The sequence below is a fragment of the Budorcas taxicolor genome, chromosome 25 (genome assembly GCF_023091745.1).
Source record: "Budorcas taxicolor isolate Tak-1 chromosome 25, Takin1.1, whole genome shotgun sequence".
Taxonomy (NCBI): Eukaryota; Metazoa; Chordata; class Mammalia; order Artiodactyla; family Bovidae; genus Budorcas; species Budorcas taxicolor.
The window spans coordinates 39,840,313-39,984,491 of NC_068934.1; the positions used below are offsets into that span (position 1 = coordinate 39,840,313).

Sequence of the window (144,179 nt, forward strand, 5' to 3'; positions counted from 1 at the left end):
GAATATAAGCATTATTGATGTAGTAAGCATTTTAATGTCCTTCCCTGCTAATGACATAATGTATATTTTAACTGTGTTTTTACTAATTGATTTTTCCCTCATTATGGATATTTTCTTGCTTCTTTATACATCTGGAATGTTTTTCTTTTTAAATTTATGTATGTGTCTTAATTAGAGGATAATTTCTTTACAATATTATGATTGACCTAGGACAAATATTTTCACAATTCATATGGAAATTTTAAATTGGATATTGGATATGGTAAATTTTACCCTTTGGATGCTGGATATTTTTTAATTTTTATAAATTATTCCTGGTACTGTTTGAAAACACTGTTAATATCTCGGAAACAGTTGTATTTTTTGAAGGCTTGCTGTTCAGTTTTTTGTTTGTTTTTGTTTTGTTTTTGTTTTTATTTTTAGCTGATATGAGACCAGCAATTAGACCAGGTTTACTATCCCCCACTAGTAAGGCAATATTGTCTTCAGGACCATACTGATGTCATAGGAATTATGAGTAATTTCCATGCTGGTGGGTGGGGATACCATTAGACTTGGCTCAATTTGAGACTCAAGGATTGTTCTCTATAATACTGACCAGTACTATCAACATTCTGCTGAAAACTGAAGGGGTATCACCTGCACACTCCCAGAGTTCTCTGTGTGTAGCCCTCTCCTGTGAACCCTAACTCTCTCTCTCTTGTCTCTGCCTAGATACCCCTTCCATGTATGTATTGGAAATTGTTTCTAGAGTTGGAGCAATTGTAGAACTCACCTTGCTTGTTCCCTGCCTCAGGAATCCATACTCTACTGCCTGACTTTTGATTTTAAAAACTTCTCTTTCTTTTATCTCTTCTACTTTCAAGTTGTTTGGGACAGGAGGATAAATGTGTCCTTTGCTTCTTTATGTTTATCAAAATGGAGGTCCCCCTGCAATCAGAACTCACTGAATGTCTTGTGGATTCTAGGCACTGTGCATGGGTGCAAACTTGACCAGGGATATGTGTTGGGGCCTTGGGGAGCCCTGGTTTGTGGGAGAAACATGAAAATTATAACTAGCATTTGCTATGGAGTATGTTCAGTTCAGTTCAGTTGCTCAGTCATGTCCTACTCTTTGCAACCCCATGGACTGCAGCACGCCAGGCTTCCCTGTCCTTCACCAACTCCTGGAGCTTGCTCAAACTCCTGTTCATCAAGTCGGTGATGCCATCCAGCCTTCTCATCCTCTGTCATCCTCTTCTCCTCCTGCCTTCAATCTTTCCCAGTAATAGGGCCTTTTCTAATGAGTAAGTTCTTAACATCAGTTGGCCAAAGTATTGGAGCTTCAGCTTCAGCATCGGTCTGTCCAATGAATAGTCAAGGTTGATTTCCTTTAGCATTGATTTGTTGGACCTCCTTGTAGTCCAAGGGACTCTCAAGAGTCTTGTCCAATATGACAGTTCAAAACCATCAGTTCTTCATCGCTCACAATTCTTTATGGTCCAACTCTCACATTCATACATGACAATTGGAAACATCATAGCTTTAATTATATTGAACTTTTTCAGCAAAGTAATATCTCTACTTTTAAAAATGCTGCTAGGTTTGTCATAGCTTTTCTTCAAACAAGCAATCAAGTTTTAATTTCATGGCTGCAGTTATCGTCTGCTGTGATTTTGGAGCACCCCAAAGTAAAGTCTCTCACTGTTTCCATTGTTCCTCCATCTATTTGCTGTAAAGTGGTGGGACGAAATGCCGTGATCTTCATTTTCTGAATGTGGAGTTTAAGCCAAATATTTCACTCTCCTCTTTCACGTTCATCAAGAGGCTCTTTAGTTTCTCTTCACGTTCTGCCATGTGTCTTCTGCATATCTGTGATTATTGATATTTCTCGCAGCAACTGTGATTCCAACTTGTGCTTCAGCCAGTTGGGCATTTTGCATGACTTACTCAGCATATAATTTAAATAAGCAGGGTGACAATACACAACGTTTATGTACTCCTTTCTCGATTTAGAACCAGTCTGCTGTTCCAAGTTCAGTTCTAACTGTTGCTTCTTGACCTGCATACAGATTTCTCAGGAGGCATGTAAGATGGTATTCCAATCTCTATAAGTTTTCCACAATTTGTTGTGATCCACACAGCCAAATGCTTTTGCATGGTCAATAAAGCAGAAGTAGATATATTTCTGGATTTCTCTTGCTTTTTCGAAGATCCAACAGATGATGGCAATTTGATCTGTGGTTCTTCTGCCTTTTCTAAATCCAGCTTGAACATATGGAATTTCACAGTTCATGTACTGTTGAAGACTTGCTTGGAGAAATTACTTTGGTAGCATGTGAGATAAGTGCAACTGTGTGGTAGCTGAACATTCTTTGAAATTACCTGTCTTTGGAATTACAATGAAAATGACCTTTCCAGTCCTATGGCCACTGCTGAGTTTTCCAAATTTGCTAGCATATTGAATGCAGCACTTTAACAGCTTCATCTTTTAGGATTTGAAATAGCTCAATGGCAATTCCATCACCCCCACTAGTTTTGCACATAGTTATGCTTCTTAAGGCCCTCTGGACTTCACATTCAGGATGTCTAGCTCTAAGTGCAGAGAAGCCAATGGCACCCCACTCCAGTACTCTTGCCTAGAAAATTCCATTGATGGAGGAGCCTGGAAGGTGTAGTCCATGGGATCGCTGAGGGTTGGACACGACTGAGCAACTTCACTTTCACTTTTCACTTTCATGTATTGGAGAAGGAAATGGCAACCCACTCCAGTGTTCTTGCCTGGAGAATCCCAGGGACAGGGGAGCCTGCTGGGCTGCCGTCTATGGGGTCACACAGAGTCGGACATGACTGAAGTGACTTAGCACCAGTAGCAGCTTTAAGTGAGACACCATCATGGTTATCTGGGTCATTAATATCTTTTTTGTATAGTTCTTCTATATATCCTTTCAACCTCTTCTTAATATATTCTGCTTTTTTAGGTCCACGCTACTTCTGTCTTTTATTTGGCCCATCTTTGCATGAAATGATCCTTCCCTACCTCTAATTTTCTTGAGTACATCTCTGGTCTTTCCCATTCTATTGTTTTCCTCTGTTTCTTTGCACTGATCACGTAGGAAGGCTTTTTTTAAATCTCTTCTTGCTATTCTTTGGAACTCTGCATTCAGATGGATAGGTCTTTCTTTTCTCATTTGTCTTTATTTCTCTTCTTTTCTAAGTTAGTTCTAAGGCATCCTCAGACAACCATTTTGCATTTTTGCATTTCCTTTTCTTGGAGATGGTCTTGATGAGGTATGTACAGATCAAAAAAACGAAGGTCACTGCATGCAGTCCCATTACTCCATGGCAAATACATGGAGAAACAAAGAAAACAGTGACAGGCTTTATTTTCCTGGGCTCCAAAGTCACTTCAGATAGTGACGGCAACTGTGAAAAAAGAGACGCTTGCTCCTTGGAAGAAAAGCTATGAAAAATCTTGACAGCATACTAAAGAGCAGAGACACTACTTTACCAGCAAAAGTCTGTACACTGAAAGCCATGGTTTTTCCAGAAGTAGTGAGAAGATGTGAGAGTTGGACCATAAAGAAAGCTGAGCACCAAAGAACTGATGCTTTTGTACTGCGGTGTTGGACGAGATTCTTGAGAGTCCCTTGGACTGCAATGGAGATCCAACCAGACCATCCTAAAGGAAATCAGTCCTGAATATTCATTGGAAGGACCAACGCTGAGGCTTAACCTCCATTACTTTGGTCAGTTGATAGGTTGAACTGATTCATTATAAAAGGCCCCGATGCTGGGTAAGATTAAAGGCAGGAGGCAAAGGGGAAGACAGAAGACAAAATTGTTTGATGGCATCACCAACTTGATAAACATGAGTTTGAGCAAGCTCTGGGAGTTAGTGATAGACAGGGAAGCCTGGTGTGCTGCACGCTATGATATAGCAAAGAGATGGACATGACTGAGAGACTGAACTGAAATGATGTACAGAGGACAATCAGGGAGCAGGCAGAAGTCTTAAAGGAAGGAGGAAGGAACTATTCCTGGATAGCTGACAATGATGGTTCTGCAAGTGGTTTCAAGCTGGAGAAACTGTAGGGAATCAATTCTATGCCAGATGGAGAGAATGGTAAGAGAAAGGCAGGGTGGCAATGCTGGAACTTCCCAGAGAACTAGATCCCTGTTCTACTAAACTTTATCAATGTTCAAAATTGTTAGGTGTTTGGAAACATGAGTTTTGTTTTGGAAGTGGTAGAGTAATATTCAATGGAAGAACTGATGCTGAAGATGGAGCTCCAACACTTAGGCCAATGATGTGAAGACCCAGCTCATTGGAAGAGACCCTGATGCTGGGAAAGATTGTGGGCAGAAGGAGAGGGAATAAAAGGATGAGATTGTGAGATGGCATCACTGACTCAAAGACATGAGTTTGAGGAAACTCTGCAAAATAGTGAAAGACAAGGAAGCCTATTTTGTTGCCGAACATGTAATCACAAAGAGTCAGACATGACTTAGCAACTGAACAATACCAGTGAGGACACAGAGTCCACTGAAGGCTCTGGTCCTGGCTGGAGTGGAGAAAGACTTGAGCGGAAGGGGAGGCTTCCCATTCTCTGGTGCAGGTCCTTGAATCCAAGACAAGGAGCACAAGATTATGAATGTTTTACTAAATATTGTTTTCCAAAAGCACAAAAAGTGTTTTCTGCAGGAGAGAGAGCTTTGACTGAGTTTGTACTCTAGATTTTACTGAGGGATTTGAAAGGGATTGGGAGCGGGCTGAGTCTGCAAAAACCAGGTGACCAGCTGTTGGAGGGCAAGGCTTGTGGTAGACATTCTGCACTAGGTGGAAAACGAATCCAGAAAAAGTGTCCCTTCTGGCGTGTACATGCCAATGTATCACATTATTTCAGCAGATCACTTCAATGTTGTTTTGGGGCAAGCTAGAAATGGACGATGCATGGTGTGCTTTTGTCAATTCCTGTGGGTAGTCAGATGACTAAATGTCTGGTTACTTCATTGCATGGTTGAAATCATGCTTGAGAAAGAAAACTAGATCAAGTCCACACATATTTGGTAGTTAAACAGCAAGCATAGGAAGGTTTCTAAGGCAACTGTAGGTAATTTAAACATGAGGGGCCAAATGGGGACAGTTTCGTTTAACAGGCTGAGATTGGACTGTACAGGTTGCCATAGTTGTTGCTATGACAAGAAGCCATCACAGCTAGTTGTTGCCATGCTGGAGATGTGCGAAATGGAAAAGAAACCAAAAACCTTACAACTCTCCTTGCAGTGTGATTTCAGGCTAGAAGTAGTTGGCAAGGAAAGGCTGACTAGTAAGGCTGAGGAAGGGAGTAATCTGAGCCAGTAATCATTAACTCTTGTGGGAGCCCAGAAAACAGAAGCATCGGCTCAGTCAGAGTTCTGTGTCATGATTCAGAGATAGATGTCATTTGGCTTGAATCAATATTTAGCCTTGGGAATGGCAGCCATAACCTCTAAACAGAAGATTTCCTTCTCCCCAGGTGGCAGAATAATTCATATTTGTTCCAGACTCAGGAACCCAGAAAGCCCTCTCAGGGCTACTTGTTCTCAGCAGGTACACATGTAATCTAGAAGGTGGAACTATCATCATGGTGCCCATTTTCTAGATGAGAAAACTGAGGTTAAGCAACTTGATCAAGGTCACACTGCTAAGCACATGAAAAGCCAAGCATAAACCCAGGGTAACAGTGCTCAAATTGTGTGTTTTTGCTCCACACACACTGGGAGTGGTGGGTGGTGATCTGGCACCAAACTTAGGCAGAAGCAAGCAGTATTCATGCTTAAATTGAAGTAGTGAGGAAAACCACTAGACCATTAAGCTATGACCTAAATCAAATCCTTTATGAATTTATAGTGGAGATGAAAAATAGATTCAAGGGATTAGGTCTGGTAGCCTGAAGAACTATGGTTGGAGGTTTGTAACACTGTATGGGAGGTGGTCACCAAAACCATTCCCAAGAAAAACAAATGTGAGAGAAAAAAAAGGGGGGGGGGGGATTGCCTGAGGAGGCCTTAAAACAGCTGAGAAAATAATAGAAGTGAAAGGCAAAGAGAAAAAGGAAAGATATACCCAATGGAATGCAGAGTTCTGGAGAATAGCAAGTAAAGATAAGAAAGTCTTCATAAGTGAACACTGCAAGAATTAGAGAAAAATAATAGAATTGTAAAGAGTATAGATCGCTTCAGGAAAATTAGAGCTACCAGAGGAACACCTCATAAAAGGATGGGCACAATAAAGGTCAGAAAAGTCAAAGACCTAACAGAAGCAGACGAGGTTAAGAAGAGGTGGAAAGAATGCACAGAACTGTACGAAAACCATCATAATGATTGGCATAGTGATGATGCTTGGGTAAAGCCCTCATCATTCATGTAAAGCCAGATACAATGGAGTGTGAAGTCAAGTGGCCATAGGAAGCATCACTGCAAACAATGTTAGGAGAGGTGATGGAATTCCAGCTGAGCTGTTTAAAACAACCTAAAGAATGAGACTCTAAAAGTGCTGTATTCAGTATGTCAGCAAATTTGGAATACTCAGCAGTGACCACAGTGCTGGAAAAGTTCAGTTTTCATTCCAATCCAAAAGAAAGGCAATTCCAAAGAATGTTTAAACTATCATGCAATTGCTCTCATCTCACTTACTAGCAAGGTAATGTTCAAAATCCTTCAAGCTAAGCTTCAACAATACATGAACTGAAAACTTCCAGATGTACATACTGGTTTGAGGAACAAGAGATCAAATTGCCAACATCCATTGGATCTTAGAGAAAGGGAATCCCAGAAAATATTTCTGTATGCTTTGCTGACTATGCTAAAGCCTTTCACTGTGTAGACCACAACAAACTGTGGAAAATTCTTAAGGAAATGGGAGTACCAGATCACCTTTCCTGTCTCCTTAAAAGCCTGTATATAGCTCAAAAGGCGGCAGTTAGAATAAGACACAGAACAACTGAAAGATTTAAAAGTGGGAAAGCAGCGTGACAACGTGTACATTCTCACTCTGGTTATTTAACTTCTATATAGGATACATCATTCAATATGCTGGACTGCATAATTCACAAGATGGAATAAAGATTGTTGGGAGGAATATCAACATCCACAGATATGAAGATGACACTGCCCCAACAGCAGAAGGCAAAGAAGAACTAAAAAGCCTCTTCATTAGGAGAGGAGATGCAAAAACTGGCTTAAACTCAACATTCAAAAAACTATTCACAAAAAGACACTCAACATTCGTGGCATGCTATCACAGCACTTCATGGCTTATCGATGAGGGAAAAGTGGAAACAGTGGCAGATTTTATTTTCTTGGGCCCCAAAACCACTATGGACCTTGACTGCAGCCACAAAATGAAAAGACACTTGCTCCTTGGAAGGAAGAAAGGCTATGAAAAACCTGCACAGTGTACTAAAAAGCAGAGACTCACTTTGCTACAGAGGTCTGTATTATCAAAACTATGGTTTTTCCAGTAACCAGGTACAGATGTGCAATCTGGACCATAAGAAAGGAGGAATGGCTAAAAATTGAGCTTTTGAACTGTGGTGCTTGAGAAGATTCTTGAGAGTCCCTTATACAACAAGGAGATCAAAGCAGTCAATCTGAAAGGCAGTCAACCTCTAACCCCTGCTGTCTTAGCTGAGGCATCTACTGAGGGCTTCAAGGTGGAAAGAATGGATACTTCCACTGCAAAACTGCCTAACCATGGCAGCTCCAAGCAAATATTTTGTAGCTCCACATCTGGAGGAAGCTCAGAAAGGCTGAAGTCAATATGTACCCTAGGTACCCGATACATGCATTGCATTCTCCCCAGCAGCACTTGAGGTCAAGGAAGGGGCATTCTGGGCCCTGGAGGAGGGGAATGGCTCAGGGATCCACTGGGGCCACCACTTACCAAGTAGGACTGGAAGGGACAGAGCAGGCATATGTGGTAGAGAGCTGGTGACAGGAGTGTGGGAACAAGAAGGAACCAGCTCTGCATGAAGTACCTCACCCAAAATCCCCTGGAGGAGAAGCCCAGTGATAAGATCATCTGAGATGGGACAAAGAGAGTCTATTTCATTACCCCTTATAATTCCTCTGAATGAGGATGTGGTGGCGTAGGTGGGTCATCACAAACTCTTCCCTGGCCTAGACCATCTGCCAGTTGCTGTCCTTGGGGCTGCCTCTTCCCAGCTTCAGGCATGTAATTCCACAGGAAATTGACAATCATGCATGCTGCTGGGTCAGGGCCAAAAAGCCTATCATAAGCAAAGCCTATCATAAGCCTATCATGTAAAGCCTATTATAAGTCCCCATGTCCCTGCCAGGATGGCAGATCTGGGGCTGTACATGTGATCTGAGGTGGGTCATTCAGAGAACACCTTTAACTCTGATGTCTGCAATCTTCTTTCCTTACTAGGTGATGCCTTCAGGATTTTAAACCCTAGGGCAGGTAGCTTGGACTCCCTCACTAGGTGTAGAAGCCTTAAGGAAGAAAGCTGCCAGGCTAAGACCATCAAAGAAGTGTGAAGGGAAAGAGCGAGAGTGAGAGAGAACTGATGACTTCTGATTTCTAGGGTCCAGTCACTGAGATCTTTGCATTTGCTGTGATTCTTGTGTCCTGGATTCCCAGAATCATTTCAATGAGTTTTCCTTTTCTGGAAGCCAGCTGGAGTAGGGCTACTCTCAATTTTGATTCAGACTTGGTTTTAAAACCTCCCAGATCATTGTATACCTCCCAGACACAAACTGATGCACCCATTTGTTTCAGCACCATTACGAGTGAAATCCTTTATTCTTTACTGAGAATAGGGTGTGCAGACCACCAAATACAGTTCACCAGCATCCTGGGAAGGAGTGCTCAAAGGATGAGTGAGTGTATGTTAGGAGAGGCCTTTCTGATTCCTGAACCATTCTAAGCATTTACACTGCCCGTGCCAGGCCAATCCTGTCATTTCCTCGATCAAAGACTGAGAAATACCGTCTCAGGAAGACGTCACCCAGGATCCAGGTCTCTTTAGATGTTCTCACTGTGTTCTCTTTAAAAGTTGTATAGCAGTTGCCTCTAGAATCCTGGGGGAGTCAGAGACATATACCAGTCAGCATGAGCCCTTACCGGTAACTCCCCCCAATACCCAGAACCAGCACAGTTTGTTTTATTTCCCTCTTTTGGTAAGTATCAAGGGGTTTTCTCAGCAGCAGGGGATATGAGAGTTCAACCAAAACCAAACAGGGGCAAAACATGAGGTTGCCATGAGGAAGGGTGTGGTGAGTGGAGGACTGAGAGTTGGGGAAACAGGAATGAAAAACAACAATGTCCTACTGTAGAGCGTAAGGAACTATATTCAATATTCAGTGATAAATCACATGAAAAAGGATAAGAAAAAGTATTTTTATGTGTATAACACACTTTTTATGTGTATCACATTGCAATGCAGCAGAACTTAACACAACACTGAAGATTAGCCACACGTCAATATAATTTTTTAGAAAAGAACAAGTGTGTCCATAGTTCTCCTCACTTCCTGTTTCCTTCCTTCTGAGTTCTGCTCCTTGTTTTCTCTGCAGAGAACGCTGGTTCTCCTCCTGCGTCCCCACAATCCATACTTCATTTTAAAATTTTATTTTGTATTGAATATAGCTGATTAACAATATTCTGAGTTTCAGGTGGACAGTAAAGGGACTCAGCCATATGTATCTGGGTACCCTGGTCCCAAAGATATCCCTCCCAACCAGGTTGTCATATAACTGGGCGGAGTTCCCTGTGCTACACAGCAATTCGTTGTTGGTTATCCATCTTAAATAGAGCAGTGCGAACAACACGTTAACTCAGGAACTCTGTGAAGCCTCCTTTAGCCCACACTCACCCTCCTTGGCCACTCCAGGCTTGGTTGGGTAACATACCTTGGTTCCCCATCCCCACTGGTCAGTCCCTAGCCCTCATCACCCCTAGTTAGTCCTCAGTTAGACCACCGTGAGATGCCATTTGCATGGAATCCAGTGCAGTTCTGCCTAGGACCAAGCAACCCCCCATATGGCTCAATGAGTTTGTGGTTTTAGAATCCCTGAAATTCCCTCTCTTCCTCAAAGCCTTCTTAGAGCCCATCAGCCTGCTTTGAACTCCCACAGGGAGCTGACATGAAGCCTCTACCCTGTACCGGGGCTGAGCAGTCACTGTGCACCCTTTTTCACCTTAGTATCCAACCTCCCCACAAAGGGGTCTGGTATCCCAACTCACAGAGAGGCAACTGGCCAGAGCAAGGGGAAGATGCAGCCGAGTACTACGCTGACCATGTAATTTATCATCCAAACCAGAAAAAAAAACTTGAGAAGGGAAGGCAGATTGTTAACTTATGCTGGGACATCACACTGGGACTGTCCCCAGCCATTCTCCTTGTAACATGGCCTATTTCAGGGACTGCTAGAGCTGACTTCCATGTTCATACAGCTAAGGGTTCAGATTGAATTGAAGCTCTTTGAGGACTGAGGACCTTAGTGTTCCCCTCTCCTTGTGACTCCCACCATGCCAGCATTGTGTGGCATCTCCATATTTATTTCAGGAAGATCAGTATCCCAGACGGCCCTTTAATCTCAAATGGTTGGTTTTCTGGCAGTCACTGACCGAGCCACAGGGCTCATCAGCATCTGCAATGATGTGAGATGGCCTGTAGAGGGCGTCTCCTCCCAGCAGCACCGTGTCGGTTGCTGCAAGCCCCAGTTTGAGAATCACCCCTCAGTATTGTCCCCTCACCTTGAGGATGTAGGCTCGTGCTGGCACCGGGTAGTTGATGCCGTTGATGGTGAAGATAATTGCGGGCAGGGTATTGACCACAGAACATGAAACGTAGTGCTGTTAGAGAGAGAGGGAGAGAGGTTGGCCTTGGAGATCCATGTTTTGTGTGGAGACTGGGAGTGACCCTGGGGCACGACCCTTCACCTTGGAATCCCGTGTCGTGGCACCGATGAGCTTCTGTATGTTACTGACCAGTCTTCTTGGGCCTTTGATCAGTGCTGTTCCAGTGTCCACAAGGGCCTCGCAGCCTCCAGAACAAGCAATAATCTTTCTTTTCATGGAGATGCTGAGAGATAGTGGAAGAAAGTGGGCATCAAGGTCACTCTGAGTCCCACCAGAGCTGCCCCCTTCCTCACTGTCTCCTAAACAGCCCTTTGTCTCTTGCCTTCTTTTCCTTTACTCTCGATACAGCACCTTTCTTGACATCCTTGAATGCAGTACTTGAACACACCAGGATCTTTTGCACCTTGACCCAGGCTGGTCTTCCATTCCTAGAAGATTCCACCCCACTTTGACTAGCAAATTTTTCTCATCTTCCAGATTCCACCTTAACTGTACTGTTTTCGGGAAGTCTTTCCCCCCGTGTTTATCAGTCTCCTGTCTTGGTCACTGTCTGTAGACCCTTCCTCATGTCTGCTGCTGCTGCTGCTGCTGCTGCTGCTAACTCACTTCAGTTGTGTCTGACTCTGTGCAACCCCATAGACAGCAGCCCACCAGGCTCCGCCGACCCTGGGATTTTCCAGGCAAGAGTACTGAAGTGGGTTGCCATTGCCTTCCCCTCCTCATGTCTAGCATGTACCAAAGTCACAATTCACTATGTGGGCGAGTCACTTCATGTACATCTGCCATCTTAGATGTGAGGGCAAGTTTTATTCTCATTGTCTCCCTGGCACAAGTGCCTGGCACATGGTGGATGCCCAATGCTTGTCTGTTCAATGACTGAATGAAGACTGAGAAAACAATAAGAAACATCCAGAGAGCTGCATCTGGTGGGGAACAAATAACGGGTAGCACACAGAGTGAAGAAGGAGATTCACCAGGGCAGAAGATTCTCACAGTAGGGGGAGAAAGGGGCTTCTCTGGGAGATGGTGTCTCCCAGCTCTGCTCCTACAACCAGATCAGACCCTGAGACCCTGACCAGGAAATACATGACTAGCCCACAGAAACTCTAAAGGACAGGTCAGCTTTTGTCTGAGGGTCTCACACAGAAACCTATTAATTATGCCTCTTGTCCTCAGGTCACTCCTAGATCCCACCTTCCTGATTCTCTCTTATAACCCCCCCACTGTGTGCCAAGGTACGTGGGGTGTCTTTTTTATTAGTTGCTTTCACGTCTGAAGACTGCAGCCAACCTATCTCCATTGCTGGGTAGCTGCTCCCTAAGGAGACCAGTTTTCCCCATTTGCTTAGAACTTTCCCTGTTCTTAAACAGACATTTATCTGTACTGAGAACTTCCTATATCCTTGATAGCCCTGGACTGTTGGTCATCTTATCATAACTCTGTTCAGGCTGCTGAAATTCTCCCTGATCCTCTGTTCACCACAATGTAGAGTCCTCTAAACATGCTCCCCACCTCAAATGGCAGTGGATGCAGCTCTCTCCCAGCTGCACAGAACTCTCTGGACCCTTTTAGGACCCGGGTCAGAGCCATGCTCAGAAGGCCTGGGGATTATGAACCCATGGGTTGTTTGTGTATCTGTGTGCTTGTGTGTTTGTTTGTATGTGTGTTTGTATGTATTTCTGTGTGTGCTTGTGTTTCTAACTAGCTATAAATGTTTATATATGTCTCTGTATGTTTGTGTGTCAGCTTGTGTGTTTCCATGTGTCTGTGTGTCTGTCTGTGTCATTGTGGGTGGTGTATATGTCTGTGGGACTGTGAGTCTGAGAATGTATTTGTGTGTGTCTGCCTGTGTCCATGTACAGAATTGGGAGCATCACTTGGGCTGAACCTCAGAGGGAGAGGCTTACCGGTCCATGTTTACAATCCAGTTGCCCGCTTGGATCAATGGTATCCAGTTGAGCTCTCCCTTGTAGTAGCGGTGGTCCACCCCACCAAACATCACCACACTGCCCTCCCGCTTGTTTCTGTAGAGAGAAGTGAGGGGGTGATCCTTGGAGGACAGTAACAACAGCACTGTCTGAGAGCTGTGCTTGTCTACCAATCAAAGCCCTAATAAGGTCCCCACATACAGATGCAGAAATAACATCGGGGGGCGATTGAGATCCAGACTGAGGTCTGTAACTGGCTAGTGAGTGGCACAGAGGAGGTCAGAAGCTGAATCACTTGGTGGGCTCCACTCACTATGTCTTCTGAAGACGCCCTGGGCCTCCAGGGACCTGAGTGCTCAGACACACTCAGAGGGCAGGGTGCTGAAGTGTTTGGCTTTCCCCTTATCCACCTTGTCATTTTTCAGGAAAATCAAGGCCTGGGAGTTCTAAGGGTGTGGGTTCAGGTCACCAAGCGTTGGCTCCACTGGCCTGTGACCTCTACTGTCCAAAGGGCCCCACACTCAGAAGTGACCCCACCTCTGCTCTCCCTGTCTTGAAATGCCTCATATTTCTTGAACAAGAGTTCCAGAGTTTTGTGTCCCACCCTTTCGTATTTCACTGGCTCCACAAGGAAATGCTAATGAGGAAGGAAAGATATCCACCATCCTTCTCCTTATTTCCTTATCAAATACATAAGCAAATCCTAATGCCTTTTATTCAACGTGCTTCCTGTTGCTTTCCATTAGTCTTCCTCCTCACTCACCTGCGGAGAGCAATTACTGATCAGGAACAGGGTGTGTTCCAATAAAACGTATTTATAAAAGCCGCTGGTGAAGCCAGATAGGGCCCTGGGGCCATAGGTATCCTGGGTTAGATTATCTCTCAGGGTACTTCTTTATCAAGTGTTCTATAATTTTCGTGCATCTGAAAGCATTGAAAGCATCTTACAGCTAATTTGGAGAAAGGGATCGTCCATCTCAGACTTACTTGCTCAAGTAGAAGGCAAAAACAGGCTCAGAAATGGCACCTTCATTCTTCAGGTTGTCAAAGATGGGGATGGCTCCAGAGACGGATATGTTTGGGTAGTTCAAGCCCAAGATGCCATCAAAAGGTACACTCTCAAATCCGGTTTCCAACAGGCTTATACAGAAAGGCTGGTCAGTACTTACAAGGTCCCCAATCTGTGGGAAAGAAGAGTGTTCCCACTTACAGATACGTGAAGCGGGGCTAGGACAGGGCTGGAGTGCATTGCCATTAGATCCTCAGAGACGAACTGAGGCTGGGCTCTGTCTTTGGTGGCCCACAGATGGTTAGACCAAGCTGGGAGGGGAATTTGGGTTCCACTTGAGAGAGGCTATAAATTTAAAACATCTGCCCCTCTGAAAAACACCACCTGAGTGAGTCAAGTTGGCCTCGTGGCTTCTGTACAGGTGTGGCAATCAAGTCAGGCCAGGACCCATTGGCGCCACCTTATGGACAAACTGAGTGGAGAGCAAGATAGCCTCCTCTTCGGCATCACTGACCTACTGACAGGAATGGACAGCATTCTCTGTAATGTACTGTGGATTCTGCATCTGTCCAGGAAGACATAAGCTGAAAACACAATCTTGCTTTCAGGGTTCTATGAAATTACTGCCTGACGAATTCATCTTTGGGGATATGTGTGTATTTGTGTGAGTGTGTATGAGAGAGAAAGTGAGAGAGCAGAACTACTCAAATAATTTGGAGGAGGCAGGCCATAGGTTAATTAGACTCTCAAAGGTCTTCTAGAGTGAGAACTCATTTATAGGCCCCTAGACTTCTCAGGCGTCCAGTTTCCCACTATGGATACCTGAAGCCCTTGACTGCCCCCAGGGTCCCCAGATCAGTTTTATCCTGTCCCCAAATACCCCACAGCAACTTCAGTCCCGAAAAGCCAGCCTAACTCCACCTTTTACCACACGTGTGCCCTCAGCAAGGCCCTTGCTGTCTGCACCTCAGTTTCCTCTTATGTCTCATGAGCTAATCAGAGTAACTGCTGTGTGGGGTTGTTGCAAGACTAAACCTGAAAGCGCCTGGAACAGTCTGTGAATATATAAGTAGGTGCTTTTTTCCCCTCTTCTCACTCCCAGCAAAATGAACCTTGAAGTGCTCATGGGCAGAGGAGCTGCAAGTCCACACCTCAACCCACTCTCTGGGTTAGCTAATCTGTTTGCTCATGTGTCACCACATGCACTGTCTCCCCAGATGCAGAATCCTGTGGGTAAGACGGCCAATTCTATGGGAGTTAGGCTAAGAAGGGTCCTGCATCTGTTTTGCAATCCGGGCTCACTCCATAGCCAGTCCTGACTCAGCATTTGTTACCCGAACTGTGTCATAAACAAGAAGTCCTTTCATCCTTCCAGGATTGTACTTGATGTTGAAGACCTTTTGTGTAGGCCGGAAGGTGGAAGACCGAAGATGTATGAACATAACCTTTGTAGCTGCAGACACAAGAGATGAGTGTCATCAGGTGCCAAGGGTAGAAACAGGGCAACAGGGCAAGTGAAGGATGGTCTGGGTAGGGGGTGTCTGTACTCACCACAGGCTAGACTTTGGCAAAAGACAGAGGGTACCCACAAGTCAGATGAGCCCGTGTCAAAGATAACTTGGAATTCCTGAGGGGGTGTCCCAATGGTGATGTTACCCACGTAGAGCATCTACAGTGCAAAGGAGGGAGTAGGTTAGTGCAGAACTGGCTACCCTCTATTCCCACACTAATGCCTCCCTCTGGGTGTCACATATCTCTTGAGATCACTTTCTAACCACCAGGCAGCTCACAGACTTTGGTCACAGAGGTGTCTGCCATTTGATATATTTTTCCTGTTCTACGTTGTATGCAGTATATTGATTCTATGACCAGGCATTGAAGTGGTACCTCCTGCATTGAAAGCATAGAGGCATAATCACTGGGCCTCCAGGACCACTGGACACCCAAGGAAGTCCTGGTACCTTCATTGGAGAAGGTCTGTAGTCTCTTCAATCCCAGCCTCAGCGCCCCCTTCTCCAGGAGGTCCTTCTGGATCAACTCCAGCCACTTCTTCTATCAGACCACATCCAATCAACTGTACACAGGTGACCCTTTCACTCGACATGTATATACCCTTTGCCTATCTCTCAGGCTGGCATGGGCATTCTTGAAGACAAAATAAACCCTTTGTCAGATCTAAAAACAGTAACCACAGTGTTAGATTCTTATGGCCTTACATGGAATATGGGTTCAGTAACTTTTTACTGCTGTGGTTCTTGCATCTGTGGAAACTGAGTTCCTCTGCCAGGGGAGTCACAGTTGCTTTGCAGTTGGTTCTACCTTTTGATCAGTGATGGCTCACTCTTCATCTGTAACTGAGTGGCTCACCTAGTTCCTAAGGAACAATTGCCCTCAAACTAATGACACAACTTTGACACAGAAATGGATGTTTATCTACCACCTGGTAATTGCCGGGCCCAGTCACCAAGACCAACAGTTGAGGACGAGAGTGCCTTCTCCTCTGGCTGGGGTCCCTGTTTTCCAGTGTCTCTGCCTCCTGCAGGAACCCCAGTCCCAACATGCCACCAGGCACCTCCAGATGAGCCTCAGTACTAAACTAGAGCACCAGGGGGCGATGTGGAGCACCATCCTCCCAAAATACTCACATCCATGATGTTTCTCAGTGGGTGAATAGTTAGATTTGAGACGCGAGAAGAAATCTGGGACAGACTATAAGTATGTTCTTTCAGGAAACTGTTCAGCATGTTTTTTCCACTGACGGTGTTTCTCATGGTCTTCATTCTCCTTAGAGGTATTCTTTAACCAAGCATTTGACAAAGAAAACAAAGAAGATGCTAAAACAAACTGTCAGTGTTAAGGTATAACTGTCACTGCAATGGCCCTGTATATTTTCTAATCATCTTTATGAGGCATATTATTATCAGAATTTTATGCATATACGATGACAAAGACATCACTTTGAATACAGGTTCTTTTCTGCAATCTTGGGTAAGCCATATGACCATGTGGTGTCTCAGTCTTCCCTTCAGTAAAATGGTGGAATGTAACAATACAAACCCTCCAAATAGAATATCTTGGGGATAAGTGAAGTGATGGATATAAGGTACCTGATAAATAGGAAGTCTCAACATGACAGCCATTAGCATTGCTGTTGCCATCCCACACTATCCTTCTCATAGAACCTCAAGGAAGGAGGTAGAAGGGGGACTCTTATCCTCTTATACAAGGGAGCAATTTGAAATGCAAGAGGTTTCTGAGTTGGCTGTGGTCACACTGCTCGTCAGATATAAAACAGTGTATATAAAAGAGTGCATCTTTCTCCACTTTGAAAGAGAAGTGAGAGTTGAAAAAATAATCCAAGATATAGGGAACAAGTAAGGAAACTCAGAGGCTTGAGAAGGAAGGATGTATCAAATGAAAAATTAAAAGAAAACAACACAGAGAGAAATACACTCCCAGTGACTTCCAAAGAGATGGAGAGATAAATGACAGTGATACAGAGATGCAGACATGGGCATATACACACTGAAGTAGACAGGGAAAAAAGAGGACATGTTAAATAAAATGTAGAAAGTGCTATTCCACAGGACCACATTGACATCTGCATAGACTGCGCCCTGAACAGTTGCAAGGAGTTGCATTTTCAATAGGTCATGACATGACTGGACGCCAATAATTGTGCAACCATGCAAATCTACATAAGACCTTGGGATCTACAGTTCCTAGAGCAAGTTACTAATCAACAATAAAGATTTGAACTTTAAGACTCTTAGGGAAAGATTCCATTCCCTTCTAAACCTGATGGGTGGAATAATCAGATGAAAAGAAAAATCTGAGAAAGGAACATGATGAGGCTTACAGTCCCCATACTTACTTGACTATGCACTCTGAGAAGGCCACCAGCCCAAGGAGCACAATCCATTTCATGCTTCTTTCCTGGCTCCAGGTACTCAGGGAAGTTTGGGTTCTTATATGTAGTGGTGACTAGCAGCCCCTAGTTATATATGCTCTGACCTACCCTAGTTTTCCCCTTTAGGCCACTGAAAGATCTGAAAAAATAACACAAAGGTCTTGATAAAATCTTTACCTTCATCAGTGTCCTTCACGAGTGGCCTTTGAAGCTTCTCAGAATACAGAGAATTGAATTGTAATCTCTTCCTTGTAGCCTGGCTGGAAAATCAGACTGATCTGCATGGACATTTAAGAAGATGGAGAACCTTGCCTACATGGAGAAAGAAATGGCTAAGAACATTATGAAAATGGATACTAGGGGCCATGCTCAACATTCGTGGTTTCAGGTCATCTTCCTAGCCACTTCATGAGATATGCATTGCTGTCTTCATTGGAAAGGAGATTGCTAGGAAGATAAGTTGTCAAATGGCAAAGTGAAGACTTCAGGGACAGCCCTGGGACATACAACTGGCTTTAGGTAGTGAGTCTATTGGCAGACATCAGGGTCATCTATGATGCCAGTCTGTATCAAAGAATTAGGACAGAACAGTACTTCAGCGGCATGGCTTCAGTATTGGAAGAAATGTCATATACATCCACAAGACGTTTTACATCATCCAGCAAACATACAAGTAAGAACTGTGTGCTAGGTTCTGGGTTAAAGGCTTCGAAGTCAAAGTTGATCAAGACAAAAGTAGTGTTTATCTTAAGAGAGCTAGCAGTCTAGTTCTCACAAAGTCATGGCCCCAGGAGGCAGGAGATATGATACTAGGACTAGTTGGCCATGTTGGACCCTCGGCAGCACAGGCCTTACCACTGGGAGCAGACTTTCCTCCACTTCAGGCATGCTGGAAAGCATGCCAGTTGCCTATGTTTTCAGGAGAATCAGAAGTTTGGATATGTATGTACAATCTACTGATTTTAATGTTAGCAACTAATTTTTTTCCCTGAAAAAACAGTGCAAACGAAATCTCCACAGTGATGTGCTGGAATCAGCCTTCAGTCTCTGTAGGTTTTTGTTTCCAGCCTAGAGTTGGGAGTGCAGTAGGGACAGAGAGGAATTTAACTCATGTTGGTTGATTTAAAAAGAGACTGAATGCATACTAAACATGCTGACTCATTGGAAAAAAACCCTGATATTAAGAAAGATTGAAGGGAGGAGGAGAAGCGGAAGACAGAGGATGAAATGGTTGGATGGCATCACCAAGTTGATGAACATGAGCTTCAGCAAGCTACAGGAGTTGGTGATGGATAGAGAAGCCTAAAAGGGAAAGGGAAGTCGCTCAGTCATGTCCAACTCTTCGCTACCCCACGGACACCAGGCTCCTCCGTCCATGCGATTTTCTGGGCAAGAGTACTGGAGTGCGTTGCGGTTTCCTTCTCCAGAGAACTTCCCGACCTAAGGATTGAACTCAGGTCTCCCACATTGTAGACAGACGCTTTCCGTCTGAGCCACCACTTGATCTTAGCCAAAAGGCCAAGAATCTGGCATGCTGCAATCTATGGTATTGCAAAGAGATGGACACAATGGAAGGACTGAACTGAACTGAACAAATTGAGAACAAAAACTAATAAATCTAATTGCATCAAGTTGTTGACTAGCTACCTATAACAACACATTACTTAAGTGGCTTTAAAATTCAGACTTATGACTCTACATTCAGAGTATAATATCTTCTCAGTAAAAACAAAAAATACTGCCCATCAAAAACAAAGCCAAAGAAAACCAAAAGGGAAAAAGGAAAGAAATCTGAAACTATATTCAACAACTTCAGTTCAGTTCAGTTGCTCAGTCGTGTCCAATTCTTTATGAGCCCATGAACGGCAGCACACAAGGCCTCCCTGTCTGCCACCAGCTACCGGAGTCCACACATACTCATGTCCATTGAGTTGGTGATGCCATCCAACCATCTCATCCTCTGTCATCCCCTCCTCCTCCTGCCCTGCATCTTTCCCAACATCAGGGTCTTTTCAAATGAGTCAGCTGTTCACATCAGGTGACCAAAGTATTGGGGTTACAGCTTCAGCATCAGTCCTTCCAGTGAACATTCAGGACTGATTTCCTTTAGGATGGATTGGTTGCATCTCCTTGCAGTCCAAGGGATGCTCAAGAGTCTTCTCCAACACCACAGTTCAAAAGCATCAATTCTTCAGGGCTCAGCTTTCTTTATATCCTAACTCTCACAACCATACATGACCACTGGAAAAACCATAGCCTTGACTACATGGATGTTTGTTGACATAGTAATGTCTCTGCTTTTCAATATGCTTTCTAGGTTGGTCACATCTTGCCTTCCAAGGTGTAAGTGCGCTTTAATTTCATGGCTGCAATCAACATCTGCAGTGATTTTTGAGCCCAGAAAAATGAAGTCAACCACTGTCTCCACTGTTTTCCCATCTATTGGCCATAAAGTGATGGGATTGGATGCCATGATCTTAGTTTTAGAAATGCTGAGCTTTAAGCCAACTTTTTCACTCTCCTCTTTCACCTTTATCAAGAGGTTCTTTAGTTCTTCTTCACTTTCTGCCATAAGGGTGGTGTCATCTGCATATCTGAGGTTATTGAAATTTCTCCTGGCAATCTTGATTCCAGCCTGTGCTTCCTCCAGCACAGTGTTTTCATGATGTATGAGGCATATAAGTTAAATAAGCAGGGTGAAAATATACATCCATGACGTACTCTTTCCTATTTGGAACCAGTCTGTTGTTCCATGTCCAGTTCTAACTGTTGATTCCTGATATGCATACAGGTTTCTCAAGAGGGAGGTCCGTTGGTCTGGTATTCCCATCTCTTTCAGAATTTTCCACATTTTATTGTGATCCACACAGACAAAGGCTTTGGCATAGTCACTAAAGCAGAAGAAGGTGATTTTCTGGAATTCTCTTGCTGTTTTGATAATCCATCAGATGTTGCCAATATGATCTCTGGTTCCTCTGACTTTTCTAAAACCAGCTTGAGCATCTGGAAGTTCACGGTTCATGTACTGCTGAAGCCTGGCTTGAAGAATTTTAAGCATTACTTTACTAGCGTGTGAGATGAGTGCAGTTGTGCAGTAGTTTGAGCATTCTTTGGCACTGCCTTTCTTTGGGATTGGAATGAAAACTGACCTTTTCCAGTCCTGTGGCCATTGCTGGGTTTTCCAAATTTTCTGGCATATTGAGTACAGCACCTTCACAGCATCATCTTTCAGGATTTGAAATAGCTCAACTGGAATTCCATCACCTCCACTAGCTTTGTTCGTAGTGATGCTTCCTATGGCCCATTTGACTTCATATTCCAGGATGTCTGGCTCTAGGTGAGTGATCACACCATCATGATTATCTGGGTCATGAAGATCTTTTTTGTACAGTTCTTCTGTGTATGCTTGCCACTTCTTCTTAATATCTTCTGCTTCTATTAGGTCCATACCATTTCTGTCCTTTATTGAGCTCATCTTTGCATGGAATATTCCCTTGGTATCTCTAATTTTCCTGAAGAGATCTCTAGTCTTTCCCAATCTGTTGTTTTCCTCCATTTCTTTGCATTGATCACTGAGAAAGGCTTTCTTATCTCCCCTTGCTATTCGTTGGAACTCTGCATTAAAATCGGTATATCTTTGCTTTTCTGCTTTGCTTTTTTCTTCCCTTCTTTTCCCAGCTATCTGTAAGGCCTCCTCAGACAGCCATTTTGCTCTTTTGCCTTTCTTTTTCTGAGGATGGTCTTGATTCCTGTCTCCTGTACAATGTCATGAACCTCTGTCCATAGTTCATCAGACACTCTGTCTATTAGATCTAGTCCCTTAAATCTATTTCTCACTTCCTCTGTATAGTCCTAAGGGATTTGATATAGGTCATACCTGAATGGTCTAGTGTTTTCCACTTTCTTCAATTTCAGTCTGAATTTGCCAATAATGTGTTCATGTTCTGAGCCACCCTCAGCTCCCAGTCTTGTTTTTGCTGACTGTATAGAGCTTCTCCATCTTTGGCAACAAATATAATCAACCTGATTTTCGTGTCGACCATCTGGTGATGTCCATGTGTAGAGTCTTCTCTTGTGTTGTTGGAAGACGGTGTTTGCTATGACCAGTGTGTTCTCTTGGCAGAACTCTATTAGCCTTTGTCCTGCTTCATTCTGTACTCCAAGGCCAAATTTGCATGTTATTCCTGGTGTTTCTTGACTCCTACTTTTGCATTCCAGTCCCCTATTTAAAAAATGACATCATTTTCACGTGTTAGTTCTAGAAGGTCTTTAAGGTCTTCATAGAACTGTTCAACTTCAGCTTCTTCAGCATTACTGATCAGGGCATAGACTTGGATTACCATGATAATGAATGGTTTGCCTTGGAAACGAACAGAGATCATACTGTCATTTTTGAGACTGCATCCAAGTACTGCATTTCAGACTCTTTTGTTGACTATGATGTCTACTCCATTTCTTCTAAGGGATTCCTGCCCACAGTAGTAGATATAATGGTCATCTGAGTTAAATTCACTGATTCCAGTCCATTTTAGTTCTTAGATTCCTTTAATGTCTATGTTCATTCTTGTCATCTCCTGTTTGACCACTTCCAATTTGCCTTGATTTATGGACCTAACAATCCAGGTTCCTATGAAATATTGCTCTCTTATCTTGCTTCAATCACCAGTCCCACCCTCAACTGGGTGTTGTCTTTGCTTTGGCTCCATCCCTTCATTCTTTCTGGAGTTATTTCTCCACCAGTCTCCAGTAGCATATTGGGCACCTACCGACCTGGGGAGTTCATCTTTCAGTGTTCTATCTTTTTGCCTTATCAAACTGTTCATTGGGTTCTCAAGGCAAGAATATTGAAGTGATTTGCCATTCCCTTCTCCAGTGGACCACATTCACTCCACCATGACCCGTCCATCTTGGGTGGCCTCCACAGGGCATGGCTTAGTTTCATTGAGTTAGACAAGGCTATGATCCGTGTGACAGATTGGATTGTTGTCTGTGATTGTGGTTTCAGTCTGTCTGCCCTCTGATGCCCTCTCTCAGTGCCTACCCTCTTACTTGGGTTTCTCTTACCTTGGACATGGGGTATGTCTTCACAGCTGTTCCTACAAAGTGTAGCCACTGCTCCATACCTTGGAAGTAGGGTAGCTCCTCTCGGCTGCTGCCCCTGATTTGGACATGGGGTAGTTCCTCTTCACCGGGCTTCTGCACTGCCATTGCAGCTGCCATGCATTTGCACCGCCATCGTAGCTGAGGAGAGCAATATTTCAACAACTTATTGTTCCTCATATTGTTTCTGTTATTGTGACTTAGTCATTTGTATGTTAACAAGTAAAAGCTAGACAATAATAAAAACTAATGTTCTGAAGTAAGACTTTTTCAGTGGCTAGAAAAAGAGGTTCACTCATAACATAAAGAAGTTTAATTCAAACCATGCTGTCTTAAATCTTGAACTGAAAGCATAAGTTTGTACCAACTAATTATATTCCTTTTTAATTTTTAAGGAAAATGTGTACTTGCTACACTGACCACTGTAAAGCCTAGAAGCAATGACAACTTGATAACAGTGACTATTCTGAGGTCTAACATCTAGCTTCTAAATACATTTCCCATCAGACAATGCATGGTTTCTTAAAGAGATGGCTGATTTCAGGACTGGGTAAAGAAATGCACAGAATAATCTTGGGAATCTTGAAGGACGAGAAAGCTGAGGGACATCAAAGACCAAGGAGGCCTGGACAGAAAGTTTAGGTCTCCAAATGAAAAGGCCAAACATCTACCAGTTTGTTGGGCAGAATGATGTTTCTGCTTCTCAACACACTGTTTATGTTTTCATAGCTTTCCTGCCAAGAAGCAATCACCTTCTGATTTCATGGATGCAGACACCCTCCATAGTGGTTTTAGAGACTAAGATGAAGAAATCTGACACTGCTTCCACCTTTTCTCCTTCTATTTGCCATGAAGGATGGGGCTGGATCCCATGATCTTAGTTTTTTAATATTAAATTTTAAGCTGTCCAAATGTGTTTAAATGTTAGTAAGCAATTTAATTTGTCAGTGTGATAGATTGCCAGGACACCAACTCACCATTCTGAGCACTGAGAAAGGAAAATAATCACCAATATTTATGCTATTTTTGTTTCTGTTAAGCATAGGTATGTAACTACAATCCGTTCCAGGAAAACAAGCTAGACTGTCCCTTCTGGGGGTGGTGAGAGAGTGATGGAGAGCAGCAATAATACAGATGGAGCCTCACTCACTGGCCTGCAGCTCACCTACTGCTGTGGAGGTCTTGTTCCTAACAGACTAAGGACTGGTACCCGACCTGACCCATTGTGCTGGTATTGTGGACTCCTGATCTAAACCCAATAGTGGGACACTCTGTAAGACAAACCACCCTGCTTCTGCCCAGTTTCTGAACAAACAAATGGCATTAAAATTGGGAGAGGAACAGTTATTTTGTCTTAAAAGAGAAAAACCAAGTGCATCATATGAGTACATTCTTTCAATAAATTGTAAAAAGACATCTGCTTTTTTAGAATCAGGGAAATTTGCACATGGACTGGATATAAAATATTCACTTTATTGGGAAAAAAGAGCATTTTTTCATATCCTATCATTCTATGAAAAATACTCATTATATACATTTTGTGGAATGTTTTATTTTCCCAAAATACATCAGGAAAAATGAATAAGGGGTAAAAGAGAGTATGAAATGATGGTCTGTCTTGAATTAAAAAGAGATACCTGCTACATGATGCATAGCTGCTATGGATGAATTGTGTCCATCCTTGACTCCCAATGTGATGGTATTAGGAAGTAGGGCCTTTGGGAGGTACCTAGGTTGACATGGGGTTTTGATGGTGGTCCCTCATGATGGGAATAGCCTCTCCCTCTTTTTCTCTCTTATTCTCCCTCTTCTTCCTTCCCTTCAGCCACCACATGTGAGAACATAGCAAGAAGAGAAAGACTGATGCAAGTTAAGAATGTCTTCACCGGGAACTCAATTGGCCACCACCTGGATGTTGCATAGTCTCCAGTCTATGACAACCTGTGGGACTAAGAGGTTAGTTTTGTAGTTACTGATGCTGAATGATGAAATGTAGGGTTCATGACACTCTTCTTTCTTATATTTGTTATGTTTGAAATTGTTTTGCAGTAAGAAGTTTATAAAGAGTCTCTGTCTTAGTGATACACTTAGGAGCCCAAGATAGCAGATTCAGGCAGGTTCCCAATGAATGCGTGGTTGGAGGACCACATGCTCCTTACTCCAACTCATCTCTTATCATCTGAAAACTGTCCCCCACACCTGACACCCTTAACGTCCCCCGCTCCACCATCTGCCTCTCCTCCATTCCTCTGCTAAGCTGTCATCTAGCAGGAAATGTTGATGATTAAGGACAGGGTCTGTAAATAGAAGGAATGCAGATATTTTTAGAAAGAATGAACTGGGCAGACCCATCTTGGTTTTCCCTTCTTTAGTGCCATCTGCAGGTGAGGGATTGGGCCTGGGTAGGGGGGGAGCCACAGGTGGGACTGCATAGATATCTACAAGCGAAGGGAGTAGGAATGAAGAACCCAGTAACCAGGAGGTGGGCAGCTTGCACAGGACCCAGGAGGGAAAGAAGAAGCACTGGGGAAAGAATAGTGCCTACTTGAGGGCCAGACCTTCTTGAGTAGTTCGGTTAAACTTGGAGGTCACATCCTTCCTGCTGGAATTCCTGCTCCAGAGGTGGAGGGGAGAGAGCTGTACTCACTCCTAATGACTCACAGGGAGAACGCCTCCCCCAGAGGCCCTTTGATTCAATTCTAACTGTGGGTATCATCCCAAGCCACAGAGAAAATGGCAGATCATCCAAAAATGACCTAGTTTAAATAGTATTTAAAATATTACAAAATTTATCTAAGAGTCCTGGCATATCTAGTTCCCAGAGTTTTTTAGGACAGATGAGTCGTTAGTCTATTTTGGGTTTCTGCTGAGGAATCTACAAGCTTCCCCACTGGTAATTTCTGACTTATAAATACCTGATCTCATGCCATGGAACCCAAATGATGGTAAGTCCCAGTGGGCAAGGCCTCTAAGGTCCTCAGTGTCACAGCAGCTGTGTGCCAAGTGATCTGCCATTCCTGGTCCTGAGTCCAGAACACATGAACATCAACAGATAAGTTAAAGCCCCCTGCCCACCAGAGGCAGCCTCAGCATACTCAGAAACTTGCACCTCTGATCCACTTGTCCACTGATTGGCATTGAGCCTCAGTCTGGATCAAGTGTTCTGGAGCAAGTCCAGTCTCCCTCATCCAAGAGATGGGAAACTGAACCCTGGGGTGTATGACTCACCTTAAGGCTGCAAGTAAGTTAGAGAAGACTTGGGATCCAGGAACTCTGGTTCCCAGGCTAGGAGACTTCCAAGAAGGGAAAGATGAGAGAAAGTTCAATTGCATCCGCTGCTGGGTAGCTCTAAGATGTCTGCAAGCACCAGAGTGGAAGTTTCTTTCTCGTTGCCCCTCAAGTCTGGTTCTGATTTTATTAGCAGACCTGCCTCCATGTACCAGCAGGAAAGCAATATTCAGGGCTGTTTCTTCTTGGTTCCAGGAACAGTGGGAGAGCACCAGCTGTAGTGACTGTAGGAGGTAGTCGTGAAGGTGGTGACTGACTCACTATCAATTCAGATCCCCAGAGCTGCCACTCCTCCTTCACAAGACAGACCCTTGACTGACTGGGTAACATGAACCTGCATTCAGAGCAAGAAACATTCTATTCTTAGCCTTCTGGAAAGGATAAGTGCTTTATGTTTCCTCAGGGAGCCCCTGCCTGAGCGAGGTTGGGGACTGAGACTAGCCTTAATGCAGCAGATGCGTTCCCTCCTGATGCTCCAAATAGACCTTGGAGATTCAATGGCCTTGAGAGAATGACAATCACCCTTATATTTTATAGGGGCTTTGCTTTATGAATCTGGTTGGAGAAAAAGGACAGAAAGTCCGGACAAGGCTGGACATCTCTGGGTCCCAGCGGACTGTGAGTTGAGTTTTAGCCACCTGGCTTCACAGTCAGGTGCTGATGTAATTCACAAGCCACCTTTGAAGATGCAATAGAGGAAAGAGTTTTTCGGCAGAGAGCAGTGTGGTCAAAGAGCCATGGGAATTACATGGGGGCAAGATGAAACAAGAGTGCTTACTTATTTCTTCACGCTATCTGTTCTTTGGTGTTTCTACTCATGAGAACAAGTATACAGAGATAGTCAGAGGCATTGGTGCTGCCCCTGGCACCTGATGCTCCTGGTGATAACACGTTTGTGTAAATGTCCCTGAACCAGAGCATACTCAGCCTCGTGATAGCCCCAGGTTCTCCCTTCTTGGGAAGGCTGACATGCCTCATTGCTTCTAACTCACAACTGAAGCGTGGGATGAGGTATGGTGGTTATCCTGTAGCCAAGTTCCAAACATGGAAGGAAGGTTGGCAGTGGAAGGGTAGCCATTTATTAAGCTTGGTCACCCTGGTCCTTAGCAGTGGTAATTCCCACATCTAGAATGTTTTTCTCCCAGCTTTCTGCATGGCCGTGTCCCTCTCAACATTTACCATCATCTCAAATGAGTCTCTCTCAGGCTTGTTTTTCCTGGCTACTGCACACTCACGGGCACAAACCCTGATCCAAAAAAGTGCCTAGACACATCCCTCCATCAAAACAATAATTATAGTTACCAAAGTGGAAAGGTGGCAGAGGGATAAATTGAGAGTTTGAGATTAATATATGTGTACTACTTTATTGAATAGATAACCAACAAAGACCTACTGTACAGCACAGGAATTCTGATCAGTAGTCTATAATATCCTGTATGGAAAAAGAATCTAAGAAACAATGGGTACATGTGTATGTATATGGAAATTAATTTCCCATACAACTAATATTAATACAATGCTGTAAATTAACTATACTCCTATACAAATTAAAACCTGAATTTTTTTTAAATGCTTACATGTAGAGAACCACGGAGGTTTTTAGACTCTCAGGATTTCAGATATGATGCTGGAGATGGCAGACTGGGTGCAAAAATCTAGACATTATCTAAGGTTGCATTTTCCTGAGCTTTGGTGTCTTTTGCTTCTAGTGTCACATTTGATTTGTCTTTGGAGGATCTAATACAAGGGCTTGGAGACACCAGCTGGGTGTTAGTTGAAGGATGAGAGGGAGGCGCAAGTGGGAGAGTGAAATCCCAGCTCCCTAGCCTTGGGTTGGGGCACGTTTGAGGCACAACTTATATCCCAAGTTCCCTGTGAAAACAGGCTGTCGCACCCTCTCCATGCCTTGCATGATATCAGACCCAGGCTGGTTTAATCCTTTTTCATGTCCTGCTTCCACTTAGCCCTCACTGGTTTCTCTGGGAGAATTTTATTTTATTTTTATTTTTGCAGCGACCAGGGGCTACTCTGTTATGGCAGTGCACTGGTTTTTCAATCCTGTGCTTCTCTTGATGTAGATCACAGGCTCTAGGGCACTCAGGCTCAGTAGTTGTGGCCCACTGGCTTAGTTGCCCTGGGGCATTTGCAATCTTCCCAAACCAGTTCTCAAATGCATATCTTAAGCACTGGATCAAAAGGGAAAACACTCTGGAAGGAATTTGAAATAAATCACTTTTACATGAAACTTGGCACCATGGCCTATTTATGAGGAGCCTGATAGAGGATTCTCCCTGCTTCAAGCAACCTCCTGAGATCAGGACTGATTGAGGTTCCCCTCCAAGGGTTCCTACAGGATTTTGAAGTTGTCCTGCCATGTGGCTTTGTTCTTGCTTCAGTTTCTGAATCCCACACTAGACCACAGCTTCCAGAGGGCAGGACTGTCACTTGACTCACTTCTAAGTATTCGTCAGTAGGTATTGTCTCATGCAGACCCTAATGTCAAGACAAGGCTAACACAAAGATCAGTTATTCTATTATGAGTGTTAGGTTACAGGTTCAACAACTGTAATCAAACCTTAAATAACATTATCTTAAATGCAATTCAATTTCAATTCTCTGTCATATAATGTTAGTGCAGGTCTCTCCACAGAGATGAGGGCCCACTTGTTTCTTGTCACATCTTCCACTTGTGCTACCTACCTCTGGTCTAACACGGCTGCTCCAGCTCCTGTCGTTACATCTGCATTCCATGTAGTGGGACAGAAAATAATAGTTCCATTTGAAAGTGAGGTATCACCTCTACTCAAATTCCACGAGCTGAAGTATCTTCCATGTTCATGGCAAACCTGGGGATGGTAGGCACACAGAAGGGCAGGAGAATGTGATCCCACTTCAGAACATTCATGATAAGTAACAAGGGCCACCACCCTTCATTCATATCCCTGCATTCATTCTTCTTTGGTTCTCCCCACACAGCTCTCAGTCTGTTTCAGCCTCCAGATATGGATATGGATGAGGTTATAAGAGAGAACATGGTCCAGGCTGTAAAATATGGAGAAAACAAGACAGGAAAGAAGACAAGAAAGTATAAAATTCAAAATCTAAAGGAAAGCATGCTTATTATCATAATTTTGCATTTATACAATTTAGGTATAACGGTTGATGAATCAATTTATAAAATAAAAAAATTAGAGAAATGTAAAACATAAATACATTCACCAAACTCAACAAAATAATAAGGCTATATCATATTAAACACATAGCAGTATCAGGATTAAGTTTGGATGCACATTGCAAAAATCTAAAACAACTAAAACATTCTCAAGACAAACTTGATTTTTTTCTCCCACTGGAACAAAGCTGGAGGTGGGCCAGCCAGAGCTTGGGTGATATCCATCTCCAAAGTTACATGATTGTCAGATACAACTGCAGGAGTTCCACCATCACAACTAAAATCCAGACAACAGTTAGGAAGAAAGTAGGGAAAGGAAGAGTCCCATCTCTCAGCTAAATCAGCTCCTTGAAAGCAGTCTTCCAAGAAATCCCTCTCACATATCTGCTTGCATCTCAGTCACCAGTCATGACTAAGAGCACAGGTGTGCAGGAAATGCAGTCCTGCAGCAATGGCACCCTATTCCAGCACTCTTGCCTGGAAAATCCAATGGATGGAGGAGCCTGGTGGGTTGTAGTCCATGGGTTTGCTAAGAATAGGACACGACTGAGTGACTTCACTTTCATGCATTGGAGAAGGAAATGGCAACCCATTCCAGAGTTCTTGCCTGGAGAATCTCAGGGATGGGGGAGCCTGGTGGGCTGCCTTCTATGGGGTTGCACAGAGTCAGACACGACTGAAGCGACTTAGCAGCAGCAGCGGCAGCTACTGGCTCATGACTATATAACAAACTATTTTTAGTTTTGAAAGAGAAGCAGAGAATAGATCATTTTGTAGGTAGCCTGCAGCACCTGCCTTAGATTAGGCTGAACGGCTGGGCACAGTGTGGAAGGAACAGCAATGAGAAACAGCTACATGGACCTGAACTGTGCTCAAGAAAAAAGAGGCAGACTGCTCAGTAGAGATCTTCTAAGGACTGAAGTGAGGATGATACATACCACATGATGCAATTTAGTTTGAAACTGCTTTTCCAACTCAGGTCCCAAATCTCTCAATTCTTCAGCTTCTAAATAGCTTGTCTTTGTTACCTCACATTCTGACCTACCTGTCTCACCTTCCTTATTTCTGTTCACATCACTTCCCCATCTAGTCCACCAACATTGCAAGATCCAGTACTGAGGAGTTAGCAATGCTTTCTAGAAGTGGGTACAAACACAATGACTATTTCTACTTTAATATTAGTTTCTCCTGATCAAAGTCTTTTGAAGGACTGATATGGCTAGAATTATCGAGATCTCACATTTGAGACCTTTTAAAAATCATTTCTTGTTACATTGGTCTGTTGGTGGTGATGCAGTCTCATAGTTGTTCAGGTCTGAGAAAGTATTTTATCTTGGTTTTGATATGTATTTTTCTTGGGTATATAATTCTGAGTCAATTATATTTCTCTCAGCATTTTAAGATGTGGTGCCAGTGTCCTCTAGCTAACATTGTTTCATATGCCTAATCTGCTGTCTTTCCATTTTTTATTCTACTATGTCTGGTTTTCCTTCTGGTTACATTTCTTTGGTTGACTGTTTTAAACAATGAATTATCATGCACCTTTGAATAGTTGTCCTATTTCTTGTCCTTGATTTAATTGAACTTCTGTGTTAATGGGTTTAAAGCTTTCTTCATATCTGGAAAATTTTCAGCCAGTAATTATGAAGTTCTTTTCTCTATGCTCCTTCTTTCACTTCCTGTGGGATTCCATTTACATATATTTCAGTATTCTTAAAGTTGTTTCAAATCTCTCTGATGCACAATTAATTTTTCCCACAGTCTTTTCATTCCTATTTTCTATGTCTCTATTTAACGTACTCAATATTCTTCAGCTTCATGAATATAAAGATTATCATTCTAGGAAGCATTTTAATGTCCTTCCTGCTAATTATGTAATGTATATTTTAACTGTGTTTTAACTAACTGATTTTTCCCTCATTATGGATATTTTCTTGCTTCTTTACACATTGGAATTTTTTTTTTCTTTTGAAATTTATGTATTTACCTTAACTAGAGGATAATTACTTTACAATATTATGATTTACCTAGGACAAGTATTTTCGCAATTCATATAGAAATCTTAAATTGGACATTGGATATGTCAATTTTGACCCTTTGGATGCTGGATATTCTTAATTTTTATAAACTATTCCTGGCACTGTTTGCAAACACTGTTATATTCTTGGGAACAATTGTATTTTTTGAAGGCTTGCTATTCAGGTTTTTTAGCTGATATATGACCAACCTTTAGACCAGGTTTACTATTCCCCACTAGTTAGGCAATATTGTCTTCAGGACCATACTGATGTCATGGGAATTATGAGTAATTTCCATGCTGGTGGGTGGGAATACCATTAGACTTGGTGCAATTTGAGACTCAAGGATTGTTCCCTATAATCCTGACCAGTACTATCAACTCTCTGCTGAAAACTGGAAAGGTATCACCTGTACACTCTCAGAGTTCTCTGTGTGTAGCTCTCTCCTGTGAACTCTAACTATCTAGAGTCTCAAGTCTCTCTTCTTGGGAAGACCATTTGTCTCTGCCTAGATAGCCCTTCCATGTATGTGTTGGAAACTATTTCTAGAGTTGGGGCAATTGTAGAACTCACCTTGCTTGCTCCATGCCTCAGGAATCCATTTTCTGCTGCCTGACATTTTATGTAGAAAACTGCTCTTTCATTTATCTCTTCTGCTCTCAAGTTGTTTGAGACAGGAGGATAAATGTGTCCTTTGCTCCATTATGTCTACCAAAATGGAGGTCCCCCTGCAATCAGAATTCACTGAATGCCTTGTGAATGCTAGGCAGTGATTACTGTGCATAGGTGCAGACTAACTAGGGATATGTGCTGGGGCTTTGGGAAGCCCCATCTTGCTAGAGAAACTTGACAATTACAACTAGCATTTGCTATGGGGTATGTTCAGTTCAGTTCAGTCACTCAGTCATGTCTGACTCCTTGCAACCCCATGGACTGCTGCATGCCAGGCTTCTCTGTCCTTCACCAACTCCTGGATCTTGCTCAAACTCATGTCATCGAGTCAGTGATGCCATCCAACCATCTCACCCTAGTCATCCTCTTCTCCTGCCTTCAATCTTTCCCAGTAATAGGGTCTTTTCTGATGAGTAAGTTCTTCACATCAGTTGGCCAAATATTGGAGTTTCAGCTTCAGCATCAGTCCTTCCAATGAATATTCAGGATTGATTTCCTTTAGCATGACTGGGTGGATCTCCTTGTAGTCCAAGGGACACTCAAGATTCTTGTCCAACACCACAGTTCAAAACCTTCAGTGCTTCATTTCTCACCATTCTTTATGCTCCAACTGTCACATCTATATATGAATACTGGAAAAAATCATAGCTTTGTTTATGCTGAACTTTTTCTGCAAAGTAATATCTCTGCTTTTAAAAATGCTGCTAGGCTTTTCATAGATTTTCTTCAAACAAGCAAGCATCTTTTAATTTCATGGCTAAAGTCATCATCTGTGGTGATTTTGGAGCTCCCAAAAATAAAGTCTCTCACTGTTTCCATTGTTTCTCTGTCTATTTGCCATGAAGTGATCATTTTCTGAATGTGGAGTTTAAGCCAGATGTTTCACTCTCCTCTTTCACTTTCATCAAGAGGCTCTTTAGTATCTCTTCACGTTCTGCCACGAGGGTGGCATCATCTGCATATCTGAGGTTGTTTATATTTCTCCCAGCAACAATGATTCCGCTTTGTGCTTCATCCAGTTGGGCATTTCGCAGGATGTACTCAGCATATAATTTAAATAAGCAGGGTGACAATATACATCCTTTAATTGCTCCTTTCCTGATTTGGAACCAGTCTGCTGTTCCATGTTCAGTTCTGTTGCTTCCTGACCTGCATACAGATTTCTCAGAAGGCAGGTAAGACGGTCTGGTATTCCAATCTCAGTAAGTTTTTCACAGTTTTTTGTGATCCATACTGTCAAAGGCTTTTGTATGGTCAGTAAAGCAGAAGTAGGTATATTTCTGGAATTCTCTTGCTTTTTCTATGATTCAACAAATGATGGCAATTTGATCTCTGGTTCCTCTTCCTTTTCTAATTCCAGCTTGAACATATGGTATTTCACAGTTCATGTACTGTTGAAGACTTTCTTGGAGAAATTACTCTGGTAGTATGTGAGATGAGTGCAACTGTGTGGTAGTTGAACATTCTTTGAAATCGCCCTTCTTTGGCATTGCCACGGCTGAGTTTTCCAAATTGGCTAGTATATTTAGTGCAGCACTTTAACAGCATCATCTAGGATTTGAAATAGCTCAACTGCAATTCCATCACCTCCACTAGCTTTACTCTTAGTGATGCTTCTTAAGGCCCCCTTGACTTCACATTTCAGGATGTCTAGCTCTAGGTGAGTAATCACACAATCGTGGTTATCTGGGTCATTAACATCATTTTTGTATAGTTCTTCTATATATTCTTTCAACCTTTCTTGATATATTCTGCTTCTCTTAGGTCCATTTCATTTCTATCTTTTATTTGGCCCATCTTTGCATGAAATAATCTTTCCCTATCTCTAATTTTCTTGAGCAGATCTCTGGTCTTTCCCATTCTATTGTATTCCTCTATATCTTTACACTGGTCACTTAGGAAGGCTTTTTTAAAATCTCTTCTTGCTATCTTTGGAACTCTGCATTCAGATTGGTAGGTGTTTATTTTCTCTTTTTCCTTTTTCTTCTCTCCTTTTCTAAGTTATTTCTAAGGCATCCTCAGACAACCATTTTTCCTTTTTGCATTTCATTTTCTTGGGGATGGTCTTGATGAGGTATGTACAGATCAAAAAACAAAGATCACTGCATCCAGTTCCATTATTTCATGGCAAATACATGGAGAAACAATGAAAGCAGTGACAGACTTTGTTTCCTTGGGCTCCAAAATCACTGCAGATAGTGACTGCAGCTGTGAAAAAAAAAGACACTTGGTCCTTGGAAGAAAAGCTATGAAAAACCTTGACAGCATACTAAAGTAAACATTACTTTACCAGTAAATATCTGTATAGTAAAAGCTATGGTTGTTCTAGAAGTCATGAGTGGATGTGAGAGTTGGACTATAAAGAAAGTTGAATACCAAACAGCTGATGCTTTTGAACTGCAGTGTTGGAAAAGACTCTTGAGAGTCCCTTGGACTGCAAGGAGATCCAACCAGTTCATCCTAAAAGAAATCAGTCCTGAATATTCATTGGAAGGACAGATGCTGAAGCTGAACCTCCATTACTTTGGCCAATTGATGGGTAGAACTGACTTATTATAAAATACCCCGATGCTGGGAAAGATTAAAGGCAGGGAGCAAAGAGGAAGACAGAAGACGAAACTGTTGGGTGGAATCATCAACCTGATGAACATGAGTTTGAGCAAGCTCTGGGAATTGGTGATGGACAGGGAAGCATGGCATGCTGCACCCCATGTTATAGCAAAGAGTTGGACATGACTGAGAGACTGAACTGAACTGATGTACAGAGGATAATCAGGGAGCAGACAGACGTCTTCAAGGAAGGAGGAAGGAACAATTCCTGGATAGCTGACAATTTTGGGTCAGCAAGCCATTTGAAGCTGGAGAAGCTGTACTGAAGCAATTCTACGCCACGTGGAGAGAATGGTAGGAGAAAGGCTGGGCAGCAGTGCTGGGATTTCCCAGAGGACAAGATCCTTGTTCTACTAAGCTTTATCAATGCTCAAAATTGTTAGGTGATTGGAAACATGAGTTTTGTTTTGGAAGTGGTAGAGCAATATTCAATGAAAGGACTGATGATGAAGATGAAGTTTCAACACTTAGGCCAATGATGTGAAGACCCAGCTCATTGGAAGAGACCCTGATGCTGGGAAAGATTGTGAACAGGAGAGGGAATAAAAGGATGAGATTGTAAGATGGCATCACCTACTCAAAGAACATGAGTTTGAGGAAACTATATGAAATAGTGAAAGACAGGGAGGCCTGTTTTGTTGCCGAACATGTAAGCACAAAGAGTCAGAAATGACTTAGCAACTGAATGATACCAATGAGGACACAGGGGCCAGTGAAGGCTCTGGTCCTGGTTGGAGTAGAGAAGACTTGAGCGGAAGGGGAGGCTTCCCATTCTCTGGTTCAGGTCCTTGAATCCAAGGCAAGAAGCACAAGATTTTGAATGTGTTACCAAATATTGTTTTCTTAATAAAACAAAAAACTGTTTTCTGCAGGAGTGAGAATTTGACTGAGTCTGTTCTCTAGATTTTACTGAGGGATGTGGAAGGGATCTGGAGTGGGCTGAGTCTGCAAAAATTAGGTGACCAGCTGCTGGAGGGCCAGGCTTATGGTAGACATTCTGCACTAGATGGAAAACAAATACAGAGGAAAAAGTGCCAATGTATCACATTGTATCAGCAGATCACTTCAATGGTGTTTTGGACCAAGCAAGAAATGCATGATGGGTGGTTTGCTTTTATCAATTCTTGTGGGTAGTTAGATGACTAAATGTTTGGTTATTTAATTTCATGTTGGAATTATGCTTGGGAAAAACACTTGATGAAGTCCAACATATTTCATCATGAAACAGCAAGTATAGGAAGTCACTAAGGCAACTATAGGTAATTTAAACATGAAGGGTCAAATGGGGAAAGATTCATTTAACTGGCTGAGATTGGACTTTACAGGTGGCCATTTTTGTTACTATGACAAGTAGCCATAAGAGCTACTTGTTGCTACGCTGGAGATGTGGGCAATTGTAAAGAGATCAAGAGCCTTTAGGACTTTCCTTACAGTGTGACTTCTTGGGAGAAGTAGTTGACAAGGAAAGGCTGACTGGTAAGGCTGAGGAAGGGAGTAATCTGAGCCAGTAATCATTAGCTCTGGTGGGAGCCTAGACAACAGAAGCATCAGCTCAGTCAGAGTTCTGGGTCAGGGTTCCGAAATAGATGTCATTTGGCTTGAATCAATATTTAGCCTTGGGGATGGCAGACATAACCTCTACACAGAAGACTTCCTTCTTCCCAGGTGGCAGAATAATTCATATTTGTTCCAGACTGGGGAACCCAAAAAGCCCTCTCAGGGCCACTTGCTCTTGCAGGCACACATGCAATCTAGAAAGTGGAATTATCATCATGGTGCCCATTTTCCAGATGAGAAAACTGAGGTTAAGAGACTTGATCAAGCTCACACAACTAAGCATGTGAAAAGCCAAGCACTACCCCAGGTAACAGTCCTCTAATTGTGTGTTTTTGCTCCACACCTACTGGGAGTGGTGAGTGGTGATCTGGAAACAATGCTTAGGCAGAAGCAAACAATATTCACGTTTAAATTGAAGAAAGTAAAGAAAACCACTAGAACACTCAGCTATGATCTAAATCAAATCCCTTATGATTATGTAGTGGAAATGAAAAATAAATTGAAGGGATTAGGTCTGTTAGCCCGAAGAACTACGGTTGGAGATTTATAACATTGTATGGAAGGTAGTCATCAAAGCCATCCTCAAGAAAAACAAATGTGAGAAGGCAAAGCGGTTGCCTGAGGAGGCCTTAAAAATAGCTGAGAAAATAAGAGAAGTGAAAGGCAAAGGAAAAAGGGAAAGATATACCTAATGGAATGCAAACTTCCAGAGAATAGCAAGGAGAGATAAGAAAGTCTTCATAGCTGAATAGTGCAAGAATTAGAGGAAAACAATAGAATTGTAAAGAGTACAGGTCTCTTCAAGAAAAGTGGAGATACTAGAGGAACAATTCATGTGAAGGTGGGTACAATAAAGGACATAAAGTCAAAGACCTAACAGAAGCAGATGAGATTAAGAAGAGGTGGCAAGAATGCACAGAAGAACTAGACAAAAATCGTCATAATGACCGGGATAGGGATGATGCTGGGGTCACTCACATAAAGCCAGGTATACTGGAGTATGAAGTCAAGTTGGCTTTAGGAAGCATCACTACAAGAAAAGCTAGGGAAGGTAATGAAATTCCAGCTGAGCTGTTTAAAATTCCTGAAGAATAAGTCTGAGTGAACTCTGGGAGTTAATGATGGACAGGGATGCCTGGCGTGTTGCGATTCATGGGGTCGCAAAGAGTTGGACACGACTGAGCGACTGAACTGAACTGAAGGCTGTAAAAGTGCTGCATTCAATATGTCAGCAAATTTGGAAAACTCAGCAGTGGCCACAGTGCTGGAAAAGGTCAATTTTCATTCAATCCAAACGAAAGGCAATTCCAAAGAATGTTCAACCTATCATGCCATTGTGCTCATCTCACTTGCTAGCAAGGTAATGCTCAAAATCCTTCAAGCTAAGTTTCAACATTACATGAACTGAGAACTTCCAGATATACAAACTGGTTTGAAGAAACAGAGATCAAATTGCCAACATCCATTGGATCATAGAGAAAGCAAGGGAATCCCAGAAACACATTTCCATCTGCTTCACTGACTATACTAATGCCTTTCACTGTGTGGACCACAACAAACTGTGGAAAATTCTTAAGGAAATGAGAGTACCAGATCACCTCACCTTTCTCCTAACAAGTCTCTATGTAGATCAAAAAGCAGCAGTTAGACATGGAAAAGCTGAAAGATATAAAACCAGGAAAGGAGAATAACAAGGTATACATTATCACTCTGGTTATTTAACTTATTTGTAGGATACATCATTCAACATGCTGGTCTGGATAAATCCCAAGCTGGAATCAAGATTGCTGGAAGAAGTATCAACATTCACAGATATGAAGAAGACACCACTCTAATAGCAGAAAGCAAAGAACTAAAGACCAATTGATAAGGAGAGGAGATGAAAAAAGCTGGCTTAAAACTCAACATTCAAAAAACTATTCACAAAAAGACACTCAACATTCATGGCATCCAGTACCACCACTTCATGGCATATAGATGAGGGAAAAGTGGAAACAGTGGCAGATTTTATTTTCTTGGGCTCCAAAATCACTATGGACCTTGACTGCAGTCACAAAATTAAAACACACGTGCTCCTTGGAAGGAAGAAAGGCTATGAAAAACCTGTACAGTGTATTAAAAAGCAGAGACTCACTTTGCTACAGAGGTCTGTAGTGTAACAGCTATAGTTTTTCCAGTAATCAGGTACAGATGTGATATCTAGACCATAAGAAATGGTGAATGCCAAAGAATTGAGCTTTCACACTGTGGTTCTTGAGAAGATTCTTGAGAGTCCCTTATACAACAAGGAGATCAAACCAGTCAATCTGAAAAGAAATCAACCTCTGACCACTGCTGTCTCAGCTGAGGCATCTACTGAGGGCCTCCAGGTGGAAAGAACAGATGCTTACACTGCAAAAGTGCCTAACCATGGCAGCTCCAAGCAAACAGTTTGTAGCCCCACCCATGGAGGAAGCTCAGAAAGGCTGAAGGTCTGTGTACCCTGGGTCTTCCAATACATGCATTGCATTCTCCCCAGCAGCATTGGAGGCCATGGAAGGGGCATTCTGTACTATGGAGGAGAGGGATGGCTCAGATATCCACTGGGGCCATCACTTACCCAGTAGGACTGGAAAGGACAGAGCAGGCATATTCGGCAGAGACCTGGTGACTGGGTGTGGGAACAAAAGGGAACCAGCTCTCCATGAAGTACCTCACCCAAAATCCCCTGGAGGACATGCCCAGTGATAAGATTATCTGAGATGGGATGAAGAGACTCTATTTCATTACCCCTAATAATTCCTCTGAATGAGGAGGTGGTGGAGTTGGTGGGTCATCACAAACTCTTCCATGGCCTAGACTATCTCCCAGTCACTTTCTTTGGGGCTGCCTCTCCCGAGCTTAAGTCATGTAGTTCTGGAGGGAATTGACAATCACGTGTGCTGCTGGGTCAGGGCCACAAGACCATGTAAAGCCAATCATAGGACCCCATGGCCCTGCCAGGATGGCTGATCTAGGACTGCACATGTGATCTGAGATGGGTCATTCAGAGAACACCCTCAAACTCTGATGTCTTCAACTTTTTCTTTTGTTATTGGAGATGCCTTCAGGATATAAAACCCTAGGGCAGATAGCTTGGACTCCCTCACTAGGTGTAGAAGCCTTAAGGAAGAAAGTTGTCAGGCTAAGACCATCAAAGAAGAGGGAAGGGAAAGAGTGAGTGTGTGAAATAGAGAACTGATGATTTCTGATTTCTTGGGTCCAGTCACAGAGATCTTTGTATTTGCTCTGAGTCTTGTGTCCTGGATTCCCAGAATCATTTCAATGAGTTGCCCCTTTCCTTGAAGCCAGTGGGAGGCGGGCTCCTCTCAACTGTGATTCAGACTTTGTTCTAGATCCTTCCCGATCATTGTACACCTCCCAGACACAAACAGAGGCACCCGTTTGTTTCAGCACCATTAAGAGTGAAACCCTTTATTCTTTATTGAGAACAGGGTGTGCAGACCACCAAATACAGTTCACCAGCAGCCTGGGCAGGAGTACCCTAAGTGTGATTTAGTGTTTGCTCGGAGCGGCCTTAGTGATCCTTAACCACTCCAAGCATTTATACTGCCTGTGCCAGGCCAATCCTGTCATTTCCTCGACTGAAGACTGAGAAATACAACCTCAGGAAGACGTCACCCAGGATCCAGGTCTCTCTAGATGTCCTCACTGTGTTCTCTTTAAAGGTGGTATAGCAGTGGCCTCTAAAATCCTGGGGGAGTCAGAGACACACACCAGTCAGCCTGAGGCCTTATGTGCAACTCCCACAAATATCAGGAACCAGCACATTTCCTGGCTTTATTTCCCTCTTTTGGTAAGTATCAAGGGATTTTCTCCTTAGCAGGGGATATGAGAGTTCATCCACAAGCAAAAAAGTCCAAGACATGAGGTTGCCATGAGGAAGGGTGTGGGGGAGGGAAAGACTGGGAGTTGGCGATACAGAGGAATGATAAACAACAAAGTCCTACTGAAGAGCATAAGGATATACATTAAATATCCAGTCATAAACCACATGAAAAAGAATAAGAAAAAGAATATGTATTTCTGTATGTATATAACTGAGTCACATTGCTGTGCAGCAGAACTTAAAGCAACACTGAAGATTAGCCACACTTCAATATAATTTTTAGAAAAGAAAAAGAGTGTCCATTGTTCTCCTCTCTCCCTGTTTCTTTCCTTCTGACTCCTGCTCTTGTTTTCTCTGCAGAGAATGCTGGTTCTCCTCCTGCATTCCCACAATCCATACTTTATTTTTAAAAAAACTTTTTTTTGTATTGGAGTATAGCTGATTAACAATATTGTGAGTTACAGGTGGACAGTAAATGGACTCAACCATATGTATAAATGTATCCTGGTCCCAAAACTACTCCTCCCATCCAGGTTGTCATATAATTGAGTGGAGTTCCCCATGCTACACAGTAACTCTCATGGTTGGTTATCCATATTAAATAGAGCAGTGCCCACAACACGTTCTTGAAGACTTAACTTAGGAACTCTGGGAAGCCTCCTTTGGCCTGCACTCACCCTCTTTGGCCACTCCAGGCTTGGGTGGGTAACGTACTCTGGATCCCCATCCCCACCTGTCAGTCTGTAGCGCTCATCATCCCGAGTAAGTCCCATGCCCGAATGAAAAGCACCTTGGGATGCCTTCTGCATGGAATCCAGTGCAGTTTTGCCTAGAACCAAGCAACCCTCCATATGGTTCCACGATTTTAGTTTTAGAATTCCTGAAATTCCCTCCCTTCCTCAAAGTATTCTTTGAACCCATCAGCCAGCTCTGAAATCCCAAAGGGAGCTGACATGAAGTCTCCACCCTGTGCTGGGGCTAGGCAGTCACTGTGCACCCAGTCACATTAGCATCCAGCCTCCCCACAGAAGGGTCAGGTATCCCAACTCACAAAGGGTGCAGCCAGCCAGAGTTAGGGGAAGATGCATCTGAAAACTAGGGTGACCATGTAATTTATGATGCAAACAAGGAAAACTGCAAGAAGGGAAGGGAGACTGTTAACTCCTGTGGTAGGAGAGCACACTGGGAGTCCCCAGTCATTCTCCATGTCACATGACTTATTTCAAGGACCACTAGAGCTGACTTTCCGTGTTCATCTATCTGAGGGTTCAGATTGAACTGAAGCTCTTTGAACGCTGAGGACCTGAGTGTTCCCCTCTCCTTGTGACTCCCACCATGCCAGCATGGCGTGGTGTCTCCACATTTATTTCAGGATGATCAGTGTCTCAGAAAGCCCTTTACTCTCAAATGGTTCCTCTTGTGGGAGGCTCTGGCCAGGCTCAGGGCTCAGCAGCTTCTGCAATAGTGCGAGATGGCCTGCAGAGGGCAGCCTCCTCCCAGCAGCAGCCCAAGGGTTCCTGCAAGTTCCTATTTAAAACAACCCCTCAGGGTTCTCCCCTCATCTTGAGCATGTAGGCTTGAGCTGGGACTGGGTAGTTGATGTCATTGTGGTGAAGATAATAGAGGACAGGGTATTGACTGCAAAACATGAAACGTAGTGCTGTTAGAGAGAGAGGGAGAGAGAGGTTGGCCCTGGAGATCCTTCTTGTGTGTGGAGATTGGGAGTGACCCTGGGGCATGACCCTTCACCTCAGAACCCCGTGGCATGGCGCCAATGAGCTTCTGGATGTTATTGACCAGTCTTCTTGGGCCAAAGATCAGTAATGTCCCGGTATCCATAAGGGCCTCACAGCCACCAGAACAAACAAAACCTTTCTTTTCATGGAGATGCTGAGAGACATTGTGACAAAGCAGGCATCAAGGTCTCCCCACAGATGCCCCCTTCCCGACTGTCTTCTAAACAGCCCTTTGTCTCTTGCCCTCCTTTCCTTTGCTCCCGACACGGCACCTTCCTTGACATTCTTGAATGCGGTACTTGAATATACCAGGCTCTTTTGCACCTTGACACAAGCTGGTCTTCCTTCCTAGAGGAGGCCTCTCCCTTTTGACTAGCAAATTTCTTCTCATCTTCCAGATTTCAGATTAATTGTCATGGTTTCATGGTTTCAGGGAAGTCTTTCCCCTGCTGTTTAACAGTCTCCTTTCTTGACAATCTCTGTAGACACTTCCTCATGTCTAGCATGTACCAAAGTCACAATTCACTATGTGTGTGTCTCATTTCCTGTGCATCTGCCTTCTTAGATGTGAGGGCAAGTTTTATTCTCAATGCCTCCTTAAAATGCCTGAAACACAGTGGATGCCCAAAGCTTGTCTGTTTAGTGAGTGAATGAAGACTGTGAAAATAATGAATGAGAAACATCCAGAGAGCTGTATTGTGTCGGGAACAAATAATGGGTCAATCGCAGAATGAAGATGGAGATTCACAAGGGCAGCAGATTCTCATAGTGGTGGGAGAGAGGGGCTCCTTTTGGAGAGGATGTCTGCCAGCACTGCTCCTACAACCAGCTCAGACCCTGAGACCCTGGCCAGGAAATACATGACTAGCCCACAGAAACTCCAAAGGACAGGTCAGCTTTTGTCTGAGGGTATCACACAGTATCCTATCAATTATGTATCTTGTCCTCAGGTCACTCCTGGATCCCACCTTCCTGATTCTCTGTTATAGCCCCTGCCCCATTGTGAGCCCATGAACGTGGGGTGTCTTTTTTATTAGTTGCTTTCACATCTTAAGATTTCAGTAAATCTCTCTTCACTGCTCAGTAGTCGTTCCCTTAGGAGACCAGATCTTCCCATGTGCTCAGGACTCTCCGTGTTTTTAAACTGACATTTATCTGTACTGAGATCTTCCTATGTCCCCGGTAGCCCTGGACAGTTGGTCATCTTATACCTCTGTTCAGGCTGGAGAAATTCTCCCTGAATCTCTGTTCACCACACTGTAGAGTCCTCTAACCATGCTCCACACCTCACAGAGCAGTGGGTGCAATCCTCTCCCAGCTGCACAGACCCCTCTGGATCCTTTTCGTACCCTGGTCAGAAGGCCTGGGGATTATGAACAGAGTAGTTGTTTGCATATCTATCTGCTTCTGTGTTTGTTTGTATATGTGTTTGTACGTGTGTTTGTATGTGTCTCTGTGAGTGCTTGTGTGTCTCTGACTAGCTATGCATGTTTATATGTGTCCCTGTGTATGTTTATATGTGTCTGCTTGTGTGTTTCTATGTGTCTGTGTGTCTGTCTGTGTCATTGAAGGTGGTGTATATGTCTGTGTGACTGTATGTCTGAGAATGTATTTGTGTGTGTCTGCCTGTGTCCATGTACAGTAGCTGGAGCATCACTTGGGCTGACCCTCAGAGGGAGAGGCTTACCGGTCCATGTGTACACGCCAGTCGCCTGAGTGTGAAAGGTTGTTGTTGAATCATGCAAAGATGCTGGGGTTCTTGGCCCCCAGAGGAGAAGAATTCAATCCGGGGCCAGAGACGAGGCTTGATGGCTCAGAGCTTTTGTGTAATAAAGTTTTATTAAAGTATAAAGGAGATAGAGAAAGCTTCTGACATAGGCATCAGAAGTGGGCAGAAAGAGTACCCCCCTGCTAGTCTTCAGCTGGATGTTATATAGTCACCAGCAGTCTGTTAATGAAAGAAAGGAATGTCTTAAAACTCAGAATGGCACCAGACCCCTCACCCATATGATGCATTTTGGGATAATCTTGGCACCAAATGGTTCATCCTGGGCCATAAAATGATTAACTTGAATCTTGAAGAAGGACAGATCATCGTTCAAATAGTTTCATTTACATTGATTAGGGGAACAATAGTTGAGGATAACATACTGGTTTGTCAAGTAGGTTCTGAGCCAAGAGGCAGAACTGACAGAGTTTGGAGTAAATGCATAGTACATTAGCATAGCTTAAGATAAACATTTCCATAAGAAAAAGGCATTGGTTATCTCTAGGTTTGAGAATAGTTAACTTCAGGTGAAATCAGGTGTCATTATGGCAACAAACTATTTTAAGAGAAACAAACCTCCTTTTAAATTTGTATAGAGAAGGAAAAAATATCACTAATCTGTTTCCTCCTCTGCTTAAGAGAGATAAAAATGTCTGACACTTGCAGGCTATTTCCTCCATTTGGAGACCGCTGGCTTTCCTGCCTGTTACCCTCTCATTCCCCCCTTTTCTTTTAGGAGAATTATGTTGTCTAGGGAAAAGCGGCATCATTCTTGTTCCATAACTGCTTCCGAGGTGAGAAGGGGCGTTGTCCCTAAATTGGTGAGGCAACATATTCTCCTAATCCTCATATGGAGGATATCTGATCCAGGGGCCCCAAATAGTAGTTGGAGACAGCTGCAGCAGTAGCAGGAGTTTGAGCAACTGTTTGTAACTTAAAAGCTTTGATGCGGCTAGAAACAAATCCAGTTATACAGTTACAGATGCAGGGAGCAAACAAAACAATCAGAAGTATTGTAATTAAGATAGTTGTCCACCATGGGGAACCAGTTAACATCTCCCAAAGTGAGGCAATTGAGGTTTCAGGAGTAACCATGGCCCCAATCATCTTGTTCATGGGTTTAGTAAAATGAGTAACATTTGTGCTCATATCAGTTCTATATGTACAGCATTGGGTATGAATAATGGCACACGTTCCTCCTTGCACAGCTGTCAGAATATCTAAAGCCAATCTGTTTTGTAAAACCACCTTTCTAATTTGTGCTTGTTCAGCATTAACAGCTGAAATAGCCTTTTGAGAATCTTGTAATGCCTGTTGAGTAAAATTAGTTGAAGCATCCACTCGTAGCATAACATCTGTAGCTCCCAAAGAGGGAACACAGACTGCAGCCAAATAATCGTACCAGTGAAATACAGACCTTGCCCACTGAGTCTTAAGGTGGGGTAAATTAGCAGGCTTTTCTGGAAGCTCTGAAAATATAATGCCGTGAGTAAAGGCTAGACCCAAGGTCATCTCCCTATCCAACCAGGGGGAAGCCATGCCCATAGGTAAGAGCCACATATCCAGTAAGTCCCGTTTGGAGCAAGCCAGTGTGACTGAGATATCCAGTCCCAATTAGTGCCTGGCCAGACAAAGGGAGGACCTGAACTGGGGTTGGAAAACATGGGAATGATTATCTTGCATACTTCCTGAGGCAAAAATCCCAATTGTTTCCAATCATTGTAATTATGTTGTTGGCTAACTTTTGGAGATGGCTCTGTTTGTTCCCTGTATATAAGGGCAGTAGATATTAAACATTCTTTTTCAGGAGTTAGCCATATAACCTCATCCCATATTTGATAAACGTCAGGTAAAAAACCATTAGATCTAGACTTATTTGTCTTATGCATAGCAAAATAGTCATTGAACTGAGACAATTTATCATCAAAATTAAAAATCATATTATGTCCATAGTTAAAGTGCAAAGTGTTGCACCAGTCCATTTTAGGTTTGGTAGATGTCATCAGATGAAGAAGAGGCATCACATATGATTGTCATCGAAGGTATTCACTGACTTGGAGAAAATCTTTTCTTTGAAGTGGAGATGTGCACCATGAGAAGCCTTCCACTGATGAAGAGGGGCATGTTCCACAGACCCAGCGGTTAGACCGATTGTGGAATGCAGCATAGGAGTGAGCCCAGGACAGGAAGGCATTGTCTTGAGGATCCAATGGCAGACTCAGGATATTTGGAGTCAGCAGAAGTAAGCTCACATAGGTTATCAGGCCCATCTGAAAAGTACAAAGTCAGAGCATAGAAAGTAAAGACATAAAAAGATGTCACTTAGTTTTGGTCAGGGTGCCACCTCTTGAGTGTGATGTACCCACGAATCAATTCCTGGCATTTTGACAGCTGTGGGAGAAGAAAGAATAACCTGGTAAGGGCCTTCCCAGAGGGGCTCGAGTGCTGGCGATGGAATGAAACACCAACACTGCAGAGTGGTTTGAATCTTTGTATTTTAACTCCTTGCTTTTTACAGCTGCTTCATCTCATATCCTTTGCACAACAATCTACAGGTCAAGTTGCCAAGCACTATGATTTAGTGACTATACAGTGCGCAGGCGCAGGGCGAGATAACCTTTACCTTGACTTATTTATTGCAGCTAAGACTTTGTTTTGGGGAACTTCTTTATCAACTTAGAATCCGTTTTGTCCCTGGGTCTGTTCCTTTTGAGGAATCAGAGAAACATCTTTGTGTGCAAGAAATGTTTTTTCCCCACGGGAACAAACACAGGCTTTTTAGCTGAACATCTCGTTTGCAAGAATGTTCAGCCCTGGTTGAGAGTCTCGTTTGCAAGCACTTCTCAACCTTTTTTATACCTTGTTCCCTACACTCGAGGGATGGGCCCCCAGATCCCAGTGTTTTTATGAGGAGCTCAGTTCCTGGCTCAAATAGAGGCTTGCTTGAATCAGAGGCAGGGTCAGGAGCCATCTCCCGGAGTTCTGTTAATGCCTGTTGAAAAGCTGAGAGCTGAGTTACATAACTAGTTAATTCCAAGGCTTCAGGGTCTATAACAATCTCTGTGCATAAGAAAGGCCTTCCATAAATACATTCAAAGGGGGACAGTCCCTCCTTTTTGGGGGGCATTTCGAGCCCTCATTTAAGTTATGGGTAGGACTTTAATCCAATTGTCCTGCATCTCTTGAGTTAATTTGCGCAAATGTCTTTTGATAATGTCATAGCTTTTTCGACCTTTCCTGAGGATTGGTGTCTCCAGGAACAGTGTAAGTGATATTCTATTCCTAGAGCTTTAGATACCCCTGAGTTACAGCAGCTTTAAAGGCGGAGCCATTGTCACTCTGAAGGCTCCGTGGCAGCCCAAACCTGGGGATAATTTCATGGATTAAAATCTTTATAACCTCCCTACCCTGTTCACTATGACAGGGGAAAGCCTCAATCCATCCAGTAAAAGTATCTACCCAAACTTGTAAGCAAGAATATCCATTAGCTTTTGGCATATGAGTAAAATCAATTTCCCAGTCCTCTCCAGGATACTTCCCACTTTGTTGTAATCCAGATTTTGCTAGCTTTTCAGTCTTTGGGTTATTTTTCTGACAAACTTCACACCTTTTGATAATATTCTTTAAAGTTTTCATTACATTTTTACCTTCAAATAAATGAGAAGCCATTTGGTAAGTACTCTCTGCACCCAAATGAAAAACTCTGATGTATAAATTTTCCACTGAGCATTTTCAGCAATTGTTAATGGTCCACCCTCGGACTGTAACCATCCTTTATCAGTAATCTTTGCTCCTCGTTTCTCATATCTTTCTAATTCTTCCTCAGTATATTGTGGTTTTTCCTGTTCCACAGGACCTGTCCACATCAAAGACGTCTACACTTAAGGTGTTTCATAAAGTGCTGCTTTTCTGGCTTGACAGTCAGCCAGCTGATTACCTTCAGCTACTTTACTCCCATCCCTGCTGTGCCCCTTGCAATGCATAACAGCTACTTCTTTAGGACAATATATAGCAGTTAAAAGTCTCTCAATCTCTCTGAAAAGCTTAATAGGTTCTCCTGTTGCTGTTTTTCTTTTCATATTGCAGCATGAGCATGTAAAGTCAAATAAGCATACTTAGAATCCGTGTAGATATTTACCCGCTGCCCTTTCCTTAACTCTAGAGCTCAGGTCAGAGCCACAAGCTCTGCCAACTGAGCACTGGTTCCCTGGGGGAGAGATTTTGCTTCCAAAACCTGTTTTGCAGTCACCACGGTGTAACCTGCTTTATGCTTTCCATCCCGAACAAAAGAACGGCCATCTGTAAATATTTCCATGTCAGGATTGTCTAATGGGGTATCCATTAGATGTTCCCAAGCTGCATTGTTTAAAGTTAGGAATTGAGAACAATCGTGATCAGGTGTTTCATTTTCCTTCTCAGGAAGGAAAGTGGCAGGATTTAAATTTCCACCAACTTTAAGCTTAGTTACGGGTCTTTCTAACAACAATGACTGATATTTAAGAAGTCTGTCATCCAAATATTAATCTTAGAATTTAAGATTCCACTCACATCATGAGAAGTCAGTACAGTAAGGTTTCATCCATTAATAATTTTTAAAGCTTCAGGTGCTAATAAAGCCACTACCCCAATTACTCTTAGGCAGTGGGGCCACACAAGTGAAATTACATCTAATTCTCTGCTTAGATAGGCAATAGGTTGCTGGTGAGGCCCTCGGGGTTGTGTCAAAACTCCCAAGGCCATACCTTTTCTTTCAGTGACAAACAAATTAAATTCTGACCATGTGGGCAAGCTCAGAGCTGGAGGTTGCAGGAGAGCAGTCTGAAGAACCTTAAATGCCTTTTGAGTTTCTGGAGACCAAACCAATTTGTCAGTTTGGGCCTGCTGAGTTTCAGCTATAAGTCTATATAAAGGCCGGGCATGTTCCCCATAACCTGGAATCCAAATGCGACAGTAAACTGTGACTCCCCAAAATCCTCTCAATTGTCTTAAAGTCATAGGTAGGAGATGATTTAGTATAGGCTTAATTCTCTCAAGGCCTATGGCCCTAGTCCCTTCTGATATGATTAAGCCCAGGTATCTAACCGATTGTTGACAAAGCTGAGCCTTTTCTCTTGATGCCTTGTAACCACAGCCTGCCAGGAAGTTTAAGAAATCTTCTGAAGCTTGGGAACAAGCTTCCTCTGTCTCACCACAGAGCAAAATATCATCTACATATTGTAACACCACTGCTTCAGAGCTGTTAACTGAGAAGCTGGCTGTGTAGGCTCTTCAAACGCAAATAGAAATTGACTTTCTTCCGCCAAAGGCACTGAATAGAAGGTATCTTTCAAATCAATTGCTGAGAAATATTTGGCTCGTTCAGGAACTTCAGACAATATAGTATAAGACTAGGCACCACAGGATGTAAAGGAACTACAGCCTCATTTATCATACGTCAATCTTGAACTAGTCTTCATTTACCATTTGATTTCTTTATACCCAGATTAAGAGTGTTGCAAGGACAGTTACAGGGAATTAATAGTCCCTGCTCCTTTAAATTTTTGATGATGGGTTTTAACCCTTTCTTAACCTCAGGTTTCAGTGGATACTGCTTCTTATGTGGAAATAAGTGTTGGTCTTTGAGCTTGACAACTACAGGAATAGCATTTTGTGCTCGACCAACAGATTTTTCCATCAGCCCATACTCTAGGGTTTATATTTTGTTCAACTAAAGGGAGAGAAAGGGAGGGCTCCATATTCATGAAAACAGAGGCATGAACTTTGCTCAGTATATCCCTCTCCAAAATGGGTGAGGGAGATTCTGGCACAATCAGAAACTTGTGTGAAAACAGCACAGAATCCCAGTCTCAAGATAAAGAATAATTGAAATAATACCTTTTGGTTCGTCCAGACAGTCCCATTATGGAAGTGGATTGGGAAGAAAGTGGGCCAGGGGTTTCAGTAAGCACAAAGTAAGTTGCCCCAGTATCTAAAAGGAAATCAATGGATTGGCCCCCACAATTATTAATACTGGGGGTTCCTCAGGTGTAATTAGGATGGGAGCTTGTTTGGGGACCCCCAGGCACCTTCAATCCTGATTGTCTTGAGAGTCTGATCCCGGAGACCTACACCTCAGGGGGCAGTCTCTCTTCCAGTGTGGTCCTTTGCAGACCGGACATGGAGCTGGGGATGGCTTAGATGCCTGAGGGCAATCCAACTTGAGGTGTCCCTCCTTTCCACAGTAATAGCAAGCCCATCCCTTTTCACCTGGGTTCCTCTGGACATCTTTCTCAGGCTGTTTAAGAGAGTTTTTCACAGCCATTGCAAAGGCTTCTGCCTGTTCCTTTGTCTTTTTTTGCCTTTCTTTCTTTTCCTCATATTCCCTACCATAATAGACTGTCTGAGCCAGTTGTAACAGAGTATCTAAAGACTGATTTGGTCCATACACCCGTTTTAATAGCTTACGGCAGATATCTGGAGCCGACTGAGAAATCTGTCCTTTAAGAACTCTTTTCCCTTGTTCCTTACAGAACCGGTCTAATTGTCAAACAGTATTGTACTTAATAGACCCTCCAACTGGCCAGCATTCACTGTCCTGCAGTGGATACTGCGGCCATGTAGTATCATATAGGAAGACCAGGTGTGTCTTCTTTAAGCCCTGGCGATCAGTTTAAGCCCAGTTTTTCAGGATACAGCTCAAAGGAGTGAAGATGGAATTGTTAGCTCCCATCTATAAGCGAGAAAAAAGTGACCAGTGCCATTTTTTACCGGAGGCGTCCCTCCCTACTCTAGATGGGGGTGTAGACAGACTTTACACCGAAAGGTTTTCCTTCCTTGTTGGACTTGTTCTGTCCCTTACCGACTCAGGCGCCATCCTCATCCCTCCCAGTTCTACCACAGAGATGGGGTGGGGATGTACCAGGGGTAGACCTGATAGGATCCCTACCTGACGTCCAGCTCTTCGCCATTAACCTTGCTTGCCTCTGATGCCACCCAGGGTGCAATCAGAGTAACCTTCCAGAATGCCTTCCAAGCTAAGACCGCTGGGGAAAACATTCATCACCTGAGTGCCTATACACGACCCTGAGTATATTCTTGACCACAATAAGACTGATGCAGTGGATGTGTGCCCTCTTTGATGCCCCAAATAGACTTTGGAGATTCAAAGGACTTGAGAGAATTACAATCACCCTTATATTTTGTAGGGACTTTGGTTTATGAATCTGGTTGTAGAAAAAGGACAGAAACACAGGACAAGGTTGGACATCTCTGGGTCCCAGCTGACTGTGAGTTGAATTCCAGCCACCAGGCTTCACAGGCAGGTGTTGGTGTTATTCACAAGCCACCTTTGAAGAAGCAAAAGAGGAAAGAGTTTTTGGGCAGAGAGCAGTGTGGTCAAAGGGCCATTGGAATCACACGGGGCAAGATGAAAGAAGAGTGATTACTTATTTCTTTGCGCCAGCAATTCCTTGGTGTTTCTACTCCTGGCACAAGTACATGGAGATAGTCAGAGGCATTGGTGGTGCCCCTGGTACCTGATGCTCCTGGTGATAACCAGTTTGTGTACATGTCCCTGAGTCCAGAGCATATTCAGCCTCGTGATAGCCCCAGGTTCTCCCTTCTTGGGAATGCTGACATGCTGCATTGCTTCTAACTCATAACTGAAGCATGGGATGAGGTCATGGTGGTTGACCTCCATGAGGTGGTTGACCTAGGCCAAGTTCCAAGCATGGAAGGAAGGTTAGCAGTGGAAGGGTAGCCATTTATTAGGCTTGGTTACCTTGGTCCTTAGCAGGGTTACTACCCACATATAGCATGTTTTTCTCCCAGCTTTTTGCATGGCCGTGTCCTTCTCAAAATTTACCATCATCTCAAATGGGTCTCTCTCAGGCTTGCTTTCCCTGGCCACTGCACTCTCACAAGCACAGACCCTGATCCAAAAAGTGACTAGATACATCCCTCCATCAAAACAATAATTATAGTTACCAAAGTGGAAAAGTGGGAGACATAAAAATTGAGAGTTTGAGATTAATATATGTATACACCTTTATTTAATAGATAATCAACAAAGACCTACTGTACAGCACAAGAATTCTGCTCAATAGTCTGTAATATCCTGTATGGGAAAAGAATCTAAGAAACAATGCGTACATGTGTATGTATAAGGGAATTAATTTCCCATACAACTAATATTAATACTATGCTGTAAATCAACTAAACTCCTATATAAATTAAACCCTGAAATTGTTTTAAAAAATGCTTACATGTAGAGACCCATGGACTTCTTTCAACTCGCAGGATTTCAGATATGATGCTGGAGACGGCTGACTGAGTGCAGAAATCCAGACATTATCTGGGGTTGCATTTTCCTGAGCTTTGGTGTCTTTTGCTTCTAGTATCACCTTTGATTTGTCTTTGGAGGATCTAACACAAGGGCTTGGAGACACCAGCTGGGTGTTAGTTGAAGGATGAGAGGGAGGCGCTAGTGGGAGAGTGAAATCCCAGCTCCCTAGCCTTGGGTTGGGGCACGTTTGAGGCACAACTTATATCCCAAGTTCCCTGTGAAAACAGGCGTAGCTTTCCTCTCCATGACTTGCATGATATCAGACTCAGACTGTCTGAACCTTTTTCATGTCCTGCTTCCCCTGAGAGAATTCTCTGGGAATATATATACACACACACACATAGTTTAATTTTGGCTGCACTAGGTCGGCATTGCTGCTCTGGACTTCTCTATTTGCAGCGAGCAGGGGCTACTCTGTAATTTCAGTACACTGGCTTTTCAATCCTGTGCTTCTCTTGATGTAGATCACAGGCTCTAGGGCACTCAGGCCCAGCAGTTGTGGCCCACCAGCTTAGTTGGGCCATTTGCAATCTTCCAAAACCAGGGCATTTGCAACTTGGGCATTTGCAATCTTCCCAAACCAGGACTCAAACACATATCTTAAGCACTGGATCAAAAGGGAAAACACTCTGGAAGGAATTTGAAATAAATCACTTTTTACATGAAACTTGGCACCATGGCCTATTTATGAGGAGCCTGATAGAGGATTCTCCCTGCTTCAGGCAACCTCCTGAGATCAGGACTGATTGAGGCTCTCCTCCCCAGGGTTCCTACAGGATCTTGAAGCTCTCCTGCCATGTGGCATTGTTATCACTTCAGTTTCTGAATCCCACACTAGAGCACAGCTTCCAGAAGGCAGGACTGTCACTTGACTCACTTCTAAGTGTACGTCAATAGATATTGTCTCATTCAGACCCTAATGTCAAGACAAGGCTAACACAAAGATCAGTTATTATGAGTATTAGGTTACAGGTTCGACGACTGTAATCAAACCCTAAATAACATTATCTTAAATGCAATTCAATTTCAATTCTCTGTCATATAATGTTAGCGCAGGTCTCTCCACAGAGATGAGGGCCCACTTGTTTCTTGTCACATCTTCCACTTGTGCTACTTACCTCTGGTCTAACATGGCTGCTCCAGCTCCTGTCATTACATCTGCATTCCATGTAGTGGGATAGAAAAGAATACTTCCATTTAGAATGGAGATATCACCTCTACTCAAATTCCATGAGCTGAAATACCTTCCATGTTCATGGCAAACCTGGGAGTGGTAGGCACACAGAAAGGCAGAGGAATGTGATCCTACTACAGAACATTCATGATAAGTAACAAGGCCCACCTCCCTTCATTCATATCCCTGTATTCATTCTTCTTTGTTTCTCCCCACAGAGCTCTCGGTCTGTTTTTGCCTGCAGATATGGATGTGGATGAGGTTATAAGAGTGGACATGGCCCAGGCTGTAAAATATGGAGAAAACAAGAATAAAGAAGATAAGAAAGTATAAAAATTCAAAATCTAAAGGAAACATGCATATAATCATAATTTTGCATTTACACAATTTAGGTATAATGGTTGATGAATCAATTTATAAAATAAAAAATTAGAGAAATGTTAAACATAAATATACTCACTAAACCCAACAAAATAATAAGGCTATATCACATTAAATACATAGTACTGGGGTCCAGCCCCTGATGGATCCAGGATATCTTCAGAGGGACTGCATAGGTGAGTGAAATTTATTTATTTAGAGATATAGAAGAAGATAAAGAAAGAATTTTGCAGTTAAGAGGAGAGAGGAGAGAAAGAGGCTGATATTCCTTGGTTTACGCAGAAGGCCAATAAAGCCTCAGACAAGAGACTTGCACTGTTCACATAGGCCGCAGGAGCCCTCTTGAATAGCAGAAGGTGCCCCCACCTTGGGCACCTTCTCGAGTGGGTCTTAGAAGCCCAGGCAGGTAGAACTCAGAGGGCCCCTGCGCTCCAAGGAATTAGCCTGAAAAAGAGATAAAGTGAGAAAGAAAGTACGACATGGGGAGGCCAAGCATTGGTGCAAGACCCACAACTTTATTTTCAAAGGGAACTTATATACCCTAAGTTGTACATAGAGAATAATGGAAAATACAAAGTCATGCAGGGTCAACAGACCTGACCCTTATCGAGACCAGACGTTCTTTCTGTATGCCTATCTGTACACACAGGTCTTAGGTGATTTACATAATCTTCTGGCCAGGAGGCCTATTAGCATTTTATGACCCTTTTCTGATAAGGGTCCATCAACCAGAAAACTTATTTTCCCTAAAAGTGTTATTCTTTCTAAAGTCTGGCACCACTCTCAGAAAGTACTAAATAAAGTTACATTCCTATAAGGCAAAGGTGTAGTGAGCTATAACAAGGAAAGAATTTATTAACTCAAAGTTTAATGTTGTTAATATCAAGGCCACTACTTACATTTCAATTATATTAGTTAATGCACTCCTAGGTATACAACGAAAGATATGAAAACTTGGCGGCAAGCATTGGCTTGACAATGAAACCCTTTATCAGTTCTATTCTAATGATTTTCATCCTCGAAAAGCTCTACATTCCTAGAATGTTTTAAGCTTCCCATGCCTCTCACGGTTGGAAAGGTTGTAAACAATCACATAGGTAGTTGTGATTATAGTTCTTTCTATTGTGTAGTAGTTCTTCTTCTCTATTTCTAGAGTTGGGGCAATTGTAGAACTCACCTTGCTTGCTCCCTGTCTCAGGAATCCATTCTCTGCTGTCTGAGATTTGATGTAAAAAACTTCTCTTTCATTTATCTCTTCTGCTCTCAAGTTGTTTGAGACAGGAGGATAAATATGTCCTTTGCTCCTCTATGTCGACCAAAATGGAGATCCCCCTGCAATCAGAACTTTCTGAATACATTGTGAATGCTAGGCAGTGACTTCTGTGCATGGGTGCAGACTAACGAGGGATATTTGTTGGGGCTTTGGGGAGCCTCATCTTGCTGGAGAAACATGAAAATTACCATTAGCATTTCCTATGGGGTATGTTCTGTTCAGTTCAGTCGCTCAGTCATGGCCTGCTCTTTGCAACCCCATGGACTGCAGCACTCGAGGCTTCTCGGTCCTTAACGAACTCTTGGATCTTGCTCAAACACATGCCATTGAGTCGTTGATGCCATCCAACCATCTCACCCTCTGTCATCCTCTTCTCCTCCTGCCTTCAATCTTTCCCAGTAATAGAGTCTTTTCTAATGAGTAAGTTCTTCACATCAGTTGGCCAAATATTGGAGTTTCAGCTTCAGCATTGATCCTTCCAATGAATATTCAGGATTGATTTCCTTTAGCATGGACTTGGATCTCCTTGTAGTCCAAGGGACTCTCTAGAGTCTTGTCCAACACCACAGTTCAAAACCTTCAATTCTTCATTACTCACCATTCTTTATGTCCCAACTGTCACATCCATACATGACAACTGGAAAAATCATAGCTTTGATTATACTGAACTTTTTCAGCAAAGCAATGTCTCTGCTTTTAAAAGTGCTGCTAGGCTTCTCATAGATTTTCTTCAAACAAGCAAGCATCTTTTAATTTCATGGCTAAAGTCATCATCTGCCATGATTTTGGAGCCCCCCCAAATAAAGTCTCTCACTGTTTCCATTATTTCCCCGTCTATTTACCATGAAGTGATGGGACCAAATGCCATGATCTTCATTTTCTGAATGTGGAGTTTAAGCCAGATGTTTCACTCTCCTCTTTCACTTTCATCAAGAGGCTCTTTAGTGTCTCTTCACATTCTGCCATGAGGGTGATATCATCTGTATATCTGAGGTTATTGATATTTCTCCCAATAACCATGATTCCAGCTTGTGCTTAATCCAGTTGGGCATTTCACATGAGGTACTCAGCATATAATTTAAATAAGCAGGGTGACAATATACAGCCTTTAATTACTCATGTCCTGATTTGGAACCAGTCTGCTGTTCCATGTTCAGTTCTAACTGTTGCTTCTTAACCGGCATACAGATTTCTCAGAAGGCAGGTAAGATGGTCTGGTATTCCAATGTCAGTAAGTTTTCCACAGTTTGTTGTGATCCATACTGTCAAAGGCTTTTGCATGGTCAATAAAGCAGAAGTAGGTATATTTGCCAACTAAGGTCCGTCTAGTCAAGGCTATGGTTTTTCCAGCAGTCATGTATGGATGTGAGACTTGGACTGTGAAGAAGGCTGAGCGCCAAAGAAGTGATGCTTTTGAACTGTGGTGCTGGACAAGACTCTTGAGAATCCCTTGGACTGCAAGGAGATCCAACCAGTCCATCCTGAAGGAGATCAGCCCTGGGATTTCTTTGGAAGGAATGATGCTAAAGCTGAAACTCCAGTACGTTAGCCACCTCATGTGAATAGTTGACTCATTGGAAAAGATTCTGATGCTGGGAGGGATTGGGGGCAGGAGAAGAAGGGGACGACAGAGAATGAGATGGCTGGATGGCATTACTGACTCGATGGACGTGAGTCTGAGTGAACTCCGGGAGTTGGTGATGGACAGGGAGGCCTGGCGTGCTGGGATTCATGGGGTCTCAAAGAGTTGGACACCACCGAGCAACTGAACTGAACTGAACTGACTGAGGTATACTTGCGGAATTCTCTTCCTTTTTCTATGATCCAACGGATGATGGCAATTTGATCTCTGGTTCATCTGCCTTTTCTAAATTCAGCTTGAACATATAGAATTTCACAGTTCATGTACTGTTGAAGACTTGCTTGAAGAAATTACTTTGGTAATATGTGAGATGAGTCCAACTGTGTGGTAGCTGAACATTCTTTGAAATCGCCTTTCTTTGGAATTGCAATGAAAACGACCTTTCCAGTCCTGTGGCCACTGCTTAGTTTTCCACATTTGCTAGCATATTAAGTGCAGCACTTTAACAGCATTATCTTTTAGGGTTTGAAATAGCTCAATTGCAATTCCATCACCTCCACTAGCTTTACTCGTAGTGATGCTTCCTAAGACCCTCTTGACTTCACATTTCAGGATGTCTAGCTATAGGTGAGTGATCACACCATCGTGGTTATCTGGGTCATTAATATCCTTTTTGTATAAGTCTTTTATATATTCTTCAACTTCTTAATATATTCTGCTTCTCTTAGGTCCATGCCATTTCTGTCTTTTATTTGGCCCATCTTTGCATGAAATGATCCTTCCCTACCTCTAATTTTCTTGAGCAGTTCCCTGGTCTTTCCCATTTTATTGTGTTCCTCTATATTTTTGCACTGATCACTTAGGAAGGCTTTTTTAAAATCTGTTGTTGCTATCTTTGGAACTCTGCATTCAGAATGGTATGCGGTTCTTTTCTCTTTTGCTATTTGCTTCTCTTCTTTTCTAAGTTATTTCTAAGGCATCCTCAGACAACCATTTTGCCTTTTTGCATTTCATTCTCTTGGGGATGGTCTTGATGAGGTACATACAGATCAAAAAACGAAGATCACTGCATCCAGATCCATTATTTCATGGAAAATACATGGATAAACAATGAAAGCAGTGACAGACTTTATTTCCCTGGGTGCCAAAATCACTTCAGATGGTGACTGCAGCTGTGAAAAAAAAAAAAAAAAACCACTTGGTCCTTGGAAGAAAAGCTATGAAAAACTTTGACAGCATACTAAAAAGCAGAGACATTACTTTACCAGCAAAGGTCTGTATCATCAAACCTATGGTTTTTCCAGAAGTCATGATTGGATGTGAGAGTTGGACTATAAAGAAAGTTGAGCACCAAAGAATTGATGCTTTTGAACTGTGGTGTTGGACAAGACTCTTGAGAGTCCCTTGGACTGCAAGGAGATCTAACCTGTCCATCCTAAAGGAAATCAGTCCTGAATATTCATTGGAAGGACAGATGATGAAGCTTAACCAACCACCATTACTTTGGGCAATTGATGTGTAGAACTAACTCATTATAAAAGACCCTGATGCTGGGAAAAATTAAAGGCAGGAGGAAAAGGGGAAGACGAAGGCAATATTGTTGGGTGGCATCATCAACTTGATGAACATGAGTTTGAGCAAGCTCTGGGAGTTGGTGATGGACAGGGACCTGGCATGCTGCACCCCATGATATAGCAAAGAGTTGGACATGACTGAGAGACTGAACTGAACTCATGTACAGAGGACAATCAGGGATCAGGCAGAAGTCTTTAAGGAAGGAGGAAGGAAGAATTCCTGGATAACTGACAATTTTGGGTCAGCAGGCCATTTGAAGCTGTAGAAGCTGTAGGGAAGCAATTCTATACCAGGTGGAGAAAATGGTAAGAGAAAGGCAGGGTGGCAGTGCTGGGATTTCCCAGAGGACAAGATCCCTGTTCTACTAAACTTTATCAGTGGTCAATATTGTTAGGTGTTTGGAAACATGAGTTTTTGTTTTGGAAGTGGTAGAGCAATATTCAATGGAAGAACTGATGCTGAAGATGAAGCTCCAACACTTAGGCCAATGATGTGAAGACCCAGCTCATTGGAAGAGACCCTGATGCTGGGAAAGATTGTGGGCAGAAGGAGAGGAAATAAAAGAATGAGATTGTGAGATGGCATCAACGACTTAAAGGACATGACTTTGAAGAAACTCCACGAAATAGTGAAAGACAGGGAAGCCTGCTTTGTTGCCGAACATGTAATCACAAAGAGTCAGACATGACTTAGCAACTGAACAATATGAATGAGGATACAGAGTCCACTGAAGGCTCTGGTCCTGGTTGGAGTGGAGAAAGATTTAAGTGGAAGGGGAGGCTTCCCATCCTCTGGCACAGGTCCTTGAATCCAAGGCAAGGAGCACAAGATTTTGAATGTGTTACCAAACATTGTTTTCTGAAAAAAACAAAAAAAAACTGTTTTCTGCAGGAGAGAGAGCTTTGCCTGAGTTTGTTCTCTGGATTTTACTGAGGGATTTAAAAAGGATCGGGGTCTGGCTGAGACTGCAAAGAGCAGGTGACCAGCTGCTGGAGGGCGAGGCTTGTGGTAGACATTTGGCACTAAGTGGAAAATGAATCCAGAAAAAGTGTCCCTTCTGGCGTGTACACGCCAATGTATCATATTATTTCAGCAGATCACTTTAATGTTGTTTTGGGGCAAGCTAGAAATGTAGGGTGGGTGGTTAGCTTTTCTCCATTCCTGTTGGTATTTAGATGACTAAATGTCTGGTTACTTCATTGCATGGTTGGAATCATGCTTGGGAAAGAAAACTAGATCAGCTCCACACATATTTCATCCTTAAACAGCAATCATAGGAAGGTTTCTAAGGCAACGGTAGGTAATTTAAACATGAGGGGACAAATGGGTGAGAGGGTAACAGGCAGGAATGCCAGGGGTCTCCAAATGGAGGAAATAGCCTGCAAGTGTCAGACATTTTTATCTCTCTTAAGCAGCAGGAGGAAACAAACTGGCGATATTTTTTCCTTCTCTATACAAATTTAAAAGGAGGTTTCTCTTAAAATACTCTGTTGCCATAATGACACCTGATTTCACCTGAATTTAACTATTCTCAAACCTAGAGATAACCAATGCCTTTTTCTTATGGAAATGTTTATCTTAAGCTATGCTAATGTACTATGCATTTGTTCCAAACTCTGTTAGTTCTGCCTTTTGGCTCAGAACCTACTTGACAAACAAGTATGTTATATTCAGATATTGTTACTCTAATCTATGTAAATGAAACTATTTGTATGGTGATCTGCCCTTCTTCAAGATTCAAGTTAATCATTTTATGGGCCAAGATGAACCATTTGGTGCCAAGATTATCACAGAATGCATCTTATGGGTGAGGGGCCTGGTGCCATTCTGAGTTTTAAGACATTCTTTTCTTTTATTAACAGACTGCTAGTGACTATATAACAACCAGCTGAAGATTAGCAGGCAGGCACTCTTTCTGCCCCCTTCTGATGCCTATGTCAGAAGCTTTCTCTATCTCCTTTATGCGTTAATAAAACTTTTTATTATACAAAAGCTCTGAGCCATCAAGCCTCGTCTCTGGCCCCAGATTGAATTCTTCTCCTTTGGAGCCAAGAATCCTAGCGTCATGGTTCCTAGCTATGAAAAGAAGCCATCACAGCTACTTATTGCTACGCTGGAGATGTGGGAAAGGGAAAAGAGACCAAAAGCCTTACAACTCGCCTTGCAGTGTGATTTCAGACTAGAAGTAGTTAACAAAGAAAGGCTGACTGGTAAGGCTGAGGATGGGAGTAATCTGAGCCAGTAATCATTAGCTCTTGTGGGAGCCCAGAAAACAGAAGCATCAGCTCAGTCAGAGTTTTCTGTCATGGTTCAGAGATAGATGTCATTTGGCTTGAATCAATATTTAGCCTTGGGGATGGCAGCCGTAACCTCTAAATAGAAGATTTCCTTCTCCCCAGGTGGCAGAATAATTCATATTTGTTCCAGACTCAGGAACCCAGAAAGCCCTCTTGGGGCCACTTGTTCTTAGCAGGCACACATGCAATCTGAAAGGTGGAACTATCATCATGGTGCCCAATTTCCAGATGAGAAAACTGAGGTTAAGGGACTTTATCAAGCTCACACAGCCAAGTATGTGAAAGGGCAAGCACAAACCCAGAGTAACAGTCCTCAAATTGTGTGTTTTTGCTCCACACCCACTGGGAGTGGTGGGTGGTCATCTGGCACCAATGCTTATGCAGAAGCAAGAAGTATTCAGGCTTAAATTGAAGTAAGTAAGGAAAACCAATAGAACATTCAGCCTTGACCTAAATCAAATCCCTTATGATTTTATAGTGGAGATGAAAAATAGATTCAAGAGATTAGGTCTGGAAGCCTGAAGAACTAGGATGGAGGTTTGTTACACTACAGGGGAGGTGGTTACCACAACCATCCCCAGGAAAAACAAATGAGAGAAGGAAAAGGGGTTGCCTGAGGAGGCCTTAAAAACAGCTGAGAAAATAAGAGAAGTAAAAGGTAAAGGAGAAAGGGAAAGATATACTCAATGGAATGCAGACTTCCAGTGAATAGCAAGGAGAGATAAGAAAGGCTTCATAAGTGCACACGGCAAAAATAAGAGGAAAATAATAGAATTGTAAAGAATATAGATCGCTTCAGGAAAATTGGACCTACCAGAGGAACACTTAATGCAAGAATGGGCACAATAAAGGACAGAAAAGTCAAAGACATAACAGAAGCAGATGAGATTAAGAAGAGGTAGCAAGAATGCACAGAACTGTACAAAAATGGTCATTATGACTGGGATAAGGATGATGCTTGGGTCACTCATGTAAAGCCAGATATACTGGAGTATGAAGTCAAGTGGGCCTTAGGAAGCATCACTACAAACAATGTTAGGAGAGCTGATGGAATTCCAGATGAGCTATTTAAAAATCCTAAAGAATGAGGCTGTAAAAGTGCTGCATTCAATATGTCAGCAAATTTGGAAAACTCAGCAGTGGCCACAGTGCTGGAAAAGGTCAGTTTTCATTCCAATCCAAATGAAAGGCAATTCCAAAGAAAGTTCAACCTATCATGCAATTGCTCTCATCTCACTTGCTAACGAAGTAATGCTCAAAATCCTTCAAATTAAGCTTCAGTGCTACATGAAATGAGCTCTTTGAGATGTACAAACTGGTTTGAGGAACATGAGATCAAATTTCAACATCCATCGGATCATAGAGAAAACAAGGGAATCCCAGAAAACATTTCCATCTGCTTAACTGACTATGCAGTACTTGGATGCAATCTCTAAAACGACAGAATGATCTCTGTTCGTCTCCAAGGCAAACCATTCAATATCACAGTTATCCAAGTCTATGCCCCAACCACTAATGCTGAAGAGGCTGAAGTTGACTGGTTTTATGAAGACCCACAAGACCTTTTAGAACTAACACCCAAAAAAGATGTCCTTTTCATTATAGGGGACTGGAATGCAAAAGTCGGAAGTCAAGAAACACATGGAATAACAGGCAAATTTGGCCTTGGAGTACGGAATGAAGCAGGGCAAAGACTAATAGAGTTTTGCCAAGAAAATGCACTGCTCATAGCAAACACCCTGTTCCAACAACACAAGAGAAGACTCTACACATGGACATCACCAGATGGTTAACACTGAAATCAGATTGATTATATTCTTTGCAGTCAAAGATGGAGAAGCTCTATACAGTCAACAAAAACAAGACCAGGAGCTGACTGTGGCTCAGATCATGAACTCCTTTTTACCAAATTCAGACTCAAATTGAAGAAAATAGGGAAAACCGCTAAGTCACTCATGTATGACCTAAATCAAATCCCTTATGATTTTACAGTGGAAGTGAGAAATAGATTTAAGAGCCTAGATCTGATAGATAGAGTGCCTGATGAACTATGAAATGAGGTTCGTGACATTGTACAGGAGACAGGGATCAAGACCATCCCCATGGAAAAGAAATGCAAAAAAGGAAAATGGCTTTCTGGGGAGGCCTTACAAACAGCTGTGAAAAGAAGAGAAGCCAAAAGCAAAAGAGAAAAGGAAAGATATAAGCATCTGAATGCAGAGTTCCAAAGAATAGCAAGAAGAGATAAGAAAGCCTTCTTCAGTGATCAATGCAAAGAAATAGAGGAAAACAACAGAATGGGAAAAACTAGACATCTCTTTAAGAAAATTAGAGATACCAAGGGAACATTTCATGCAAAGATGGGCTTGATAAAGGACAGAAATGGTATGGACCTAAGAGAAGTAGAAGATATTAAGAAGAGGTGGGAAGAATACATGGAAGAACTGTACAAAAAAGATCTTCACGACCCAGATAATCATGATGATGTGATCACTCATCTAGTGCCAGACATGTTGGAATGTGAAGTCAAGTGGGCCTTAGAAAGCATCACTACGAACAAAGCTAGTGGAGGTGATGGAATTCCAGTTGAGCTGTTTCAAATCCTGAAAGATGATGCTGTGAAAGTGCTACACTCAATATGCCAGCAAATTTGGAAAACTCAGCAGTGGGCACAGGACTGGAAAAGGTCAGTTTTCATTCCAATCCCAAAGAAAGGCAGTGCCAGAGAATTCTCAAACTACTGCACAATTCCACTCATCTCACATGCTAGTAAAGTAATGCTCAAAATTCTCCAAGCCAGGCTTCAGCAATACGTGAACCGTGAACTCCCTGATGTTCAAGCTGGTTTTAGAAAAGGCAGAGGAACCAGAGATCAAATTGCCAACATCCACTGGATCATCAAAAAAGCAAGAGATTTTCAGAAAAACATCTATTTCTGCTTTATAGACTATGCCAAAGCCTTTGACTGTGTGGATCACAATAAACTGTGGAAAATTCTGAAAGAGATGGGAATACCAGACCACCTAATCTGCCTCTTGAGAAATCTGTATGCAGGTCAGGAAGCAACAGTTAGAACTGGACATGAAACAACAGACTGGTTCTAAATAGGAAAATGAGTACGTCAAGGCGGTATATTGTCATCCTGTTTATTTAACTTCTATGCAGAGTACATCATGAGAAATGCTGGACTGGAAGAAACACAAGCTGGAATAAAGATTGCCAGGAGAAATATCAATCACCTCAGATATGCACATGACACCATCCTTATGGCAGAAAGTGAAGAGGAGCTAAAAAGCCTCTTGATGAAGGTGAAAGAGGAGAGCAAAAAAGTTGGCTTAAAGCTCAACATTCAGAAAACGAAGATCATGGCATCTGGTCCCATCACTTCATGGCAAATATATGGGGAAACAGTGTCAGACTTTATTTTTGGGAGCTCAAAATCACTGCAGATGGTGACTGCAGCCATGAAATTAAAAGACGCTTACTCCTTGGAAGAAAAGTTATGACCAACCTAGATAGTGTATTCAAAAGCAGAGACATTACTTTGCTGACTAAGGTCCGTCTAGTCAAGGCTATGGTTTTTCCTGTGGTCATGTATGGATGTGAGAGTTGGACTGTGAAGAAGGCTGAGCGCCAAAGAATTGATGCTTTTGAACTGTGGTGTTGGAGAAGACTCTTGAGAGTCCCTTGGACCACAAGGAGATCCAACCAGTCCATTCTGAAGGAGATCAACCCTGGGATTTCTTTGGAAGGAATGATGCTAAAGCTGAAGCTCCAGTACTTTGGCCACCTCATGTGAAAAGTTGACTCATTGGAAAAGACTTAGATTTTGGGAGGGATTGGGGGCAGGAGGAGAAGGGGACGACCGAGGATGAGATGGCTGGATGGCATCATGGACGCGATGGACTTAAGTGTGAGTGAACTCCGGGAGATGGTGATGGACAGGGAGGCCTGGTGTGCTGTGATTCATGGGGCTGCAAAGAGTTGGACACGACTGAGCGACTGAACTGAACTGAACTGACTATGCTAAAGCCTTACACTGTGTGGACCGCAACAAACTGGAAAATTCTTAAGGAAATGGGAGTACCAGATCTCCTTACCTGTCTCCTGAAAAGTCTGTATGTATGTCAAAAAAAGGCAGTTACAATCAGACACAGAAAAACTGAAAGATTTAAAAGTGGGAAAGAAGCGTGACAACATTTACATTGTCACTCAGGTTACTTAACTTCTATATAGGATACACCATTCGATATGCAGGACTGCATAAATCCCAAGCTGGAATGAAGATTGCTGGGAGAAATATCAACATTCACAGATCTGAAGATGACACTGCCCTAATGGCAGAAAGCAAAGAACTAAAGAGACTCTTAAAGAGGATAGGAGATGCAAAAACTGACTTAAAACTCAACATTCAAAAAAACTATTCACAAAAATATATTCAACATTCAGGGCATCTGGTTCCATCACATCATGGCATATAGACGAGGGAAAAGTAGAAACCGTGGCAGATTTTATTTTCTTGGGCTCCAAAACAACTGTGGACCTTGACTGCAGCCGCAAAGTTAAAAGACACTTGCTCCTTGGAAGAAAGAAAGGCTATGAAAAACCTGCACAGTGTATTAAAAAGCAAAGCCTCACTTGGCTACAGAGGTCTGTAGTGTCAAAGCTATGATTTTCCAGTAATCATGTACAGATGTGCAATCTGGACCATACGAAAGGGTGAATGCCAAAGAACTGAGCTTTTGAACAGTGGTGCTTGAGAAGATTCTTGAGAGTCCCTTATACAACAAGGAGATCAAACCAGTCAATCTGAAAGGAAATCAACATGTGACCCCTTCTGGCTCAGCTGAGGCATCTACTAAGGGCCTCCAGGTGGAAAGAACAGATGCTTCCACTGAAAAAGTGCCTAACTATGGCAGATACAAGCAAATAGTTTGTAGCTCCACCCCTGGAGGAAGCTCAGAAAGGCTGAAGGCTCTGTGTACCCTGAGACCCCCGATACATGCGTTGCATTCTCCCCAGCAGCATTGGAGGCAAGGAAGGGGCATTCTGGGCCCTGGATGATGGGATGGCTCTGGGATCCACTGGGGCCACCACTTATCAAGTAGGACTGGAAAGGACAGACCAGGCATATGTGGCAGAGAGCTGGTGACTGGGTGTGGGGCAAAAGGGAACCAGCTCTGCATGAAGCACCTCACCCAAAATCCCCTGGAGGAGAAGCCCAGTGATAAGATCATCTGAGATGGGACAAAGAGAGTTTACTTCATTATCCCTTATAATTCCTCTGAATGAGGGGGTGGTGGAGTTGGTGGGTCATCACAAGTTCTTCCATGGCCTAGATCATCTGCTAGTTGCTATCCTTGGGTCTGCCTCTCCCCAGCTTCAGTCATGTAGTTATGGAGGAAATTGACAATCATGTTCTGAGGGGTCAGGGCCAAAGATCATGTAAAGCCAGTCATAAGACCTCATGTCCCTGCCTGGATGGCTGATCTGGGGCTATACATGTGATCTGAGGTGGGTCATTCATAGAACACCCTTGAACTCTGATGTCTGCAAACATCTTTCCTTACTAGGTGATGACTTCAGGATTTAAAACCCTAGGTCAGGTAGCTTGAACTCCTTCACTAGGTGTAGAAGCCTTAAGGAAGAAAGTTGCCAGGCTAAGACCATCAAAGAAGACTGAACGGAAAGAGGGAGGGTGAGAGAGAATTGATGACTTCTGGTTTCTTGGGTCCAATCACTGAGATATTTGTATTTGCTCTGATTCTTGCATCCTGGATTCACAGAATCATTTCAATGAGTTGCCCCTTTCCTTGAAGCCAGTTGGAGTAAGGCTCCTCTCAATTTTGATTCAGACTTGTTTCTAGATCCTTCACTCCCAGACACAAACAGAGGCAACATTTGTTTCAGCACCATTAAGAGTGAAACCCTTTATTCTTTACTGAGAATAGGGTGTACAGACCACCAAATACAGTTCACCAGCATCCTGGGCAGGAGTGCCCAATGTGTGAGAGAGTGTGTGTTAGGAGCAGCCTTACTGATTCCTGAAAAACTCCAAGAATCTACACTGCCTGTGCCAGGCCAATCCTGTCATTTCCTCGATCATAAACCAAGAAGTACTGCCTCAAGAAGACGTCATCCAGGATCCAGATATTTGTAGATGGACTCAATTTGCTCTCTTTAAAAGTGGTATAGCAGTGGCCTCTAGAATCCTGGGGGAGTCAGGGATACACACCAGTCAGCATGAGCCCTTACTGATGACTCCCCCCAATATCCATACCCAGCTCAATTCTTTGTTTTATTTCCCTCTTTTGGTAAGTATCAAGGTGTTTTCTCAGCAGCAGGGGATATGAGAGTTTATCCAAAACCAGATAGGTCCAAGACATGAGGTTGCCATGAGGAAGGATGTGAGGGAGGGGAGGACTGGGAGTTGGGGAAACAGAGAAATGAAAAACCACAAAGTCCTACTGTAGAGAGTAAGGAACTATATTCAATATTCAGTGATAAACCACATGAAAAAGAATAAGAAAAAAGTATACTTTTTGTGTGTATAACTGAGTTACATTGCTGTTCAGCAGAACTTAATGCACCAATGAAGATTAGCCACACTTCAATATAATTATTTAGAAAAGAACAAGTGTGCCCATAGCTCTCCTCACTCCCTGTTTCTTTCCTTCTGACTCCTGCTCTTTGTTTTCTCCGCAGAGAATGCTGGTTCTCCTCCTGTGTCCCCACAATCTGTACTTTATTATCAAACTCTATTTTGTATTGGAGTATAGCTGATTAACAAAATTCTGAGTTTCAGGTGGCTAGTAAAGGGGTTCAGCCATATGTATCCGGGTATCCTGGTCCCAAAGACACCCCTCCCATCCAGGCTGTCATATAACTGAGGGGAGTTCCCTGTGCTACAAAGTAACTCGTTGGTTATCCATCTTAAATAGAGCAGTGCCCACAACACGCTCTTGAAGACTTGACTCAGCAAATCTGAGAAGCCTCCTTCGGCCCACACTCACCCTCTCTGGCCACTCCAGGCTTGGCTGGGTAAGGTACTCTGTTTCCCCATCTGCACTGGTCAGTCTGTAGCCCTCATCACACCTGGTAAGTACCCAGTGCCCCAGTGCAGAGCACCTTGAGATGCAATTTGCATGGAATCCAGTGCAGTTCTGCCTAGGACCAAGCAACCCCCCCATATGGCTCAATGAGTTTGTGGATTTAGAATCCCTGAAATTCCCTCTCTTCCTCAAAGCCTTCTTAGAGCCCATCAGCCTGCTTTGAACTCTCGCAGGGAGCTGACATGAAGCCTCCACCCTGTACCGGGGCTGAGCAGTCACTGGGCACCCTTTATTCACATTACCATCCAACCTCCCCACAGAGGGGTCAGGTACCCCAACTCACAAAGGAGGCACCTAGCAAGAGCAAGGGGAAGATCCAGCTGAGAACCAGGCTGACCATGTAATTTATCATCCAAACCAGGAAAACTTTGAGAAAGGAAGGGAGACTGTTAACTTATGCTGGGACATCACACTTGGACTGTCCTCAGCCATTCTCCTTGTAACATGGCCTATTTCAGGGACTGCTAGTGCTGAATTTCATGTTCATGCACCTCTGGGTTCAGATTGAATTGAAGCTCTTTGAGGACTGAGGACCTTAGTATTCCCCTCTGCCTGACTCCCACCATGCCATATGGTGTGGTATCTCCACATTTATTTCAGGAAGATCAGTGTCCCACAGAGCCCTTTACTTTCAAGTGATTGGTTTTGTGGGAGGCATTGGCCCAGCCACAGGGCTCAGCAGCATCTGCAATGGTGTGAGATGGCCTCCAGAGGGCGCCCTCCTCCCAGCAGCAGCCCAAGGGTTCCTACAAGCTCCAGTTTGAGAACCAACCCTCAATACTGTCCCCTCACCTTGAGAATGTAGGGTCAAACTGGCACTGGGTATTTGATGCCATTCATGGTGAAGATAACAGAGGGAAGGGTATTGACCACAGAACAATAAACTTAGTGCTGTTAGAGAGAGAGGGTGAGAAGTTAGCCCTGGAGTTCCTTGTTGTGGTTGGAGACTGGGAATGACCCTGGGGCATGACCCTTCACCTTGGAACCCCGTAGCCTTCTGTATGTTATTGACCAGTCTTCCTGGGCCTTCGATATATGATGTCCCAGTGTCCACAAGGGCCTCACAGCCGTCAGAAGCAATAACCTTTCTTTTCACAGAGATGCTGAGAGACGATGGAAGAAAGAGGGCATCAAGGTCACTCAGATTCTCCCCAGAATTGCCCCCTTCCCGACTGTCTCCTAAACAGCGCTTGGTCTCTTGCCCTCTTTTCCTTTGCTCTTGACACAGCGCCTTTCTTGACATCCTCGAATGCAGTACTTGAATACACCAGGATATTTTGTACCTTGACACAAGCTGGTCTTCCTTCCTAGAAGACGCCACTCCACTTTGACTAGCAAATTTCTTCTCATCTTCCAGATTCCACCTTAATTGTATTGTTTTGGGGAAGTCTTTCCCCCGTGTTTATCAGACTCCTGTCTTGGTCTCTCTCTGTAGATCCTTACTCATGTCTGCTGCTGTTGCTGCTGCTAACTCACTTCAGTCGTGTCTGACTCTAGGAGAACTCAGAGAGGGCAGGCCACCAGGCACTGCCATCCCTGGGATTTTCCAGGCAGGAGTACTGAACTGGGATGCCATTGCTTTCTCCTCATGTCTAGCATGTACCAAAGTCACAATTCACTATGTGGATGAGTCACTTCATGTACATCTGCCTTCTTAGATGTGAGGGCGAGTTTTATTCTCCTTGCCTCCCTAAAGTGCCTGGCACACAGTGATTGCTCAATGCTTATCTGTTCAATGAGTGAATGAAGACTGAGAAAACAATAAGAAACATTCAGAGAGCTGTATCTGGTGGGGAACAAATAACGGGTCGCACACAGAGTGAAGATGGAGATTCACGAGGGCAGCAGATTCTCATAGAAGGGGGAGAGAGGGGCTCCTCTGGGAGAGGGTGTCTGCCAGCACTGCTCCTACAACTAGCTCAGACCCTGAGACCCTGACCAGGAAATACCTGACTAGTTCACAGAAACTTCAAAGGATGGGTCAGCTTTTGTCTGAGGGTATCACACAGAATCCTGTCAATTATGCCTCTTGTCCTCAGGTCACTCCTGGATCCCATCTTCCTGATCCTCTGTTATAGCCCCTGTCCCACAGTGTGCCCAAGAACGTGGAATGTCTTTTTTATTAGTTGCTTTCAGGTCTTAAGACTGCAGCCAACCTCTCTCCACTGTTGGGTAGTTCCTCCCTAAGACCAGTTTTCCCCATTTTCTCACTGTCCCTGTTTTTAAAATGACATTTATCTGTACTGAGAACTTCCTGTGTCCTAGGTAGCCTTGGACAATCAGTCATCTTATCATAACTCTTTTCAGGCTGGAGAAATTCTCCCTGATTCTCTGGTCACCACATTGTACAGTCCTCTAACCATGCTCTCCACCTCAAAGGGCAGTACTTGTAGCCCTCTCCCAGCTGCACAGACCTCTCTGGACCCTTTTAGGACCCTCTTCAGAGCCTTTCTCAGAAGCCCTGGGTACTATGGACCCATGGGTTGTTTGCATATTTATGTGCTTGTGCGTTTGTTTGTATGTGTGTTTGTATGTGTCTCTGTGTGTGCTTGTGTGTCTCTGACTAGCTATGCATGTTTTCATATGTCTCTGTGAAGGTTTATATGTGTCTGCTTGTGTATTTCCATGTGTCTGTGTGTCTGTCTGTGTCGTTTTGGTTGTGTATATGCCTGTGTGACTGTGTGTCTGAGAATGTATTTGCGTGTGTCTGCCTGTGTCCGTGTACAGTAGTGGGAGCATCACTGGGCTGACCCTCAGAGGGAGAGGCTTACCGGTCCATGTGTACACTCCAGTCGCCTGCTTGGATCAATGGTACCCAGTTGAGCTCTCCCTTGTAGTAGCGGTGGTCCACCCCACCAAACATCACCACACTGCCCTCCTGCTTGTCTCTGTAGAGAGAAGAGAGGGTGGGATCCTTGGAGGACAGTAACAACAGCACTGTCTGAGAGCTGTGCTTGTCCACCCATCAAGGCCCTAATAAGATCCCCATGTACAGATGCAGAAATAGGGTCTAGGAGAGATTGAGATCCAGACTGAGGTCTGTTACTGGCTAATGAGTGGCAGAGAAGAGGTTAGAAGTTAAATCACTTGTCTGGGCTCCACCCACTATGTCTTCTGAAGATGCCCTGGATCTCCTGTGACCTGAGTGCTCAGACACCCTCAGAGGACAGGGTGCTGAAGTGTTTGGGCTTTCCCCTTGTCTACCTTGTCATTTTTCAGGAAAATCAAGGCCTGGGAGTTCTAAGGGCATGGGTTCAGGTCACCCAGAGTTGGCTTCACTGGCCTGTGACCTCTACTGTCCAAAGGGTCCCACACTCAGAAGGGACCCCACCCCTGCTCTCCCTGTCTGGAAATGCCTACTATTTCTTGAACAAGGGGTCCCACACTTTTGTGTCCCACACTTTCATTTCTCACTGGCTCCACAAATTGGTTAGATGGTCCTGGGCTCCCAGTGAAATGCTAATAAGGAAGGAAAGAATCCACCATCCTTCCCCTTCCTTACTGATCAAATTCATAAGCAAATCCTAATGCCTTTTCCTACAACTTGTTTCCTGTTGCCTTCCATTAGCCTTCCTCCTCACTCATCCCCCCTAGACCAAGTTACTGGTTTTGAGCCCAGGAGTAGGGTTGTGTTCCAATAAAATTTTATTTATAAAAGCCAGTAGTGATGCCAGGTAGGGCCCGAGGGCCATAGTTATCCTGGGTTAGATTATCTCTCAGGATACTTCTTTATCAAGTGTTCTATAATTTTCATGCAACTGAAAGCAACTTACAGTTTATTTGGAGAAAGTGATTGTCCATCTCAGACTTACTTGCTCAAGTAGAAGGCAAAAACAGGCTCAGAAATGGCACCTTGATTCTTCAGCTTGTCAAAGATGGGGATGGCTCCAGAGAAGGATTTGTTGGGATAGTTCAAGCCCAAGACACCATCATAAGTTCTCCCTTCAAACCTGTATTCTGCCACGCTTAGACCAAATGGCTGATCAGTACTTACAAGGTCCCCAATCTGTGGGAGAGAAGAGTGATCACACTTACAGATATGTGAAGAGGAGCTAGGACTGTCTTGGGATACATTGCCATTAGATCCTTAGAGAAGAATTGAGGCTGGGCTCTGTCTTCGGCGGCCCACAGACAGTTAGACCAATCTGGGAGGGGAATCTGGGTTCCCTTTAGAGAGGGTATGAATTTTAAAACATCTGCCCCTCTGAAAAACACCACCTGAGTGAGTCAAATTGGCCTCATGGCTTCTGTACAGGTGGGGCAACCAAGAGTCAGGCCAGGTCCCATTGGTGCCACCTTACGGACAAAACCATCAAGAGCAAGATGGCCTTCTCTTTGGCATCCTTGTGACCTAATGACAGGAATGGACTGCATTCTCTGTAAAGTACTGTGGATTCTGCATCTGTCCAGGAAGACAGAAGCTGAAAACACAATCTTGCTTCTGGTGTCTATGAAATTACTGCCTGAGGATTTCACTTTTGGGGATACGTGCATATTTCTGTGAGTGTGTATGAGAGAGAAAGAGAGAAAGGGGAACTACTCAGGTATTTTGGGGGAGGCAGGCAATAGGTTTATTAGACTCTCAAGGGTCCTCTAGAGTGAGAACTCATTTATCAGGCCCCTTGACTTCTCAGGCCACCAGTTTCCCACTCTGGATACCTGAAGCCCTTGACTGCCCCCAAGGTCCCCAGATCAGTTTTCTCTTGTCCCCAAACACCCCACAGCAACTTCAGCCCTGAAAAGCCAGCCTAACTCCTCCTTTTACCACAAGTGTGCCCTCAGCAAGGCCCTTGCTGTGTGCACCTCAGTTTCCTCTTATGTCTCATGAGCTAATCAGAGTAACTGCTGTGTGCGGTTGTTGCAGGATTAAACCAGTTACCACCTGAAAGTGCCTGAAACAGTCTGTGAATATAAAACTGGGTGCTTTTATCCCTTCTTCTTGCTCCCAGCAAAATGAACCTTGAACTGCTCATGGGCAGAGGAGCTGCAAGTCCACACCTCAAGCCACTCTCTGGGTTAGCTAATTTGTTTACTCCTGTGTCACTACAGGCGCTGCCTCCCCAGAAACATATCCTATGGATATGATGGTCAATATCTATGGGAGTTAGGCTAGGAAGGGTCCTGCCAGATGATCCTGCATCTGTTTTGCAAGCAGTGGTCACTCCATAGCCAGTCCTGACTCAGCATTCATTACACTGTTACCCGAACTGTGTCATAAGCAACAACTCCTTTCATTCTCCCAGATCCATAGTTGATGCTGAAGGTCTTTTTGGTAGGCCAGAAGGTGGAAAACTGAAGATGTCTGAACCTAACATGTGTAGCTGTAGACACAAGAGATGAGTGTCATCAGGTGTCAAGGGTGGAAAACAGGGCGGCAGGGCAAGAGAAGGATGGTCTGGGTATGGGGTGTCTGTACTCACAACAGGCTGGACTGATGCAAAAGGTGGAGGGCACCCACAAGTCAGAAGTGGCTGCATCAAAGGCAACCTGGAATTCTTGAGGGGGTGTTCCAGTGGTGATGTCACTCATGTAGACCAACTACAGGGAGAAGGAGGGAGTGGGTTAGTGCAGAACTGGCTATCCTCTATTCCCACACTGATGCCTCCCTCTGGGTGTCACATATCTCTTGAGATCACTTTCTAACCACCGTGCAGCTCACAGACTTTGGTCACAGACATATCTGCATTTGATATATTTTTCCTATGCTACACTGTATGTAGGATATTGACTCTATGACCAAGCATTGAATTGGTACCTCCTGCATGGGAAGCCCAGAGGCATAACCACTGGGCCTCCAGGAATGCTGGACACCCAGGGAAGTCCTGGTGCCTTCATTTGGCAAGCTCTGTAATCTCTTCAAACCCAGCCTTGGCAGCCCCTTCTCCAGGTGCTCCTTCTTGATCAACCCCAGCCATTCCCTCTAAACTCAGATCACATCCAATCAACACCATACAGGTGACACTTTCATTTGACATGTATTTACCCTTTGCCTATCTCTCAGGCTGGCACGGGCATTCTTGAAGACAAAATAAGCCCTTTGTCTAATCCAAAAACAGTAACCACAGGGATTGCTATGGCCATGCATGGAATACAGGTTCAGTAACTTTTTATTGCTGTCATTCTTGCATCTGTGGAAACTGAATTCCTCTGCCTGGGGATTCACAATTGCTCTGCAGTTGGTTCTACCTTTGGATCAGAGATGGCTCATTCTTCATCAGTAACTGACTGGCTCACTTAGTTCAGAAGGAACAATCACCATCAAACTAATGACACATGTTTGACAGAGAAATGAATATTTACCTGCCACCTGGTAATTGCCAGGCCCAGTCACCAAGACCAATAATTGAGGATGAGAGTGCCTTCTCCTCTGGTTGGGGTCCCTGTTTTCCAGTGTCTCTGCCACCTGCAGGAACCCCAACCTCAACATCCCACCTGGCACCTCCTAATGAGCCCCATGCTAGGCTAGAGAACAAGGGGGTGATGTGGAGCACCATCCTCCCAAAATACTCACATCCATGTTGTTTCTCAGTGGGTGAATAGTTAGATTTGAGCCACGGGAAGAAATCTGGGATAGTCTGTAAGCATGCTCCTTCAGGAAATTGTTCAGCATGATTTTTCCACTGAGGGTTTTTCTCATGGTCTTCACTCTCCTTAGAGGTATTCTTTCACCGAGCATTTGACAAAGAAAACAAAGAAGGTGCTACAATTAGCTGTCAGTGTTAAGGTATAACTGTCATTGTAATAGTGAAAGTGAAAGTGAAGTTGCTCAGTCATGTCCGACTCTTAGCGACCAAACGGACTGCAGCCCACCAGGCTCCTCCATCCATGGGATTCTCCAGGCAAGAGTACTGGAGTGGGGTGTCATTGTCCTTTCTGAAAATTCACATTAAACTTATAATAAAGATACATACTAAATTGCTTACTTGATATGACATTGCCGCTCAAACTGTGTTAAGGCTGGATCAAAAGCAAACTAAGCTTACTGAATTCTTTAGAAGGCAAAGTAACAAATAGAAACTGGATCTGCCGTAAATTACCATTTATTTTTTTAAAAAGTCATTGTAATGGCCCTGTGTATTTTTGAATCATTTTTATGGGGCACATTATTATCAGAATTTTATGCATGTACCATGGCAAAGACATACATTTAAATACAAGTTCTTTTCTGCAATCTTGGGTAAGCCATATGACTATGTGGTGTCTCAGTCTCCCCTTCGGTGAAATGGTGTAATGTAACAATACAAACCCTCCAAATAGAATATCTTGGGGACAAGAAAAGTGATGGATATAAAGTACCTGATAAATAGAAGTCTCAACAATAACAGTCATTAACATTACTGTTGCCATCCCACACTATCCTTCTCATAGAACCTCAAGGAAGGAGGTAGAAGGGGGACTCTTATCCTCTTATACAAGGGAGCAGTTTGAAATGCAAAAGGATTCTGAGTTGGCTGTGGTCACACTTCTTGTCAGATATAAAACAGTGTATCTTTCTCCAAGTTGAAAGAGAAGAGAGAGTTGACAGAAGAATCCAAACTATAGGGAACAAGTAAGGTAAATCCAGAAGCTTGAGAAGGAAAGATGAGTCAAATGAAAAATTAAAAGAAACAACACAAAGAGAAATACACTCCCAGTGACTTCCACAGAGATGGAGAGATAAATGACAGTGAAACAGAGAGGCAGACATAGGCATATACACACTGATGTAGACAGGGAAAAAAGAGGACATGTTGAACAAAATGTAGAAGTGCTATTCCACAGGACCACATTGATATTTGCATAGACTATGCACTAAACAGTTGCAAGAAGTTGCATTTTCAATAGGTTATGACATGACTGGACCCCTGGATTTGTGCAACCCAAATCTACACCAAGACCTTGGGACCCACAGTTCCTATAGCAAGTTACTTATCAGTAATTTAGAGTTGAACCTTAAGACCCTCAGGGAAATATTCCATTCCCTTCTAAACCTGATAGGTGGAAGAATAATCAGATGAAAAGAAAAGTCTGAGAAAAGAATATGATGTGACATACAGTCCCCATACTTACTTGACTATGCACTTTGAGAAGGCCACCAGCCCGAGGAGCACAAGCCTTCATGCTTCTTTCCTGGCTCCAAGTACTCAAGGAAGTTTGGGTTCTTAGCATGTAGTGGTGACCAGAAGCCCCTAGTTACATATGCTCTGACCTACCCTAGTTTTCTCCTTTAGACCACTAAAGGATCTGGAAAAAAAAAACACAAAGCTCTTGATAAAATCTTTACCTTCATCAGTGGCCTTGGTGAGTGGGCTTTGAAGCTTTTCAGAATACATATACTTGAACCATAATCTCTTCCTTGAAGTTCGGTTGGAAAATCAAACTGATCTGCATGGACATCTAAGAAGATGGAGAACATTGCCTACTTGGAGAAAAAAATAGCTAAAAATATCATGAAAATGGATACTAGGGGCCATGCTCGACATGCATGGTTTCATGTCATCTTCCTAGCCACTTCATGAGATATTCATTGCTGTGTTCATTGGAGAGGAGATTGCTAGGAGGATAAGTTGTCAAATGGCAAAGTGAAGACTTCAGGGACAGCCCAGGGAAATACACCTTGCCTTAGGCAGTGGATCTAATGGCAGACATCAGGGGCAGCTAAGATGCCAGTCTGCATCAAAAATTTAGGGCAGAGAAGTACTTCAGTTGCATGCTTTCATTATTGGAAGAAATGCCATATGCATCCACAAGATATTTTATATCATCCAACAAATGTACAAGGAAGAACTGTGTGCTAGGTTCTGGGTTAAAGGCTTCAAAGTCAAAGTTGATCAAGACAAAAGTAGTCTTTATCTTAAGATAGCTAGCAGTCTAGTTCTCACAAGCTCATGGCCCCAGGAGGCAGGAGATATGATACTAGGACTAGGTGGCCATGTTGGAATCTGGGCAGCACAGGCCTTCCCACTGGGAGCAGCCTTTCCTCCACTTCAGCCATGCTGGAAAGCAGGTCAGTTGGCCATGTTTTCAAGAGAATCAGAAGTTTGGATATTTATGTACAATCTACTGATTTTAATGTTAGCAACTAATTCTTTTTTTTCCCGAAGAGAAAGTGGGAACAAATCTCCACAGTGATGTGCTGGTCTCAGCCCACAGTCTCTGCAGGGTTTTGTTTCTGGCCTAGAGTTGGGAGTGCAGTGGGGACAGAGAGGAATTTAATTCATGTTGGTTGATTTTAAAAGAGACTGAATGCACACTAAACATGCTGACTCATTGGAAAAGACCCTGATATTAGGAAGATTGAAGGCAAGAGGAGAAGCAGAAGACAGCAGATGAGATGGTTAGATACCATCACCAAGTCGATGGACATGAGCTTGAGCAAGCTCAGGGAGTTGATGATGGATAGGGAAGCCTGGCATGCTGCAGTCTATGGCATTGCAAAGAGATGGACACAACTAAAGGACTGAACTGAACTGAGCAAATTGAGAACTAAGACTAATAAGTCTAATTGCATCAAGTTGTTGACTAGTTACCTGTGACAACACATTACTTAAGTGGTTTTAAAATTCAGACTTATGACTCTACATTCAGAGTGGAATATCTCCTGAAGCAAAACAAAAATACTGCCCATCGAAAACAAAACCAAAGAAAACCAAAAGAAAAAAAGGAAAGAAATCTGACACTATGTTCAACAACTTCAATTCAGTTCAGTTGCTCAGTCGTGTTCAACTCTTTGTGAGCCCATGAACAACAGCATGCAAGGCCTCCTTGTCCATCACCAACTCCCAGAGTCCACACGTACTCATGTCTATTGAGTTGGTGATGCCATCCAACCATCTCATCTTCTGTCATCCCCTTCTCCTCCTGCCTTCAATCTTTTCCAACATTAGGGAATTTTCTTTCTTTTATTTTTAAATATAAATTTATTTATTTTAATTGAAGGTTAATTACTTTACAATATTGTATTGGTTTTGCAATACATCAGCATGGTATATCTGCCACAGGTATACACGTGTTCCCCATTCTGAACCCCCCTCCCACCTCCCTCCCCATACCATATGAGTCAGCTCTTTGCATCAGGTGGCCAATTTATTGGAGTCTCAGCTTCAGCATCAGTCCTTCCAGTGAACATTCAGGACTGATTTCTTTTAGGATGGGCTGGTTGGATCTCCTTGTAGTCCAAGGGACAATCAAGAGTCTTCTCCAACACCACAGTTGAAAAGCATCAATTCTTCGGGGCTCAGCTTTCTTTATAGTCCAACTCTCACTTCCATACATGACCACTGGAGAAACAATAGCCTTGACTACACGGACCTTTTTTTGACATAATAATGTCTCTGCTTTTCAATATTCTGTCTAGACTAGTCTCAACTTTCCTTCCAAGATGTAAGCGTCTTTTAATTTCATGCCTGCAATCAATATCTGCAGTGATTTTGCAGCCCAGAAAAATGAAGTCAACCACTGTCTCCACTGTTTCCCCATCTATTGGCCATGAAGTGATGGGACAGGATGCCATGATATTAGTTTTCTAAATGTTGAGCTTTAAGTCAACTTTTAACTCTGCACTTTCACCTTAATCCAGAGGTTCTTTACTCTTCTTCAATTTCTGCAATAGGGTGCTGTCATCTGCATATCTGAGCTTATTGATATTTCTCCTGGCAATCTTGATTCCAGCCTGTGCTTCCTCCAGCCCAGCGTTTTCATGATGTACTCTGCATATAAGTTAAAAAATCAGGGTGACAATATACAGCCTTGACGTACTCCTTTCCTGTTTGGAACCAGTCTGTTGTTCCATGTCCAGTTCTAACTGTTGCTTCCTGACCTGCATACAGGTTTCTCAAGAGGCAGGTCAGGTGCTCTGGTATTCCCATCTCTTTCAGAATTTTCCAGTATATTGTGATTCACACAGTCTAAGGCTCTGGCATAGTCAATAAAACAGAAATAGATGTTTTTCTGGAATTCTCTTGATTTTTCGATGATCCAGCGGATGTTGGCAATTTGATCTCTGGTTCCTCTGCCTTTTCTAAAACCAGCTTGAATATCTGGATGTTCACGGTTCATATATTGTTGAAGCCTGGCTTGGAGAATTTTGAGCATTACTTTACTAGCATGTGAGATGAGTGCAATTGTGCTGTAGTTTGAACATTATTTGGAACTGCCTTTCTTTGGGATTGGAATGAAAACTGACCTTTTCCAGTCCTGTGGCCACTGCTGAGTTTTCCAAATTTGCTGGCATATTGAGTGCAGCACTTTCACGGCATCATCTTTCAGGATTTGAAATAGCTCACCTGAATCCCATCACCTCCACTAGCTTTGTTCGTAGTGATGCTTCCTAAGGCCCTTTGAACTTCACATTCCAGAATGTCTGGCTCTAGGTGAGTGATCACACCATCGTGATTATCTGAGTCGTGAAGATCTTTTTGGTACAGTTCCTCTGTGTATGCTTGGCACCTCTTCTTAATATCTTCTTCTTCTGTTAGGTCTGTACTATTTCTGTCCTTTATTGAACTCATCTTTGCATGAAATATTCCCTTGGTATCTTTAATTTTCTTGAAGAGATCTCTAGTCTTTCTCATTCTATTGTTTTCCTCTATTTCTTTGCACTGATCACTGAGGAAGGCTTTCTTATATCTCCTTGCTATTCTTTGGAACTCTGCATTCAAATGGGTATATCTTTGCTTTTCTCCTTTGCTTTTTTCATCCCTTATTTTCACAGTTATCTGTAAGGCCTCCTCAGACAGCCATTTTGCTTTTTGCATTTCTTTTACTTGGCGGTGGCCTTGATTCTTGTCTCCTGTACAATGTCATTAACCTCCGTCCATAGTTCATCAGGCACTCTGTCTATTAGATCTAGTCCCTTAAATCTATTTCTCACTTCCTCTGTATAGTCCTAAGGGATTTGATTTAGGTCATACCTGAAAGGTCTAGTGCTTTTTTCCACTTTCTTCAATTTCAGTCTGAATTTGGCAATAAGGAGTTAATGATCTGAGCCACTGTCAGCTCCCAGTCTTGTTTTTGCTGATTGTATAGAGCTTCTCCATCTTTGGCTGTAAAGTATATAATCGGTCTGATTTTGGTACCGACAGTCTGGTGATGTTCACGTGTAGAGTCTTCTCTTGTGTTGTTGGAATTGGGTGTTTCCTATGACCAGTGCGTTCTCTTGGCAGAACTCTATTAGCCTTTGCCCTGCTTCATTCTGTATTCCATTCCAAATTTGCGTGTTACTCCTGGTGTTTCTTGACTCCTACTTTTGCATTCCAGTCCACTATAATGAAAATGACATCTTTTTTGGATGTTAGTTCTAGAAGGTCTTGTAGGTCTTCATAGAATTGTTCAACTTCAGCTTCTTCAGCATTACTGATCGGGGCATAGCCTTGGATTACCATGGTATTGAATGGTTTGCCTTGGAAAGGAACAGAGGTCATACTGTGATTTTTGAGATAGCATCCAGGTACTGCATTTCAGACTCTTTTGTTGACTATAATGTCTACTCCATTTCTTCTAAGGAATTCCTGCCCACACTAGGAGATATAATGGTCACCTGAGTTAAATTCACCCATTCCAGTCCATCTTAGTTCTCTGAATCCTCAAATGTCTATGTTCACTCTTGTCATCTCCTGTTTGACCACTTCCAATTTGCCTTGATTCATGGACCTAACAATTCAAGTTCCCATGCAATATTGCTCTCTACAGGATTGAATATGGCTTCTATCACTAGTCCCACCCTCAACTGGGTGTTGTCTTTGCTTTGGCTCCATCCCTTCATTCTTTTGGAGTTATTTCTCCTCTGATCTCCAGTAGCATATTGGGCACCTACCGACCTGGGGAGTTAATCTTTCCATGTCCTGTTTTTTTGTTTTTTGTTTTTTGTTTTTTTTTTTTTGCCTTATAATACTGTTCATGGGGTTCTTAAGGCAAGAATACTGAAGTGGTTTGCCATTCTCTTCTCCAGTGGGCCACATTCTGTCAGACCTCTCCACCATGACTGATTAATCTTGGGTGGCCCTACACGGCATGGCTTAATTTCATTGAGTTAGACAAGGCTGTGGTCCGTGTGACAGATTGGCTAGTTGTCTGTGAATGTGGTTTCAGTCTGTCTGCCCTCTGATGACCTCTCTCAATGGCTACAGTCTTACTTGGGTTTCTCGTACCTTGGACATGGGGTATCTCTTCACGGCTGCTCCACCAAAGTGCAGCCGCTGCTCCTTACCTTGAAAGTAGGGTAGCTCCACTCGGCTGTTGCCCCTAACTTAGACGTGGGGTAGTTCCTCTCTGCCAAGCTTCTGCACTGCCATTGCAGCCACCATGCATCTGCTCCGCCATCACAGCTGTGGCGAGCCATAATTCAACAACTTATTGTTCCCAATATTGTTTCTGTTATTGTGACAGAATCGTATGTATGTTAACAGGTAAAAGTAAGACAATAATTAAAACTAATGTTTTGAAGTAAGCCTTTCAGTGGCTAGAAAAAGAGGTTCACACATAACATAAAGAGATTTAATTCAAAGTCTGCTGTCTTAAATCTTGAACTGAAAGCGTAAGTTTGTACCAACTAATTATATTGCTTTTTGTTTTAATTTCTAACAAAAATGTGTACCTCTTCCTCTGACCACTGTAAAGCCTAGAAATATTGACAACTTGATTACAGTGACTATTCTGAGGTCTAAAATGTAGCTTCTAAATACATTTCCCATCTGACAGTCTTAAAGAGATGGCTGATTTAAAGACTGTGTAAAGAAATGCAGAAAATAATCTTGGGAATCAGGAAGGAAAAGAAAAATGAGGGACTTCAGAGACCAATGGGGACTGGACAGAAAGTTTAGGAATTCAAATGATAAGGCCAAACATCTACCAGTTTGTTGGACAGAATGATGTTTCTGCTTCTCAACACACTGTTTATGTTTCTCATAGCTTTCCTGCCAAGAAGCAAATGTCTTCTGTTTTCATGGCTGCAGGCAGCATCCACAGTGGTTTTAGAGGCTAAGGTGAAGAAATCTGTCACTGTTTCCACATTTTCTCCTTCTATTTGCCATGAAGGATGGGGCTGCATACCATGACCTTAGTTTTTTTTTTTTTTTTTAATATTGAATTTTAAGCTGGTGGAATGTGTCCAAAGGTTAACAGGCATCATCTAATTTGTCACTGTGATAGACTGCTACGGCACCAACTCACCATTCTGAGCCTTGAGAAAGGAAAATAATCATCAATATTTAAGCTATTTTTGTTTCTATTAAGCATATGTTATGTAACTACAAACAGTTCCAGGAAAACTAGCTAGACTGTCCCTTCTGGGGGTGATGAGAGAGTGGTGGGGAGCAGCTATAATACAGATGAAGCCTCACTCACTGGCCTGCAGCTCACCTACTGCTGTGGAGGTCTTGTTCCTAACAGACTAAGGACTGGTACCCGACCTGACCCATTGTGCTGGTATTGTGGACTCCTGATCTAAACCCAATAGTGGGACATTCTCTAAGACAAACCACCCTGCTTCCTCCCTGTTTCTGAACAAATAAATGGCATTAAAATTGGGAGAGGAACAGCTATTTTGTCTTAAAGGAAAACAACCAAGTGCAACATATGACTACATGCTTTCAATAAAGTATGAAATACATCTGCTTTTTGAGAATCAGGGAAATTTGCACATGAACTGGATATAAAATGTTCGTTTTCTTGGGAACAAAAGAGCATTTTTTTTCATATCCTATCATTCTACCACAAATACTCATTATGTACATTTGGTGAAATGTTCATCTTGTTCCTAAAGTACTTCAGGAAAAATGAATAAGGGTTAAAAAAGAGAGAGAGAAAATGAAATGACGGTCTATCTTGATTTAAAAACAGATAGCTGCTATGCTATGCATAGCTGCTATGGATTGACTGTGTCCAAGTTGACTCCCAATGTGATGGTATTAGGAAGTAGGGCCTTTGGAAGGAGCCACCCTACATACAAGGCCAGGGGCGGCAGCCGGGAAGATCAACCCATGTCCAAGGAGCGGTGGCTGCACTGGCACAGGAGGGCCTAGAGAAGCTATCCCACGTTGAAGGTCAGTAAGGGCGGCGGTGAGGAGATACCCTTCGTCCAAGGTAAGGAGTAGCGGCTGCGCTTTGCTGGAGCAGCCGTGAAGAGATACCCCACCCCAAGGTAAGAGAAACCCAAGTAAGATGGTAGGTGTTGCAAGAGGGCATCAGAGGGCAGACACACTGAAACCATCCTCACAGAAAACTAGTCAATCTAATCACACTAGGACCACAGCCTTGTCTAACTCAATGAAACCAAGCCATGCCCGTGGGGCAACCCAAGACGGGCAGATAATGGTGGAGAGGTCTGACAGAATGTGGTCCACTGGAGAAGGGAATGGCAAACCACTTCAGTATTCTTGCCTTGAGAACCCCCTGAAGAGTATGAAAAGGCAAAATAATAGGATACTGAACGAGGAACTCTCCAGGTGAGTAGGTGCCCAATATGCTACTGGAGATCAGTGGAGAAATAACTCCAGGAAGAATGAAGGGATGGAGCCAAAGCAAAACAGTACCCAGTTGTGGATGTAACTGGTGATAGAAGCAAGGTCCAATGTTACAAACAGCAATATTGCATAGGAACTTGGAATGTCAGGTCCATGAATCAAGGCAAATTAGAAGTGGTCAAACAAAAGATGGCAAGAGTGAACGTCGACATTCTAGGAATCAGCAAACTAAAACGGACTGGGATGGGTGAATTTAACTCAGATGACCATTATATCTACTACTGCAGGCAGGAATCCCTCAGAAGAAATGGAGTAGCCATCATGGTCAACAAAAGAGTCCGAAATGCCGTACTTGGATGCAATCTCAAAAACGACGGAATGATCTCTGCGTCTCCAAGGCAAACCATTCAATATCACAGTTATCCAAGTCTATCCAACCAGAAACACTGAAGAAACTGAAGTTGAACCGTTTTATGAAGACCTACAAGAACTTTTAGAACTAATCCCAAAAAAGATGTCCTTTTCATTATAGGGGACTGGAATGCAAAAGTCGGAAGTCAAGAAACACCTGTAGTAACAGGCAAATTTGGCCTTGGAGTACGGAATGAAGCAGGGCAAAGACTAATAGAGTTTTGCCAAGAAAATGCACTGGTCATAGCAAACACCCTCTTCCAACAACACGAGAGAAGTCTCTATACATGGACATCACCAGATGGTCAACACCGAAATCAGATGGATTATATTCTTTGCAGCCAAAGATGGAGAAGCTCTATGCAGTCCACAAAAACAAGACCAGGAGCTGACTGTGGCTCAGATCATGAACTCCTTATTGCCAAATTCAGACTCAAATTGAAGAAAGTAGGGAAAACCACTAGACCATTCAGGTATGACCTAAATCAAATTCTTTATGATTATACAGTGGAAGTGAGAAATAGATTTAAGGGCCTAGATCTGATAGATAGAGTGCCTGACGAACTATGGAATGAGGTTGGTGACATTGTACAGGAGACAGGGATCAAGACCATCCCCATGGAAAAGAAATGCAAAAAAGGAAAATGGCTTTCTGGGGAGGCCTTACAAATAGCTGTGAAAAGAAGAGAGATGAAAAGGAAAGGAGAAAAGGAAAGATATAAGCATCTGAATGCAGAGTTCCAAAGAATAGCAAGAAGAGATAAGAAAACCCTCTTCAGCGATCAATGCAAAGAAATAGAGGAAAACAATAGAATGGGAAAGACTAGAGATCTCTTCAAGAAAATTAGAGATACCAAGGGAACATTTCATGCAAAGATGGGCTTGATAAAGGACAGAAATGGTATGGACCTAACAGAAGCAGAAGATATTAAGAAGAGATGGCAAGAATACATGGAAGAACTGTACAAAAAAGATCTTCACGACCCAGACAATCATGATGGTGTGATCACTAATCTAGAGCCAGACATCTTGGAATGTGAGGTAAAGTGGGCCTTAGGAAGAATCACTACGAACAAAGCTAGTGGAGGTGATGGAATTCCAATTGAGCTGTTTCAAATCCTGAAAGATGATGCTGCGAAAGTGCTGCACTCAATATGCCAGCAAATTTGGAAAACTCAGCAGTGGCCGCAGGCCTGGAAAAGGTCCGTTTTCATTCCAATCCCAAAGAAAGGCAATTGCAAAGAATGCTCAAACTACCAAATGATTGCACTCATCTCACATGCTAGTAAAGTAATGCTCAAAATTCTCCAAGCAAGGCTTCAGCAATACGTGAACCGTGAACTTCCTGATGTTCAAGTTGGTTTTAGAAAAGGCAGAGGAACCAGAGATCAAATTGCCAACATCTGCTGAATCATGGAAAAAGCAAGAGAGTTCCAAAAAAACGTATATTTCTGCTTTATTGACTATGCCAAAGCCTTTGACTGTGTGGATCACAATAAACTGTGGAAAATTCTGAGAGAGTTGGGAATACCAAACCACCTGACCTGCCTCTTGAGAAATGTGTATGCAGGTCAGGAAGCAACGGTTAGAACTGGACATGAAACAACAGACTGGCTCCAAATAGGAAAATGATTACATCAAGGCTGTATATTGTCACCCTGCTTATTTAACTTATATGCAGAGTACATCATGAGAAATGCTGGACCGAAAGAAACACAAGCTGGAATAAAGATTGCCAGGAGAAATATCAGTCACCTCAGATATGCAGATGACACCACCCTTATGGCAGAAAGTGAAGAGGAACTAAAAAGCCTCTTGATGAAAGTGAAAGAGGAGAATGAAAATTTGGCTTAAAGCTCAATGCTCAGAAAATGAAGATCATGGCAACTGGTCCCATCACTTCATGGCAAATATATGGGGAAACAGGGGAAACAGTGTCAGACTTTATTTTTGGGAGCTCCAAAATCACTGCAGATGGTGACTGCAGCCATGAAATTAAAAGACGCTTACTCCTTGGAAGAAAAGTTATGACCAACTTACATAGCATATTGAAAAGCAGAGACATTACTTTGCTGACTAAGGTCCGTCTAGTCAAGGCTATGGTTTTTCCAGTAATCATATATGGGTGTGAGAGTTGGACTGTGAAGAAGGCAGAGCGCTGAAGAATTGATGCTTTTGAACTGTGGTGTTGGAGAAGACTCTTGAGAGTCCCTTGGGCTGCAAGGAGATCCAACCAGTCCTTTCTGAAGGAGATCAGCCCTGGGATTTCTTTGGAAGGAATGATGCTAAAGCTGAAGCTCCAGTACTTTGGCCACCTCATGCGAAGAGTTGACTCATTGGAAAAGACTCTGATGCTGGGAGGGATTGGGGGCAGGAGGAGAAGGGGATGACAGAGGATGAGATGGCTGGATGGCATCACTGACTCGATGGACGTGAGTCTGAGTGAACTCGGGGGGTCGGTGATGGACAGGGAGGCCTGGCGTGCTGTGATTTATGGGGTCGCAAAGAGTCGGAAACGACTGAGCCACTGAACTGAACTGAACTACCCAGCCACAGCGCTCATCAGCATCTGCAATGGTGTGAGATGGCCAGTAGAGGGCGGCTCCTCCCAACAGCAGCCCATAGGTTGCTGCATTCCCCAGTTTGAGAATCACCCCTCAGTATTGTCCCCACACCGTGAGGGTGTAGGCTTTTGCTGGCACCGGGTAGTTGATGACGTTGATGGTGAAGATAATAGAAGGCAGGGTGTTGACCGCAGAACATGAAACGTAGTGCTGTTAGACAGAGAGGGAGAGAGATTGGCCCTGGAGATCCATGTTTTGTGTGGAGACTGGGAGTGACCCTGGGGCATGACCCTTCACGTTGGAACCCAGTGGCATGGTGCCAATGAGCTTCTGTATGTTATTGACCAGTCTTTTTGGGCCTTTGATCAGTGCTGTTCTGGTGTCCAGAAGGGCCTCACAGCCTCCAGAACAAGCAATAATCTTTCTTTTCATGGAGATGCTGAGAGATAGTGGAAGAGGTGGGCATTAAAGTCACTCTGGGTCTCCCCAGAGTTGCCCCCTTCCTGCTGTCTCCTAAACAGCCCTTTGTCTCTTGCCTTCTTTTCCTTTGCTCTCGACACAGCACCTTTCTTGACATCCTTGAATGCAGTACTTGAATACACCAGGATCTTTTGCACCTTGACCCAGGCTGGTCTTCCTTCCTAGAAGATTCCACTCCACTTTGACTAGCAAATTTCTTCTCATCTTCCAGATTCCACCTTAATTGTATAGTTTTCGGGAAGTCTTTCCCCCCGTGTTTATCAGTCTCCTGTCTTGGTCACTCTCTGTAGACCCTTCCTCATATCTGCTGCTGCTGCTGCTGCTGCTATTTCTGCTAACTCACTTCAGTCATGTCTGACTCTGTGCAACCCCATAGACAGCAGCCCACCAGGCTCCGCCATCTCTGGGATTTTCCAGGCAAGAGTACTGGAGTGGGTTGCCATCGCCTTCTCCTCCTCATGTCTAGCATGTACCAAAGTCACAATTCACTATGTGGGCGAGTCACATCATGTACATCTGCCATCTTAGATGTGAGGGTGAGTTGTATTCTCATTGTCTCCCGGGCAAAAGTGCCTGTCACACACTGGACGCCCAATGCTTGTCTGTTCAATGACTGAATGAAGACTGAGAAAACAATAAGAAACATCCAGAGAGCTGTATCTGGTGGGGAACAAATAATGGGTAGCACACAATGTAAAGAAGGAGATTCACCAGGGCAGCAGATTCTCACAGTAGGGGAGAAAGGGGCTCCTCTAGGAGAAGGTGTCTCCCAGCACTGCTCCTACAACCAGATCAGACCCTGAGACCCTGACAAGGAAATACATGACTAGCCCACAGAAACTCCAAAGGACATGTCAGCTTTTGTCTAACTGTCTCACATAGAAACCTATCAATTACGCCTCTTGTCCTCAGGTCACTCCTGGATCCCACCTTCCTGATTCTCTCTTATAGCCCCCCCACTGTGTGCCAAAGTATATTGGGTATCTTTTTTATTAGTAGCTTTCACGTCTTAAGACTGCAGCCAACCTCTCTCTAGTACTGAGTAGCTGCTCCCTAAGGAGACCAGTTTTCCCCAATTGCTCAGAACTTTCCCTGTTCTTAAACAGACATTTATCTGTACTGAGAACTTCCTATATCCTTGGTAGCCCTGGACTGTTGGTCATCTTATCATAACTCTGTTCAGGCTGCTGAAATTCTCCCTGATCCTCTGTTCACCACAATGTAGAGTCCTCTAAACATGCTCCCCACCTCAAATGGCAGTGGATGCAGCTCTCTCCCAGCTGCACAGAACTCTCTGGACCCTTTTAGGACCCTGGTCAGAGCCATGCTCAGAAGGCCTGGGGATTATGAACCCGTGGGTTGTTTGTGTATCTGTGTGCTTGTGTGTTTGTTTGTATGTGTCTTTGTGTGTGCTTGTGTTTCTAACTAGCTATGAATGTTTATATGTGTCTCTCTGTATGTTTATGTGTGTCAGCTTGTGTGTTTCCATGTGTCTGTGTGTCTGTCTCTGTCGTTGAAGGTGGTGTGTATTTTTGTGTGACTGTGTGTCTGAGAATGCATTTGTGTGTGTCTGCCTGTGTCCATGTACAGAATTGGGAGCATCACTTGGGCTGAACCTCAGAGGGAGAGGCTTACCGGTCCATGTTTACAATCCAGTTGCCCGCTTGGATCCATGGTACCCAGTTGAGCTCTCCCTTGTAGTAGCGGTGGTCCACCCCACCAAACATCACCACACTGCCCTCCCGCTTGTCTCTGTAGAGAGAGATGAGGGGGTGATCCTTGGAGGACAGTAACAACAGCACTGTCTGAGAGCTGTGCTTGTCTACCCGTCAAAGCCCTAATAAGGTCCCCACATACAGAGTCAGAAATAATGTCAGGGAGCGATTGAAATCCAGACTGAGGTCTGTAACTGGCTAGTGAGTGGCACAGAGGAGGTCAGAAGCTGAATCACTTGGTTGGGCTCCACTCACTATGTCTTCTGAAGACGCCCTGGGCCTCCAGGGACCTGAGTGCTCAGACACACTCAGAGGACAGGGTGCTGAAGTGTTTGGCTTTCCCCTTATCCACCTTGTCATTTTTTCAGGAAAATCAAGGCCTGGGAGTTCTAAGGGTGTGGGTTCAGGTCACCAAGAGCTGGCTCCACTGGCCCGTGACCTCTACTGTCCAAAGGGCCCCACACTCATAAGTGACCCCACCTCTGCTCTCTCTTTCTTGAAATGCCTCATATTTCTTGGACAAGAGTTCCAGAGTTTTGTGTCCCACCCTTTCGTTTTTCACTGGCTCCACAAATCGGGTAGCTGGTTCTGAGCTCCCAGTGAAATCCTAATGAGGAAGGAAAGTTATCCACCATCCTTCTCCTTACTTCCTTATCAAATACATAAGCAAATCCTAATGCCATTTATTCAACGTGCTTCCTGTTGCCTTCCATTAGCCTCCTTCCTCACTCATCCACGGAAACCAATTTACTGATCTTGAGCCCAGGAGCAGGGTGTGTTCCAATAAAACGCTATTTACAAAAGCCACTGGTGAAGCCAGATAGGGCCCTGGGGCCATAGATATCCTGGGTTAGATTATCTCTCAGGATACTTCTTTATCAAGTGTTCTATAATTTTCGTGCAGCTGAAAGCATCTTACAGTTAATTTGGATAAAGTGATTGTCCATCTCAGACTTGCTCAAGTAGAAGGCAAAAACAGGCTCAGAAATGGCACCTTCATTCTTCAGATTGTCAAAGATGGGGATGGCTCCAGAGAAGGATATGTTTGGGTAGTTCAAGCCCAAGACACCATCAAAATGTATACCCTCAAACCCAGTTTCTGCCATGCTTATACAGAATGGCTGGTCAGTACTTACAATGTCCCCAATCTGTGGGAGAGAAGAGTGTTCCCACTTACAGATACGTGAAGTGGGGCTAGGACTGGGCTGGGTGCATTGCCATTGATCCGCAGAGAAGAATAAGGCTGGGCTCTGTCTTCGGTGGCCCACAGATGGTTAGACCAAGCTGGGAGGGGAATCTGGGTTCCACTTGAAAGAGGCTATGAATTTTAAAACATCTGCCCCTCTGAAAAACACCACCTGAGTGAGTCAAATTGGCCTCGTGGCTTCTGTCCAGGTGTGGCAACCAAGTCAGGCCAGGGCCCATTGGCGCCACCTTATGGGCAATCTGAGTGGAGAGCAAGATAGCCTCCTCTTTGACATCACTGTGAGCTAATGACAGGAATGGATTGCATTCTCTGTAAGGTACTGTGGATTCTGCATCTGTCCAGGAAGACAGAAGCACAGAAGCCAAAAACACAATCTTGCTTACACGGTTCTGTGAAATTACTGCCTGGGGAATTCACCTTTGGGGATATGTGTGTATTTGTGTGAGTGTGTATGAGAGAGAAAGGGAGAGCGGAACTACTCAATAATTTGGGGGAGGCAGGCCATAGGTTAATTAGACTCTCAAGGGTCCTCTAGAGTGAGAACTCATTTATCAGGCCCCTTGACTTCTCAGGCCACCAGTTTCCCACTATGGATACCTGAAGCACTTGACTGCCCCCAGGGTCCCCAGATCAGTTTTATCTTGTCCCCAAACACCCCACAGCAACTTCAGTCCTGAAAAGCCAGCCTAACTCCACCTTTTACCACATGTGTGCCCTCAGCAAGGCCCTTGCTGTCTGCACCTCAGTTTCCTCTTATGTCTCATGAGCTAATCAGAGTAACCGCTGTGTGGGGTTGTTGCAGGACTAAACCTGAAAGCACCTGGAACAGTCTGTGAATATATAAGTGGGTGTTTTATCCCTTCTTCTCACTCCCAGCAAAATGATCCTTGAACTGTTCATGGGCAGAGGAGCTGCAAGTCCACACCTCAACCTACTCTCTGGATTAGCTAATCTGTTTGCTCTTGTGCCACCACAGGCACTGTCTCCCCAGATGCAGAATCCTGTAAGATGGCCAATTCTATGGGAGTTAGGCTAAGAAGGGTCCTGCATCTGTTTTGCAATCCGGGCTCACTCCATAGCCAGTCCTGACTTAGCATTTGTTTCTCAAACTGTGTCATAGACAAGAAGTCCTTTCATCCTTCCAGGATTGTACTTGATGTTGAAGACCTTTTGTGTAGGCCGGAAGGTGGAAGACCGAAGATGTATGAACATAACCCTTGTAGCTGCAGACACAAGAGATGAGTGTCATCAGCTGCCAAGTGTGGAAACAGGGCAACAGGGCAAGTGAAGGATGGTCTGAGTAGGGGGTGTCTGTACTCACCTCAGGCTAGACTTTGGCAAAAGACAGAGGGCACCCACAAGTCAGATGAGCCTGTGTCAAAGATAACTTGGAATTCCTGAGGGGGTGTCCCAATGGTGATGTTACCCACGTAGAGCATCTACAGTGCAAAGGAGAGAGTAGGTTAGTGCAGAACTGGCTACCCTCTATTCCCACACTAATGCCTCCCTCTGGGTGTCACATATCTCTTGAGATCACTTTCTAACCACCGTGCAGCTCACAGACTTTGGTCACAGAGGTGTCTGCCATTTGATATATTTTTCCTGTTCTATGTTATGCAGTATATTGATTCTATGACCAGGCATTGAAGTGGTACCTCCTGCATTGAAAGCATAGAGGCATAATCACTGGGCCTCCAGGACCGCTGGACACCCAGGGACGTCCTGGTGCCTTCATTTGAGAAGCTCTGTAGTCTCTTCAATCCCAGCCTTAGCACCCCCTTCTCCAGGAGGTCCTTCTGGATCAACCCCAGGCACTCCCTCTATCAGACCACATCCAATCAACTGTACACAGGTGACCCTTTCACTCGACATGTATATACCCTTTGCCTATCTCTCAGGCTGGCATGGGCATTCTTGAAGACAAAATAAACCCTTTGTCTAATCTAAAAACAGTAACCACAGTGTTAGACTCTTATGGCCTTACATGGAATATGGGTTCAGTAACTTTTTACTGCTATGGTTCTTACATCTGTGGAAACTGAATTCCTCTGCCAGGGGAGTCACAGTTGCTTTGCAGTTGGTTCTACCTTTTGATCAGTGATGGCTCACTCTTCAGCTGTAACTGAGTGGCTCACCTGGTTCCTAAAGAACAATCGCCCTCAAACTAATGACACGTCTTTGACACAGAAATGGATCTTTATCGGCCACCTGGTAATTGCTGAGCCCAGTCACCAGGACCAACAGTTGAGGATGAGAGTGCCTTCTCCTCTGGCTGGGGTCCCTGTTTTCCAGTGTCTCTGCCTCCTGCAGGAACCCCAACCTCAACATCCCACCAGGCACCTCCAGATGAGCCTCAGTGCTAAATTAGAGCACCAGGGGGCGCTGTGGAGCACAATCCTCCCAAAATACATCCATGATGTTTCTCAGCCAGGTGAATAGTTAGTTTTGAGCCACGAAAAGATATCCGGGACAGTCTGTAAGCATGCTCCTTCGGGAAATTGTTCAGCATGTTTTGTTCACTGAGGGTTTTTCTCATGGTCTTCACTTTCCTTAAAGGTATTCTTTCACCGAGCATTTGACAAAGAAAACAAAGAAGATGCTATAACAAACTGTCAGTGTTAAGGTATAACTGTCATTGTAATGGCCCTGTGTATTTTCTAATCAATTTTATGAGGCACATTATTATCAAATCGTTATGCATATTCCATGGCAAAGACATCAATTTGAATACAGGTTCTGTTCAGCAATTTTGGGTAAGACATATGACCATGTGGTGTCTCAGTCTCCCCTTTGATAAAATGGTGGAACGTAACAATACAAACCCTCCAAATAGAATATCTTGGGGATAAGTGAAGTGATGGATATAAGGTAGCTGATAAATAGGAAGTCTCAACATGACAGCCATTAGCATTGCTGTTGCCATCCCACACTATCCTTCTCATAGAACCTCAAGGAAGGAGGTAGAAGGGGGACTCTTATCCTCTTTTACAAGGGAGCAATTTGAAATGCAAGAGGTTTCTGAGTTGACTGTGGTCACGTTGCTTGTCAGATATAAAACAGTGTACATAAAACAGTGTATCTTTCTCCACTTTGAAAGAGAAGTGAGAGTTGAAAAAATAATCCAAGATATAAGGAACAATAAGGGAAATTCAGAGGCTTGAGAAGGAAGGACGAGTCAAATGAAAAGTTAAAAGAAAACAACACAGAGAGAAATACACACCCAGTGACCTCCAAAGAGATGGAGAGATAAATGACAGTGATACAGAGATGCAGACATAGGCATATACACACTGAGGTAGACAGGGAACAAAGAGGACATGTTGAGTAAAATGTAGAAAGTGCTATTCCACAGGACCACATTGACATCTGCATAAACTGTGCACTGAACAGTTGCAAGGAGTTGCATTTTCAACAGGTCATGACATGACTGGACGCCAATAATTGTGCAACCATGCAAATCTACATAAGACCTTGGGATCTACAGTTCCTAGAGCAAGTTACTTATCAGTAATAAAGATTTGAACTTAAGACTCATAGGGAAAGATTCCATTCCCTTCTAAACCTGATGGGTTGAAGAATAATCAAATGAAAAGAAAAATCCGAGAAAGGAACATAATGTGACTTACAGTCCCCATACTTACTTGACTATGCGCTCTGAGAAGACCACCAGCCCGAGGAGCGCAAGCCACTTCATGCTTCTTTCCTGACTCTAGGTACTTAAGGAAGTTTGGGTTCTTAGCATGTAGTGGTGACCAGGAGCCCCTAGTTATATATGCTCTGACCTACCCTAGTTTTCCCCTTTAGGCCACTGAAAGATCTGAAGAAAAAAAAATACACAAAAGTCTCGATAAAATCTTTACATTCATTAGTGTCCTTGGCTAGTGGCCTTTGAAGCTTCTCAGAAAACAGAGAATTGAATTGTAATCTCTTCCTTGTAGCTTGGACGGAAAATCAGACTGATCTGCATGGACATCTAAGAAGACAGAGAACATTGCCTACTTGGAGAAAAAAACGGCTAAGAACATCATGAAAATGGATACTAGGGGCCATGCTCAACATTCGTGGTTTCAGGTCATCTTCCTAGCCACTTCATGGGATATGCATTCCAATCTTCATTGGACAGGAGACTGCTAGGAAGATAAGTTGTCAAATGGCAAAGTGAAGACTTCAGGGACAGCCCAGGGACCTACAACTGGCTTCAGGGTGTGGGTCTATTGGCAGACATCAGGCGCACCTAAGATGCCAGTCTGCATCAAAGAATTAGGAGAGAGCAGTACTTCAATTGCATAGTTTTAGTATTGGAAGAAATGTCATATACATCCACAAGATATTTTACATCATCCAGCAAACATACAAGGAAGAACATTGTGCTAGGTTCTGGGTTAAAGGCTTCAAAGTCAAAGTTGATCAAGACAAAAGTAGTGTTTCTCCTAAGAGATCTAGCAGTCTAGTTCTCACAAAGTCATGGCCCCAGGAGGCAGGAGATATGATACTAGGACTAGGCGGCCATGTTGGACCCTCAGAAGCACAGGCCTTACCACTGGGAGCAGACTTTCCTCCACTTCAGGCATGCTGGAAAGCATGCCAGTTGCCTATGTTTTCAGAGAATCAGAAGTTTGGATATTTATGTACAATCTATTGATTTTAATGTTAGCAACTAATATTTTGTCCCCGAAAAAACAGTGGGAACGAAATCTCCAAAGCGATGTGCTGGAATCACCCTTCAGTCTCTGCAGGTTTTTGTTTCCAGCCTAAAATTGGGAGTGCAGTAGGAACAGAGAGGAATTTAAGTTATGTTGGTTGATTTAAAAGAGACTGAATGCATATTAAACATGCTGACTCATTGGAAAAAACCCTGATATTAAGAAAGATTGAAGGCAGAAGGAGAAGTGGAAGACAGAGGATGAGATGGTTGGATGGCATCACCAAGTCAATGTACATGAGCTTCAGCAAGCTACAGGAGTTGGTGATGGATAGGAAAGCCTGGCATGCCTCAATCCATGGCGTTGCAAAGAGATGGACACAACCGAAGGAACGTACTGAACTGAACAAATTGAGAACAAAGACTAATAAATCTAATTGCATCAAGTTCTTGACTAGCTACCTATAACAACACATTACTTAAGTGGCTTTAAAATTCAGACTTATGACTCTACATTCAGAGCATAATATCTTCTCAGTAAAAACAAAAAATACTGCCCATCAAAAACAAAACCAAAGAAAACCAAAAGAAAAAAAGGAAAGAAATCTGAAACTATATTCAACAACTTCAGTTCAGTTCAGGTGCTCAGTCATGTCCAACTCTTTGTGAGCCCATGAACGGCAGCACACAAGGCCTCCCTGTCCGTCACCAACTCCTGGAGTCCACACATAATCATGTCCATTGAGTTGGTAATGCCATCCAACCATCTCACCCTCTGTCATCCCCTTCTCCTCCTGTCCTCCATCTTTCCCAACATCAGGGTCTTTTCAAATGAGTCAGCTCTTCACATCAGGTGGCCAAAGTATTGGAGTTTCAGCTTCAGCATCAGTCCTTCCAGTGAACATTCAGGACTGATTTCCTTTAGGAAGGACTGGGTGCATCTCCTTGCAGTCCAAGGGATGCTCAAGAGTCTTCTCCAACATCACAGTTCAAAGGCATCGATTCTTTGGGGCTCAGCTTTCTATATGGCCTAATTCTCATATCCATACATGACCACTGGAAAAACCATAGCCTTCACTACATGGATATTTGTTGACATAGTAATGTCTCTGCTTTTCAATATGCTTTCTAGGTTGGTCATAACTTTTCTTCCAAGGTGTAAGTGTGCTTTAATTTCATGGCTGCAATTAACATCTGCAGTGATTTTTGAGCCCAGAAAAATGAAGTCAACCACTGTCTCTACTGTTTCCCCATCTATTGGCCATAAAGTGATGGGATTGGATGCCATGATCTTAGTTTTCTAAATGTTGAGCTTTAAGCCAACTTTTTCTCTCTCCTCTTTCACCTTTATCAAGAGGTTCTTTAGTTCTTCTTCACTTTCTGCCATAACGGTGGTGTCATCTGCATATCTGAGGTTATTGAAATTTCTCCTGGCAATCTTGATTCCAGCCTGTGCTTCCTCCAGCACAGTGTTTTCATGATGTATGTGGCATATAAGTTAAATAAGCAGGGTGACAATATACAGCCAAGACGTACTCCTTTCCTATTTGGAACCAGTCTGTTGTTCCATGTCCAGTTCTAACTGTTGATTCCTGATCTGCATATAGGTTTCTCAAGAGGGAGATCTGTTGGTCTGGTATTCTCATCTCTTTCAGAATTTTCCACATTTTATTGTGATCCACACAGACAAAGGCTTTGGCATAGTCACTAAAGCAGAAGAAGGTGATTTTCTGGAATTCTCTTGCTGTTTTGATAATCAATTGGATGTTGCCAATATGATCTCTGGTTCCTCTGCCTTTTCTAAAACCAGCTTGATCAACTGGAAGTTCACGGTTCATGTACTGCTAAGCCTGGCTTGAAGAATTTTAAGCATTACTTTATTAGCGTGTGAGATGAGGGCAATTGTGCTGTAGTTTGAACATTATTTGGCACTGCCTTTCTTTGGGATTGGAATGAAAACTGACTTTTTCCAGTCCTGTGGCCACTGTTGAGTTTTCCAAATTTGCTGGCATATTGAGTGCAGCACTTTCACAGCATCATCTTTCAGGATTTGAAATAGCTCAACTGGAATCCATCACCTCCACTAGCTTTGTTCGTAGTGATGCTTCCTATAGTGCATTTGACTTCACATTCCACGATGTCTGGCTCTAGGTGGGTGATCACACCATAGTGATTATCTGGATCAGGAAGATTTTTTTTGTACAGTTCTTCTGTGTATGCTTGCCACTTCTTCTTAATATCTTCTGCTTCTGTTAGGTCCATACCATTTCTGTCCTCTATTGAGCTCATCTTTGCATGGAATATTCCCTTGGTATCTCTAATTTTCCTGAAGAGATCTCTAGTCATTCCCATTCTATTGTTTTCCTCTATTTCTTTGCATTGATCGCTGAGGAAGGCTTTGTTATCTCCCCTTGCTATTCGTTGGAACTCTGCATTAAAATCGGTATATCTTTGCTTTTGTCCTTTGCTTTTTTCTTCACTTCTTTTCACAGCTATCTGTAAGGCCTCTTCAGACAGCCATTTTGCTTTTTTGCATTTCTTTTTCTTGGGGGTGGTCTTGATTCCTGTCTCCTGTACAATGTCATGAACCTCTGTCCATAGTTCATCAGGCACTCTGTCTATTAGATCTAGTCCCTTAAATCTATTTCTCATGTCCTCTGTACAGTCATAAGGGATTTAATTTAGGTCATACCTGAATGGTCTAGTGCTTTGCTCCACTTTCTTCACTTTCAGTCTGAATTTGGCAATAAGGTGTTCATGTTCTGAGCCAACTCAGCTCCAGTCTTGTTTTTGCTGACTGTATAGAGCTTCTCCATCTTTGGCTGCAAAGAATATAATCAATCTGATTTTCGTGTCAACTGTCTGGTGATGTCCATATGTAGAGTCTTCTCTTGTGTTGTTGGAAGAGGGTGTTTGCTGTGACCAGTGTGTTCTCTTGGCAGAACTCTCTTAGCCTTTGTCCTGCTTCATTCTGTACTCTAAGGCCAAATTTGCTTGTTACTCCTGGTGTTTCTTGACTCCTACTTTTGCATTCCATTCCCCTATAATGAAAATGACATCGTTTTTACGTGTTAGTTCTAGAAGATCTTTAAGGTCTTCATAGAACTGTTCAACTTCAGCTTCTTCAGCATTACTGATCAGGGCATAGACTTGGATTACCATGATACTGAGTGGTTTGCCTTGGAAATGAACAGAGATCATACTGTCATTATTGAGACTGCATCCAAGTACTGTATTTGAAACTCTTTTGTTGGCTATGATGTCTACTCCATTTCTTCTAAGGGATTCCTGCCCACAGTAGTAGATATAATGGTTATCTGAATTAAATTCACCCATTGTTCATTCTTGTCATCTCCTGTTTGACTACTTATAATTTGTCTTGATTCATGGACCTAACAATCCACGTTCCTATGCAATATTGCTCTCTACAGCATCTTATCTTGCTTCAATCACCAGTCCCACCCTCAACTGGGTGTTGTCTTTGCTTTGGCTCCATCCCTTCATTCTTTCTGGAGTTATTTCTCCACTGATCTCCAGTAGCATATTGGGCACCTACTGACCTGGGGAGTTCATCTTTCAGTGTTCTCTTTGCCTTATCATACTGTTCATGGGGTTCTCAAGGCAAGAATATTGAAGTGGTTTGCCATTCCCTTCTCCAGTGGACCACATTCACTCCACCATGGCCCGTCCATCTTGGGTGGCCTCACAGGGCATGGCTTAGTTTCATTGAGTTAGACAAGGCTATGACCTGTGTGACAGATTGGATTGTTGCCTGTGATTGTGGTTTCAGTCTGTCTGCCCTCTGATGCCCTCTCTCAGTGCCTACCTTCTTACTTGGGTTTCGCTTACCTTGGATGAGGGGTATCTCTTAATGGCTGCTCCTGCAAAGTGTAGCCGCTGCTCCATACCTTGTAAGTAGGGTAGCTCCTCTCGGCTGCTGCCCCTGATTTGGACTTGGGGTAGTTCCTCTTCACCGGGCTTCTGCACTGCCATTGCAGCTGCCATGCATCTGCACCACCATTGCAGCTGAGGCGAGCAATATTTCAACAACTTATTGTTCCTCGTATTGTTTCTGTTATTGTGACTTAGTCATATGTATGTTAACAGGTAAAAGCAAGACAATAATGAAAACTAATGTTCTGAAGTAAGACTTTCAGTGTCTAGAAAAAGAGGTTCACACATAACATAAAGAAGTTTAATTCAAACCATGCTGTCTTAAATCTTGAACTGAAAGCATAAGTTTGTACCAACTAATTATATTCCCTTTTATTTTAATTTTTAAGGAAAATGTGTACTTCCTACACTGACCACTGTAAAGCCTAAAAGTAATGACAACTTGATAACAGTGACTATTCTGAGGTCTAACATCTAGCTTCTAAATACATTTCCCATCAGACAATGCATGGTTTCTTAAAGAGATGGCTGATTTCAGGACTGGGTAAAGAAATGCACAGAATAATCTTGGGAATCTTTTTTTTTTTTTTTTTTGCTTTATTGTTTCTATTTATTTGTTACTTTCGATTATGAATTGCTTCCCTACTCAACACTCTCTAAAAATGACTGAAGAGGTTTAAAATTTTTTCAAAAGTATCATGATGAATTTGGTGATTTAAACATATTTTATTTGCTTCAATTCACTGCAGTTCTTTCCATCTTGAAATTCCTACAGTCCCATCTATGATCACTGGGAACCTTTTCAAGTTAAATCCTGAGTCCTTTACACAACACCCAAGTACTCTTTGAAAATGTTCTTGCTTTTGGTTGTGACAAGACATCCAAGATCATGTTGAACACGTTTTACTCCTGATTTGAAATGAGTCAATGTGAACTCAGAGTTCCTTTTAATGAAAAATGCTATTTTAGACGGAAATGTTACTTATTAATAGAAAACACAATCTAGGAAGCCCAGTTGATCATTGCTATTAGCTTTATCTTTTTTTTTCTAGATCCTTTCAGTGGACAGACCTAACAAATACATTTTTTAAGATAAAAATTCATCATGAAATCATGCTAATACTTTCAATCCAAAATCAGGACTAAGAGGGATTTTACTCAATATTCAATTTTTTTTCTTTTTTAAAAATTTTTATTTTTACTTTATTTTGCTTTACAATACTGTATTGGTTTTGCCATACATTGACATGAATCAGCCACGGGTGTACATGAGTTCCCAATCCTGAACACCCCTCCCACCTCCCACCCCATATCATCTTTCTGGATCATCCCTGCGCACCAGCCCCAAGAATCCTGTATCCTGTATCAAACATAGACTGGTGATTTCTTTCTGACATGATAGTATACATGTTTCCATGTCATTCTCCCAAATCATCCCACCTTCTCCCTCTCCCACCGAGTGTAAAAGTCCGTTCATTACTTCTGTGTCTCTTTTGCTGTCTCGCATAGAGGGTTATCATTACCATCTTTCTAAATTCCATATGTGTGTGTGTATGTGTGTGTGTGTGTTAGTATACTGTATTGGTGTTTTTCTTTCTGGCTTACTTCACTCTGTATAATAGGCTCCAGTTTCAGCCAACTCATTAGAACTGATTCAAATGTATTCTTTTTAATGGCTGCGTAATACTCCATTGTGTATATGTACCACAGCTTTCTTATCCATTCATCTGCTGATGGACATCTAGGTTGCTTCCATATCCTGGCTATTATAAACAGTGCTGCGATGAGCACTGGGGTACACGTGTCTCTTTCAATTCTGGTTTCCTCGGTGTGTATGCCCAGCAGTGGGATTGCTGGATCATAAGGCAGTTCTATTTGCAATTTTTTAAGGAATCTCCACACTGTTCTCCATAGTGGCTGTACTAGTTTGCATTCCCACCAACAGTGTAAGAGGGTTCCTGTTTCTCCACACCCTCTCCAGCATTTAGTGCTTGTATACTTTTGGATCACTGCCATTCTGACTGGTGTGAAATGGTACCTCATTGTGGTCTTGATTTGCATTTCTCTGATAATGAGTGATGTTGAGCATCTTTTCATGTGTTTGTTAGACATCCATATGTCTTCTTTGGAGAAATGTCTATTTAGCTCTTTGGCCCATTGTTTGATGGGGTCGTTTATTTTTCTGGAATTGAGCTGCAGAAGTTGCTTGTATATTTTTGAGATTAGTTGTTTATCAGTTGCTTTATTTGCTATTATTTTCTCCCATTCAGAAGGCTGTCTTTTCACCTTGCTTATATTTTCCTTTGTTGTGCAGAAGCTTTTAATTATAATTAGATCCCATTTGTTTATATTTGCTTTTATTTTCAGAATTTTGGGAGGTGGATCATAGAGGATCCTGCTGTAATTTATGTCGGAGAGTGTTTTGCCTATGTTCTCCTCTAGGAGTTTTATAGTTTCTGGTCTTATGTTTAGATCTTTAATCCATTTTCAGTTTATTTTTGTGTATGGTGTTAGAAAATGATCTGGTTCCATTCTTTTACAAGTGGTTGACCAGTTTTCCCAGTACCACTTGTTAAAGAGATTGTCTTTAATCCATTGTATATATTTGCCTCCTTTGTCAAAGATAAGGTGTCCATATGTGTGTGGATTTATCTCTGGGCTTTCTATTTTGTTCCATTGATCTATATTTCTGTCTTTGTTCCAGTACCATACTGTCTTGATGACTGTGGCTTTGCAGTAGAGCCTGAAGTCAGGCAGGTTGATTCCTCCAATTCCATTCTTCTCTCTCAAGATTACTTTGGCAATTTGAGTGGTTTTTTTTTTTTTTTTTGTATTTCCATACAAATTGTGAAATTATTTGTTCTAGCTCTGTGAAAAATACGGCTGGTAGCTTGATAGGGATTGCATTGAATCTGTAGATTGCTTTGGGTAGTATACTCATTTTCACTATGTTGATTCTTCCGATCCATGAACCCGGTATATTTCTCCATAGTGTCCTCTTTGATTTCTTTCATCAGTGTTTTATAATTTCTATATATAGGTCTTCAGTTTCTTTAGGTAGATATATTCCTAAGTATTTTATTCTTTTCGTTGCAATGGTGAATGGAATTGTTTCCTTAATTTCTTTTTCTACTTTCTCATTACTAGTGTACAGGAATGCAAGGGATTTCTGAGTGTTGATTTTATATCTTGCAACTTTACTATATTCATTGATTTGCTTTAGTAATTTTCTGGTGGAGTCTTTTGGGCTTTCTATGTAGAGGATCATGCCATCTGCAAACAGTGAGAGTTTTACTTCTTCTTTTCCAATTTGGATTCCCTTTATTTTTATTTATTTATTTTTTTTTCTGCTCTGATTGCTGTGGCCAAAACTTCCAGAACTATGTTGAATAGTAGCAGTGAAAGTGGGCACCCTTGTCTTGTTCCTGACTTTAGGGGAAATGCTTTCAATTTTTCACCATTGAGGATAATGTTTGCTGTGGGTTTGTCATATATAGGTTTTATGATGTTGAGGTATGTTCCTTCTAGTCCTGCTTTCTGGAGAGTTTTAATCATAAATGGATGTTGAATTTTTCAAAGGCCTTCTCTGCATCTATTGAGATAATCATATGGCTTTTATTTTTCAATTTGTTAATGTGGTGAATTACATTGATTGATTTGCGGATATTGAAGAATCCTTGCATGCCTGGGATAAAGCCAACTTGGTCATGGTGTATGATCTTTTTAATGTGTTGTTGGATTCGGATTGCTATAATTTTGTTAAGGATTTTTGCGTCTATGTTCATCAGTGATATTGGCCTGTAGTTTTCTTTTTTTGTGTGTGGCATCTTTGTCAGGTTTTGGTATTAGGGTGATGGTGGCCTCATAGAATGAGTTTGGAAGTTTACCTTCCTCTGCAATTTTCTGGAAGAGTTTGAGTAGGATAGGTGTTAGCTCTTCTCGAAATTTTTGATAGAATTCAGCTGTGAAGCCATCTGGCCCTGGGCTTTTGTTTGCTGGAAGATTTCTGATTACAGTTTCAATTTCCGTGCTTGTGATGGGTCTGTTAAGATTTTCTATTTCTTCCTGGTTCAGTTTTGGAAAGTTGTACTTTCCTAAGAATTTGTCCATTTCTTCCACGGTGTCCATTTTATTGGCATATAATTGCTGATGGTAGTCTCTTACGATCCTTTCTATTTCTGTGTTGTCTGTTGTGAATTCTCCATTTTCATTTCTAATTTTATTGATTTGATTTTTCTCCCTTTGTTTCTTGATGAGTCTGGCTAATGGTTTGTCAATTTTATTTATCCTTTCAAAGAACCAGCTTTTGGCTTTGTTGATTTTTTCTATGGTCTCTTTTGTTTCTTTTGCATTTATTTCTGCACTAATTTTTAAGATTTCATTCCTTCTACTAACTCTGGGGTTCTCCATTTCTTCCTCTTCTAGTTGCTTTAGGTGTAGAGTTAGGTTACTTATTTGACTTTTTTTCTTGTTTCTTGAGGTATGCCTGTATTGGTATGAACTTTCCTTAGCACTGCTTTTATAGTGTCCCACAGGTTTTGGGTTGTTGTGTTTTTGTTTTCATTTGTTTCTATGCATATTTTGATTTCTTTTTTGATTTCTTCTGTGATTTGTTGGTTATTCAGAAGCGTGTTGTTCAGCCTCCATATGTTGGAATTTTTAATAGTTTTTCTCCTGTAATTGAGATCTAATCTTAATGCATTATGGTCAGAAAAGATGCTCAGAATGATTTCAGTTTTTCTGAATTTATCAAGGTTAGATTTATGGCCCAGGATGTGATCTATCCTGGAGAAGATTCCGTGAGCACTTGAGAAAAAGGTGATATTCATTGTTTTGGGGTGAAATGTTCCATCGATACCAATTCGGTCTAACTGGTCTATTGTATCATTTAAAGTTTGAGTTTCTTTGTTAATTTTCTGTTTAGTTGATCTGTCCATAGATGTGAGTGGGGTATTAAAGTCTCCCACTTGTGTTATTGTTAATTTCCCCTTTCATACTTGTTAGCATTTGTCTTACATATTGTGGTGTTCCTATGTTGGGTGCGTATATATTTATAATTGGTATATCTTCTTCTTGGATTAATCCTTTGATCATTATGTAGTGACCTTCTTTGTCTCTTTTCACAGCCTTTGTTTTAAAGTCTATTTTCTCGGATATGAATATTGCTACTCCTGCTTTCTTTTGGTCTCTATTTGCGTGATATATCTTTTTCCAGCCCTTCATTTTCAGTCTGTATGTGTCCCTTGTTTTGAGGTGGGTTTCTTGTAGGCAGCATATGTAGGGGTCTTGTTTTTGTATCCATTCAGCCAGTCTTTGCCTTTTGGTTGGGGCATTCAACCCATTTACGTTTAAGGTAATTATTGATAAGTATGATCCCGTTGCCATTTCCTTTACTATTTTGGCTTCGGGTTTATACCCCCTTTTTGTGTTTCCTGTCTAGAGAATATCATTTAACATTTGTTGGAGAGCTGGTTTGGTGGTGCAGAATTCTATCAGCTTTTGCTTGTCTGTTAAGCTTTTGATTTCTCCTTCGTATTTGAATGAGATCCTTGCTGGGTACAGTAATCTGGGCTGTAGGTTATTTTCTTTCATCACTTTAAGTATGTCTTGCCATTCCCTCCTGGCCTGAAGAGTTTCTATTGAAAGATCCTGATGGGAATCCCCTTGTGTGTTATTTGTTGTTTTTCCCTTGCTGCTTTTAATATTTGTTCTTTGTGTTTGATCTTTGTTAATTTGATTAATATGTGTCTTGGGGTGTTTTTCCTTGGGTTTATCCTATTTGGAACTCTCTGGTTTTCTTGGACTTGGGTGATTATTTCCTTCCCCATTTTAGGGAAGTTTTCAACTATTATCTCCTCAAGGATTTTCTCATGGTCTTTCTTTTTGTCTTCTTCTTCTGAGACTCCTATAATTCAAATGTTGGAGCGTTTCATATTGTCCTGGAGGTCTCTGAGATTGTCCTCATTTCTTTTAATTCGTTTTTCTTTTTTCTTCTCTGATTCATTTATTTCTACCATTCTATCTTCTATTTCACTAATCCTATCTTCTGCATCTGTTATTCTACTATTTATTGTCTCCACAGTGTTTCTGATCTCATTTATTGCATTATTCATTATATATTGTCTCTTTTTTATTTCTTCTAGGTCCTTGTTAAACCTTTCTTGCATCTTCTCAATCCTTGTCTCCAGGCTGTTTATCTGTGATTCCATTTTGATTTCAAGATTTTGGATTATTTTCACTATCATTATTCAGAATTCTTTCTCAGGTAGATTCCTTATCTCTTCCTCTTTGGTTTGGTTTGGTGGACATTTCTCCTGTTCCTTTACCTGCTGAGTATTCCTCTGTCTCTTCATCTTGGTTATACAGCTGCGTTTGGGGTGACCTTTCTATATTATGGGAATTTGTGGAGTTCTCTTTATTATGGAGTTTCCTCACTGTGGATGGGGTTGTATCAGTGGCTTGTCAAGTTTTCTTGTTTAGTGAGGCTTGTGTTGGAGTTCTGGTGGGTGGAGCTGGATTTCTTCTCTCTGGAATGCAATGGAGTGACTAGTAATGAGTTATGAGACGTCTATGGTTTTGGAGTAAATTTGAGCTGCCTGTATATTAAAGCTCAGGGCTGTGTTCCTATGTTGCTGGAGAATTTGCATGGTATGTCTTGCTCTGGATCTTGTTGGCCCCTGGGTGGTCCTTGGTTTCAGTGTAGGTATGGAGGCATTTGATGAGCTCCTATTGATTAATGTTCCCTGGATTCAGGAGTTCTCTGATGTTCTCAGGATTTGGACTTAAGCCTCCTGCTTCTGGTTTTCAGTTTTATTTTTACAGTAGCCTCAAGACTTCTCCATCTGTACAGCACTGATGATAAAACATCTAGGTTAAAGATGAAAAGTTTCTCCACATTGAGAGACACCCAGAGAGGTTCACTGAGTTACGTGGAGAAGAGAAGAGGGAGGGGGTAGTTAGGGGTGACTGGAATGAGATGAGGTGGGATCAAAAGAGGAGAGAGCAAGCTTGCCAGTAATCACTTCTTTATGTGTGCTCCACAGTCTGGACCGCTCAGAGATATTCACAGAATATACAGGGAAGAGAAGAGGGAAGAAGTAGACAGAGGTGGCCAGGAGGATAAAAGAGGGAAATGAAAAGGAGAGAGACAGATCCAGCCAGTAACCAGTTCCTGAAGTTTTCTCCCTCGTCTGGAACACACAGAGATTCACAGAGTTGGGTAGAGAAGAGAAGGGGGAGAGAAGAGACAGAGGCCACCTGGTGGAGAAAAAGGAGAGTCCAAAGGAGGAGAGAGTGGTCAAGCCAGTAATCTCGCTCTCAGGTAAAACCGGGTAGTGAACTTTGGGTTTTTAAATGTACAAAATTGACAACAGAAACCAAAAAGCAAAGATTAAAAATCTAGAGTAGAGGTTGAATTTTCAAAAATACAATATTGAAGAAAAGAAGAAGAAGAAAGGAAAAAAGAAAAACAACAACAACAAAAACAGAGAAACAAAGCCACATGAATTATTAAAAAACAACAACCACACAAAGACTATATATGATGTTTGCTTTAAAAAATAAGATATTTTTTAAGTAATAGTAGGTTATAGAAATAAAAATTAAAGGAGAAATAGAGGACTTAACAATTTTAAAAAATTAGAAAAAAAAGAGGAAGAAAAAGAAAAGAAAAACAACCACACAACAACATAAACAAAAACAAAAAATAAGGAAATAAACAAAAAAAATGATTGTAAAAATAGTAAAGATATATCTAACCCTTTCTCTGGTGTTGTGAGCAGTGTGGGGTCAGTTCCAGTGCAGTTCCCTTTGTTTAAATTCTACTGTTTGCTGGTCTCTTCAGTGTCTGATTTCCATCCTGACACAGGGCAGGTGGTGGTGGACACTTTTTTTTTTAAGGCTCACTTGTTCAGTCATGCTGTGAGGAGGGAGAGATGCTGCAAACAAATAACACTGTCATGTGCACGCAGTGTCTCAGCCCTGCTAGGCCTGCCCCTGCTCGCGGTGCACAAACCGCTCAGGTTCTACATTGCTCCGCCGGGAACCGTCTGAGGCCGGCCCTAGGCTGCATGCACCTCCCGGGTCTAAGCCACTCAGGTTTGGCACTCAGGTAGCCTTCAGAGGCTCAGATTCGGTTGGGACTGTGTTTTGTGCCCTTCCCAGGACAGAGTAGCTCAGGTGTTTGGCGAGTGCGGTCGCTGCTACTTGTCACCTTTCCTGTCTCTGCTGCTCAGTTTTCTGGGTGTACCTCTGGCACCCCTTGTGAGGTGTATGGTGACTCTCTGGAGAACCCCCAGAAGTCTTAGCAAAGAAGCCTTCTTGCAGTTTGGTAGGTAAAGTCTCTCCAGGGCTGCAATTGCCCCCTTCCAGCCCTTACGGCTCTGACTGCCTGTCACCAGCGGGGATCATCTGCAGCCAGCTAGTTCTGTTCCGCCCTTTGTTCTGTGCACAGTCCTGGCGGTGTCTTATGTCCGAGCTTTTCACGTGGTAGCTATCCCACAGTCTGGTTTGCTAGCCCAAGTTAGTTCATTCTGGTAACGCACGGGGCGTTCCTGCCGGATTCTTGAAAGCACTGCAGCCGGCGCCTCCCACGCCTCCCTGCCCTGCCCCCACTTGCTAGTTTCGGATGCAAGCGTTTGAGCTGCTTTTCTGCTGGGGGAGTTACTGTTGGGTTTGTAATCTGTTGGTTTTAATTATTTATTTATTTTTCCTTCCTGTTATGTTGCCCTCTGTGTTTCCAAGGCTCGCCACAGACTCGGCAGGGAGAGTGTTTCCTGGTGTTTGGAAACCTCTCTTCTTAAGCTTCCCTTCCCGGGATGGGATTCCCTTCCTGGGACAGAGCTCCCTCCCCACCTCCTTTGTCTCTTTTTTCATCTTTTATATTTTTTCCTACCTGTTTTTGAAGTCAATGATCCGCTTTTCTGGGTGCCTCATGTCCTCTGCCTCCATTCAGAAGTTGTTTTGTGGAGTTTGCTCAGCGTTGAAATGTTCTTTTGATTAATTTGTGAGGGAGAAAGTGGTTTCCCCGTCCTATTCCTCCAACATCTTAGGACGGCCCCCTGGCATTTGCTTTAAAAATAAGGTCTTTTTTGTTTTTTTTTAAGTGATATTAGGTTATAAAAATTAAAGGAGAAATAGAGGACTTAAAACTTTTTAAAAGTTAAAAAAATGGAGAAGAAAAAGAAAAGAAGAAGAAACAATCAAACAACATCAACAAAAAAAGAAAAAGAGAGAGAGAGAATGGTCGTAAAAATAGTAAAGATATTTCTGGGACTTTCTCTGGTGTTGTGAGCAGTGTGGGGTCACTTCCAAGGCGGTTCCCTCTGTTTAGCTTCTTCTGTTTGCTGGTCTCTTCAGTGTCTGATTTCCGCCCTGACACAAGGGGGGCAGTGGTGGACACTTTTCTTTTTTTTTTATGCTCACTGTTCAGTCGCACTGTGGGGAGGGAGGGCATGTGCTTGCACTGTCTCAGCCATGCTAGGCATCCCCCTGTACACGGCACACCCCGCTAAGGCTCTACGTTGCTCCACCGGGAACTGTCTGAGGCCGGCCCTAGGCTGCATGCACCTCCCTGGTCTAAGCAGCTCAGGCTCGGCTCTCAGGTAGCCTTCAGAGGTGCAGATTCGGTTGAGCCTATGTTTTGTGCCCTTCCCAGGACTGAGTAGCTCAGGTGTTTTGAGAGCACGGTCGCTGCAACTTATCACCTTTCCCTGTTGCTCAGTTTTTTTTGGTGTACCGCTGGCGCCCCTTGTCATGCAGATGGTGACTGTCCAGAACCCCAAGAAGTTTTAGTTAGCAAAAAGCCTGCTTGCAGTTTGGTAGGTAAAGTCTCTCTGGGGCTGCGATTGCCCCCTTCCAGCCCTTACGGCTCTGGCTGCCTGTCACCGGCGGGGGACAGTCAGAAGCCAGCTAATTCTATTCTGTCCTTTGTTCTGTGTGTGGTTCTGGCGGTGTCTTATGTTAGAGATTTTCGCGTGGTAGCTATCCCACAGTCTGGTATGCTAGCCCAAATTAGTTCACTCTGGTTACGTTCGGGACATTCCGGCCCAATTCTTAAAAAGCCCTGCAGCCCATGCCTCCCTGCCAAGCCCTCATTTGCTAGTGGTGGATGCAGGCATCTGTGCTGCTTCTCCACTGGGGGAGTTACCACTGGGCTCGTAATCTGTTGGTTTTAATTATTTATTTTTCTTCCCTGTTATGTTGCCCACTGTGTTTCCAAGGCTCCCCACAGACTTGACAATGAGAGTGTTTCCTGGTGTTTGGAAACTTCTCTCTTTTTAAGACTCCCTTCCCAGGACGGGACTCCTGTCCCGGGATGGAGCTCCGACCCTACCTCCTTTGTCTCTTTTTTCATCTTTTATATTTTTCCTACTTGTTTTTGAAGAAAATGGTCTGCTTTTCTGGGGGCCTGATGTCCTCTGCCAGCATTCAGAAGTTGTTTTGTAGAATTTACTCAGAGTTGAAATGTTCTTTTGATGAATTTGTGAGGGAGAAAGTGGTCTCCCCGTCCTATTCCTCTGGCATCTTAGGACCGCCCCCCCAGTCTTGGGAATCTTGAAGGACCAGAAAGCTGAGGGAATTCAAAGACCAGTGGGGCCTGGACAGAAAGCTGAGAATCCAAATGAAAAGGCCAAACTTCTACCAGTTTGGGGGCAGAATGATGTTTCTGTTTCTCAACACACTGTTTATGTTTGTCATAGTTTTCCTGTCAAGAAGCAATCACCTTCTGATTTCATGGCTGCAGGCACCCTCCACAGTGGTTTTAGAGGCTCAGATGAAGAAATATATCACTGCTTCCACCTTTTCTCCTTCCATTTGCCATGAAGGATGGGGCTGGATCCCATGATCTTAGTTTTTTAATATTTAATTTTAATCTGTCCAAATGTGTTTAAATGTTAATAAGCAACATCTAATTTTTCAGTGTGATAGATTGCTAGGACACCAACTCACCATTCTGAGCACTGAGAAAGGAAAATAATCATCGATATTTGTGCTATTTTTGTTTCTGTTAAGCATAGGTTATGTAACTACAAACAGTTCCAGGAAAACAAGATAGACTGCCCCTTCTGGGGGTGATGAGAGAGTGATGGAGAGCAGCAATAATACAGATGGAGCCTCACTCACTGGCCTGCAGCTCACCTCCTGCTGTGGAGGTCTGGTTCCTAATAGACCAAGGACTGGTACTGATCCTGACCTACTGTGCTGGTATTGTGGACTCCTGCTGTAAATCCAATAGTGGGACATTCTGTAAGACAAACCACCCTGCTTCCACCCAGTTTCTGAACAAATAAATGGAATTAAAATTGGGAGAGGAACAGTTATTTCATCTTAAAAGAGAACAACCAAGTGCATCATATGAGTACATTCTTTCAGTAAACTGTGAAAAGACATCTGCTTTTTTAGAATCAGGGAAATTTGCACATGGACTGGATATAAAATATTCAGTTTATTGGGAAAAAAAAGGGCATTTTTATATCCTATCATTCTACCAAAAATACTTATTATGTACATTTTGTGGAATGTTCATCTTTTCCCAAAGTACTTCAGGAAAAATGAATAAGGGGTAAAAGAGAGAATGAAATGATGGTCTCTCTTGAATCAAAAAGATACCTGCTACACGATGCATAGCTGCTATGGGTGAACTGTGTCCATCCTTGACTCCCAATGTGATGGTACTAGGAAGGAGGGCCTCTGGGAGGTACCCAGGTTGGCATGGTGTTTTGATGGTGGTCCCTAATAATGGGATTAGCCTCTCCCTCTTTCTCTCTCTTATTCTCCCTCTACTTCCTTCCCTTCAGCCACCACATGTGAGAACATAGCAAGAAGAGAAAGACTGATGCAAGTCAAGAATATCTTCACTGGGAACTCCATTGGCCATCACCTTGATGTTGCATAGTCTCCAGTCTATGACAACCTGTGGGACTAAGAGGTTAGTTTTGTAATTCTGATGCTGAATGATGAAATGTAGGGTGCATGGCACTCTTCTTTCTTATATTTGTTATGTTTGTTTTGCAGTAAGAATTTTATAGAGTCCATTTTGAAGTTTCTGTCTTAGATATACCCTTAGAAGCCCAAGTTAGCAGATTCAGGCAGGTCCCCAGTGAATGAGTGATTGGAGGACCACATGCTCCTTACTCCAGCTCATCTCTTGTTATCTGAAAACTGTTCCCCCACACCTGACACCCTTAATGTCCCCCCCTCCACCATCTGTATTTCCATTCCTCTGCTAAGCTAAGTCATCTAGCTGGAGATGTTGATGATTCAGGACAGGGTCTGTAAATAGAAGGAATGCAGATATTTTTAGAAAGAATGAACTGGGCAGACCCGTTTGGTTTTTCCTTCTTTATTGCAATCTGCAGGTGAGGGATTGGGGCTGGGTAGGGAGGGAGCCACAAGTGGGACTGCACAGATATCTACAAGTGAAGAGAGTAGGAATTCAGAACCCAGTAACCAGGAGGTAGGCAGCTTGCACAGGACCCAAGAGGGAAAAAAAGCAGCACTGGGGAAAGAATAGTGCCTAACTGAGGGCCAGACCTTCTTGAGTCTTTTGGTTAAACTTGGAGGTCACATTCTTCCTGCTGGAATTCCTGCTCCAGAGGAGGAGGGGAGAGCTGTACTCACTCCTAATGACTCACAAGGAGAGAGCCTCCCCCAGAGCCCCTTTGATTCCACTCTAACTGTGGGTATCATCCCAAGCCAGATAGCAAATGGCAGATCATCCAAAAAATGACCTACTTTAAATAGTATTTAAAATATTACAAAATTTGTCTAAGAGTCATGGCATATCTAGTTCCCAGAGTTTTTTAGGACAGATGAGTCGTTAGCCTAATTTGGGTTCTGCTGAGGAATCTACAAGCTTCCCCATTTGTAACTTCTGACTTATAAATACCTGATCTCATCCCACAGAACCCAAATGATGGTAAGTTTCAGTGGGCAAGGACTCTAAGTTCCTCGGTGTCACAGCAGCTGTGTGCCAAGTGGTCTGCCACTCCCAGTCCTGAGCCCAGAACCCATGAACATCAACAGACAAGTTACAGCCCCCTGTCTACCAGAGGCAGCCTCAGCATCCTCCAAAACTTGCACCTCTGATCCACTTGTCCACTAATTGGCATTGAGCCTCAGTCTGGAACAAGTGTTCTGGAGCAAGTCCAGTCTCCCTCATCCAAGAGAAGGGAAACTGAACCCTGGGGTGTATGACTCACCTTAAGGCTGCAGGTAAGTTAGTGAAGACTTGGGACCCAGGAACTCTGGTTCCCAGGCTAGGAGATTTCCAAGAAGGGGAAAATGAGAGAAAGTTCAATTGCATCCACTGCTGGGTAGTTCTCAGATGTCTGCAAGCACCAGAGTGGTAGTTTCTTTCCCATTGCCCCAAAGTCTAGGTCTGATTTTCCTAGCAGACCTGCCTCCATGTACCAGCAGGAAAGCAATATTCAGGGCTGTTTCTTCTTGGTTCCAGGAACAGTGGGAGAGCCCCAGCTGTAGTGACTGTAGGAGGTAGTCGTGAAGGTGGTGACTGACTCACTATCAATTCAGATCCCCAGAGCTGCCACTCCTCCTACACAAGACAGACCCTTGGCTGACTGGGTAACATGAACCTGCATTCAGAGCAAGAAACATTCTATTCTTAGCCTTCTGGAAAGGATAAGTGCCTTATGTTTCCTCAGGGAGCCCCTGCCTGAGCGAGGTCGGGGACTGAGACTAGCCTTAATGCAGCAGATGTGTTCCCTCCTGATGCTCCAAATAGACCTTGGAGATTCAATGGCCTTGAGAGAATTACAATCACCCTTATATTTTATAGGGGCTTTGCTTTATGAATCTGGTTGGAGAAAAAGGACAGAAACACAAGACAAGGCTGGACATCTCTGGGTCCTAGCTGACTGTGAGTTGAGTTTCAGCCACCAGGCTTCACAGTCAGGTGCTGATGTAATTCACAAGCCACCTTTGAAGACGAAATAGAGGAAAGAGTTTTTGGGCAGAGAGCAGTGTGGTCAAAGAGCCATGGGAATCACATAGGGCAAGATGAAACAAGAGGGATTATTTATTCACTCTTCACTCTATCTGTTCCTAGGCATTTCTGCTCCTAAGAAAGTACATGGAGATAGCCAGAGGCATTGGTGGTGCCCCTGGCACCTGATGCTCCTGGTGATAACACGTTTGTGTAAATGTCCCTGAACCAGAGCATATTCAGCCTCGTGATAAACCCAGGTGCTCCCTTCTTGGGAAGGCTGACATGCCTCATTGCTTCTAACTCACAACTGAAGCATGGGATGAGGTGTGGTGGTTGTCCTGTAGCCAAGTTCCAAACATGGAAGGAAGGTTGGCAGTGGAAGGATAGCTATTTACTAAGTTTGGTTACCTTGGTCCTTAGCAGTGGTAATTCCCACATCTAGAATGTTTTTCTCCCAGCTTTCTGCATGGCCGTGTCCCTCTCAACATTTACCATCATCTCAAATGAGTCTCTCTCAGGCTTGTTTTCCCTGGACACTGCACTCTCACGGGCACAAACCCTGATCCAAAAAATGCCTAGACACATCCCTCCATCAAAACAATAATTATAGTTACCAAAGTGGAAAGGTGGGAGAAGGATAAATTGAGAGTTTGAGATTAATATATATATATACTACTTTATTGAATAGAAAACCAACAAAGACTTACTGTACAGCATAGGGATTCTAATCAGTAGTCTGTAATATCCTGTATGGGAAAAGAAGCTAAGAAACAATGGGTACATGTGTATGTATAAGGAATTATTTTCACGTACAACTAAAATTAATGCAATGCTGTAAATAAACAACACTCCTATACAAATTAAAACCTGAATTTTTTTTTTAAATGCTTACATGTAGAGAATCATGGAGTTTTTAGACTCGCAGGATTTCAGATATGATGCTGGAGATGGCAGAGTGGGTGCAGAAACCTAGACATTATCTGAGGTTGCATTTTCCTTAGCTTTGGTGTCTTTTGCTTCTAGTGTCACCTTTGATTTATCTTTGGAGGATCTAACACAAGGGCTTGGAGACACCAGCCTGGTCTTAGTTGAAGGATGAGAGGGAGGCGCTAGTGGGACAGTGAAATCCCAGCTCCCTAGCTTTCGGTTGGGGCACATTTGAGGCACAACTTATATCCCAAGTTCCCTGTGAAAACAGGCTGTAGCTTCCCTCTCCGTGCCTTGCATGATATCAGACCCAAACTGGTTTCATCCTTTTTCATGCCCTGCTTCCACTTAGCCCTCACTGGTTTCTCTGGGAGAATGTTTGTTTTTGTTTGTTTGTTTGTTTTTTAATTTTTGCAGCAAGCAGGGGCTACTCTGTAATTGAAGTGCACTGGCTTTTCAATCCTGTGCTTCTCTTGATGTAGATCACAGGCTCTAGGGTACTCAGGCTCAGTAGTTGTGGCCCACTGGCTTAGTTGCCCTGGGGCATTTGCAATCTTCCCAAACCAGGTCTCAAACGCATATCTTAAGCAGTGGATATAAAGGGAAAGCACTTTGGAAGGATTTTGAAATAAATCACTTCTACAAGAAACTTGGCACCATGGCCTATTTATGAGGAGAAAGATAGAGGAATGTCCCTGCTTCAAGCAACCTCCTGAGATCAGGACTGATTGCGGTTTCCCTCCCAAGGGTTCTTACAGGATCTTGAAACTGTCCTGCCATGTGGCTTAGTTCTTGCGTTAGTTTCTGAATTCCACACTAGACTGCAGCTTCCAGAGGGCAGGGCTGTCACTTGACTCACTTGTAAGTATACGTCAGTAGATATTGTCTCATGCAGACCCTAGTGTCAAGACAGTTCAGTTCAGTTCAGTCACTCAGTCGTGTCTGACTCTTTGCGACCCCATGAAAACACAGCACGCCAGGCCTCCCTGTCCATCACCATCTCCTGGAGTTCACTCAGACTCATGTTCATCGAGTCAGTGATGCCATCCAGCCATCTCATCCTTGGTCGTCCCCTTCTCCTGCTCCCAATCCTTCCCAGCATCAGAGTCTTTTCCAATGAGTCAACTCTTCGCATGAGGTGGCCAAAGTACTGGAGCTTCAGCTTCAGCATCATTCCTTCCAAAGAAATCCCAGGGCTGATCTCCTTCAGAAAGGACTGGTTGGATCTCCTTGCAGTCCAAGGGACTCTCAAGAGTCTTCTCCAACACCACAGTTCAAAAGCATCAATTCTTCGGCACTCAGCCTTCTTCACAGTCCAACTCTCACATCCATACATGACCACAGGAAAAAGCATAGCCTTGACTAGATGGACCTTAGTCGGCAAAGTAATGTCTCTACTTTTGACTATACTATCTAGGTTGGTCATAACTTTTCTTCCAAGGAGTAAGTGTCTTTTAATTTCATGGCTGCAGTCACCATCTGCAGTGATTTTGGAGCCCAAAATATAAAGTCTGACACTGTTTCCACTGTTTCCTCATCCATTTCCCATGAAGTGATGGGACCAGATGCCATGATCTTCGTTTTCTGAATGTTGAGCTTTAAGCCAACTTTTTCACTTTCCTCTTTCACTTTCATCAAGATCAGTTATTCTGAGTGTTAGGTTACAAGTTCAACTACTGTAATTGATCCTTAAATAACATTGTCTTAAATACAATACAGTTTCAATTCTCTTTCATATAATATTAGTACAGGTCTCTCTGCAGAAATGGGGACCCACTTCTTTCTTCTTACATCTTCCACCTGTGCTACTTACCTCTGGTCTAACATGGTTGCTCAACTCCTGTCATTATATCTGCATTCCAGCTACTGGGACAGAAAATGATACTTCCATTTGGAAGTGAGATATCACCTCTACTAAAATTCCATGGGCTGAAGTATCTTCCATGTTCATGGCAAACCTAGGGGTGTTGGACACACAGAAGGGCAGGGGAATGTGATCCCACTTCAGAACATTCATGATAAATAACAAGGGCCACCACCCTTCATTCATATCCCTGTATTCATTCTTCTTTGGTTCTCCCCACACAGCTCTCGGTCTGTTTCAGCCTCCAGATATGGATATGGATGAGGTTATAAGAGAGGACATGGTCCAGGCTGTAAACTATGGAGAAAACAAGAAAGGAAAGAAGATAAGAAAGTATAAAAATTCAAAATCTAAAGGAAAGCGTGCTTATAATCATTTTCCATTTATACAATTAGGTATAATGGTTGATGAATCAATTTATAAAATAAAAGAATCAGAGAAATGTAAAATATAAATATATTCACCAAACCCAACAAAATAATAAGGCTATATCATATTAAACACATAGCAGTATCAGGATTAAGTTTGGATGCACCTTGCAAAAATCTAAAACAACTGTAACTTTAGCAAGACAAACTTGATTTTTCTTTCCCACTGGAACAAAGCTGGAGGTGGCCCAGACAGAGCTTGGGTGGTATCCATCTCCAAAGTTACATGATTGTCAAATACAACTGCAGGAGTTTCAACCATCACAACTAAAATCCAGACAACAGTCAGGAAGAAAGTAGGGAAGGGAAGACTCCTATCTCTCATCTAAATCAGCTCCTTGAAAGCAGTCTTCCAAGAAATCGCTCTCACAGATCTGCTTGTATCTCAGTCACCAGTCATGCCTAAGAGCACAGGTATGCAGGAATTGCAGTCCTGCAGCAGTGGCACCCTATTCCAGCACTCTTGCCTGGAAAATCCAATGGATGGAGGAGCCTGGTGGACTGTAGTCCATGGGTTCGCTAAGAGTCAGACACAACTGAGTGACTTCACTTTCATGCATTGCAGAAGGAAATGGCAACCCATTCCAGTGTTCTTGCCCGGAGAATCCCATGGACGGGGGAGCCTGATGGGTTGCCTTCTATGGGGTTGCACAGAGTCGGACACGACTGAAGCGACTTAGCAGCAGCAGCGGCAGCTACTGGGCTCATGGCTATATAACAAACTATTTTCAATTTTGAATGAGAAGCAGAGAATAGATCATTTTGTAGGTAGCCTGCAGTGCCTGCCTTAAAGAACAAACCTTTTCTGAATGGATTACGCTGAACGGCTGGGCACAGTGTGGAAGGAACAGCAATGAGAAACAGCTACATGGACCTGAACTGTGCTCAAGAAAAAAGAGGCAGACTGCTCAGTAGAGATCTTCTAAGGACTGAAGTGAGGATGATACATACCACATGATGCAATTTGGTTTGAAACTGCTTTTCCAACTCAGGTCCCAAATCTCTCTCAATTCTTCAGCTTTTAAATACCTTGTCTTTGTTACCTCACATTCTGACCTACCTGTCTCACCTTCCTTATTTCTGTTCACATCACTTCCCCATCTAGTCCACCAACATTGCAAGATCCAGTACTGAGGAGTTAGCAATGCTTTCTAGAAGTGGGTACACACACAATGACTATTTCTACTTTAATATCAGTTTCTCCTGATCAAGGTCTTTTGAAGGACTGATATGGCTAGAATTATCGAGATCTCACATTTGGACCTTTTAGGAAACATTTCTTGTTACATTGGTCTGTTGGTGGTGATGCAGTCTCATAGTTGTTCAGGTCTGAGAAAGTATTTTATCTTGGTTTTGATATGTATTTTTCTTGGGTATATAATTCTGAGTCAATTATATGTCTCTCAGCATTTTAAGATGTGGTGCCAGTGTTCTCTGGCTAAAATTGTTTCATATGCCTAATCTGCTGTCTTTCCATTTTTTCTTTTACTGTGTCTGTTTTTCCTTCTGGTTACATTTTTTGGTTGATTGTTTTAAACAATGAATTATCATGCACCTTTGAATAGTTGTCCTATTTCTTGTCCTTGATTTAATTGAACTTCTGTGTTAATGGGTTTAAAGCTTTCTTCATATCTGGAAAATTTTCAGCCAGTAATTATGAAGTTCTTTTCTCTATGCTCCTTCTTTCACTTCCTGTGGGATTCCATTTACATATATTTCAGTATTCTTAAAGTTGTTTCAAATCTCTCTGATGCACAATTAATTTTTCCCACAGTCTTTTCATTCCTATTTTCCATGTCTCTATTTAACATACTCAATATTCTTCAGCTTCATGAATATAAAGATTATTATTCTAGGAAGAATTTTAATGTCCTTCCTGCTAATTATGTAATGTATATTTTAACTGTGCTTTTACTAATTGATTTTTCCCTCATTATGGATATTTTCTTGCTTCTTTACACATTGGAATTTTTTTTCTTTTGAAATTTATGTATTTACCTTAAAGAGAGGATAATTACTTTACAATATTATGATTTACCTAGGACAAATATTTTCACAATTCATATGGAAATTTTAAATTGGGTATTAGATATGGCAATTTTTACCCTTTGGATGCTGCATATTCTTAATTTTTATAAACTATTCCTGGCACTGTTTGCAAACACTGTTAATTTCTTGGGAACATTGTATTTTTTGAAGGCTTGCTGTTCAGATTTTTTAGCTGATATAAGGCCAACCTTTAGACCAGGTTTACTATTCCCCACTAGTTAGGCAATATTGTCTTCAGGACCATACTGATGTCATGGGAATTATGAGTAATTTCCATGCTGGTGGGTGGGGATACCATTAGACTTGGCGCAATTTGAGATTCAAGGATTGTTCCCTGTAATCCTGACCAGTACTATCAAATCTCTGCTGAAAACTGGAAGGGTCTCACCTATACACTCCCAGAGTTCTCTGTGTGTAGCTCTCTCCTGAAAACTCTAACTATCTAGAGTCTCAAGTCTCTCTTCTTGGGGAGACCATTTGTCTCTGCCTAGATAGCCCTTCCATGTATGTGTTGGAAACTTTCTAGAGTTGGGACAATTGTAGAACTCACCTTGCTTGCTCCCTGCCTCAGGAATCCATTTTCTGCTACCTGACATTTGATGTAAAAAACTTCTCTTTCATTTATCTCTTCTACTTTCAAGTTGTTTGAGACAGGAAGATAAATGTGTCCTTTGCTCTTCTACGTCTACCAAAATGGAGGTCCCCCTGCAATCAGAACTTACTGAATGCCTTGTGAATGCTAGGCAGTGACTTCTGTGCATGGGTGCAGACTAACTAGGGATATGTGTTGGGGCTTTGGGAAGCCCCATCTTGCTGGAGAAACTTGACAGTTACAACTAGCATTTGCTATGGGGTATGTTCAGTTCAGTTCAGTCACTCAGTCATGTCTGACTCTTTGCAACCCCATGGACTGGAGCATGCCAGGCTTCTCTGTCCTTCACCAACTCCTGGATCTTGTTCAAACTCATATCATCGAGTCAGTGATGCCATCCAACCATCTAACCCTCTGTCATCCTCTTCTCCTCCTGCCTTCCATGTCTCCCAGTAATAGGGTCTTTTCTAATGAGTAAGTTCTTCACATCAGTTGGCCAAAGTATTGGAGTTTCAGCTTCAGCATCAGTCCTTCCAATGAATATTCAAGTTTGATTTCCTTTAGCATGACTGGGTGGATCTCCTTGTAGTCAAAGGGACTTTCAAAATTTTTGTCCGACACCACAGTTCAAAACCTTCAATTCTTCATTTCTCACCATTCTTTATGCTCCAACTGTCACATCCATATATGACAACTGGAAAAAAATCATAGCTTTATTTATACTGAACTTTTTCAGCAAAGTAATGTCTCTGCTTTAAAAAATGCTGCTAGGCTTCTCATAGATTTTCTTCAAACAAGCAAGCATCTTTTAATTTCATGGCTAAAGTCATCATCTGCGGTGATTTTGGAGCTCCCAAAAACAAAGTCTCTCATTTTTTCCATTGTTTCCCCATCTATTTGCCATGAAGTGATGGGACCAAATGCCATGATCTTCATTTTCTGAATGTGGAGTTTAAGCCAGATGTTTCACTCTCCTCTTTCACTTTCATCAAGAGGCTCTTTAGTATCTCTTCACGTTCTGCCATGAGGGTTGTGTCATCTGCATATCTGAGGTTGTAGATATTTCTCCCAGCAACAATGATTCCAGCTTGTGCTTCATCCAGTTGGGCATTTCGCAGGATGTGCTCAGCATATAATGTAAATAAGCAGGGTGACAATATACAGCCTTTAGTTACCCCTTTCCTGATTTGGAACCAGCCTGCTGTTCCATGTTCAGTTCTAAGTGTTGATTCTTGACCTGCATACAGATTTCTCAGAAGGCACATAAAATGGTCTGGTATTCCAATCTCAGTAAGTTTTTCACAGTTTGTTGTGATCCATATGGTCAAAGGCTTTTGCATGGTCAATACAGCAGAAGTAAGTATATTTCTGGAATTCTCTTGCTTTTTCTATGATCCAGTGAATGATGGCAATTTGATCTCTTGTTCATCTGCCTTTTCTAATTCCAGCTTGCATATGGAATTTCGCAGTTCATGTACTGTTGAAGACTTGCTTAGATAAATTACTTTGGTAGTATGTGAGATGAGTGCAACTGTGTGGTAGTTGAACATTCTTTGAAATCACCTTTCTTTGAGATCGCCACTGAGGAGATTTCCAATTGGCTAGCATATTAAGTGCAGCACTTTAACAGCATCATCTTTTAGGATTTGAAATAGCTCAACTGCAATTCCATCAACTCCACTAGCTTTACTCATAGTGATGCTTCTTAAGGACCTCTTCATTTCACATTTCAGAATGTCTAGCTCTAGGTGAGTGATCACACCATCATGGTTATCTGGGTCATTAATATCCTTTCTGTATAGTTCTTCTATATATTCTTTCAACCTTTCTTGATATATTCTGCTTCTCTTAGGTCCATTCCATTTCTATCTTTTATTTGCCCTGTCTTTGCATGAAATAATCCTTCCCCACCTCTAAGTTTCTTGAGCAGATCTCTGGTCTTTCCCATTCTATTGTGTTCCTCTATATCTTTGCACTGATCACTTAGGAAGGCTTTTTTTAAATCTCTTCTTGCTATCTTTGGAACTCTGCATTCAGATTGGTAGGTGTTTCCTTTCTCTTTTGCGTTTTTCTTCTCTTCTTTTCTAAGTTATTTCTAAGGCATCCTCAGACAACAGTTTTGTCTTTTTGCATTTCATTTTCCTGGGGATGGTCTTGATGAGGTACATACAGATCAAAAAACGAAGATCACTGCATCCAGATTCATTATTTCATGGGAAATAAATGGATAAACAACGAAAGCAGTGACAGACTTTATTTCCCTGGGGGCCAAAATCACTTCAGATGGTGACTGCAGCTGTGAAAAAAAAAAAAAAAGACACTTGATCCTTGGAAGAAAAGCTATGAAAAACCTTGACAGCATACTAAAGTAAATATTACTTTACGAGCAAACGTCTGTATAGTAAAAGCTATGGTTTTACCAGAAGTCATGAGTGGATGTGAGAATTGGACTATAAAGAAAGTTGAGCACCAACGAACTGATGCTTTTGAACTGTGGTATTGGACAAGACTCTAGAGAGTCCCTTGGACTGCAAGGAGATCCAACCAGTCCACCCTAAAAGAAATCAGTCCTAAATATTCGTTGGAAGGACAGATGCTAAAGCTGAACATCCATTACTTTGGCCAATTGATGGGTAGAACTGACTTATTATAAAAAGACCCTGATGCTGGGAAAGGTTAAAGGCAGGAGGCAAAGGGGAAGACAGAAGACAAAATTGTTGGGTGGCATCATCAACTTGATGAACATGCATTTGAGCAAGCTCCGAGAGTTGCTGATGGAAGGGAAGTATGGCATGCTGCACCGCATGTTATAGCAAAGAGTTGGACAAGACTGAGAGACTGAACTGAACTGATGTACAGAGGACAATCAGGGAGCAGGCAGACATCTTTAAGGCAGGAGGAAGGAACAATTCCTGGATAGCTGACAATTTTGGGTCAGCAGGCCATTTCAAGCTGGAGAAGCTGTACTGAAGCTATTCTATGCCAGGTGGAGAGAATGGTAAGAGAAAGGCTGGGCGGCAGTGCTGGGATTTCCCAGAGGACAAGATCCTTGTTCTACTAAACTTTATCAATGCTCAAAATTGTTAGGTGATTGGAAACATGAGTTTTGTTTTGGAAGTGACAGAGCAATATTCAATGAAAGGACTGATGATGAAGATGAAGTTCCAACTCTTAGGCCAATGATGTGAAGACCCAGCTCATTGGAAGAGACCCTGATGCTGGGAAAGATTGTGGGCAGAAGGAGAGGGAATAAAATGATGAGATTATAAGATGGCATCACCTACTCAAAAAACATGAGTTTGAGGAAACTATATGAAATAGTGAAAGACAGGGAGGCCTGTTTTGTTGCCGAACATGTAATCACACAGAGTCAGACATGACTTAGCAAGTGAATGATATCAATGAGGACACGGGGGCCAGTTAATGCTCCTGTCCTGTTTGGAATGGAGAAAGATTTAGTTGGAAGGGGAGGCTTCCCATTCTCTGGAGCAGGTCCTTGAATCCAAGGCAAGGAGCATAAGATTTGGAATGTGTTACCAAATATTGTTTTCTTAAAAAAAAAAAAAAAAAAAAACTGTTTTCTGCAGGAGTGAGAATTTGACTGAGTCTGTTCTCTAGATTTTACTGAGGGATGTGGAAGGGATCTGGAGTGGGCTGAGTCTGCAAAAATTAGGTGACCAGCTGCTGGAGGGCCAGGCTTATGGTAGACATTCTGTACTAGATGGAAAAAAAAATCCAGAGAAAAAATGCCAATGTATCACATTGCTTTAGTAGATCACTTCAATGGTGTTTTGGGGCAAGCAAAAATGCATGATGGGTGGTTTGCTTTTGTCAATTCCTGTGGGTAGTTAGATGACTAAATGTTTGTTTACTTAATTGCATGGTTGGAATTATGCTTGGGAAAGAATACGAGATGAAGTCCACACATATTTCATCATTGAACAGCAACCATAGGAAGGTTACTAAGGCAACTATAGGTAATTTAAACATGAAGGGCCAAATGGGGAAAGATTCATTTAAAAGGCTGAGATTGGACTGAACAGGTTGCCGTAGTTGTTACTATGACAAGTAGCCGTAACAGCTACTTGTTACCACGCTGGAGATGTGGGAAACTGAAAAGAGACCAAAAGCCTTACAACTCTCCCTGCAGTGTGATTTCAGGCTAGAAGTAGTTGACAAGGAAAGGCTGACTGGTAAGCCTGGGAAGGGAGCAATCTGAGCAAGTAATGATTAGCTGTTGTTGAAGCCCAGAAAACAGAAGCATCGGCTCAGTCAGAGTTCTGGGTCAGGGTTCAGAGATAGATGTCATTTGCCTTGAATCAATATTTAGCCTTGGGGATGGCAGCCATAACCTCTAAACAGATATTCTTCTCCTTAGGTAGCAGAATAATTCATATTTGTTCCAGACTCAGGAACCCATAAAGCCCTCTCAGGGCCAATTGTTCTTAGCAGGCACACATGCATCTAGAGGTGGAATTATCATCATGGTGCCCATGGCCCAGATGAGAAAACTGAGGTTAAGGAACGTGATCAAGCTCACACAGCTAAGCATGTGAAAAGCCAAGCACAAACCCAGGATAAGAGTCCTCAAATTGTGTGTTTTTGCTCCACACCCACTGGGGAGTGGTGGGTGGTGATCTGGCAACAATGTTTGGGCAGAAGCTAGCAGTATTCAGGCTTACACTGAAGTAAGAAAGGAAAATAAGTAGAACATTCAGCTATGACCTAAATAAAATTCCTTATGATTTTACAGTGGAGATGAAAACTAGATTCAAGGGATTAGGTCTGGAAGCCTGAAGAACTATGGATGGAGGTTTGTAACAATGTACAGGACGTGGTCACCAAAATCATCCCCAAGAAAAACAAATGTGAGAAGGGAAAGGGGTTGCCTGAGGAGGCCTTTAAAGCAGCTGAGAAAATAAGAGAAGTAAAAGGCAAAGGAGGAAGTGGAAAGATATACCCAATGGAATGTGGACTTCCAGAGAATAGCAAGGGGATATAAGAAAGTCTTCCTAAGTGAACACTGCAACAATTAGAGGAAAATAATAGAATTATAAAGAGTATAGATAACTTCAGGAAAATTGGAGCTACCAAAGGAACACTTCATGCAAGGATGGGCACAATAAAGGGCAGAAAAATCAAAGACCTAACAGAAGCAGATGAGATTAAGAAGAGGTGGCAAGAATGCACAGAAGAACTGTACAAAAACCGTCATAATGACTGGGATAGGGATGATGCTTGGGTCACTCATGTAAAGCCAGATATACTGGAGTATGAAATCAAGTGGGCCTTAGGAAGCATCACTACAAACAATGATAGGAGAGGTGATGGAATTCCAGCTGAGCTATTTAAAAATCCTAAAGAATGAGGCTGTAAAAGTAATGCATTCAATATGTCAGCAAATTTGGAAAACTCAGCAGTGGCCATAGTGCTGGAAAAGGTCAGTTTTCATTCCAATCAATGTATGGCAAAACCAATACAGTATTGTAAAGTAAAATAAAGTAAAAATAAAAATTTAAAAAAATAAAAGAAAAAAAGAAAGGCAATTCTAAAGAATGTTCAACATACCATGCAATTGCACTCATCTCACTTGCTAGCAAGGTAATGCTCAAAATCCTTCAAGCTAAGATTCAATGCTACATGAAATGAGAACTTTCAGATGTACAAACTGGTTTGAGGAACCAGAGATCAAATTGCCAACATCCATTGGATCATAGAGAGAGGAAGGGAATCCCAGATAACATTTCCATCTGCTTCACTGACTATGCCAAAGCCTTTCAATGTGTAGACCACAACAAACTGTGGAAAATTCTTAAGGAAACGGGAGTACCAGATTACCTTTCCTGTCTCTTGGATAGTCTGTATGTAGGCAAAAAAGCAGCAGTTAGAATCAGACGCAGAACAACTGAAAGATTCAAAACTGGGAAAGAAGCGTGACAAGGTGTACATTCTCACTCTAGTTATTTAACTTCTATATAGGATACATCATTCAATATGCTGGACTGCATAAATCCAAAGCTGTAATAAAGATTGCTGGAAGAAATGTCAACATCCACAAATATGAAGACGACACTGCCCTAATGGCAGAAAGCAAAGAAGAACTAAAGAGCCTCTTGGTGAGGAGAGGAGATCAAAAACTGGCTTAAAACTCAACATTCAAAGAACTATTCAAAAAAATATACTCAACATTCATGGCATCCAGTCACAACACATCATGGCATATAGATGAAGGAAAAGTGGAAACGTGGCAGATTTTATTTTCTTGGGCTCCAAAACAACTGTGGACCTTGACTACAGCCACAAAATTAAAAGACACTTGCTCCTTGGAAGGAAGAAAGGCTATGAAAAACCTGCACAGTGTATTAAAAAGTAGAGACTCACTTGGCTACAGAGGTCTGTAGCGTCAAAGCTATGATTTTTCCAGTAATCATGTACAGATGTGCAATCTGGACCACAAGAACAGGTGAATGCCAAAAAATTGAGATTTTGAACTGTGGTGCTTGAGAAGATTCTTGAGAGTCCCTTATACAACAAAGATCATACCAGTCAATCTGAAAGGAAATCAACCTGTGACCCCTGCTGACTCAGCTGAGGCATCTACTGAGGGTCTCTAGGTGGAAAGAATGGATTTTTCCACTGCAAAAGTGCCTAACCATGGCAGCTCCAAGCAAATAGTTTGTAGCTCCACCCTTGGAGGATGCTCAGAATGGCTGAAGGCTCTGTTTACCCTGGGTCCCCCGATACACGCATTGCATTCTCCCCAGCAGCATTGGAGGCAAGGAAGGGGCATTCTGGGCCCTGGAGTAGGGGGATGGCTCAGGTATCCACTGGGGCCACTGCTTACCAAGTGGGATTAAAAAGGACAGAGCAGGCATACATGGCAGAGAGCTGGTGACTCGGGTGTGGGAACAAGAGGGAACCAGCTCTGTATGAAGCACCTCACCCAAAATCCCCTGGAGGAGAAGCCCAGTGATAAGATCATCTGAAATGGGACAAACAGAGTCTATTTGATTATCCCTTATAATTCCTCTGAATGAGGAGGTGGTGGAGTTGGTGGGTCATCACAAATTCTTCTATGGCCTAGACCATCTGCCAGTCGCTATCCTTGGGGCTGCCTCTCCCCAGCTTCAGTCATGTAGTTCTGGAGGAAATTGACCGTCTGTGTGCTGCTGGGTCAGGGCCAAAAGACATATAAAGCCAGTCATAAGACTCCATATCCCTGCCAGGATGGCTGATCTGGGGCTGTACGTGTGATCTGTGGTGGGTCATTCAGAGAACACCCTTGAACTCTGATGTCTGCAATCTTCTTTCCTTACTAGGTGATGACTTCAGGATTTAAAACCCTAGGTCAGGTAGCATTAACTCCCTCACTAGTTGTAGAAGCCTTAAGGAAAAAGTTGCCAGGCTAAGACTATCAAATAAGACCAAACAGAAAGAGCAAGGGTGAGAGAGAATTGATGACTTCTGGTTATTGGGTCCATTCACTGAGATCTTTGTATTTGCTCTGATTCTTGTGTCCTGGATTCCCAGAATCATTTCAATGAGTCTCCCTTTTCCTAGAAGCCAGTTAGAGTAGGGCTCCTCTCAATTTTGATTCGGACTTGGTTCTAGATCCTTCACTCCCAGACACAAACAGAGGCAACCATTTGTTTCAGCACCATTAAGAGTGAAACCCTTTATTCTTTACTAAGAATAGTGTGTACAGACCACCAAATACAGTTCACCAGCATCCTAGGCAACAGTGCCCAAAGTGTAAGTGAATGTATGTTAGGAGCGGCCTTACTGATTCCTGAACCACTCTAAGCATTTACACTGCACGTGCCCGGCCAATCCTGTCATTTCCTCGATCAAAAACTGAGAAATACCGTCTCAGGAAGACGTCACCCAGGATCCAGGTCTCTCTAGATGTCCTCACTCTGTTCTCTTTAAAGGAGGTATAGCAGTTGTCGCCAGCATCCTGGGGGAGTCAGAGACACACACCTGTCAGCATGAGCCCTTAGCGGTGACACCCCCCAATATCTAGACCCAGTACATTCTTTGTTTTATTTCCCTCTTTTGGTAAGTATCAAGGTGTTTTCTCAGCAGCAGGGGATATGAGAGTTCATCCAAAACCAAAGAGGGCCAAGACATGAGGTTGTCATGAGGAAGGGTGTGGTGAGTGGAGGACTGGCAGTTGGGGAAACAGAGGAATGAAAAACAACAAAGTCCTACTGTAGAGCATAAGGAACTATATTCAATATTCACTTATAAACCACATGAAAAAGAATGAGAAAAATATACGTTTTTTTATGTGTATAACTGAGTCACATTGTTGTGAGCAGAACTTAACACAACACTAAAGATTAGCCACACTTCAGTGTAATTATGCAGAGAATTCTGATTCTCCTCCTGCATCCCCACAATCTATACTTTATTAAAAAACTATATTTTGTATTGGAGTATCGTTGATTAACAATATTCTGAGTTTCAGGTGGACAGTAAAGTGGCTCAACCGTTTTTATCCAGGTATCCTGGTCCCCAAAACACCCCTCCCATCCAGGCTGTCATATAATTAAGCGGAGTTCCCTGTGCTACACAGCAACTCATTTTTGGTTATTCATCTTAAATAGAGCAGTGCCCACAACACGTTCTTGAAGACTTAACTCAGGAACTCTGAGAAGCCTCCTTCGGCCCACATTCAGCCTCTGTGGCCTCTCCAGGCTTGCTTTGGTTATGTATTCTGGTTCCCCATCCGCACTGGTCAGTCTGTAGCCCTCATCACCCCTAGTAAGTCCCCAGTGCCCCAGTGCCCCAGTGCAGACCACCTTGAGATGCCATTTGCATGGAATCCTGTGCAGATCTGCCTAGAACCAAGCAACCTTCCACATGGCTCAATGTATTTGTGGTTTTAGAATTCCTGCAATTCCCTCCCTTCCTCAAAGCCTTCTTTGAGCCCATCAGCCTGCTCTGAACTCTCGCAGGGTGCTGACATTAAGCTTCCACCCTGTGCTGGGGCTGAGCAGTCACTGGGCACCCTTTATTCACATTACAATCCAACCTCCCCACAGAGGGGTCATGTACCCCAACTCACAAAGGAGGCACCTGGCCAGAGCAAGGGGAAAATGCAGCCGAGAACTAGGCTGAGCATATAGTTTATCATCCAAACCAGGAAAACTTTGAGAAAGGAAGGGAGACTGTTAACTTATGCTGGGACATCACACTGGGACTGCCCCCAGCCATTCTGCTTGTAACGTGGCCTATTTCAGGGACACCTAGTGCTGAATTTCATGTTCATGCACCTAAGGATTCAGACTGAACTGAAGCTCTTTGAGGACTGAGGACCTTAGTTTTCCCCTCTGCCTGACTCCCACCAAGCCATATGGTGTGGCCTCTCCACATTTATTTCAGGAAGATCAGTGTCCCACACAGCCCTTTAACTTTCAAGTGATTGGTTTTGTGGGAGGCACTGGCCCAGCCACAGGGCTCAGCAGCATCTGCAATGGGGTGAGATGGCCTGTAGAGGGCGTCCTCCTCCCAACAGCGCCCTGTAGGTTGCTGCAAGCCCCAGTTTGAGAACCACGCCTCAGTATTGTCCCCTCACCTTGAGAATGTAGGCTTGTGCTGGCACCGGGTACTTGATGCCGTTGATGGTGAAGATAATAGAGGGCAGGGTATTGAATGCAGAATATGAAAAGTAGTACTGTTAAAGAGAGAGGGAGAGAGGTTGGCCCTGGCTATCCATGTTGTGTGTGGAGACTGTGAGTGACCCTGGGGCATGACCCTTCACCTTGGAACCAAATGGCGTGGCGCGGATAAGCCTCTGTATGTCATTGATGAGTCTTCCTGGGCCTTTGATATATGGTGTGCCGGTGTCCACAAGGGCCTCACAGCCTCCAGAACAAGCAATAACTGTTCTTTTCATGGTGATGCTGAGAGACAATGGAAGAAAGCAGGCATCAATGTCACTCTGAGTCTCCCCAGAGCTGCCCCCTTCCCAATTGTCTCCTAAACAGCCTTGCATCTCTTGCCTTCTTTTCTTTTTCTCTCGACACAGCACCTTTCTTGACATCCTTGAATGCAGTACTTGAATACACTACGATCTTTTGTACCTTGACACAAGATGGTTTTCCTACCTAGAAGACTCCACTCCCCTTTGACTAGCAAATTTCTTCTCATCTTCCAGATTCCACCTTAATTGTATTGTTTTTGGGAAGTCTTTCCCCTGGTGGTTATCAGTCTTCTGTCTTTGTCACTCTCTGTAGACCCTTCCTCATGTCTGCTGCTGCTAACTCACTTCAGTCGTGTCCAACTCCGTGCAACCTCATAGAGGGCAGCCCACCAGGCTCCACCATCCCTGGGATTTTCCAGGCAAAGTACTGGAGTGGGTTGCCATTGCCTTCTCCTAGTCATGTCTAGCATGTACCAAAGTCGCAATTCACTATGTGGGTGAGTCACTTAATGTACATCTGCCTTCTTAGATGTGAGGGTGAGTTTTATACTCCTTGCCTCCCTAAAGTGCCTGGCACATAGTGGGTGCTCAATACTTGTCTGTTCAATGAGTGAATGAAGACTTAGAAAAGAATAAGAAACATCCATAGAGCTGTATCTGGTGGGGAACAAATAATGCGTGGCACACAGAGTGAAGATGGAGATTCGCAGGGGAAGCAGATTCTCATAGTAGGGGGAGAGAGGGGCTCCTCTGGGAGAGGATATCTCCCAGCACTGCTCCTACAACAAGCTCAGACCCTGAGACCCTGGCCAGGAAATAAATGACTAGCCCACAGAAACTCCAAGGGCAGGTCAGCTTTTGTCTGAGGGTATCACACAGAAATCTATCAGTTATGCCTCTTGTCCTCAGGTCACTCCTGGATCCCACCTTCCTGATTCTCTGTAATAGCCCCTGTCGCACGTGTGCCCAAGAACTTGGCATGTCTTTTTTATTAGTTGCTTTCACGTCTTAAGACTTCGGGCAACCTCTCTCCACTGCTAGGTAGCTGCTCCCTAAGACCAGTTTTCCCCAATTTCTCAGGACTGTCCCTGTTTTTAAAATGACATTTATCTGTACTGAGAACTTCCTACTATCTTAGGTAGCCCTGGACAGTCAGTCATCTTATCATAACTCTGTTCAGGCTGGTGAAATTCTCCCTGATCATCTGTTCACCACATTTTAGAGTCCTCTAACCATGCTCCGCATCTCAAAGGGCAGTGGGGGCAGCTCTCTCCCAGCTGCACAGACCTCTCTGGACCCTTTTAGGGCCCTGGTCAGAGCCATGCTCAGAAGGCCTGGGGATTATGAACTCATGGGTTGTTTGTGTATCTCTGTGCTTGTGTGTTTGTTTGTATATGTGTTTGTATGTGTGTCTGTGTGTGCTTGTGTGTCTCTGACGAGCTATGCATGTTTTTATGTGTCTCTGTGTATGTTTATACATCTGTTTGTGTGTTTCCATGTGTCCATGTGTCTGTGTTGTTGTGGGTGGTGTATATGTCTGTGTGACTGTGTGGCTGAGAATGTATTCATGTGTATCTGCTTGTGTCCATGTACAGTAGTGGGAGCATCACTCGGGCTGACCCTCAGAGGGAGAGGCTTACCGGTCAATGTGTACTCACCAGTCGCCTGCTTTGATCAATGGTACCCAGTTGAGCTCTCCCTTGTAGTAGCGGTGGTCCACCCCACCAAACATCACCACACTGCCCTCCCGCATGTATCTGTAGAGAGAAGAGATGAGGGGGGAATCTTGGAGGACAGTAACAACAGCACTGTCTGAGAGCTGTGCTTGTCCACCCATCAAGGCCCTAATAAGGTCCCCATGTACAGATGCAGAAATTGAGTCTAGGGGAGATTGAGATCCAGACTGAGGTCTGTTACTGTCTCATGAGTGGCACAGAGGAGGTTAGAAGCTGAATCACTTGGCTGGGCTCCACCCACTATGTCTTCTGAAGACACCCTGGACCTCCAGGGACTTGAGTGCTCAGACACCATCAGAGGACAAGGTGCTGAATTGTTTTGGCTTTCCCTTTGTCCATCTTGTCATTTTCCAGGAAAATCAAGGCCTGGGAGTTCTAAGGGTATCGGTTCAGGTCACCCAGATTTGGCTTCACTGGCCTGTGACCTCTAATGTCCAAAAGGCCCCACACTCAGATGGGACCTCACCTCTGCTCTCCCTGACTTGAAATGCCTAATATTTCTTGAACAAGGGTTCCCACACTTTTGTGTCCCACACTTTCATTTCTTACTGGCTCCACAAATTTGGTAGCTGGTCCTGGGCTCCCAGTGAAATGCTAATGAGGAAGGAATGATATACACCATCCTTCTCCTTCCTTCCTTATCAAATTCATAAGCAAATCCTAATGCCTTTCCTTCAACTTGTTTCCTGTTGCCTTCCATTAACCATCCTCCTCAGTCACCCCCGTACACCAAGTTACTGGTCTTGAGCCCAGGAGTAGTGTTCTGTTCCAATAAACTTTTATTTATAAAAGCCAGTGGTGAAGCAAGGTAGGGCCCGAGGGCCATAGTTATCCTGGGTTAGATTATCTCTCAGGATACTTCTTTATCAAGTGTTCTATAATTTTTGTGTAACTGAAAGCATCTTAAAGCTTATTTGGAGAAAGTGATTGTCCATCTCAGACTTACTTGCTCAAGTAGAAGGCAAAAATAGGCTCAGAAATGGCACCTTGATTCTTCAGGTTATCAAAGAAGGGGGTGGTTCCAGAGATGGATACTTAGGGGTAGTTCAAGCCAAAGAAACCATCAAAAATTCTGCCCTCAAACTCGTATTCCATCACGTTTAGACCAAATGGCTGATCAGTACTTACAAGGTCCCCAATCTGTGGGAGAGAAGAGTGATCCCACTTACAGATACGTGAAATGGGGCTAGGACTGGGCTGGGTGCATTACCATTAGATCCTCAGAGAAGAATTGAGGCTGGGCTCTGTCTTCGGCGGCCCACAGACAATTAGACCAAGCTGGGAGGGGAATCTGGGTTCCCCTTGAGAGAGGGTATGAATTTTAAAACATCTGCCCCTCTGAAAAACACCACCTGAGTGAGTCAAATTGGCCTCGTGGCTTCTGTACAGGTGGGGCAACCAAGAGTCAGGCCAGGTCCCATTGGTGCCACCTTATGGACAAAGCAATCAAGAGCAACATAGCTTCTCTTTGGCATCACTGTGACCTAACGACAGGAATGGACTGCATTCTCTGTATTATACTGTGGATTCTGCATCTATCCAAGAAGATAGAAGCCAAAAACACAATCTTGCTAACACGGTTCTATGAAGTTACTGCCTGGGGAATTCACTTTTGGGGATATGTGCATATTTCTGTGAATGTGTATGAGAGAGAAAGAGAGAGAGGGGAACTACTCAGGTATTTTGGGGGAGGCAGGCAATAGGTTTATTAGACTCTCAAGGGTCCTTTAGAGTGAGAACTCATTTATCAGGCCCCTTCACTTCTCAGGCCTCCAGTTTCCCACTCTGGATACCTGAAGGCCTTGACTGCCCCCAGGGTCCGCAGATCAGTTTTATCCTGGGCAGAAACACCCCACAGCAACTTCAGTTCTGAAAAGCCAGCCTAACCCCGCCTTTTACCACATGTGTGCCCTCAGCAAGGCCCTTGCTGTGTGCACCTCAGTTTCCTCATATGTCTCATGAGCTAATCAGAGTAACTGCTGTGTGGGGTTGTTGCAGGATTAAACCAGTTACCACCTGAAAGTGCCTGGAATAGTCTGTGAATATAAATGTGGGTGCTTTTATCCCTTCCTCTCAGTCCCAGCAAAATGAACCTTGAACTGCTCATGGGCAGAGAAGCTGCAAGTCCACACCACAAGCCACTCTCTGGGTTAGCTAATTTGCTTGCTCATGTGTCACCACGGGCACTGCCTCCCCAGTAACATCATCCTGTGGATAAGAAGGCCAATATCTATGGGAGTTAGGCTAGGAAGGGTCCTGCCAGATGATCCTGCATCTGTTCTGCAAGCAGTGGTCACTCCATAGCCAGTCCTATCTCAGCATTTGTTACACTGTTACCCGAACTGTGTCATAAGCAATTATTCCTTTCATGCTCCCACATCCAAAGGTGGCAGTGAGGGTCTTATTGGTAGGCCAGAAGGTGGAAGACCGACGTAGTCTGTACCAAACATGTGTAGCTGCAGACAGAAGAGATGAGTGCCATCAAGTGCCAAGGGTGGAAACAGGGCAGCAGGGCAAGTGAAGAATGGTCCAGGTAGGGGGTGTCTGTACTCACAACATGCTGGCATGGTACAATAGAGGGAGGGCACCCACAAGTCAGATGAGCCTGTGCTAAAGATAACCTGGAATTCCACAGGGGGTGTTCCAATCGTGATATTACCCATGTAGACCAACTAAAGGGAGAAGGAGGGAGTGGGTTAGTGCAGAACTGGCTACCCTCTTTTCCCATACTGATGTCTCCCTCTGGGTGTCACCTATCTCTTGAGATCACGTTCTAACCACCATGCAGCTCACAGACTTTGGTCACAGAGGTATTTGCATTTGATATATTTATCCTATGGTGCATTGTATGCAGGATATTGACTCTATGACCAGGCGTTGAAGTGGTACCTTCTGTATGGGAAACCCAGAGGCATAACCACTCGGCCTCCAGGACTGCTGGACACCTTGGGAAGTCCTGGTGCCTTCATTTGAGAAGCTCTATAGTCTCTTCAAACCCAGCCTTAGCACCCGCTTCTCCAGGAGGTCCTTCTTGATCAACCCCAGCCACTCCCTCTAAACTCAGACCACATCCAATCAACACCACACAGATGACCCTTTCATGTGACATGTATTTACTCTTTGCCTGTCTCTCAGGCTGGCATGGGCATCTTGAAGTCATCTTGAAGACAAAATAATCCCTTTGTCTAACCTAAAAACAGTAACCACAGCGATTCTTATGGCCATGCACGGAATACAGGTTCAGTAAATTTTTAGTGCTGTGGTTCTTGCATCTGTGGAAACTGAATTCCTCTGCCTGGGGATTCACAATTGCTTTGCAGGTGGTTCTACCTTTTGATAAGTGATGGTTCACTCTTCATCTGTAACTGAGTGGCTCACTTAGTTCAGAAGGAACAATCGCCCTCATACAAATGACACATGTTTGACACAGAAATGGATATTTACCTGCCACCTGGTAATTGCCGGGCCCAGTCACAAAGACCAACAGTTGAGGATGAGAGTGCCTTCTCCTCTGGGTGGGGTCCAACCCCAACATCCCCCCTGGCACCCCTAGAAGAGCCCCATGTTAGGATAGAGCACCAGGGGGCGCTGTGGAGCACCATCCTCCCAAAATACTCATATCCCTGATGTTTCTCAGAGGGTGAATAGTTCGTTTTGAGCCACGAAAACAAATCTGGGACACTCTGTAAGGATGCTCCTTCAGGAAATTGTTCAGCATGTTTTTTCCACTGAGGGTATTTCTCATGGTCTCCACTCTCCTTAGAGGTATTCTTTCTCGGAGCATTTGACGAAGAAAACAAAGAAGATGCTACAATTAATTGTCAGTGTAAAGGTATAACTGTCACTGTAATGGCCCTGTGTATTTTCTAATCATTTTTATGAGGCACATTATTATCAGAATTTTATGCATAAAGCATGGCAAAGACATAGATTTGAATACACGTTCTGTTCTGCAATCTTGGGTAAGCCATATGACCATGTGGTGTCTCAGTATCCCCTTCAGTAAAATGGTGGAATGTAACAATACAAACCCTCCAGATAGAATATCTTGCAGATGAATGAAGTGATATATATAAGGTACCTGATAAATAGGAAGTCTCAACATGACAGCCATTAGCATTGCTGTTGCCATCACACTCATTCCTTCTCATAGAACCCCAAGGAAGAAGGTAGAAGGGGGACTCTTATCTTCTTTTACAAGGGAGCAATTTGAAATGCAAGGGTTTCTGAGTTGACTGTGGTCACACTACTTGTCTGACATGTGTATATAAAACAGTGTATCTTTCTCCAAGTTGAAAGGAAAGAGTTGAAAGAAGAATCCAAGATATAGGGAACAATAAGGGAAATTCAGAGGCTTGAGAAGGAAGAATCAGTGAAATGAAAAACTAAAAGAAAACAGCACAAAGAGAAATACACTCCCAGTGACTTCCAAAGAGATGGAGAGATAAATGACATTGATACAGAGATGCAGACATAGGCATATACACACTGAAGTAGACAAGGAAAAAATAGGGCATGTTGAATAAAATGTAGAAAAGTGCTATTCCACAGGGCCACACTGACATCTGCATAGACTGTGCACTGAACTGTTGCAAGGAGTTGCATTTTCAACAGGTCATGACATGACTGGACCCCAAGAATTGTGCAACCCAAACAAGACCTTTGGATCCAAGTTCCTATAGCAAGTTACTTATCAAAAAGTAAGAGTTGAACTTTAAGACTCTTAGGGAAATATTCCATTCCCTTCTAAATCTGATGGGTGGAAGAATAATCAGATGAAAAGAAAAATCCAAGAAAGGAATATGATGTGGCTTACAGTCCCCATACTTACTTGACTATGCACTCTGAGAAGACCACCAGCCCGAGGAGCACAAGCCACTTCATGCTTCTTTCCTGGCTCCAAGTACTCAGGGAAGTTTGGGTTCTTAGCATGTAGTGGTGCCCAGGAGCCCCTAGTTATATATGCTCTGACATACCCTAGTTTTCTGCTTTAGGGCACTAAAAGATCTGAAAAAAAAAACACAAAGGTCATGATAAAATCTTTACCTTCATCAGTGTCCTTGGCGAATGCCCTTTGAAGCTTTTCAGAATACAGAGAATTGAACTGTAATCTCTTCCTTGAAGCTTGGCTGGAAAATCAAACTGATCTGCATGGACATCTAAGAGGATGGAGAACCTTCACTACTTGGAGAAAAAACAGCTAAGAACATCATGAAAATGGATACTAGGCACCATGCTCGACATTCATGGTTTCATGTCATCTTCCTAGCCACTTCATGAGATATGCATTGCTGTCTTCATTGGAGAGGAGATTGCTAGGAGGATAAGTTGTCAAATGGCAAAGTGAAGACTTCAGGGACAGCCCAGGGACATACAACTGGCTTTAGGAAGTGGGTCTAATGGCAGACATCAGAGGCACCTATGATGCCAGGCTGCATCGAAGATTTAGAGTAGACCAGTATTTCCATTACATAGTTTCAGTATTGGAAGAAATGTCATATGCATCCACAAGATATTTTATATCTTCCAACAACTGTACAAGGAAGAACTGTGTGCTAGGTTCTGGGTTAAAGGCTTCAAAGTCAAAGTTGATCAAGACAAAAGTAGTCTTTATCTTAAGAGTGCTAGAAGTCTAGTTCTCACAAACTCATGGCCTCAGGAGGCAGGAGATATGATCCTAGGACTAGGTGGCCATGTTGGTATCTGGACAGCACAGGCATCACCACTGGGAGCAGCCATCCCTCCATTTCACCCATGCTGGAAGCAGGCCAGTTGGCCATGTTTTCAAGAGAATCAGAAGTTTGGATATTCATGTACAACATATTGATTTTAATGTTAACAACTAATTTTTTTCCCAAAAAACTGTGGGAATGAAATCTCCACAGCGACATTGTGGAATCAGCCTTCAGTCACTGCAGTTTTGTGTTTCTGGCCTAGAGTCGGGATTGCAATGGGGACAGAGAGGAATTTAATACATGTTGGTTGATTTTAAAAGAGACTGACTGCATACTAAACATGCTGACTCATTGGAAAAGACTGTCCCTTCTGGGGGTGATGAGAGAATGATGGGGAGCAGCTATAATACAGATGAAGCCTCACTCGCTGGCCTGCAGCTCACCTCCTGCTGTGGAGGTCTGGTTCCTAATAGACCAAGGACTGGTACTGGTCCTGACCCACTGTGCTGGTATTGTGGACTCCTGCTCTATACCCAATAGTGGGACATTCTGTAAGACAAACCACCCTGCTTCCTCCCTGTTTCTGAACAAATAAATGGCTTTAAAATTGGGAGAGAAATAGTTATTTTTTCTTAAAGGAGAACAACCACGCGCAACATATGACTACATTCTTTCAATAAAGTGTGAAAATACATCTGCTTTTTGAGAATCAGGGAAATTTGCACATGGACTGGATATTAAATGTTCATTTTTGGGGGAACAAAAGAGCATTTTTTTCATATCCTATCATTCTACCGCAAATACTCATTATGTACATTTGGTGAAATGTTCATCTCCTCCCTAAAATACTTCAGGAAAAATGAATAAGGAGTAAAAGAGAGAATGAAATGACTTTGTATCTTCAGTTAAAAACAGATAGCTGCTATGCTATCCATAGCTGCTATATATTGAATTGTGTCTACCCTTCACTCCCAATGTGATGGTATTAGGAAGTAGAGCATTTGGGAGGTACCCAGGTTGACACGGGGTTTTGATGGTGGTCCTTCATGATGGGACCTCTTTTTCTCTCTTTTCTCTCTTTTTCTCTCTTTTTCTCCCTCTTCTTCCTTCGCTTCAACCACCACATGTGAGAACATAGCAAGAAGAGAAAGACTGATGCAACTCAAGAATGTCTTCGCTAGGAAATCAATTGGCCACCACCTTGATGTTGCAGTCTCCAGTCTATGACAACCTGTGGGACTAAGAGGTTAGTTTTGTAGTTATTGATGCCGAATGATGAAATATAGGGTTCATGACACTCTTCTGTCTTATATTTGTTATGTTTGAAATTGTTTTGCAGTAAGAAGTTTATAGAAAGTCCATTTTGAAGTTTCTGTCTTAGTGATACCCTGAGGAGCCCAAGATAGCAGATTCAGGCAAGGTCCCCAATGAATGAGTGGTTGAAGGACCACATGCTCCTTACTCCAACTCATCTCCTGTCATGTGAAAACTGTCCCCCAACCTGACACCCTTACCACCCCACTCCCCCATCTGCATCTCCATTCCTCTGCTAAGCTGAGTCATCTAGCTGGAGATGTTGATGATTCAGGACAGGGTCTGGAAGATGAAGGAATGCAGACATTTTTAAAAAGAATGAACTGGGTACACCCATTTTGGTTTTCCCTTCTTTAGTGCCATCTGCAGGTGAGAGATTGGGCATGGGTAGGGAGGGAGCCACAAGTGGGACTGCCTAGATATTTACAAGTGAAGGGAGGAGGAATTCAGAACCCAGTAACCAGGAGGTGGGCATCTTGCCCAGGACCCAGGAAGAAAGGCAGAAGCACTGGGAAAAGAATAGTGCGTATCTGAGGGCCAGACCTACCTGAGTCTTCCAGTTAAACTTGGAGATCATGTTCTTCCTGCTGGAATTCCTGCTCCAGATGTGGAGGGGAGACAGCTGTACTCACTGCTAATGAGTCATGGGGAGAGGGACAGCCTACCCAGAGGCCCTTTGATTCCACGCTAACTGTGGATATCACCCCAAGCCAGAGAGCGAATGGTAGGTCATCCAAAAGATGACCTACTTTAAATGGTATTTAAAATATTACAAAATTTGTCTAAGAGTCCTGGCATATCTAGTTCCCAGTGTTTTTTAGGAGAGATGATTCATCAGCTTAATTTGGGTTTCTGCTGAAGAATCTACAAGCTTCCCCATTGGTAACTTCTGACTTATAAATACCTGATCTCATCCCACGGAACCCAAATGATGGTAAGTTCCAGTGGGCAAGGCCGCTAAGGTCCTCGGTGTCACAGCAGCTGTGTGCCAAGTGATCTACCACTCTCAGTTCTGAGCCGAGGACCCATGAACATCACCAGACAATTACATCCCCCTGCCCACCAGTGGCAACCTCATCATCCTCAGCAACACCCACCTTTGAGTGGGTCACTTGTCCACCGATTTGCATTGAGCCTCAGTCTGGAACAAGTGTTGGAGCGAGTCCAGTCTCCCTCATCCAAGAGAAGGGAAAATCAACCCTGGGGTGTATGACTCACGTTAGCTGCAGGTAAGTTAGTGAAGAGTTGGGACCCAGGAACTCTGGTTCTCAGTCTAGGAGACTTCCAGGAAGGGAAAGATGAGAGAAAGCTCAATTGCATCCACTTCTGGGTAGCTCTCAGATGTCTACAAGCACCAGAGTGGAATTTTCTTTCCTCTTGACCCTCAAGTCTGGTTCTGATTTTATCAGCAGGCCTGCCTACATGTAGCAGGTTCAGGCCTGTTTCTTCTGGGTACCAGGCACAGTGGGAGAGCCCCAGCTGTAGTGACCCTAGGAGTCAGTGGTGCAGATGGTGACTGACTCACTCCCAACTCAGATCCCCAGAGCTCCTGCTCCTCATTCACACAAGACAGACCCTTGGCTGACTGGGTAGCATGAACCTACATTCACAGCAAGAAGCTTTCTCTTGTCAAACTTCTGGAAACTTAGTTATGTGCCTTATGTTTCCTCAGGGAACCACTGGCTGAGCGAGGTCAGGGCCTGAGACTAGCCTGGACGCAAGGGATGTGTTCCCTCTTTGATGCTCTCCGTAGTACTTGGAGATTCAAATGCCTTGAGAGAATTACAATCATCCTTATATTTTGTAGGGACTTTGCTTTATGAATCTGTTTGGAGAAAAAGGACAGAAACACTGGAAAAGGCTGGATATCTCTGGGTATAAGCTGACTGTGAGTTCAGTTCCAGTCACCAGGCTTCACAGTCAGGTGCTGATGTTATTCACAAGCCACTTTTGAAGAAGGAATAAAGGAAAAAGCTTTTGGCCAGAGAGCAGTGTGGTCAAAGGCCCTTGGGAATCACACGGGACAAGATGGAAAAGAGTCATTACTTGTTCCTTGCTCTATCAGTTCTTTGGCGTTTCTACTCCTGAGAACAAGTACATGGAGATAGTCAGAGGCATTTGTGGCACCCCTGGCACCTGATGCTCCTGGTGATAACCAGTTTGTGTACACATCCCTGAGTCCAGAGCATATTCAGCCTCGTGATAGCCCCAGGTTCTCCCTTCTTGGGAATGCTGACATGCCTCATTGCTGCTAACTCACAACTGAAGCATGGGATGAGGTCATTGTGGTTGACCTGTGAGCCAAGTTCCAAGCATGGAAGGGAGCTTGGCAGTGGGAGGATAGCCATTTATTAAACTTGGTTACTTTGGTCCTTAGCAGGGGTGACTTCCCACATCTAGAATGTTTTCCTTCAAGCTTTTTGCATGGCCGGGTCTTTATCTGCATTTACCATCAACTCAAATGAGTCTCTCCCAGGCTTGCCTTCCCTGGCCACTCCACTCTCACAAGCACAGACCCTCATCCGAAAACTGCCTAGACCCTTCCCTCCATCAAAACAATAATTATAGTTACTAAAGTGGAAAGGTGGGAGAGGTATAAATTGAGAGTTTGAGAATATCTGAATACTACTTTATTTAATAAATAATCAACAAAGACCTACAGTACAGCACAAGAATTCTGCTCAATAGTCTGTAATATCCTGTATGGGAAAAGAATCTAAGAAACAATAGATACATATGTATGTATATGGAAATTAATTTCCCATACAACTAATATTAATACCATGCTGTAAATCAACTACACTCCTATATAAATTAAAACCTGAATTTTTTTTTAAATGCTTTCATGTAGAGACCCATGGAGTTCTTTAGACTCACAGGATTTCAGATATGATGCTGGAGATGGCAGACTGGGTGCAGAAATCTAGACATTATCTGAGGTTGCATTTCCCTGAGCTTTGGTGTCTTTTGCTTCTAATGTCACCTTTGATTTGTCTTTCCAGCATCTAATACAAGGGCTTGGAGACACCAACTGGGTGTTAGTTGAAAGATGAGAGGGAGGCGCTAGTGGGACAGTGAAATCCCAGCTCCCTAGCCTTGGGTTGGGGCACGTTTGAGGTACAACTTATATCCCAAGTTCCCTGTGAAAACAGGCTGTGGCTTCCCTCTCCATTACTTGCATAATATCAGAACCAGACTGGTTTCTTCCTTTTTCGTGTCCTGCTTCCCCTGAGACCTGACTGGTTTCTATGGGAGAATTTTTTCTTTTTTTTTTTTTGGCAGCATTAGGTCTTCATTGCAGAGAAGACAATGGTCCCCCACTCCAGTACTCTTGCCTGGAATATCCCACGAACCGAGGAGCCTGGAAGGCTGCAGTTCATGGGATCGCTGAGGGTCAGACACGACTGAGCAACTTCACTTTCCCTTTTAACTTTCATGCATTGGAGAAGGAAATGGCAACCCACTCCACTGTTCCTATCTGGAGAATCCCAGGGACCACAGAGCCTGGTGAGCTGCTGTCTGTGGGGAGGCACAGAGTCAGACATGACTGAAGTGACAGCATCAGCAGGTCTTCATTGCTGCTCAGGGCTTCTCTATTTGCAGCGAGCAGGGGCTACTCTGTAATTGCAGTGCGCTGGCTTTTCAATCCTGTGTTTCTTTTTTTTTTTTCTTAGCTCTTTATTTTATTTTTTTTACTTTACAATACTGTATTGGTTTTGCCTTCTCTTGATGTAGATCACAGGCTCTAGGGCACTCAAGCTCAGTAGTTGTGGTCCACCAGCTTAGTTGCCCTGGGGCATTTGCAATCTTCCCAAACCAGGTCTCAAATGCACATCTTCAGCACTATATCAAAAGGGAAAACACTCTGGAAGGAATTTGAAATAAGTCACTTTTACATGAAACTTGGCACTATGGCCTATTTATGAGGAGACTGATAGAGGATTGTCCCTGCTTCAAGCAACCTGCTGAGATCAGGACTGACTGATGTTCCCCTCCCAAGGGTTCCTACAGGATCCTGAAGCTCTCCTGCCATGGGGCTTTGTTCTTGTTTCAATTTCTGAATACCACACTAGACCACAGCTTCCAGAGGAAAGGGCTTTCACTTGCCTAACTTGTAAGTATACGTCAATAGATCTTGACTAGTTATACCAAAATCTAATGTCAAGACAAGGCTAACACAAAGATCAGTTATTCTATTATGAGTGTTAGGTTACAGGTTCAACTTCAATCAAAACCTAAATAACATTGTCTTAAATGCAATACAATTTCAATTCTCTGTCATATAATGTTAGTGCAGGTCTCTCCACAGAGATGAAGGCCCACTTCTTTCTTGTCACATCTTCCACCTGTGCTAATTACCTCTGGTCTAACATGGCTGTTCCAGCTCCTGTCATTATACCTGCATTCCAGCTAGTGGGACAGAAAATAATACTTCCATTTGGAAGTGACATATCACCTCTTCTCAAATTCTGCAGGTTGAAGTATCTTCCATGTTCATGACAAACCTGGGGGTGGAGGGCACACAGAAAGGCAGGGGAATGTGATCCTACTGAAGAACATTCATGATGAGTAGCAAGGGCCACCACCCTTCATTCATGTCTCTGTAATTTATTCTTCTTTGGTTCTCCCCACACAGCTCTCAGTCTGTTTCAGCCTACAGATATGGATATGAATGAAGTTGTAAGAGAGGACATGGCCCAAGCTGTACAAATATGGAGAAAACAAGAATGGAAAGAAGATAAGTATAAAAATTCAAAATTTAAAGGAAAGCATGCTTATAATCATAATTTTGCATTTATACAATTTAGGTATAATGGTTGATGAATTAATTTATAAAATAAAAAATAAGAGAAATGTAAAATATAAATATATTCACTAAATCCAACAAAATAATAAGGATATATCATATTAAACACATCGTATTATCAGGATTAAGTTTGGATGCACATTGCAAAAAAACTAAAACAACTATAACTTTAGCAAGATAAACTTGATTTTTCTCTCCCACTGGAACAAAGCTGGAGGTGGACCAGCCAGAGCTTGGGTGTTATCCATCTCCAAATTTCACGATTGTCCAATACAACTGCAGGAGTTCCAGCCATCACAACTAAAATCCAGACAACAGATAGGAAGAAAGTAGGGAAGGGAAGAGTCCCATTTCTCAGCTAAATCAGCTCCTAGAAAGCAGTCTTCCAAGAAATCCCTCTTACAGATCTGCTTGCATCTCTAAGTCACCAGTCATGTTTAAGAGCACAGGTGGGCAGTCCTGTAGAGACTGGGCTCATGGCTATAAAACAAACTATTTTCAGTTTTGAAAGAGAAGCAGAGAATAGATCATTTTGTAGGTAGCCTGAAGTGCCTGTCTTAAAGAACAACAAAAACAACAACAAATGAATGGAATAGGCTGAACGGCTGGGCACAGTGTGGGAGCCAGGAGAAAGGAATAGCAATGAGAAACAGCTAAATGGATCTGAACTGTGCTCCAGAAAATAGAGGCAGACTGGTCAGTAGAGATCTTCTAACTACTGAAATGAGGATTATGCATACCACATGATCCAATTTGTTTTGAAAACTGCTTTTCCAACTCAGGTCCCAAATCTCTCTCAATTATTCAGCTTCTAAATACCTTGTCTTTTTTACCTCACATATTGACCTACCTGTCTCACTTTCCTTATTTCTGTTCACATCACTTCTCCATCTAGTCCACCAGAATTACAAGATCCAGTATTCAGAACTTAGCAACACTTTCTAGAAGTGTGTAGAAACATAATGACTATTTCTACTTTAGTATTTATTTGTCCTGATCAAAGTCTTTTGAAAAGGCTGAAATGGCTAGAATTATGGAAATCTCACTTTTCCTCTAAAATCCCAACCAAGAATGTGACTTCCTTGGACCTGGAGGGGATGTGTTCACTTTTGGATCCACAGGTCTTAGCAGACCACTAAGTCCCCTGTATATGAACAAGTTACATTTGAGAAGGGTGTTCAAAAATCCCAATTCCTTCATAAATCCAGCAAAGTTACATAGGTAGCCAACTAAGACATTTGGCTATATATTACTGTAGTTTCATAGCTTTATAATACTTTTCACACAAATAATACATAAAAAAACAAACACAAACAATGAATGAAACATTTTTAATCTTGCAATACCTGGATAGGGTATGGCAACCCACTCCAGTATTCTTGTCTGGAGAATCCCCATGGCAAGAGGAGCCTGGTGGACTGCAGTCCATATGTTGAAAATTTAGATATAGCTGAGCAACTAAACACACCTTTAAAAATAGAATAGTAGTACCATCTACATTACCACTGCATTTATGCTTCCTTTCAAACAGCATAGGCTTGAAATGAAAGTTCTGCACTATTGTACTTCATACAGTTCTGTACAGTAAAGTACACAAATGCAAACCAACTTGTCTTAAATGTGATCATGACAATGTGTGTCAGATCTGTGAACTAACTGATGTGATTTCACATGCAAATGAACTTTTACATGTTTGAAAGTTTTCAATTTGAACGTTTGTATGTAACAAACTTGCTACACAGGTTTTCAGCGAATGTATGTAGTGAAGGAACAAGAGAGGACAGTAAGGAGCTGCCTGTTCTTTCCCTTTTTGTGTGTATTATGGCCACTCTGAATAGGAATTTCATTGGGTGTAATTGAGGCCTGGTGTATGGGAACATGGCTGCAAGTGACAGAGGACCAGGATCCCAGGAGGTAGGACAAGAGCCATGGTTGGTTGAAAAGAACCAAGAGTGAGAAATAGGGGGAAACAAGTTTTCACTGGTTTATGTGAAAGACTCGGCAAATATCCTTTGGATTTGTGTGTAGTGATTGGGCCGTGGTTTAGAGGAGCAGTCTCTATTTCCCAGGATGAGCAAGAGAGGAGAAGAGAAAGGAGACTGAACCATGAAACATGAATGTCTAGTATTGCCTGTGTATATCAAGTATGTCTATCATTGAAGAAATGTAAGTTCTGTCAATTTATCTGCTCCTTCCTGGGCAGAATTAGAGTTGTAAAAGAGGGAAGGTCCACAATATGCTATGCTAAGTCACTTCAGTCGTGTCCGACTCTGTGTGACCCCAGAGACTGCAGCCTACCAAACTCCCCCATCCCTGGGATTCTCCAGGCAAGAACATTGGAGTGTGTTGCCATTTCCTTCTCCAATGCATGAAAGTGAAAAGTGAACGTGAAGTTGCTTAGTTGTGTCTGACTCTTAGTGACCCCATGGACTGCAGCCTATGAAGCTTGTCCATCCATGGATTTTCCAGGCAAGAGTACTGGAGTGGAGTGCCATTGCCTCCAAACCCATTGACATTTCATAACTCATTACTGGACACTTCATCACACTTCAGGGAGACAAAATCCACCTCCAACCACCAGAACACCGACACAAGCTTCCCTAACCAGGAAACCTTGACAAGCCAGTGGTCCAATCCCACCCACCATGAGGAAACTCCACAAAAAAGGGAACTCCACAAACTGCCAGAATATGGAAAGGCAATCCCAAACAGCAATATAAACAAGATGAAGAGGTAGAGAAATACCCAGCAGGTAAAGCAGCAGAATAAATGTCCACCAAACCAAACAAAAGAGGAAGATATAGGGAATACCTGATAAAGAATTCTGAATAATGATAGTGAAAATGATCTAAAATCTTGAAAGAAATAAGGAATTACAGATAAATAGCCTGGAGACAAGGATTGAGAGATGCAAGAAACGTTTAACAAGGACCTAGAAGAAATAAAAAAGAGTCAATATATAATGAATAATGCAATAAATGACATCAAAAACACTCTGGAGGGAACCAACAGTAGAATAACAGAGGCAGAAGATAGGATAAGTGAGGTAGAAGATAGAGTGGTAGAAATCAATGAAACAGAGAGGAAAAAGAAAAACAAATTAAAAGAAATGAGGACAATCTCAGAGACATCTCAGACAATGTTAAAGGCCCCAGCATTTGAATCATAGGAGTCCCAGAAGAAGAAGACAAAAAGAAAGACCATGAGAAAATACTTGAGGAGATAATAGTTGAAAACGTCTCTAAATTGGGGAAGGAAATAATCAAGCAAGTCCAAGAAACCCAGAGAGTCCCAAACAGGATAAATCCAAGGCGAAACACCCCAAGACACATATTAATCAAATTAACAAAGATCAA

At 43.0% G+C, this 144,179-nt stretch overlaps 1 protein-coding gene and 3 pseudogenes across 1 annotated transcript; all 4 read right to left on the bottom strand.

Moving 5' to 3' along the window:
• Positions 1-8,916: 8,916 nt before the first annotated feature.
• On the bottom strand, positions 8,917-17,752 carry LOC128068965 (pregnancy-associated glycoprotein 1-like). Its single transcript, XM_052662245.1, has 9 exons — positions 17,661-17,752; positions 16,432-16,582; positions 15,338-15,455; positions 15,121-15,239; positions 13,765-13,958; positions 12,757-12,873; positions 10,931-11,072; positions 10,745-10,843; positions 8,917-9,066 (listed from the first exon to the last, which is right to left on the bottom strand). Exons 1-9 carry the CDS (start codon positions 17,711-17,713, stop codon positions 8,917-8,919), a joined length of 1,143 nt encoding a protein of 380 aa, XP_052518205.1. The 5' UTR covers positions 17,714-17,752.
• Positions 17,753-39,696: 21,944 nt separating this feature from the next.
• On the bottom strand, positions 39,697-75,350 carry LOC128068989 (pregnancy-associated glycoprotein 1-like; annotated as a pseudogene).
• Positions 75,351-85,710: 10,360 nt separating this feature from the next.
• LOC128068565 (pregnancy-associated glycoprotein 1-like) lies at positions 85,711-92,713 on the bottom strand (annotated as a pseudogene).
• Positions 92,714-125,170: 32,457 nt separating this feature from the next.
• LOC128069254 (pregnancy-associated glycoprotein 1-like) lies at positions 125,171-133,959 on the bottom strand (annotated as a pseudogene).
• Between the last annotated feature and the right edge of the window lie 10,220 nt (positions 133,960-144,179).

What these genes read in the sequence shown, in the direction of transcription:
- LOC128068965 (XM_052662245.1), bottom strand. Translation starts at nt 17,713, where the DNA reads ATGAAATGGATTGTGCTCCTTGGGCTGGTGGCCTTCTCAGAGTGCATA. An exon ending in TTGTTTATGACACAGTTCGG is followed by an intron (nt 13,959 to 15,120) that starts GTAACAAATGCT and finishes TCTTTCCCACAG; the next exon opens with ATTGGGGACCTTGTAAGTAC. An exon ending in TTTGCCTTCTACTTGAGCAA is followed by an intron (nt 12,874 to 13,764) that starts GTAAGTCTGAGA and finishes TTCTCTCTACAG; the next exon opens with AAACAAGCGGGAGGGCAGTG.